This window comes from Penicillium oxalicum, chromosome I (assembly GCF_001723175.1).
Source record: "Penicillium oxalicum strain HP7-1 chromosome I, whole genome shotgun sequence".
In the NCBI taxonomy this organism is placed as follows: domain Eukaryota; kingdom Fungi; phylum Ascomycota; class Eurotiomycetes; order Eurotiales; family Aspergillaceae; genus Penicillium; species Penicillium oxalicum.
The window spans coordinates 5,003,346-5,111,822 of record NC_064650.1 but is presented as its reverse complement, the minus strand read 5'-3'; the positions used below and the strand labels follow the sequence as shown (position 1 = coordinate 5,111,822).

The window sequence follows — 108,477 nt, the reverse complement described above, 5'->3', positions numbered from 1 at the left end:
AGAAGGTCGGTGATGAGGGGTTGGACCTGCCAGCGATGCAGACTCAACTCAATCGAGAAAGGTGCAGCCTCATCTATAAGTCCAACTCTTTCAGGCTACGGACAAGATGCCGAATACCCGCAAAACCATCAATATCCAATCCGTTTGATATCCCCCGGATACTTACTTTTGCTTATCTTCAACTGCCAAAGATCAATTACGGTAGGTGTACAGTGCACACCTATTAGACGAGCCGGCCGTACGTCTTGTTTGCAGTTATCTACCCGGCGTTACTAAGGTGTATTATCAAGAGACCAGCGCTTGCAAAGCCATATGGAATGCAAGATTCCGAGAGCCCGTCATCACATGCTGACAAATATCTCTACATCACAAACCATGGTGGGCTGGATCCTGGGTCAAAATATAGCTTGATTGTAGCTCGTCCGTATCATGCAAAGTCTCGCACTGTCCAGATAGCCCGGTCTTGCGTCGACCAAGCTCAAGTGGATAGGATTATCGCGGAACGTGCATATTGCGCCCCGCGGCCAGTGAAGTTTCCATTTTTGCTCGTGACAAATCCATAAAAACCCAAGGAGGTCGTACATGCCGAGTCAGTCCTTCCAAGCTCTAAATTCAGATCTCTCATCCAACAGGGAGTGGACCTTGCGACAATTTGCCAGACGGTCGAATCTATGCGCGATAAAACAAGGTCTATCGATCGTCCACTAGGCAAAGTGGTTGAAGATGACCAGAAACCTAGAGATCACAGGGAAAATGATTTTAAATCATCGATGACGGCTATTCTAAACTGGAATCGAGGAGAAAGAAATGCACTGATCAAGCTCGTGGACTTTTGTTGGAGGTTTGTAAAGCGCATGTCTATCAAGTCGGAGCCGGAGTATGGTCATAGCGCGTGGAAAGCATTCGATGCCATACAGGTCAGAAACAAAGATAGCGCAGAAAAACAGTCAATCCTGACCACGGCAACCTGCTTAGGTCAGACACAATCCAAAAGAACGAAGTCGGTTGGGAGTACAAAATGTAATATCACGAAGCATCCACCCTCTCTCCCCTTTGTGGAGGCGAAACAATGGCCTCCTGCCAAGGTCAATAGTACGAAAAATGGCTCGTCTCATTAAGCGAACAACGCCGTTCATGGAGCGCGAAAGAAGGACAAAGAACTGATACAACAAAAACGCATTTCATCCCATTTTTTCATCCATGGTCTTTCTCCAGCGTGGTCCAAATTTACGCATGAGAAATATGACCGAGCCACTTGCAAACCCTACCAACCCAAGGATGGTAAACAGCCATCCGTTGCCGATTCCATCGAGGATGGGTGCTGTGACAAGTGAGCCGACGCATGAGAAGATATTCCGCACGAAATTGTTCAGAGCGACACCTTCTGAAGATTTCTTGGGCATAAACTCAGTCAACATCGTGGTGACCATGCTAAATATGATCATCGAGCCGATGCCAAAGAAGAAATTGGCAATCATCTGTCTCGGCCACAAACGAGTCAGCACAGTGCCTCCTTTCGCCTTGGAGTGTGCAATGAAAATTCTTTGACTTACCGGAACCAGCCAAAATGTGGCCTTTTCTACGGTCCATCCGTACCAGATGAGAGCCGCAGGGTAAACGAGGGCCCCGAGTAACGCATTCTCGCGCATGCGGTCTTCAGGACGGAACACCAGCCTGCCCTTCTCATCATACCGTTTTGCCCTTTTAGCCTCACGCTTCATGATACTGTCCATCCATCGACCACCGAACAAGCTCGCCACCACATATCCAACGGAATTCGGAATATAGAGCAGGCCGATGATAACTGTACTAAAATTATACGGCGGTTTACCGAATGTATCTTCAATGCTGACGTTCAGAACATAAAGCGAGCCGAAGGCAATACTTGCGTAGTACACGCTAAGCAGCACCGGGATGAAGCGCAAGTAAAGCACGATTTTCAAAGGGTCGATGAAGGTCATCTTCAGCATTTTCAGCCACCTCGTTGTGGCACCCAGTACTTGTCGGGAAGACACTCGGCTCAGTGGGCGAGTTGTTGGCAAAACATCTTCCTCGGTCGTCTCTGGAAGAACAGGCCGTAACATCGCCAGCGTTTCGGGTAAGGCGAAGAAAATGAAGATAAGAGTCAGTGCACCGTACCCAGCGAGAAACCACAATGTACTTCTCCAGCCCCAACGTTCGGCGAGAAGTCCACCCACAATTGGCGCAAAAAGTGGTCCGCATAGAGGTCCCAGATAAAAGATGCTCATTGCGCTGCCTCGCTCACGCGGCTCCCACAGATCTGCAATCGTTCCGGCGCCTACAGCCTGCACAGAAGCGGAAGCACCGCCACTCAACATGCGCATGACGATGAGCATGGCGATCGAGCGTGAGATGGCACAGAGACAATTAAAGATCACAAACAAGGCAAACGAAGCCAGATAAATTGTCCGCCGCCCGAGTCGTTCGCTGAAAGAGGACCACCAGAGTGGAAATATTGACATGCTCAACATGTACAAAGCAATCGACAAGTTCGTGATGGTGGTCTTGGTATGGAGCTCCCGCGTCACTTGTGGCAGTGAAGCTATTTCAACTCATCAGAGATGCGTGCCGGATGCCCCGAGGATGAGCCTGACTTACGAAAAAAGATTGATGAGCCCATCGGAGCTGTCGCTCCTGCCACAGCCACAATGAAAGTGATGAACCATTTCAGCTTTCGAGAGTACGTCTTGGGATCCTCGACCTCTGCAATCAACGTCAATTGTGCGAAGAGGCCCCTGCGCCTCGCGCGCGGTACTTTGATTGCCGGACCTGGCTCGGTGAACTGTCGTATCAGCGGCGCTGGCGGTTCTTGAATGTTTTTCTCTTCGTCGCCAGATATAGCCGTAGTGTCTCCTGTCTTTTCACCGTCAGATCCGGTGGTAGGTTCTGCTGTCTGTTCATTGGCAGGCCTGGCGGCAGAGTCTGGTGGATAGGAACAAGCAGTGTGGATTTCACTCTCCCCGTCGCTGGCGGCTTCAGAAGAACAGCGGCGACGAAGGGTTGGTAGCGAGCCAGTAGGCGACAAAGAATTACGTTTTTTGGCGTTGAGACCCATCTTGAGTTTCAAAAATATGGCGATTAGTCTCTCGAGGTAGGGTTCGATATAATGTGCCTGGTGCGGCGGAACACCTTTCCACCTCGGCGCCAATGAATTTCGAATTCTGAAACGAACACTGTCGATGCGTTGCTTGCAAACGACCGATGGGCAAGCTTTTAAAAATGAGGCGAACAGTTACAAACACAGTTGCAGTTGAAGAACGCAGGATTGGCTTTTTTGCCGATTTGGGCGTATTCCAGGTAAGGGTATCCAAGCACACAAATATTAATGGTCCTTCGGATCAACATGGACGATGCCGTTGATAACTCTGCAAATGGAGGTCAGCGGATAAGTGAAATACTGGAGTCCAAAGAAATTTAAACACTCCACGAACTCACTGAGTACGGGTCAATGAAAGCCAGTGCGTTGTAGCTTCCCAAATGGATATAAGGCCGTGCCTACTGCTTTCCTTGCTACTCCTTCCTCGGGTCGCAGCCACCAACGGTCTGACGTAGGCAAAGGTCATGCGCCGAGATACAGACTTGGAAGTTTCGAAGCGCGCGTTATCAATGAATCTGATCAATTCAAGTATGTTTGGTACATAGCACGCGACTCATTGAGGCCAGGCATGAATGAGTAGATAGCAATGTGTTGTTGCATTGACCAAGTGTGAGTACACTCCTCTCTTGACTGCATTCGGAAAGCCGACGACCACCGATGATCTCCGAGTCGGGTGCTTTTTTTTTCCAATTCACATATTGTGAGTCAAGCATGAATATAAATCCGACCTTCAAGAGGGGGTGCGATCGATCAGGTAAGAATTTGCGCCAGTCGGCCCAATACCTTGTCTTCAGAAGTCTTTTTCGTGGGGGTCAAAGGACCAGTCATCGCGCAGCGTCGATGTGCCGGTCTTCCGTCGGGAACGTTTGGGCGGTCGATGCCGCTCAGGATGTTCCTTTAGGAGGGGCATTTGACTCAAACAAGCACTGAGCAAACCAGGGCTGTGAGGATTCGGCAAGAACGAAAACATTATACATTCTAGATGCCAATCTTCATCGCAGCAGACAGATTGTGCTCAAAGTTTAGTCTTGTTGTGTGGTCCAGACTGATCCTTGAGGGTCCTGTGCCGAGGCTGACCACCGATGACGGCCTCGCGGCGTCCCTAAGTCCGGGGTTAAACTGTGGATGCGATAACTTAACGAGAAGTCCATCATGAAATGAAGAAGTAGGAAAAAGTATCCGCCCATATTATCATCATGTGCCTTCAGGTTTGCACCTTGAGTGAGGTTCACAAATCGCAGCTTTTACAACCGATCAAGCGTGTGTCCACCGTCTAGAGTATTGGGCCTTCCGACGAGTGTGTAGATGATGGAGTACTCTGGAAGCTCGCCGGGATGGGTACTACTCCGAGGCACAGATGCTGAGTCAGCAGAGAGGGCGCGCCCGTGCTCGGCCCGTAGAAATGAACCTGCTTCGACAATGTGGGGTAGACGTTGATCTCTTCTGATTGAATATCGAGATTACCAACGCGATTCCAAATTGACCGTGTCTCTGTGGCTATTGTCTTTTCATTTGGGCACTAGTTGAATGCTCAGACGATTCTGCAAAGTACTTCATAGCCAGAAGTCCAGTAGTCGGAAACTTCATCGAGCAGCCCGGTCTTCAGTTCACCGAACTACATCATCACTATCGTTTCGCGCACATCCAAGCCCCGCCGCCCTCCGGCTTCTACCATCGACAGCTATGACACCTCCAGCCAACATCAACCCTAGCGGCATTCAGGCTCACTTAGCCACTTATCAGGGCGACAATTATGTTGAGGGATGGGCGTCCCTCTGGGAAAAAGGCGACGACTTGCCCTGGGATCGTGGATTTCCCAATCCTGCTTTAGAGGACACACTGGTTGAACGCGCGGGCACTGTCGGCCGGCCACTCGCACAGAGACCAGATGGAAGTTCCTACAGGAGGAAAGCTCTGGTTCCGGGATGTGGTCGAGGTGTGGACGTGCTTTTACTGGCAAGCTTTGGATATGATGCTTATGGTTTGGAATATAGCCCCGGGGCGATCGAGGCTTGCAAAAAGGAAGAAGCAGCGAGTGAGAAGGAATACCAGGTGCGGGACCCGTCTATCGGCAAGGGGAAAGTCACCTGGGTTCAAGGCGACTTTTTCGACGACGCCTGGCTGAAGGCGATTGATGTACCTCGAAACGGGTTTGACATCATTTACGATTACACAGTCAGTCGTCTCTCTCCTCTCCCCATTGCACTCTCGTTCGCCATGGCATTCTAATTTTGGCCCAGTTCTTCTGCGCTTTGAGTCCCGATTTACGTCCCAAATGGGCACTTCGGCACACCGAGCTCCTGGCTCCATCTCCTGCAGGAAATTTGATCTGTCTGGAGTTCCCCCGCCATAAGGACCCTCTCGCCCCTGGTCCTCCTTTCGCTTCCCCTTCAGAGGCATATATGGAGCACCTGAGTCACCCAGGAGAAAAGATTGTCTACAATGACAAGGGTCTTGTCAAGGCCGACCCTCTAAGGGAACCAAGCGAAGCCGGCTTGGAGCGAGTTGCTCACTGGCAGCCAGCACGAACGCATACCGTGGGCCAAGGAGATAACGGCGTCATTCATGACAGGGTGTCGATCTGGCGACGACGTACCTAGATCTGTGATAGTGCCGTTGCGGGTTGTCAGAATGGCGACATATAATTGAAAGGAACTAATCGAGTATCCGAGATCGTCGGTCGGGTATCAACAGCGGACCCTCAAGCACGTCCGAGCATCAGAGTCACCTAGACTGGGCAAGCAAGCATTGAAATTCCTGGATCTGCTGGCAGACGTGCTCATTCCTTCTTGAACAGAGCATTGTAGTGCTCGCCCAGGCCATAGGTGTGACGATAATAGGCCAGCCAAACGACGCGTTTCTTCTTCTCCTCTTCATCAAAACTGTCCATATCACCAGCTTCAATTTTCTCCAATCGTCCGTCCTTCTGCACAACATTGATGTTTACTCCGTATGCTCTCGCAATGGCTTGTAACTCCAATTGGCCGCCCCATTCAGCAGTCAGCTTGATCTTGCGAGTGTAGACATCGATGGGCTCTTCCATAAAGGCTTCAAAGTCTTCTTTGTGTTCTGCGATGAAATCCGCTGTCACGGCACGGACAGCACGGTATCCGTCATGCTGTGGTGACGTGACAGTGTCAATTCGCGTCTGAGTGGATGGTTGTAGAACGATACGACTGGGGTCCGGGCGTAATCCGACTCCCGACTCGTCTAGTTGCTTTGCAACTGCCGAGTAGAGACAATGTCCGTCTGGTGTCACCTCGACTTCCTCTAAGCCGAGCTTCTTGAAGACTGCATTCATGACTTCTTGTTCATTGCCTCTGTAGTCGGTTTGGTTGGCAGCCTCTTCAGCCGCAGCCGCAGATTGAGCGGCTTGCTCGGCAGCGCGACGGGCGAGCCGTGCTTTTTGGCGATTGGGCTTCTTATTTCTTGTAGTTGAGGACTCGGCCGGCGATGGCGCGGAGGTGGACTCGGGAGTGTTCGTATGCGCCGTCGAGCGTTCATTACCGTCGTTTGATGTAACTGCTGGAGGCTCATCGTTTATGTCGAGTTCTTCAAGGGCCTCCTCAACAGCCTCTGGTGATTCACCATTTAGTTGAGCAATCTCAGACTGTTGCCGTTCGGTGAGCTCCCGTTGCATTCGCTCGCAGTCATCGTTCACTCCCTTGCGTGTCTTCTTGGTAGCAGACTTTTTTTTCTGAGTGATGCGGCTCTGCATATCTTTCTGCTCTTTGCGGTGTTTCGTCAGCAGCTCCTCCATTTTGGATTTGGTTGACAGGAAGCTCGTGATTTATTCTGGATTAGATCACGGCGCGTAAGTGTGCTTTGGATCACGGAAGATGACCTGTCTGGAAACTGCCAACCCCGCGAGGCCTTGCTAAGGAAGCCCTGGCCTGCGATTGAATGAGGCTTAGCGTTCATCGACCCGGAGAAACTCGACTCCCGATGAGCCTCGGCTCCCCATGTCGGTTTCGGGTATCCCACCTCATCGGGGGAAACTGTAAAATGGCGGGGAGAAGAGAATAAGTAAGGATGGTTTCTCCCATGATTTGGAACACTCCTTAGTCAAGAGTATCTTCAATCTATCGCAATGGATTCACAAAGCCTGTTCAACGTCAAGGTACCTAGTCATGCATCGTGATGAGCCTTGCGTACTTTACTAATGACCTTGTGCCTAAAAGGACAAAGTGGTGCTGGTCACTGGAGGCGCCAAGGGGATTGGCCGCATGATCTCTGAAGGCTATGTGGCAAACGGCGCGACGGTCTACATCTCGTCGCGGGACGCAAAAGCCTGCGAGCAAGCTTGCAAGGAGTTGAATGCCCTTGGCAAGGGCAAGGCTCATGCTATTCCGGCCGACTTTTACAAGTACGAGGACGTCAAGAAGCTGGCCGAGGAGCTGGCCAAGCGCGAGACCAGTCAGTAATTTCAATTATGGTGCAGGCTTGGGTGGCTCTTTTGATGCTAATCGGTTGAATGTTTTTTTTCCAACAGAGCTTCACGTTCTCGTCAACAACTCCGGTTCAAATTGGGGAGCCCCTTACGACAAATATCCCTCCGAGGCCTTCACTCGGGTACTGACTCTCAACTTGCACCGAGTCTTTGATCTCACCCAACTGGTCACTCCTCTCCTGGAAAATGCTTCCTCTCCTAATGACCCAGCACGCATTATCAACATTGGTAGTATTGATGGGCTTCGTGTTCCCTCCCTCGAGACCTTCGCTTACAGCTCGAGCAAAGCTGGTCTTCACCACCTGAGCCGAGTGTTGGCGAACCACCTCGGCAAGCGCAACATCACGTAAGAATCCCCCGTTATGTTTCCCTTTCGTTCGTATTCCCGTGAAAGTTTCGGACTAACAGTGTGACCCTGACAGCTCCAACACTCTTGCCTGTGGCCCCTTCGAGAGCAAAATGATGGCCGCCACCTTGAAGTCCTTTGGTGACGCTATCAAGGCTGGAGTGCCCTTGGGTCGTATCGGTACTCCTGAAGATGTTGCTGGTGCTTGCTTGTTCCTTAGCAGCCGTGCTGGTGCCTTCATCAATGGCGCTACAATTACGGTTGATGGAGGTAGTTCAATTTCGGCTAAGATCTAGAGGAGCTTCGACTTGCGCGCCAAGCAATGGGCTAAATTCTGTTGCATCAATAGCATCTGGGCATGTACTTTATGTGCTCACACTGTACAAAAGAGCATTTCATCAAATAAAATGTATGAATTTCAAAGCGCACCGCTAGAGAGATACATAGAAACAATATTGTTACGAATTGAGTCCATGCCGCTGTCTGACAGCCTCTCGAGTTTGGGGGAAACTTTCTAGTAAATCCATCAAACGGGCGGTGCCTCGAGGTGTTCGTCCCATCCATTGCAAACAATTCATCTTTAACACCACCACTTAAGAGCCTGTGTATGATGTGACGAGATTTAATGGATCATAATATTCGCTTGGGAACAATGATGATGGTATTAGACAATAAATTATCCTCGCTTCCAGGGGGCTGTCAGATTGTCATTGAGGTCTTATCAGAGCCAGGCAAATGATCATAGTGGAGCAGCGACATCATTATCAGGGCACATGAGATCATTGCAGCAATCAAGACTCTTTCTACATCCCACCATCGCTAGGCTGTTTTCTGACACAGTTGCCCCTCCATTTGCTTTGAACTTCTTTCAACATACAGATAGTCCCCTCATTCTGCCACCGTTTGCAACCCATTTGACCAAGTAAGAAGTTTGTATCTCCGTGAATCGTGTGACGACAAAACACGTCCGCGAACCACCCTTCACCCACGAACGATCATCTTATTGACTTTTTTTTTTCCAAAAGGTCATACCACCCCCCTTGGCTCTTATCGTCTCTACACAACCCCTCCATTCCTGTCTATCGATTGCCGCCGAGTTCACGAGGGACAGATTGACCTTCCCCGAAAAGTCGGTGTACCCGGTAGAACTGGAAACCCGCCTTGCATTACATTACGCACGATCGGAGATTGACATTGTGCCTTCCGTGACCTGTTCCTTTCTTCAGCTACAGTTTGCCCCTCCGACAGACAATGGCTTCATCAAATGGGAGTGCCCAGCGGCCTCCTCAACGAGCTCCCTCTCTGGATCCTTTTTCCCATCCGGATGTCTATTATGGCGACGATGATTCTTTGGCAAGGGCCCGGGACCGCCGGCGCGCCTTTTCAACGGTAAGCAGCCACCGCGCCTGTGCGGCGACCCCGCGGATCGACAACCCCTGCTCACCTATTGTGCACCATCTAGAGCGTGAAGGACTACAGCCGCGGTGAAATCTCTGAACTACTGGGCACATTGCCCTCCCGGCGAGGAAGTCACGGTACGTGAAATGGTTGCAGCCCCGTCAATTGGACATCAAAGGGCTCATTGAACTCAACTAACGACGGGGTACAGATGAGGCTTCTGGACAGCCCCGCAAGTTCCTCATCAACGTGGATGAGACCCTCGAGGCGCTTTTGAAGCAGGAAGATACCGACCAGAATATGCAAATCACAATCGAAGATGTTGGCCCAAAGGTACGCTTTGAATGCTGTCCCTGACGATGAGTGCTTCCGCGCCGCTGACCAGCATAGACACTGTCTGTCGGAACTGCCGGTTCATCTGGATACAACCGTGTTGACGTGCGCGGCACATATATGCTATCCAACCTGTTGCAGGAACTTACCATCGCCAAAGACTACGGCCGCAAGTCAATTGTTCTCGATGAAGCCCGCCTGAGCGAGAATCCCGTTGCTCGGCTATCGCGCTTGATCAAGAACTCTTTCTGGAAAGCCCTTACGAGACGGATCGATGGCTCCAACATTGAAGTCGCTGGCAAGGATCCCAAGGATTGGACCGATGACCCTCGCCCTCGAATTTACATCCCTCCCGGTGCCCCAGAGCAATTCGAATATTATTCCAACATTGCCGAGAAGAACCCAGAGTTGCGACTGGATGTGGTGATGCTTGATGCAGATATCACCCCGGATTATGTGATGAAATTGAAGCAGAAGCCTGGTCTTCTGGCTCTGGCCATGGACAAGACGGTGAACAAGGAAACAGGCGAGGCTGAATACAGTGGCGTTCCCTTTGTGGTACCTGGAGGTCGCTTCAATGAACTCTACGGCTGGGACAGCTACATGGAATCGCTGGGTTTGATTGTCAGCGATCGCGTCGATCTTGCCAAGGGCATGGTGGTCAACTTCTGCTTCGAAATTAAGCATTACGGCAAGATCTTGAATGCGAACCGCTCCTACTATTTGACGCGATCGCAACCCCCGTTCTTGACAGATATGGCATTGCGAGTGTATGAACGCATCAAGAATGAGCCAGACTCGTTGGAGTTCTTGCGAAATGCTGTCCTTGCTGCTATCAAGGAATACCATAGTGTCTGGGTCTCGGAGCCACGATTGGATCCCGTCACTGGTCTTTCTCGTTACCGTCCGGAGGGCTGGGGTGTACCACCCGAGACAGAACCCAGTCACTTCATTCATGTCTTGATGCCCTACGCCGAGAAGCACGGAATGAGCTTCGAGGAGTTTGTCGACGCGTACAACTCGCGCCAAGTGATTGAGCCCGAACTTGACGAGTACTTCCTTCACGACCGAGCTGTTCGAGAGTCGGGCCACGACACAAGCTACCGACTGGAAAGAGTTTGTGCCAACTTGGCAACTGTTGACCTCAACTCTCTTCTGTACAAGTATGAGGTTGATATTGCTCGCATCATTCGCATTTACTTCAAGGACAAGCTGGAGATTCCGCAGGAATTCCGCACGCCAGCGACCCAGAACGTCGAATTTGAATCTTCTTCCAGCTGGGATCGCCGTGCGCGCAAGCGCAAGCAGCGCATGGACCAACTTCTTTGGGATGCTGACAAGGGCATGTACTTCGATTATGATACCGCCAAGCAAGTCCGAACTGATTATGAGACCGCGACGACTTTCTGGGCTTTGTGGGCTGGATTGGCATCGCCAGCGCAAGCCGCAACCATGGTTGAAAAGGGTCTGCCGCGACTTGAGGCCTACGGTGGTCTAGTATCTGGTTCGGAGGAGTCGCGTGGCCCCGTTGGTTTGGAGCGACCAAACCGACAATGGGATTATCCATATGGCTGGGCGCCCCAGCAGATGTTGGCATGGACTGGCTTCTTGCGATATGGTTATGAGGAGGAAGCCGAGCGACTGGCTTACAAGTGGCTGTACATGATCACAAAGGCATTTGTCGATTTCAATGGTGTGGTTGTGGAGAAGTACGACGTGACTCGGCCCATCGACCCGCACCGTGTCGACGCCGAGTATGGCAATCAGGGAACCGACTTTAAAGGCGCGCCCCGTGAAGGGTAAGTTTACTGGTTGGCTGTCAGTTTCACTGGGGGTATTATGCTAACAGAACTATCAGATTTGGCTGGGTCAATGCCAGTTACGTGTACGGACTCGAATTCCTGAACGCGCACATGAGGCGGTCCCTGGGTGCCATCACTCCCTATGAGACCTACAAGAAGGCAATTGACTCCGCCGATACTCTCTAAAAGGAGGGTAGAGCAAAGTTGATCCGACAAGAGTGGAAACTGTGACGAAGTGCCGAGACATGATTACTACGTGGTATTGTTTTCAACTTTCAACAAAAAAAAGGAAAAAACAAAAACAAAGAAGGAAATACAGAGAGAAGTCAAGGATGATTGGGAGCCCAAGCATTCCAAATTTGAAATTCTGCTTGAGCTGGATTGTTGTCAATGTAGAGATTCTTCTGCCTGACGTGGCCGCCCCCTTACAGTGGCTGTGGCATATGGAGTGGGATGTGCACATGATGCATCCATGAGATGTTTCAATGTCGCAATTAGTACCGCAGCCCACGTCGTTTCATTCCTCTTATCCCCCATCATACAAACTTTTAATGAAACTTTCCAAAACATCCGCCTTTTTTGAGAGAAGTAAATGCTCTCAAAGTTATCGCCACGAAGCGGGAGCCTTGAAGTTCAATGTCGAGGAATTAAAAAATGAATTTCACCACGCATATTAGAATGGAGCGTCGGTCGCTTGCCAGGTCATAGCAGATCCATGATGTAGACTGCTACCTACTGCCTACAATTTAAGGTTGTCCCGGGTGCCCACAGGCTTCTCTGAACTACCTTGTGGACGGTACCACTACCTGGGCAGATTGGGGGTTCGACTACATAATTTGTAAAGACCAAAGTATATATACAAGCTACAGTTCGCCTGTAGGTCCATCAATGTAATTTTCCAGCGTATCGTTGGACATTTTACATTTCGCAATCCCTTCGTGAAATGGGCATAGGCCGCATTTGATCAGCCACGTTCCGTGCCTCGTTCAATTAATCCTTGCGGCAACTCTGAAGCTCTGTGGGTGTTCGGGAAAATCAGGCGTCGGCGGCTCCTGGACCTTCCGAGGTACAGTCCAGTCCACCTGACTGACTCACAGAGTGTACTCCTTCGACTCGGCTTTGAAGGCCGACATTACGTCGTCTAGTGTGATTCATATTCTTTCGAGCTGGACATTCAGGCTCTGGTCCGGCATTGTGAGAAATTGATATCATGCAATCAATCAACTGAAAAGCGAGCATCAAAAGCTTGCGTCGTTGAAGACATCCGTCTTCTACTGAAGACCCATCTGTTGGTGAAGTTGAAATAACCTTAACGTTCCTCGGCGTCAAGATCCTATGAGAGTCGCCGCGGGAAGAACTCGATGCTCAGTTGTAAAAAATGCTAAACAAAGCACCGCAACTAGAGTCGAATCCCACCCACCCATCTATAGGCCTCGTAGCATTCAGAATTGCTTTTTAATTCGAGCCGGCAGCACAATGCACTGGCGGTATTCCCATCCAAAACAAGCCAATGTTCTCTCGCCCCGGAGAAATAGTCTGGGAGCAGACTGCGACGGTTGAGCCGAGGTCCAACCTGGACCTTCTGGAATGGGTGGACGCGCGCGCGCCTCCGAAGCTCACTTTGTCTGACTCATCTCCCAGAACCACAACCATATCAGTTCCTAGTCAATTGATTGTCTTTCCGCTATCGGTCTTTTGAAAACGAGATACCAAGCCGCTGGATTTCCCAAAATTGAATTTTCAAGTTCCGAGGCTAGTGGTGACATCGTGAGCAAGTTGACGAGAGAAGAGGGGAATTGTTTCAAAGTGTACCGTACTTTTCGTCAGATGGGCAGTACCTCCTGTGAGCTACTTACTATTTACTACTAGGGTGAGATGCCAGAAATACGAATGCTTAATGGGAACTTTGGCAGTATGTACAGCCCAGGCAAAACCTAGAACATCGGTCCCCAAGGACATTAGCAATGGCGTACGCATCGATCGCCTTGATAACCAGGAAAAAAGCTTTTAGAACTTCAAGAGTATAGAGAGCTGGGTAACACGTCTTTCGATGTCGGGATGTGGTGTGTCCTGCTCTAGTCCATGGTATACCCAATTGCCAGTACAGTTGTAGTCTACATGCATCGTCTCAGCGGACTGTGGAGCACGATGGCATCGAATACCGGGGCATGACAGAACCGTATTGCGGGCTCGGAGACCGAAGCAAAATTACAGTCCATAGACGCAAGTCCCCTTTTTCGCCTTCGGGATGGACTAGAGTCGCTTGTACAAATAGACTACAACATCAGTGCAAGTCATCAAAAATCACATGAACACGAAAGATAAAGTCTCACTGGATGATGCGAAGGTCTCAATTTTACCCAATCTGATGTTGGGGGGGGGGGGGGGGGTAAATCAGCTAACCCTCCGCATCATCTCCAGGAGCTCCGACTCCAGCCGCATGTGAAAGTAGCAGCGTACTGTCACGTTTGTCACGCATGTGTCGGGCGACGTCATTTAAACTTTCTTCACGACTTGACGCCGATTTCTTCCATCCCATGGCTTGCTTAGGTTCTCTTGACTATCATCTCAAATAAGAAGACAAGATTTACAGCGCGACTCAAGTTGGAGAGATCCCGATTTTAAATAAAGACTCAAGACATGCGGTGCTTTGGTCGCAAGGCTCATCAACGCGGGTGAGTACTTCTGCGGCAAGAGCTGCATGAGTACTAAAGTAAGTAGAGGCGCCGAGCCCAGCTGTCCGTTAGACCGAGGATCTCCAGAGGTTGGATCCTCTCTTCCGAACCACCGCACCCGCCTTCCGGGTTTCGGAGCCAGACTCATGAATGCGGAAATTCTACTGGATATGAGATCGAGCTGACCATGTTGGTCAACGGGAATGCCTAGGCTTCCAGGGTTTTGACCACAAGCTGTTCACCCGCTAAGCCGAGCGTTTACCGACCATATTGACTTGCGGGTGACGCATGGACGAAAGGTAAATAAGTACCCCCGGGGTTTCCCCTCGGTCTTGTGAAAGAGCCTTCTTTTTCTATTGGGGAATACTCTCGTGATTCTGAATTGTGGACTTCAGCCTTGAATCATTAATCGAATTGTCTATTTTTCTTTTCTTCTGATCCCTTCAGTAATTCGATACCGTTGCGCAGTGATCCATCGCCTGTGCCTGATAATCTCCACATCACCGTGACCATGGGCCTCCACGAGGATGAAGACCGCAAGTTTGCGGAGGAAGTTGAAGCCGTGAAGAACTGGTGGAAAGACTCCCGATGGCGCTTCACCAAGCGTCCCTTCACAGCCGAGCAGATTGTGGCCAAGCGTGGCAACTTGACCATCGACTATCCCTCCATCGTGCAGGCCAAGAAGCTCTGGGGCATCTTGGAACAGAACTGGCAGGTAAGAATTCGGATGGTGGGGACAAGATGTGTGTGAGGTATGGAACACAGACCGCTGATGCACGATAATTCCGAGCAGAACAAGGAGGCCAGCTACACATATGGCTGCTTGGAGCCCACAATGATCACGCAGATGTGCAAGTTCCTGGATACCATCTACGTCTCTGGATGGCAGAGCTCCTCAACTGCCTCGTCTACCGACGAGCCCTCTCCTGACCTTGCCGATTACCCTATGGTATGTAGATATAGACACCTCCTGGAAGGATCGAGGCGTGGAGGTGCAATACTGATGACCACCTCTCTATATAGGACACTGTTCCCCGCAAGGTCAACCAATTATTCATGGCTCAGCTCTTCCACGACCGAAAGCAGCGGGAGGAACGCATCACAACCCCCAAGGAACAGCGCTCCAAGGTTGCCAATGTGGACTACCTCCGTCCCATCATTGCCGATGCCGACACTGGCCACGGTGGTCTGACTGCCGTGATGAAGCTGACCAAGCTGTTCGTCGAGCGGGGAGCCGCTGGTATTCACATCGAGGACCAGGCTCCCGGTACCAAGAAGTGCGGCCACATGGCCGGCAAGGTGCTCGTTCCCATCAGCGAACACATCAATCGTCTCGTTGCCATTCGTGCCCAGGCCGATATCATGGGCAGTGACCTCCTCGCCATTGCTCGCACAGACTCTGAAGCCGCCACCCTCATCACCTCCACCATCGACCACCGTGACCATGCCTTCATTGTCGGCTCTACCAACCCCAGCCTTCAGGCCCTGAACGATCTCATGGTCGCTGCCGAACAGGCTGGCAAGAATGGCCCCGAGCTGCAGGCCATTGAGGACCAGTGGACCGCCCAGGCTGGCCTCAAGCTCTTTGATGATGCCGTGGAGGATGCCATCAACGCCGGGACCCACTCGAATAAGAAGAGCCTGATCGAGCAGTACCGCAAGGCTGCCAAGGGCAAGAGCAACAATGAGGCTCGCGCTATTGCCAAGAACTTGACCGGAGTCGACATCTACTGGAACTGGGATGCTCCCCGCACCCGTGAAGGTTTCTACCGTTACCAGGGTGGTACTCAGTGCGCTGTGAACCGGGCTGTGGCGTATGCTCCGTTCGCCGATCTGATCTGGATGGAGAGTAAGCTGCCCGATTACAACCAGGCGAAGGAGTTTGCCGACGGCGTGCACGCCGTCTGGCCCGAGCAGAAGTGAGTTGATTCTCCCATTTCCCTGGCCCCTCCGCAGACAAGTCGGATCGAAACCAAACCCAAACCTTCATACTGACGCGCCATTTCCTCTCCATAGGCTTGCCTACAACCTCTCTCCCTCCTTCAACTGGAAGAAGGCCATGCCTCGCGACGAGCAAGAGACCTACATCAAGCGCCTGGGTCAGTTGGGATACTGCTGGCAGTTCATCACCCTGGCCGGTCTGCACACCACTGCTCTCATCTCACACCAGTTTGCCAAGGCCTACTCGCAGAATGGCATGCGTGCCTACGGCGAGATGGTCCAGGAGCCGGAGATGGAACAGGGCGTCGACGTGGTCACGCACCAAAAATGGAGTGGTGCCAATTACGTGGATAACCTGCTCAAGATGGTCTCTGGCGGTGTGAGTAGTACGGCTGCCATGGGTAAAGGTGTGACTGAGGATCAGTTCAAAAACTAAAGGGATGCCCCCCCCCCCCCCCCCGAGCGGGCCCGTAGGTAGAAGTTTGATGTTGAGTCTTCCCATGTGTTTCTCATTTTCCCCCTTTATTCGTCATTGAAAGGGCCTATTCTCCATCTGGATTCATAGCGGCGTTTGTCCCGATTTGGTCGTTTCAAATTTCTCTTGAATGTTACATTTCCAAGTCGATAAGTCTTTCAACTTCTGTTCTCTAGTAACATTGGCCTTGGAGAGACCTCTCCGCTTCTGGGACAATAGTTGCTCTTTCTTTTAAGACAGCTCTGTGGGCATGCTCACTTTCCCATCTCCATCGTCTCGAAGACAGGCCCTACATGGAATTTGATCGGGATCGAGTTCCATTGAAATTGCTCGGGTGGACCCTTTTAATAAATAGCATGTGCATCGTTTTACGCCTTTGGAGTACAGCAGAGCCGCCGCCCCTGAGTCCATGCCGTCATCATTCGAATACAAACCGTATAAAGCATAAATCGATTGAGGTTGTCCCCATCGTGGGAAACCCTCTCTGTTGCTGATCCAAACATATAGACTGGTGATCATGTGAAATGCCCGTGCACTAGTACTGTCGGTGGGGCTGATCATTGATCTGAAGCCGCGGCTGTTAGTCTGGAACGCCGGTGGAGTTGGTTCGACTGAACGATGGTCGCACTGGGTCCATCTGGGACCTCAGGATGACCCGTGAAGCGGTCCAGCATGCGGAAATCGTGAAGGACTCCAAATTAGAGAAACACCCACACTCCGAGGGAGTCAGGGAGCTATCAGCGTTAGAATCATATTCTGCTGAGCAGCGTACTTCTGTACCCCTCATCAACGGTGAGATTGTCGGCTTCTCACAGTACCTTCGTCCACCATCAGGGGGCGGCAGAGCAATGACCTGGAACCAACCCTTTTTAAGCAAAAAGAGGCCGAGCTCGGGTACGCTTTGGTCCATGTGCCACTCAACTCATTCGGTGCGGAGAACTCGGCCTTGTCCGGCATCTGCTTAAAACGGGTCTCTGCGCCGGTGCTCACTGGCGAGGGGAAAGAGAGTCTCGACCATTCAAGCTGCTTTGGAGATTTGCCAACCTTTGTATTCTGTGATCTGTCAAATACCTATCGAGGAACAGTGATCACCGGGCCTTCAAAAAGACAAACTCACCCCTTTCCGACCGCAGGTTCAATTTACAATGGGTGTGCAACTACCCGAGCTGCAATTCACCTCGCTCGAGGCCATTCCTGCGCGCATCGCCACCACCAAAAAGGCCTTCCTCGAGAACAAGACGCGCGATGTCGAGTTTCGTCTCGTTCAGCTGCGCAAGCTCTATTGGGCGTAAGTGGAACCGAGCAGCAGAAGGGGCAGCAAAAGTGGATGGATTGGACGGGAGCTGACACCGTCGCCGGATAATAGCATCAAGGACCATGAGGAGGAAATCGTCGAGGCCTGCGCCCAGGACCTGAACAAGCCACGATTCGAAGCCGAGGTGGCAGAGAGCAGCTGGCTGCTCAACGATATTGTCTTTACTACTCGCAATCTACACAAATGGGTCAAGGATGAAAAGGCGCCAGACATTGATTTGACCTTTACGTTCATGAGCCCCAAGATTCGCAAGGATCCTCTGGGGTGTGTTTTGGTCATTGGGTAAGTCATGATTTTCTCAAGCATTCCCCTGCAGCTTAGCCGGAGATTTTCTCCCTTGGGTGCAGTCATCGAGCAAATCAAGGCTAATAGATTGCTCCGCCACTTTGCGCAGTGCCTTCAATTTCCCCTTCCAGTTGACTATGGGCCCCGTCATCGGCGCCATCGCTGCTGGTAACACCGTCGTGATCAAGCCTTCCGAAAATGCGCCCCGCAGCGCCGCCGTGATGCAGAAAATCTGCGAAGCCGCCCTCGACCCATCCTGCTATGCTGTTGTTCAAGGTGGTGTCCCCGAGACGCAGGCTCTGTTGGCCGAGCGCTGGGACAAGATCTTCTTCACCGGTGGTGCCAACGTAGGTCGCATCATCGCCAAGGCTGCCGCTCCTCACTTGACCCCCGTGGTGCTGGAGCTGGGCGGTATCAACCCGGCCATTGTCTCCAAGCATGCCGATCCACGTCTGGTCGCGCGTCGCATGCTCTGGGGCAAGGTTCTGAATGCGGGTCAAATCTGTACGTCGCAGAACTATCTTCTTGTCGAGAAGGAGCTTGTGCCCAAGGTCGTGGAGGAGTTCAAAAAGGCCTACGCGGAGTTTTACCCCAACGGTGCCAAGGGCTCGCCCGACTACTCCCGGATCGTCAATGAGACTCACTTCCAGCGCCTGAAGTCCATGCTCGACAACACCAAGGGCAAGATTCTGCTTGGTGGTACCATGGACGAAAAGACGCTGTTCATTGAGCCCACGGTGGTCCAGGTCGACTCCGTGGAGGATTCCATGTGCACACAAGAGAGCTTCGGTCCTTTCATCCCCATTCTGCCCGTCGAGAATCTCGATGAGGCGATCAGACTCGCCAACGGCGTGCAGAGCACCCCGCTTGGTCTGTACCCCTTCGGTAACAAAGCCGAAGTGGAAAAGAGTATGTGAACCCACTGGCGTCTCTAGCCACATCCTTCGATACTGACTTCCAGAGCAGTCATCTCCTCTACCCGCTCGGGTGGTGTGTCTTGCAACGACGCAGCTCTGCATATCCCTACACTGCAATTCGGTGGCGTTGGTGAGAGTGGTTACGGTTCTTACCGTGGCCGCTCCAGCTTCGATGTTTGGGTGCACCGTCGCCCTATCACCAGCAGCCCAGGCTGGCTTGAGTCCATTCTGTCCATCCGCTACCCGCCGTATGCCGGTAAATTGAGCAAGTTCAAGGCAGCCAGCGCCATGGTGCCCGACTTTGACCGCAGTGGCAAGAAAGTGACTCTTGGCTGGCTACGTTATATCCTGACTTTGGGTGGTGGGAGCGCCAAAGCCGGAGCTGGCCGCGCTGCGGTTGTTGCTGCCAGTGAGTAAAACCCCCTCAGACATGATCTACTTCCCTGTCTCTCCCTGTCGCGTTCGGTCGTGATTTCAAGCCCCACGTGCTTGAATATGCCTTCTCTTTCTCCCTTTCATCTACACAGTCTGTGCCCTCGATATTGTTTGCTTCGCGTCATCACCGACCCTTTTGTACCGTCTTTTTTTGGATGAGACACGCATGGGCACTGAGTCCGATCAGATTGGGAAAGATGATGTGACGGCGACAGTCCATGGAAGTTGATGACGACCATGCCCTTCCAGCATCGGCATGATTCTTGCCAACGTTGGCCAATGGGTGCTGGAGGCTCACCACTCTCTTTTTCAACGTACACCCTCTCAAAGTCGCCCGTTGATTTAAAATACGCCCCGTTATGTCTACAATTTTTGGTCATTATGCTTTGAAGATTCCCCAGATCTGCTCTCCTATTTGAGACACGCGCGCACACACACCCCCTGCCTTTATAAATGCTTAATTATAATCTGTGAATCCGCTTGCCTCCATGTCCTGTGTGATGCACGCACGGTGCTACATCCCCCCTGGCCCAAAAGAGCTACATTTCATGAAGATCCTTCTAACAAACTTTGTAGTTGCCTACTTCGTCCTTCAAGCGCTTGAAAAGCGATCATCGAAACTTTGAGTGCCACATGGTGGTAGGAATGCAACCAATGGCAGGTGCAAGATATACGAAGCCCTTCCCATTTATATGTGTGGAACGGAGAATTACTCCTTTTTGTGAGAGGGGTTGGCCTGTGAGCTCTAGTAGGTTTTTGAGTTGCAGGTGACTTCATGTAATTAAATTGCAAAAATTGATTATGCTGTCAATAATTGGATGATTTTTCGATGTACGACTGTTTACTTTTGACTCGGTCAGGTTCGTGGAAGAGGAGGTGTACTTTCGATACGGGTGTGGACTTGGGCCTCGGTTGATCTTCGTTTCCACGAGTCCCATTCAAGTTTCGGTAGACAGCTGCGTACATCGCGCAGGAAGACGGGGCTTGGAAGGTGTTTTTTTTTTGGCAAAGATTGGAAATCTTTGAATGTATGGAGGCTTCAATTCCGCATACATTCATAGACACTTGCGTCCCGAGTTGATCGATTCTCTGCTCTTTTGATCTTTTTTTTGGCATTCACTACACCAGGTCCCACGCCCCGTCGTCGCCGATCCAGATCACCATAGAGCAGGTCGAAGCTTCCCTCGTGCCGTACATACCAGAACTAAATCGACAAATTGGCACATGTAAACGCCGGGGTTGTCGATCCCGCATAATCGGCAATGATCGCCTCCACCGCGGCATACAATCCCGGGCCCAGCATGAACAAGCCCACGATCATCACAAAAACATTAATCAGCGTCATGATCGTCCTCGACAGACCATCAAACAGCCGCCCCCGATATAATTGCCAATACGCCACTGCAAAGAAGATGAATCCGAAAAAGGAATCAAACGCTGCGCCCAACAATGAGAGAAAGTCGCCCATGCTCGGAACAACTTCGGAAAAGATAAATGCAATCAACCAGATCCCGATCATGATCAGACCCCAGACGCCCCATCCGATCAACGTGTTACTGTGCGAATGCCGCGACCGGCCCAGAACCTGGTTATAGATGAATTTGGCCGTGACGTTGGCGTAGATGACGCCGATGATGAGCGTGGGCACGATGACGAAGCCGAACGAGGCCTTTTTGTAGGCGGTGACGCCGAGACTGCCAAAAGCGGGCGCGGTGGCATATTGGCCGAGATATCGGAATCCAATGGCCGGGGGGACGATGAAGAGAATGGCTGAGATGCCGGCCAGGACGGCCAGGGCTTTGGGGAAGTCCTGTGGGCGTTCCATTTCGGCAATGAAGGTTGGGAAGAGGATCTGGGGGACCCAGAGGAAAGTGATGTTGAGGACGGCGTTCATGCAAGCGACCCATGTTGTTCCTGGGAGTGGGAATGCGTATGTTCGGACGGGTCCGTCGCTGGGGTAGTTACCATTGTAGCCGTAGAGAGGTGCTTTTTCGATGCCGGCGAAGATGAGGAAGAGTAAGATGGCGATGCCCATGCAGGCGGCTGTGGATGAGAGGGGTTATGAAGGGTCAGTGGAAAGAAATCTGAATTTCACTTCTTATGGAATCCAGGACGAGGTGAGGGCTGGGTGACTTACAGGAGAACATGGACATGAAGCTGACATGGCGAAGGGTGCGTGGAGCAGACATGACGATGCCCATGATCGTGACGATGCCCGAGAAGACGGCCGTACACAGCGAGTGATCAGAGAGAGTATTGAGGACCTTAGCACCGGTAAGGACATGGAATCCGATCAAGATGATATTGTTGGCTAACAGCATGAACGCTGAAAAGTAAAAGGCCCATTTACTCTGACCAAACGCATAGTACCCAAAGTCACCTGCACGTCCATCGACTGGTCAGTACATGGATGCAGGGTAAATTGATGCGCTTCTCATGTTCGGAGAGCCCAAGGCATTCGTCTCTATGCGTCTGTAGACATCGGCATCACTCACAAATATCTTTGATCTGCGGGTGCTTCATGATAAATTTATGCATGGTGATGGACGTGATCCAGAACAAGGCACCTGCCAGGATCATCGTGATGATTCCAGGCACCCATCCGAGGACTCTGGGATCGTGTTGGTGATGGTCAGTATTGTGAGCAGTAAACCTCCCACCCAAATTGACGGCGTTTGAACCGTTTCGACTCACGAGAGAGACCAAGACTGCGCCATAATCGCCAAGCAGACTTGATCACCGGCCAGCAAGACCGCGGTCTTTTGCCAGGACATGGTGCGGAGCTGGATCTCATGCTGATGGTCTGAGATTTCAGAGTTAGTCGATTATGCAAAGTGAAATGAGCAGAGGGAACTTCTTTCGGGGATTGCCAGGACACGGGCACGGTACCTTCTGCTACGAGAGCAGTGATTGTATCGAGCGAGGCCGACTCATCAACCTCTGCGCCTAGCACGAAGCCGGGCTGCTTTTTGTCATCCACCTCTTTGGATGTCGACATACTGGGTGGCTGAGAGAGAGAGAGAGAGAAGAGAGAGAGAGAGAGAGAGAGAGTTGTTGGATATGAAAAGAGAGAGATAGGGGGGGGGGGACAGAGAAAGAATGCGATCGCGCGACGAGAGTACTAAAATACCTTTACTCGACCGTGACAAGTGAGAGCAAGACGCTCATAACGAACAGACAAAAGAGATAGATGGAAAGAATGAACAGGAATCGCAATCAAGCGACCTAATTCAATGATAGGCCCGTCATCGCCCGCTGAAGCTATCTTCTTTCTTTCTCTATTTTTTTTATTCGTTCTCAAAAAAAAACAAACGAGCCGCCTCGCCACAAACTCGGAATCAGATGTGGGTGGTCTGTAGGTCTGACTGGGCCATTGACTAGTGGACAATTTGGTGCTAGCTGAGGCGCATGGCCAGATCGTAGTTATCATGCATATTGCAAGCCACCTCTGCCGTGGTCACAGCAAGGAAGATCCAAAGATGTCGACTGATGACCATTTCATGCGCGGATTTCCAAAGACTACCCACGGGACACGCACCCTCTAGACTCATCGGCTCCATCAAAGCTGAAAATACCTGCTACGACGGGCAGTTCGTAGCGTTGAGCCCATTCCTGTTCGGGTTTGGGTGACCTCTTGGGATCTGCAAAGGTACTTGGCAACCTGCTATCTACAGTAGCCACGTTCTACGGGGGCCCGGTAAGCGGGTTTATCAATTTAGAGGGCGTGAAAGTCGAACAGGACCACGAATCAAAGTGAATGCAGCCTACACTGAAGCGGAGATTCATTGGAATTCTTTCGAATCACATTCAGGGGCAGAAATCAAAGGGAACATCACCGGGAATTGGGTCAGACGCGATGGGAATGGCGTGATAATCAAGTAAATCACGAAACCGGCCAGTTTGCGGGACCTAGTTGGGTTTAGTTGCTTCGAGCCAACGGGGACTTGGGGGGGTTGTTCTTATCTCCGCCATGAGCCTGGATCGACCCTCTTGATTGAAGTAAGAAGAGATAACCTTATAGGTCAAAGGCAGGAAAAGATGTCTGTGGGTTCATGCTCGGTGCGGCATCAACTACCGTTGCGTTCGGGTGAGCTTCATGCAAGTTGTGCATTCCAGTCAGATAGTAAGCAAGGATGAGACCAGCGCGGACAAGGGGAACTTATAAGCGACCAAAAAGCAAATTTTCGAAATGCGGAGAGGAAAGTTTCTTTTTGTTCACGAGTAGCTTGCCAGTCATGAGGCTGGAATCGCATGCAAGGGCAACGTTGACTGAGCTCGAACCCGATCGAAAAATCACGGTGTTCCAATGAACCTTTGACTTTCTCGTTAGTATCAGCAAAATCCACAGATCCATACACAGCAATGCTTTCTCCGTAGTCCGATCAGTGTAAGTGCGCCAGGGAGGAGTAGACCAGATATCTCTCAGCGGAAAGAACGCGATCAGTTACGGGGGCGAGTGCTTTTGCCAGCGATTACGGTTACGAGTCCATTCAAAGTGGCGATAGTATGAACCTAAGAGTGGCCGCGCATGGAGGAAGACAGGAAGAGAACTTGACCTCAACTCCACATGCGCCGAGAGGTTACCCACTTCATCCGAGTGTTAAGCTCAGGTAAGGTTGAGCACCGAGGGTTCGAGCAAAAGCCAAGCATGGCCGAGAAGCCCCCAAAGCTCTGCCATCCATCTCATCTTCTGCAGCCTGACTTTCAAGGCCACATCTCGTGGGCCAAATATCCACCAACTAGTTGCGAACAGGTATGAGATTCATACTAACCAACGCAAACAAGATAGCTATTCACTACGATGCTAGAAGGAACATGGAACGAGAAAATGTGGTTGCATCTACGTAGCACCGAGTCCTACTACCTACAGCAGGAGTGGCTTGTTTGCCCAACTCTACCCGGCCAAGGAATAACTGAGAAAACTGTAACCATATGCTGGCGCCCCCAAGCTGGCCATGATCGTTTTTCGCGGCCCCGTTAGATGCTTAAAGAGATGAGACTGAAGCTGGTTGTTACGAGAAAAAAAATAAAGGGAGGGGATAGAAAAGGTTCGTCTGCGGATGATATCCTCGCAGGATGTCGTGGACCCCACGGATGGAATTGGATATTCAGGAACACTATCTGACCGAAAGATCGCAGATCTCCACATCATCAGCTGCGTTGGTTATTCCTCTGTACTCCCGAAAGATGGCCATTAACATCGCCGCTCCACTCCACGTTTACTGACACAGAGATACTTGACACCTTTGTATGGCTTGACGCTTTCGCCGAGTCCACGGCTGCGGCGTTGGTCGACTGTCAAACTGTCGACCTTGATGCCCGAAGGGAGCCAGCCACGCACGGCAAAGGAGACAGAGGCTGAGTTCGGCATCAGACTGGCATTGATCTGCGCCTTCGTCCTCCGAGGAGTGGAACGATTTGTAGATGAAGGAGTGAAAAAGGACGGTAGCTGAGATGGAGGGTGGGCGAGGGTGGTGGGTTGCGGAGTTTGTGGTTTGGAGGGATTCGGCGAGGGCGCCTTGGCTTTGGAAGGGTCATCTGACCACCCGCCATCAACGGGTGTCTCGCCAGTGTCTTCCGTCGATCGAGACTTTTTGCTTGACTTCTTCTTTTTCTTCTTTCGTTTTGACGGGTCTCGCGTCTTGCCACTTCGGCTGGTCATTGGGTCGTACGAAGCTGGCGCCTCATAGTACCCTTGCAGAAGATTGGTATCGGCATCTTCATCTTCCGGGCTATCGTCCATCTCCTCATCGGCGGATGGATATCCTGATACGGTGCAGCGCAGGGTGGCGGTCCCAGTAATCGTCCCAGCGTCTTTACCCGTCGGAACTCGCCATTCCAAGAGACCAGTGGCGTGGGTGAATTGCGCATCACCACGACTGGCCTGCATGTCCGTGATGTGACGCACAAATTTGGAAATGGGCACTGTGACCACCACCTCCTCCAGGACCGGCCCAGAGGATGTCCCACCACTACCCCCGAGGAATGACGGGGTTGACGTGCCTGACCCACCCCGCGAGCCGGTAGGCCGAGAGGCAGATGACTGGCCCGGGAAGTTCGTGTTCAATGTCAAACGAACCTCAAAGTCGGCGCCGGTAGCACCCAGTGATTTTCGAATATCAACAAGAGCCGGGAGGAACAGTTTTTCCATGTGGGTGGGAGGTTGGTCGAGGCTCGGGTCAATTGGCAGTAGATCGACCTCATATCCGGCCAGGATAAATCGCCCGTCTGGAGGCACAAAGCTCAACTCGCCGGGCCGCTCTCGCCAACGGGCAAGTCGTACGCAAGGATGAAAGACGGGAAGTTCCAGCTTGCGCGCGAGTGATTGTTGGCCTCCCGGGGCGGACAATGAGAGAAGTAGATCTGGGACTCCAGATATTTTCGCGGTAAATGCGATTGTTCCAGATGCGAGCGCAGAAAGCACCCGACCTGAAGGAGCGACGGTGACTGACAAAGATTCAATGATATCAACGTACAGCTCGTTGGAGGTATGTCGAACGCCGGAACGCCGCCAAGGAATCGCAGGGCCTTGCGACACATTGGCCGCAGCTATCGACTGCTTGAGTGGGTTCGTACTACCCAGTGCTGGCGTTGATGAGCTACTCAGAACAGTAAGGTCAGCCAGATAATTAGTATAATGTAGGTCTCTCAGATTCAAGTCGTACCCAGGCACGTTGATTCCACCCAGCAGCTTCCCCATCCACCCGGGCACATCCACAACCTCTTGGAGAAGATTGGGCTCTGTGTTGCAGACGATGCCGCCATCACATATTTCATGGAGCAACTGCGCAACAACCTCGTAATTGGCCTGGATTTTGCTCGAGAGCAATGGCGCGCCCACAAACTCCTCGAGGATATCAACGACACGATGCAGGAATTCCAGCACCAGGAGTGGTTCTGTATCCACCTCTGATAGGGCAAGAAACAGAATATTGGACTGGACAGTGGAAAACACTGTCACTGGAGGTGTTGCCCCAGGAAGATATATTAATGAAGGGCGTGGGGCAGCATGAGCAAGGTAGAGGGGCAGGATGGCCGCGGCCGATGGCGGGCGGGATCGGTAAACGTGCTCAACGAGAGGGGCACTAGATGAAGGATTGTTAGTCCAGTGATACTCCTGCTGGCTCAGCATACATACTTATGCTCGTCAAATATGTAGAGAGCATCAATCTCGCCACTCATCGTGAATGTCGACTGTAATCCAGGTCATGAGGTCGCAAAGCTGCCGGTAGATTGGAAGCTCTTGCGATCTGCCGCGGAGCTCCGCCTCGGTCCGTTCTACTGATAAGCTTTTCTGGCTGTGTTGGTGAGTGTCGAAGTGTATCCGCAAGTCAGTCCATGCCCGTCAACGTCTCGACCTGAATCGAGCTCCTCCTTTGAGTGCCTGTACATATTTCTGCAGCTCCCAGGATATTGCTCGGCATTTTCACCCATAATGTTATCTTCCTCTTCATCAGAGGTCGTCAGTGCAAAGCAGGCGATAAAGGATGATCAATGGGATGACTGTATGAGCTGCCGAGTGACAGGTCAGTCGATTGATGCTTCATCTCTGGAAGGCTGAAATTACTAACATTGATATATCAGGCTCTGCTGCATTCATTGGTCTTGGAGTCTATAGCTACTACACTGGCATGAACAACCTTCGCAAACAAGAGAAGGCTATCATGCAGGGCCCGACCAAGTACAAGATGGGATCACGTCGCTTGGGTATTGCCTCAATATCGGCGAGTCTGATTGGACTGGGACTCTGGAGGGCGTTTAATTAGCGACATTTGCGCCACCCTCTGAATTCAGCTGTCGCGCGACACCGCAACTGGACATCTCGAGAAGGAGGAGGGATGCTTCTACTGCACAGTGCGGAGGTCAGATGTATGATATATGTATTAGCTGGGTTATCATGAATATGGATAGCTGCCCACACCGGGTATCATCGAGGCATGACTGCTCTATATGCTGTAGGATAGGTATATGAAGGTGTATATGAATGAGGGAGGCGAATCCCGAAAGAAAGAAGGAAAGCAGAGAAACAGTGACCGAAGAAATAGAAAAACCAGTAAGTGAACACAGAGAAGAGACAGATCAAAAACCACCTTTAAGAATCATCAAAAGAATAATATGCAGAAAAGCCCGGACGTATGCGAAAGCTTCCCGGTCCCCCAAAATGCACCCCCGAAAAAACACTCAAGTGTCCACCTAGCTGCTGCAGGACAATCAGAAGGAAAAATTCGTCATCTCGTCGAGTCGTAGAGTTTCAATCAAGCGCGGCTTCTAGGTGAATCTGCCGCGTTTCCCTCCGCCAAACGTGTTGTCCCTCCCATTCGAGAGGCCAGATAAATCAAAGAAGTCGGGGAACGTGTGCTTCCGTTTCGATCCCAGAGTAGCGGGAGCCTCCCGAGGAGAAGGTCGCGCGTTTGTATAAGGGTGCGTGTGGTTATGACGATGGGATTGGCGGGGTGTACGAGGCATCAAGGAGACGTTGACGGGAGATCCTTCCGGCAGTGGAGAATTGGAATGGTCGGTAGGTTGCATTTCCATGTCAAGTTCCTGATATTGAGGAAACGTTGGTCCGGCAGTGAACGTGAAGACAGCTGGCGACGCAACTACCTCTTGTAATTGTGGGGTGGGCGTGGTAGTCTCGGGGTGAGTCACGGGGACTGGCATGGGGGTCGAAACGGGTGCGGATTGCTGACGAGATGACGGTTCTGGCGCTGGAGGTTCCTTTCGAGTATTCAAAGGGGTTGCTCCCTGATCGGACTTCTCGGAGTCGGCTCGGTCCTCCTCCTCACTTGTCTGAGATCCCGTCCCGTCGCACTTTGCCGTTGCCCACTGCCGGACTTTCCACCCTTCACCGTCGCCTAAGCCGAGGTTCTCTCGATCCAAGAAATGGAGCAAGTCTTCGATGGCATCTTGGTAGCCAGCAGAGCGTGCCTGCGCTTGTTCACAGACAGCATTCTTATAGAGATTGGTGACAGATAACGCAGCCGCTTTGAAGGATTGGAGCAGTTGCTCGGATGGCTGCGGGCGGGGGGTCGAAGCCGGCAACGAGGTGTTCAATGACCTCATAGAGTCCATGATAGGTGGCAACCTGATGAGAGGATCAGATACCGTATAGCTGAAGCAATCGGAGCTGCGACGTCGTTGTAGCCTCCCAGGTGACGTGGGCTAGTCTTTCAGGAATAAGACGGCAAGAAGGCCGTTGTATACTTTGACAGAAAAGATATAAGAATATAAGTGTACAAAGAGAACTCAAACACAACTCCCGTATCGAAGTTGGTAAAGGTGGGAATTCAACCTAGTTGAGGTCCCAACTTCTCGTGACTGCAAGTGCAAGGTATTGTTGGCAGAGTAGAGGGGGGGCTTGTACAGGTACCCGATACTGCAGATGATCATCTTTTTGCACTGACCCGGTAACGTGACCCCACTTTGCGGGGGAATCTATTTTTCCGAGGCTCTTAAGAGCCCTCATCGCTGAGGCATCAGATGTGTATGAGAGAGCCCAATTTTCCGGGCATCCATATCCATAGGCTGAGTCATCCATGCATGGCCGGGCACTGAGGCAGGTGGTGAGCGGGCAGCCACCTGAGCGGGAACCCTACGCCAATCAGCGCGTATCTGCTCGCCGCGCTCTCTTGCACTCTTCGGCGCGCCTGGCATCATTCTTGCGACTTCCTCCACCTTCAAATCCCCCCCAATACACCAAGGCGAGGCTTTCAATTTCCGAGGAGCTGCCTGTTTACTCAAACCGCTTCATCCTCAGAACCTTCTTCAAAGCATCGACCCAGTGTTGAAGGCCTTCCTATCTTTGCTTGTGCAATACGCGACAAATCTATTGCTTAAAGTGAAATTGTGGTTATCTTGCATTGATATTTGCGCGCCAAGCGCCGAACGTCGAAATGGCACCAGCCCCGACCGATTCGCCATCTCAGGCAGATACCCCTATGACTGATGCTTACGACGATGCTATTCCTTCGATCCCCGTCGATAGTGCAGACGCGCCTCAGGTATGATATGCTCTTGTGTTCTACCACAATCTCGTTGTGAGAGCGGACGCTTCACCCGTTCAATCCTGGTCTCCTGCCATGCTCTTTATTCCAGACCATTCTAACTCGCTAGCAGAGCTATCAGGACACCCCCGAGTACACGGTAATGATGCGTCGAAGTTTCCAAACTGATGGTGATATGAATCGAAACTGACAGCCTCTGCGTTTTCTAGGACTCGGATACAAATCCCAACACAACTGCCAGTAGTGTCGCAGGCGACCTTCAAGCAGATGGACGTCGTCGCAGATCAGAAGCCACGCAATTGAGAAAAAGTCTCCTGGGCAAGAAGCACGGTCGTTTGGACGAGTCCAAGGTGCATCATACCCCACTCTTGATTTTGCCATATTCTGTCGCTGATGACATTATCTCTTCTAGGACGATGATTCTATCCGCCGGTTCAGATATCTCCTTGGCCTTACCGACCTGTTCCGCCATTTTATTGAGACAAACCCCAACCCTCGCATCAAGGAGATCATGGCCGAGATTGATCGTCAGAATGAGGAAAAGACTGCGAAGGCTCGGAAGGGCTCCTCTCGCTCGGGCGGTGCAAGCGGCGATCGGCGACGTCGAACAGAGCAAGAAGAGGATGCTGAGCTTCTGCAGGATGAGAAGCGGGGCGGCGACAGCACCACCATTTTCCGCGAGTCACCCGCTTTTATTCATGGAGAACTCCGAGATTACCAGATCGCCGGTCTGAACTGGCTCGTATCTCTTCACGAAAATGGAATTTCCGGTATTCTGGCCGATGAAATGGGTCTGGGAAAGACACTGCAAACGATCTCATTCCTCGGTTACCTACGATTCATTTGCGATATCACTGGACCGCATCTGGTGGCCGTACCCAAGTCCACCCTCGACAACTGGAAGCGCGAGTTTGCAAAGTGGATTCCTGGCATCGACGTTCTCGTTTTGCAAGGAGACAAAGATGAAAGACAGCGCTTGATCAATGAGAGGTTGGCTGACGAAAATTTTGACGTCTGCATCACCAGCTACGAGATGATTCTTCGCGAAAAGTCTGCGCTGAAAAAGCTTCCTTGGGAATACATCATCATCGACGAGGCCCACCGCATCAAGAATGAGGAGTCCTCCCTCTCCCAAATCATTCGTCTATTCAACTCTCGTAATCGTCTGTTGATCACTGGAACTCCCCTGCAAAACAACTTGCACGAGCTTTGGGCGCTCCTGAACTTTTTGCTTCCTGACGTCTTCGGTGACTCGGAGGCATTCGACCAGTGGTTCTCTGGTCAAGATTCAGACCAGGACACAGTCGTGCAACAGCTGCATCGTGTCTTGCGGCCCTTTTTGCCGCGCCGAGTCAAGAGTGACGTGGAAAAAAGTTTGTTGCCAAAGCAAGAGATTAATCTGTACGTCCCCATGGCCGATATGCAGCGAAAGTGGTATCAGAAAATTCTCGAGAAGGACATCGATGCGGTCAACGGCGCAGGTGGGAAGCGCGAGTCGAAAACTCGACTGCTGAACATCGTGATGCAGTTGCGCAAGTGCTGCAATCACCCGTACTTGTTTGAAGGTGCTGAGCCCGGTCCACCCTACACGACCGATGAGCATCTGGTGTACAATTCGGGCAAGATGTCCATTCTCGACAAGCTACTCAAGCGCATGAAGGCTGACGGCAGCCGTGTTCTGATCTTTTCACAAATGAGTCGTGTTCTTGATATTCTGGAAGATTACTGTTGCTTCCGAGACTACAAATACTGCCGCATTGACGGATCCACCGCGCACGAAGACCGAATTGCAGCCATTGACGACTACAACAAACCGGGATCTGAGAAATTTATCTTCCTTCTCACTACACGCGCTGGTGGCCTGGGTATCAACTTGACAACCGCGGACATTGTGGTGCTGTTTGACAGTGATTGGAATCCCCAGGCTGATTTACAAGCCATGGATCGTGCGCACCGAATCGGTCAAACCAAGCAGGTCAAAGTGTTCCGCTTTGTGACAGAGAATGCGATCGAGGAAAAGGTTCTGGAGCGGGCGGCCCAAAAACTTCGTTTGGATCAACTGGTAATCCAGCAAGGCAGAGCGCAGCAGGGATCCAACAAGGCCGCTTCAAAGGACGAGTTGCTCGGTATGATTCAGCATGGTGCCGCCAATGTGTTCAGCAATGAGCCCACCGATGCCACTTCAAAGGATCTCACTGAAGACGACTTTGAGGCCATTCTGAGAAAGGGTGAAGAGAGAACGGCGGAGTTGAACAAGAAATATGAGTCACTGGGAATCGATGATTTGCAGAAATTTAGCTCCGAAAGTGCTTACGAGTGGAACGGTAAGGATTTCACCGATCGCAAGAAGGATATCGGTATGACATGGATCAATCCTGCCAAGCGTGAGCGCAAGGAGCAGTTCTACTCTATCGACAAGTATTACCGTCAGGCCCTGGCCACCGGTGGTCGCACCGCTGACACCAAGCCCAAGGTGCCACGCCCTCCAAAGCAGATCTCTATCCACGACTGGCAGTTCTTCCCGCCCGAGTTGCAAGAGCTGCAGGCGCAGGAGACGGCCTGGCATCAGAAGCAGATCGGCCACAAGGCGGAGCTGCCAGAAGGTCCCGAGGAGACCCTCAGCGAGCGCGAGGCAGACCGTGAATTGGCCCAATACACCATCGACAACGCTCAGCCTCTCACAGAGGAAGAGCAGGCCAAGAAGGCTGCCATGACAGAAGAGGGATTCTCAACTTGGAATCGTCGTGACTTCCAGCAATTCGTCAATGGCTCCGCTAAGTTTGGGCGCACAGACTACGACGGGATCGCTACTGAGATTGACAGCAAAGAGCCCGATGAGATCAAGGAGTATGCTGCAGTCTTTTGGGAGCGATATTCTGAGATTGAGGATTACCCCAAATACCTGAGGGTGATTGAGCAGGGAGAGGAGAAGCTGAGGAAGATGAATCACCAGCGCAAGATGCTTCGCAAAAAGATGGAGATGTATCGTGTCCCTCTTCAACAGCTCAAGATCAACTACACCGTGTCCACTACCAACAAGAAAGTCTATACCGAGGAAGAGGATCGCTTCCTGCTGGTCATGCTTGACAAATACGGAGTGGAAGGAGACGGTTTGTTTGAGAAGATCCGCGATGAGATCCGTGAATCCCCTCTCTTCCGATTCGACTGGTTCTTCTTGAGTCGAACACCCGTCGAGATTAGCCGCCGCTGCACGACGCTACTCAATACCGTGGCTAAGGAGTTCGAAGCTGATTCCAAGGAGTCCAAGGATTCCAAGGCCAATGGAGAGGGTAAGGGGCGTGGACGCGCCCGTGATGAAGAGGAAGAACAAGATGACGCAACCCCTGCAAAGAAGAAGGCTAAGAACGGCACTGTGGTAAGTCATCCTTGTGGCTGTGAAAACAAGCTTCTAAGTTCCCGGCACTGATAATCGCTTCTAGGCAAAACAAGCCAAAACAGCCAAAGGGGGTAAGAATGCATCTACAGCGACCTCAAGAGCGGCTAGCGTGGCCAACGCACCAAAGTCAAAGTCTCGAAGGCGATAAGACGATAATAGGCCTAGTTCTGTTTCGTTTTGGTTTTCTTTCTTTCTTTTTTTGCTGTTCTTCTTCATTGAGGTCTTACTCTACGAAGGGACTGGGGTCGGCGTTTGCATATCAAAAGACGGCGTTCAGATAACAAAGTGTGTTCTGACAAATCTGAGATAGAGAGTAAATCAAGGCATGTGCTCCTTTCATCTTGTATATCCGGGCTTGTATCTTTTCCCACCCATAGCACTGCAGCAGCGAGTCGCCAGCTCGGCTCAATTGAAACACACTACTGTCGATCCCACCACCAGGATGATGCGATGCCGATCGTCACTCGGCGCCATTTTCTACGCTAGCAGAGCCTGGCACATGCGATGACGAAAGACAATTATTTTCAGGCCGGAAGGCCGCTTGCGCAAGTGACACGTCCGCAGGCCAGTTGCCCCGCTTCGAGCTGCCTCCACCTCCAGTCCACTTAGGGTGAAATGCAAATGGATCCAGGCTATCAGCGAGGCCCTAGTCAGCCAGCTTTGCAGAATTGTTGGAATGGCTTGCAAGATGCCCCGAAGGGTTCATACAGCGTCTATGGCGGAAGCTCATGTACGTGCTGTCTGAGTGCTGTATAAGTAGAGCCCTGCTGCGCCTCTCCCGTGGAGGGCACCATTTCCAATCCCATCCACTAGATCGCCATGTCTGCTACTAAGATCAAACTCATCACAAACCCGCGCTACCAGCGATCGGGTACCAAGTCATATGTTCATCTCATGCGAAAGTATGGCTTTCATCCAACTCAGGAGGGGCCCTATACCTTTGGCACAGTGATGCGCCAGACTGGTCGCCAGTACACCAACAAACCGATCGGCGGACGCGTTCACCGTCACAAAGTGTTGCAGAAGAAGACCGCCGACCCTGGCGAGGTGGGCGAGGTTGGTGCTGACGACGTCCAAAACGATGCCCTCTACCTCGCGCAAATTGGTATCGGTACGCCTGCACAGACTTTGAATCTTGACTTTGACACAGGGTCGGCGGATTTGTGGGTAAGCAAAAACATTGGAGCAGAAAGCGCGCTGCATTTCTAGCAGAAGCGGGAGCAGGAGCAGGAGCAAAATGAATTAACGTCAGGTCTAGGTCTGGTCCACCAAGTTGCCATCCAATGTGCTATCGTCAAACACCAATCATCAGGTCTTCGACCCAAGCAAATCCTCAACCTACCAGAGCAAGGAGGACTCAACTTGGAAAATCTCCTATGGAGATGGTTCCTCTGCTTCTGGAATTGTCGGCAACGACGATATCAATGTTGGAGGCTTAATCGTTAAAGGTCAGGCCATTGAGCTGGCAGACAATCTTTCCACTCAGTTTGCCAGCGGCTCAGGCGATGGTCTCCTGGGACTTGCGTTTGGGAACATCAACACCGTTCAGCCTACGCCGGTGAAGACTCCTGTGGAGAGCATGATCTCCCAGGAGGATATTCCAAAGAGTGCTGAGCTCTTCACTGCCAAGCTGGGATCCTGGCGCGATGCAGACGAGCCTGACAAGGGCGAGTCCTTCTACACCTTCGGATTCATTGATCAGGACACAGTTACTGCTTCGGGTGAAGATATCTATTACACGCCTGTGGATAACAGTCAAGGCTTTTGGATGTTTGACTCTTCCTCCGCCACGGTCAATGGCCAGTCAATCAGTCGTGCAGGTAATAAGGCCATTGCCGATACGGGCACTACTCTCGCGCTCGTGGATGACAGCACCTGCAAGGCAATTTACGACGCAATCGAAGGAGCATTTTACGACTCTGAGAGCCAGGGGTACATTTATCCAACTAATACTGCTCTGGATAAGCTTCCTGTTGTCTCCTTTGCTGTGGGTGACAAGCAGTTTGTTGTCCAGAAAGAAGATCTGGGTTTTGCAGAGGCCAAATCAGGCTACGTGTATGGTGGTATTCAGAGCCGAGGAAGCATGGACATGGATATTCTTGGTGATACCTTTTTGAAGGGCATCTACGCAGTAAGTCTGATGTCTTTCTTTGTGATTTTGTCACAGGCCCTAATGACTCTCCAGATCTTCGATGTTGGTAACACACGTTTCGGTGCTGTGCAGCGAAAGGAACTACACCAGAACCTGTCGGCGCCACCTCAGTAGCCCGTCCGACGCAGAGAGCAGGCTTTGATGTTGATTTGAGTCTAAATTCTTAGAGATACAAAGTTCCAAATATCCTTGTCCAGATTAGGGATGCTGGCGATAAGAAACTCTCTCCATTCGAATACCCTCTGTTTCAAGATCGCCATTCCTGCCAAGCGCTCTCAATTTGGGAATAATGATCTCAAGAATCACACATGCAGCCTCTCGGGTCTCGATTTTGCAATAGAATTATGTGGCTAGTATCTTTCATTAATCTAGACTTCTACGAGGATACATTTCTGCTTAGGTATCATCGCCTCCACTCAAGGAATAATGCTTTCGGCCTCTCCACCCGACGTATGACCAACACGAAGTCTGGTTGAGATTGCTTGGAACTGAAATTTTCAATTATTCAAGGAATTTTGCATAGTTTGATGCCGACAAGAAATGGTCGACTATATGTCAGTCCAATCTAGAACCGGCTTGATGACCTTGCCAGAGTGCAGGTCCTCCAAGGCTTGGTCGAGATGACTTGCTTTGTAAACCGTCGCCAGTCTATCCACGGGGAATCTGCCTTGTTTGTACCAATCCAACAACTGGGGTAGTATCTGGGCCAAATTTAATGAATCAGACAAGTTCCTATGTCTGAGGATCGAAGCAACTCACCACAGCCGGATCCGCTGCACCTTCCACGGCGCCCACTACACGTTTGCAGTTCATCAAGAAGTCCAGCGGAGAAATAGTCAACGCCGCATCGGCTGGTGCAGCTCCAACAATCGCCAGAATGCCACCATGACCCAGCGCTTTGATGGACGCTTGCATGACTGAGGCCACCCCCGTCGTATCAAGTACTTGGTCAACCCCCTCGGGGAAGATCTTGTGCACCGCCTGAGCCAGGTCCTTCGTCTCCTTTGCGTTTAACGTGTGTGACGCACCTAAGGTGGTAGCCAGCTCAAGCTTTGAATCAAAAAGGTCGACCGCGAGAATATTCTCGACTCCTATTGCTTTTGCGGCCATGAGCGCGGACAGCCCGACTGCCCCCATTCCCAGAATCATGAAACGACTCGTTGAATGCGGCTTTAACACGTTCATGACTGTTCCCGCACCAGTGAGATACCCGCATCCCAGCGAAGTGAGCGAAGCTATGTCTGTTTGGGTGAGGTGAAATTCAGGAGCAATCTTCATCACCGAGGCTTCCGACACAATGGCAAGTTTCGCCATGGAGGATTGTCCGAAAAATTGCCCCCGAATGGGATCTCCATTGGGGAAGGAGATGGGAGATTCCGAAACAGATGGCCCACGACCTCCAGTAAAGTTGATCTCCGTGAAACGAGTACAGGCCCCGAGTCTTCCACCTTTGCATGGTTGACATTTGCAGCATGTGATAAAGCTAAGAAGGACTTCGTCGCCCACGCACAGAGACTTGTTCACGACGCCACTGCCCAAGCGACGGATGACACCAGCGCCCTCATGACCAAGCACTGCAGGAAAGTCACCGACAGGTACACCTCCGGCTTGAACGACGAGATCCTGACAGTTCAAAATGGGTCAATACCTTGGCAATCTATAGAAATCTTAACTGGAAACAGTGGCGTGGAGAAGGGTGGGAATTCACCGTGTGGCAGAGCCCCGTGTATTTCATTTCCACGAGAACTTCATTTGCTCGTACTTCATCAAGAACAACATCTTCAAGAACGAATGGTGAGCCAGGAGATCGGACCACGAATGCCCTGGTGGGAATTTGGCTCTTTGGGATCATTATGAAACTTGATGTTCGGCTATAGCAAGGCTCTGGAAGGTAAAGAGAAGAAGTGAAATCATTAAAAGATTGGAAGAAAAGATGACACAATTGAGGGTTCTGGTACTAACCCAGACACGACAATTTGTGTCAAGCTCCTCGAGATGCATACATCGTTCACTCAAATATGACCTGGCTCTTGTGCCTTATGATATCTATGCTGAATGACCGAGGCGAAAGAACCCAGAAGCTACGACCTATCAACATCAGGGTTGACCACACATCTTCATGCACCCGCACGCTACCCCGCTTCAAGGCGCGATCGGCGCGATCTCGGCATCGAAGTACGGCAACATAAGGTTCTTACTCGGCATGCTCACGGAGCATCAGTATCACAAGCGACTAGCGTATTCCATGGCCAGGCGGACACTGGTTGGATCATTAAATGGAGTAGGGTGAATGGGATGCTCGCAATCGTTGAGAGGTAGAATATATCCAGTCGTGAAATTGTTCTCCGGTCTATCATTACTAGTATACATCGAGGTGTCATGTGTGTGAATGCAAGCCAACCCTAGGCAACAATATCGTACAGTACAAATCCCCAATCTACCACACGCGGTCTTTGCTTTTCCTGATCGGTGCAGACATGGCAAGTGGAGTTCGCAAGAACATCTCCATCAACAAGGCCGCGGCAACGCTCACATTGAGACTGTCAACGCGGGCGGGATCCGCCTCCACACCCAGATGAGCACTATGACGGGCACCAGGAATGCTCACGACGGAGTCCGCATGCGACTTGATGTGAGAATTCAGTCCAGACGCCTCGCTTCCCATCATGATCACACTAGGGGAATGCAACGTCGGAAGAACCTCCTCGCCTTCTGTTGCAGAGCGATCGACATGGGTGGCACCCGGACCAGGCGCGTCGGCAGCATAGAAACGCCATCCGTTCTTTTTGGAACGTTTGATGAACTCGACTTCGTTTGGGGCGTGCAATAACATCATATTTTCTGCTGCGCCAGCTGAAGCCTTGATAGTCACGGGGGACAGAGGAGCTGATTGGCGGCCAGCAAAGATGATTGCATCAATTCCGAGGTAGTAAGCAGACCGAATGATGGCGCCGATGTTGCCGGAATCTACGACCCCATCCAAGAGCAAAGCGACTGGGTATCGATAGGCTTGTTGGCCCGTACGAGAATCCTGAGAATGCAGGATAAGAATATGGTCATTCGTACCGTTGACCACAGCTTCCTCTCGTGACTGGGCTGCTAGTTCAACGCGAAAGTGACTCTCCGATATCGACTGGACCTCGTGAAGACCGCGCACAGGAAGTCGGGGCAAGGGCGAGGCTTCGAGAACACAGCCATTGTGTGGACGTCCGGCTGACATCTTATCCATGAGCCGGTCCCATCCGGCGAAGGCCAGCTTCGTCTCAATACTTTTCGAAAGGGCCAGCTTTCGAAGCGCAGCCTTGGCCGGGCCAAGGTCCTCTCCGGCTCGTTGATAGAGATACAATTTGTATAGTTTCCGCCTACCACATCTCAGTGCAGCTTCCACTGCGCTCGTGCCATAAATGAATTCGGATGCTGGGCTTGAATAGGGAATCGACTCAGGCACTTTCACATTGTCTTTGATTCGTTCCGGCATTCCGTCTGTACGACGATGAGAGGAGGATCCCCTTTTTGTGGGCATTGATTCTTCAGGAGGTGAAGTGAATCTGGGTTTCGTGTGTCGTTCTCTGGGCGCCCATTGATTGCGATCCTGAAGATCCCGTGGCATACCCCGAAACTTTCCCTGGCGTGCGAAACTGTCAAACTCTCGATCGTGTCTCCCCGATGGCCGGCCATCCCTGATCACACGCCCGTTAGAATGTCCAATTGAGTCTTGATGGTCGCCACGGCGTGGCCTCTCTTCTCTTCTTTGAGTTCGTGGTGCTTTCTCAAAAGAATCGATATTTTGCGACCTGCGGATGCCGCGGCCAATTGCAGAATTTAGTGATGCATAGCCTCTATTCTGACTAGCCGGAAGTTGTCGAAAGATTTGAGACTTGGCTTGCGAACAAAACCTCAACCTAGGTAGATTCGACAGCATCATCATCAAGCTGCCCTACCTTGCAAGACTTTGATAAATTAAAAGTGAGCCTTCACACGAGCTGACATCGAATTGTCTTCTGTCACCTCCGCCTCAATCTCTCGGATCAATAAAAGTCCGGTTATCTAGGCTATCTATCGATAAGGAGAGGGACGAGACGCGTCTTTTCGTGTTTCCGAGTGTGATATATCGTCTCATCCGCTTCGCTCTTTACTACCTTCATCTTACAATCCACCTCTTAGGTTCAAAAACAGTGAATTGAACTTCTCTCACCTCAGAAATCTTTGCACAAACTCTCACAAAGGATTCGTTCAGCAACTCACTGTTCGCCCGCATCTTGTGGCTGCGCCTGATTTCATAGCCTGGGCCAAGCTGGGCTCGCGCTTTGCGATCACCGCTGAAATGGCGCAGCCAGAGATGATGCCTTTGCCAGGCTCTGAAGGCCCGGATGCGATGGTTGTGGAGCTTCTCAGCCAGCTTGAGAATACGGCTCCAGCAGCTCTGGCAGGACCGACTCCTAAACATGGACCCAACTACCAGGTTGAAGAGGCTCCAAAGCTGCAGCTGCCAGAACCTGCGAAGCCTCTTGCTATCGAAATCCAGGTTCCTCCAATCGACAATCCTGAAGACTATGAATACCTTCCGGGTCACTTCAGGGTTCGGCGAGTCATGGAGATCGATTCGACAGATCCCAATCGGCCGGTCTATACGATTCGATTGGCCAGCGGAGAACGTATAACGGTGAGCATCATTCCGCAATTTAGGATTGGTGCCCCACTCGAATCAAAACTGATGTTCTCGCATAATAGGTGCCTCGCGATGTCTTTCTTGCGCTCGAGAATAGTGCTCGAGCTTTGGATGAGTTCGTCCCGGAATCGGAATCGGAAGATGAACTCTTGACCGTGGAGGACCGTTTTCGCTCCTTCGATTTCGGTTGTGATGGAACAGGCAGGAGCAAGCGCGGTTCTGTATCTCGCAGATCTACTCGACGCCGAGCCAAGTCCTCTACTGCGCGGGGTAGCTACGCACAATTTTACGGCGTACCTGACACCGACTCAGAAGACGAAGAGGAGACAGAATCAAGCGATGAGCTTGCAAGGCCTTATCCCAAAAGGCGTCGGGGCTTGGTCCGAGCGAGCAGAAGATCAGCTCTCTCTCGCGACGACGGCGACCACGACGGTGATTCTGCCGAGATGTCTATTCGCGCTTCGACACGGAGTCGCAAGAGTATCCGAAAAAATCTGCGAGAACGACTTGAGGACGACCTTTCTGAAGCTGAGAGTGAGATTGCTAAGCGGCCGAAGTACTCCGGGGCCCGCGAGGTGTTTCCTGGTCTCCCACGAGACGATGAGTTTCGGCTTCGGCACTTTTCATGCTGCTCCACATGTAATCTTTACGAGGATGACGAGATCAAGGGTCCCCTTGTTTACTGTCAGGGCTGCACTTCGTCTTACCACCAACAGTGCCTTGGTCCTCGCAGCAGCAGAGAGCACCTCGTCACCAAGATTGACGAGGAGTACTTTGTACTACAGTGTCGCCGCTGCATTGGAATCTCGCATCAAAAACACGACGTTTCTCCTCATCTCGGTCGGTGCGCTGTCTGCAAAGAAGATGGTGCCATGGCAGAACCATTGCGGGAACGTCTCTCATCAAAGGAAGAGCAGCAGCAACGTCTGGCAAACGGAGGCAAGGACCCAATCACCCCGGTCGACATGGCTCGCATCAACAACGTTGACGAGCTGCTTTTTCGATGTGCCAGCTGCCATCGGGCGTTCCATTTTGAGCACTTGAAAACAGAGGATATGCAGGACACTTCAGAGCTGATCTCCCACTTCACCACTCACTGGCAGTGTCATGACTGTACTGATGCCCCCGGAGACATCGAAACTTTAGTGGCCTGGCGACTTGTGGAAAAGCCCCTTGGCGCCTCAAGGCTACCTTTGGTCGAGCTGATACCCGAGGTAGAGAAGCAGTATCTTGTCAAGTGGAAGCAAAAGTCATACTTCCGTACCACATGGATGCCGGGAGATTGGGTATGGGGCTTCACCAACGCCGCTATGCGTCGGGCGTTCTTCAACTCCCCCAAAGCGCGCAACCCTATCTGGACAACTGAAGAGGCCATCCCTGAAGAGAACCTGCGGGTTGACATTGTCTTTGATGTGAATTTCCCAGATGGTACACCTTTGGAGGACTTGGACAAGCCTGAGCTTGTTCAGCGGGCATATGTCAAGTACAAGGGTCTCAATTACGAGGACTCCGTTTGGGAATCACCCCCAGAGCCCAAGGACACTGCCCGCTGGGAGGATTTCAAGGCAGCTTTCCATGACTGGCTGAATCGTGAAGCAATCAGTCCACCGGATCGCCGTCTCTTGAAAGATCATCTGGCCAGCACGAGACGCCTGAACTTTGAGCAAGATTTGGTTTTCGACACTCAACCTGAAATGATCCGCGGGGGACAGTTGATGGATTACCAGCTGGACGGCGTCAACTGGCTGTACTACATGTTCCTCAAGCAGCAAAATGCCATCTTAGCTGATGACATGGGCCTCGGAAAAACCGTCCAGGTCATCTCACTTTTTGCGACCTTGATACAAAAGCATTCTTGCTGGCCATTTCTAGTCGTTGCTCCAAATTCCACGGTGCCTAATTGGCGAAGGGAGATCAAAACTTGGACGCCTGAGATTCAGGCTGTCACTTACTTTGGCTCAGCCTTTGCACGTCAAATGGCGAAAGATTACGAGATGTTTCCACAGCGTGACAAAGCTCTGCGTTGCCATGTGGTCATAGCCTCGTATGAAAGCATGATTGACGAAGACGCCAAGACGGTTTTGAAAAAGGTGCACTGGGCTGGATTGGTGGTCGATGAAGGGCAGCGCCTGAAAAATGACAAGTCGCAGCTCTATGAGCGTCTGAGCGGTATGAAATTCGACTTCAAGGTCCTTCTCACTGGCACGCCTTTACAGAACAACATTCGGGAGTTGTTCAATTTAATTCAGTTTGTGGACCCGGAGAAGGATGCTGAGGATATGGAGGCGCAGTACGGTGATCTCACCGCTGAGAACATCCGTTCCCTGCATGACATGATCCGTCCTTTCTTCCTGCGCCGCACCAAAGCCGAGGTCCTGCCTTTTCTGCCCCCTATGGTGCAGATCATCATTCCAATCTCGATGTCTGTCGTGCAAAAGAAATTATACAAGTCGATACTGGGCAAGAATCCGCAGCTGATTCAGGCGATCTGCAAAAAGCGGGCTGGCCAGTTGAAGAAGGCGGAGAGGCACAACCTGAATAACATCATGGTCCAGCTGCGAAAATGTCTTTGCCACCCCTTTATTTACAACAGAGCCATCGAGGAGCAGACTCATGATCCCCAACTGGCATTTCAACGACTCGTAGAAGCCTCGGGGAAGCTGAAGCTGCTGAGGATCATGTTGCCGAAATTGCAGGAACGCGGTCATCGTGTGCTAATTTTCAGTCAATTTTTGGAGAATCTCGACATTGTGGAAGATTTCCTTACGGGGCTAGAGCTTCGGTACTGTCGACTTGACGGAAAATTGACTGCGCGCCAGAAGCAACAACAAATCGATGCCTTCAATGAGCCCGGCTCTCCATTCTTTGCATTCCTTCTGTCAACTCGATCCGGTGGTGTCGGCATCAATCTGGCCACTGCTGACACTGTCATCATTATGGATCCGGACTTCAACCCGAAACAAGACATGCAGGCCCTTTCGCGCGCCCATCGCATCGGTCAGAAGAACACGGTCCTAGTCTTTCACTTGACAACTCGCGCTTCAGTTGAGGAGAAAATCATGCAAAAGGGCAAGAGAAAGCTGGCACTTGATCACGTATTGATCGAGCGAATGGAGGCTACTGAGGACGAGGAAGACTTGGAGTCTATTCTCAAACATGGAGCTCAAGCTCTGTTCAACGACGAGATCTCTCCAGACATTCACTACGACGCCGAATCGATTAATAAACTCCTCGATCGCAGTCAGGCGGAGCAAAGTCAGGAAGCTGCGTCGGACACTCCGGCTTCTGCAGAAGGTCCGCAATTCAATTTCGCGCGCGTTTGGCAAAATGACCGAGGCACGCTCGAGGAAGTCACTGAGACCGATGAAGCGGACGTTGATACCACTGTATGGGAAGCCATTCTGCGCGAGCGCGAGCGCGATGCCGCGGAAGAAGAGTACAAGAACGCAGAAAGACTGGGCCGTGGCAAACGTAAGCGCGCTGCTGTCAATTATCAAACAACTCGCCAAGAGGACGATGATGCTGCCGTCGAACCTGACACGGCCGCTCTCTCTCCTGTCAAGTCTCGCAGTCCTCGTGAGAGTGACATGGAGTTCCAAGGTGTCGAGGAGCCCGAGGAAAGCGATAGCGGCGAAGATACAAACATGGCCATAGGCGAAGACATTGCCAACGACGATCTGAAGGCTACTCAGCCCATGAAAACCGCCGCTTTCCAGCGCATCAAATCTCCGTCGCCGGAACCCCAGCCTAATCTTGGCTTGGATGGCACTTCCGACTCGCTTCCACGACGATGCATCGCTTGTGACCGACACCATTTGCTGGGCCGCTGTCGTCTGAAAATGGCTGGCTACGAACATTGTCCGCTTTGCGGATTAGCGCATTTGGGCGGAAGACGTACCTGTCCTCACCTTCATTCTGAGGACCAAATCCGCCTGATGCTGCAAGCTTTACAACAAAGCCCCGAGAGCCGGGATTTGGTTACCCTTGCAAAGAAGTACGTCAGGGGCATTCTCGGTAACCTACAAAGCGCTCGGAAAAGAACATCACAAATGAATGCCGCGGGGCAAACTCTGCAACACCCTGGTCAGCAGTCTGGGCAGCATCCTCAACTACCTTCCCATCCAGAGCCACAGATCTTGAACACCAACTCTCGGGCCTCGCACGTTGTTGATCTCACCGGGGGCGAGCCTTCCCAAGTCTGACGGAAATAATCTTGCCGACCCTCAATGCAGTGCGGAAAGGAACCGCAACCTCTATTTTCACCTTTCCTGTCGTGACATCTCACAAGAACTTTCTATCACTACCCCCTCCTCTGAGATTTTTCCCCATTCTTCTCGCTCCATACCATTACGGCCAAATCTTGGCTTGACTTCCTCAACCTATGCCACCTCGGACGTGATTTCAGGTGGTCATTTTCTTTTCCATTTCTCATGAGCGATAACTTAAGATACCCATTGTGTACTACCAAGCGCAACTAGCATCGACAGCCAAGATTACTTGAGCATTGATTTCAATTTGAATTTTCAAAATACTTTTGCCGTATTTAGAGCCTCTACCTACATAGATTAAGGTCGACAGACAGCAGATAATCATATCGTAATTAAACTGTCGATGTATTCCAAAGACATGATTGTTCAAAAGATGACTTCGTGCCCAGGTAGGTATGGATGCCAGATACATACACCATGTTAGGGACCAGCACACAAATGTGCTCTTGCTCAGAGCGTCTTAGGTTCACTCGCTGCTCGTCTCTTGGTCAATGTGGCGGGATCCGACATTATACATTCAAGGTCCCACCTCAGCGGGCGAGTCCACACGCTACAAGATCCTCTCTTTACCGCGAGGGACCACGAGGCTAGTGCTACGGGCGGTTGAGAAAAACACGAGTGTGGTTATAGACCTACCTGACAGAGAAGGAGATAACCGAAGAACGTCAATTTGAGAACTCGCTCATAGTGATAGTTATCCCTTCAATGGCTGAGAGAGTGGCGCGAGCATGAGAGAGGTTAAAATATAATCATGACACCTTCGCGTGGTATATACTCTAGGTACAATCTCGGGGCCATGCCCACAACGAACCACACAGAGTTGGTGTTTTCGAGTGCATCTCAATCCCTTTCGTATGTTCTGACACTGAAGAAAGCGTATTGTGTTAGTGGGTACAGCTCTCGATGGGAGGTTTTCCAGCGGACTTGCACGCTTCATTGAGGGTCCTTGAAGGGTGGCATATTGAGAATTCCCAGAACAGAGAACGGAAAATCCCGGATTGTGGTCAATTTCGCACTGCACGTTGGATGAATGTTGATGACAAAGGCTTTCACTCTCAAGTATCATGCCCAAACAATGAGCTTCAGCAGAATGAATGAGGGCCTTTTCTGGACCACTGATTACACCAGTTTCGCTACGCACATGTGTAGGGGAAATTTCTGTGGGATAAGGTTCGGGAAGGTTGGTGCAGAAGGTTGCGGTGCAATTCTATCAATCTAGAGAGCTTACTTCCGGTAGATTCTAGGTGTTTGAGGATGAGGAGTCCAATCTTGAGCTGGGAGGCGGCAATACATGGATATAGAGAACATGATGGAAACTCAGTCCCTGCTAACTGTCAGTATCATTCGACGTCAACATTGAGCGCGACACTTTTCTTAGACCCCCTACTGACAGGCAGCAATTCCTCGCGTCTAGTTCGCTGGCGAACAAACAAGCTCTTTCAAGCTTCTCTTGGCGTAAAGGCTATTGTCATTAGACATCAAATGTGGGCATGCTAAGGCAACAGGAGTGGGTACTCAATTCCTCTTTGGGTATATGGATGATATCTGGTGTTAGTAGGGCTCCTATAGATTTGATATTAGTGGGTCCATAGATGTGTTTGCTTGATAGAACTCCACGGCTCTCGTAGAATTCGCTGGAGACCCGTAGTAGAGGCATCCCACAACACTCTCATTTGAATGTTTGCTTCTGCTGCCTTCTGTTTTTTTCAGTTAGCAAGCCCTTAAGCGAAGCAAACTCGAAGCTCCTCGTCAACTCTCACGTCTCACAGACTAGCGACTAGTGCTGTTTGTTTGAGGTATAAGAAGCCTTCATCTCTCACCTCATGGCGCCTTTCCTCTCCCTCTTTTTTCTCCACCCGTTCGTTTCAACTTCAACTTCACCACAAGTATCAGCTTGCTTCAACCACTCTTGAACATCTTGTTCATAAACCTCCTTGCAACTTTTGTTCAACACAACATTCTCACATCCAGCCTCAAGTCAACTGACTTAATCTCTCTCCTCCACTTTCAAGCTCACCCATCCTCAACCACCTTTCAACATGAACGCTCAGCAGGATGAGAAGCACGCTGCTGATCTGGAGCGCGCTGCTGATCTGAAGCGCCTCAATGAGATTGGCACTTTGTACGTGTGCAATCGCGCTGACGGAAGCATCGTGCCGCTGATTGCGGTCGATGACCTTCCAAAGAATGTCAAGGTTGTTGGATTGCCTCGTGAGCTCGATCAGCGCGAGGCTGCTGAGATGAGAGATGTTGGTTTTTCCTGTCCCCGCCCCCAAGCCTGGGAATTTGAGTACGAGGACAACGGGCGTATGATGTCCGTACTGCAGTGGGTTGCTCGTCAGCAGAAGGCGCCCCTGCAAATCCGCAAGGCCGCTCGTGAGATTCTGGCAGCTGGAGATGCCAAAGTTCCAAACAGCTGCAAAGGCTTCGTAAGTCAAGCTCGTTGCATATCATAACAAAACACCACTGACCAGTTTATCAATAACAGAAGCCGAAGAAGACTCACTGCGACCATTGGTTGAAGCGCGGTGAATGCAGTTTCGTGCAGCAAGGTCTGTTATTGCAAATATCTTGTGATGAAATATTTCATAAAAACTGACATTGATCTCAGGGTGCGAATACAAGCACGAAATGCCGATGGACGTGCAGGGGCTGGCGGCCTTCGGCCTTCGCGACATCCCGAAGTGGTACCGGGACAAGTATGGCGTCTCCAGCCTACTTCACCCACGGGGTCGCAAGACTAACTCTGGTGAGCGCAGTCAAGAGCGCCGCCAGTCCAACAGCAACGTCGCCATCCCTTCCGCCGCCCCTTCTGCTGCACCCGCTGCTGCCTCCGCTCCTGTTTCCGCTCCCGTCTCCGCCCCCGCCTCCGCCCCGGTCGCCAAGGCCACCACCCCGGCCCCGACCACCGCTTCTTCCGAGGACGTCAACCCCTCGGAGGGCTCCCCAAGCTCTGCCGGAACTGGCCCATCCGGCACCACTGAGGCCAGTCGATGCCGCGCCCCTGGCCAGGGCAACGACAACGCCAATGCCACTGAGAGTGGCAGCCCTGTTGAACAGGGCTTCATTGACATCTGGGGCCGTCGTTGTTACGGAAGTAACAACTACTGGAACAACGGCCAGTACCGCACCTCGGGTGCGCCTCACGTTCAGCGAGTTTCGGACCGTAAGAGTGACCATTCGCTTCCTGATTCTTGTTCCCTTCAGCTAACATCTTGAGCCACAGAGGTTGGTCCAACACTCGCTGAGCGCGAGTACTTCCGCCGAGAGACGGCTACCAGTCTCTCGACCTGGAAGCTGCTGGCCGGGTCTGAGCCCATCGATCCCGATGAGCACCTCACTTATTGGGGTGCCATTGGCGAGCCTGTCGTCCGCATGGCCAACTAGTGGTCATGCGTGAGCATTGACTGATGCCTCAGTCACGTTTCAGTTGCAGCGCTGTACGGAGTCACTTCTGGAGAGCGTTGTCTTCACTTCACATTTGTTTTGTTTTGTCGACTGCAATGTCGAATGTTGATTTCGAGCGTTTGTTTTCTTTTTCGACTCTTTGTCGAGTGTTGTGGCCTGTTTTCTTCGTTTCTGGCCTTTTTTGGTTTTTCTTTTCAACATCTTTTTTTTATAAGAACAGAGACCAGCCAAGGAAAAGAAAATGACAACATGTTTGGATTTGTCGGTCTGTGCCATCTTTGGTGATTAACAGCCTCAGTGCTTGTCATGGTATGCATTGCTCTGCAGATGTGTCCTTTCTTGTGAATCTGCTGATGAATATATGTTATCGTTCTCAGTGTGAATTTTGAAGATGCCTTGCTGGTTTGATGTTGTCCTCTCCCTGGTAATGACAATGACCAAGACACAATGATCACCACCTTGGACATGAATCACTTTCTGGGGTGCCAGAGCATCGATGTTGATTGAACCCCTTTTTATGGCTGAAGGGAAAGCATTTGGAAAATTGCCATTTCTGTATACCAATTCCTTTTGATATGTCGTCTCAGGTCCGCTCCTCACCCAAGGGGCGCCCAGACAATTAGACTGTGGGTCGGTGGCTCGCGACCTTGATTGAAGTCTGTCTTGAGCTGAAATGGACCGGATACTCTGCTGCCGTTTTTCCAACTCTGTCGGTGGCACTGACAAGAATACCAGAAGTCAATAGGACAACAATTCAAATAAGATGAAGCCAATTCTTCCATTATTCAATCGATCTTAGAGACAGAGCTGACGATAAAACAAAGATGTACGTCAGGTTAGACTTCCCGCACCCTAACTGACGGTTCCGATCGTGCCCAGACTAGTGACATAATCAACGTTCATTGGTCATGGTGAAGCCCACTTGGCATCAATACTGCAAATGAAACAAGCAAGGTCGGATGCATGTTCACAGAAGCTCTACAATGATGGCCGTGGCTCCGAGATGGTTGGGGTGCATCATCAAACACAAGTTCCTCCTGAATTGAATAGGTTGATTGATCTAGTAGTAGGGCAAAAAGGTTGTGGCTATAGTACACTGAAGAAAACAAACAAACAAGGCCGAAGAGACCTCCTATAATATGCGCCCGCGCCTGCAAAATGTCTGGTCGCAAGTTTTTTGTCGTACACTCAAAGAAACAGACCATGCAAAGCATAACTGTACATTGCGAACCCCCTCTGGCCTTTATCGGCGAAGTCCCTTCTTGGATGGCCGTGCCGCAACCTTGACGGCCACCTTTTCACGCTCTTCCGTGGCACGAGCCTTCAGTGCGGGATTCAGCTCGGGAAGGGATAGCGCGGCCTCGGACACAATCTGATTGCCATCAACAATAGCTTCACGGGAAGCTTGGGCATTTAAACGCTCCTGGCGGCGTGCGGCCAGCTGCTCCCGGCGCTGCTCGGTCATGTTCCAAGATTCGGGGAACTGCAGGCGGAACTTAGGCTTGTGGTGGCGCAAGTCCAGAGGAATGTCGGTAAAGGCGTCACCCTTCTTGGCTTCTTGGATAAGAGCATTGACCACATCAGCCAGGTAACGCTTGTTCTGGGCTCGTGAACCAAACTGCTCGGTTGACATCTTGACAATATCGGTCTGCGGGTTGTATCTGGGACCGACCAGCTTGAGGAATGTCTGACGCTGAGCCTCGGTAAGATATGTAGGGGTGAGATCACGAGACGCGAGCTCAACGACGACCTTGGGTTCAGCTGGATGTTGCTCGCCCATGTACGTTGTGTAACGGAATCGGAGGATGTGTGTTTTTGGGGGCAGATCAAAGGGCTTGGCGAGTTCTGTTGGAGAAAAATAGTGAGCATTGAAATCCATTCACGAATAGCAACAGAGTATGGGAAATCTTACTGCTAAGCATCGGCAAGTCCCAAGCAGCGATGCGGGCATATTCTCGCATCTCTCGGTGCAATTCCATTTCGGCGTGTGCCATTGAGGTGATTTCATCATCTTGAATGTCTTCGTCGCCGTCTTCCACTTGCGCCATCTCATCTCCGTCATCTTCAGCCCAGAAACCGCGGGTCTTGAGTCGCACATCTTCAAATCGAAGGTCTTCTTGCTTGTCGATTTGATCGACACTCTTTTGAATCTCCGCAAAAGCCGCGGCGCGCTTCTCGAGATTGTTGAAATCGGCCACTAGGCGCTGGTTCTCCGCGTCAAAGGCCGCTCGGTCCTCTGGCGACAGCATATCATACATGGACCGCTCTTCCTTGCTCAGCATATCTGGAGAATACTCAGGAGCTGGTGGATAGTCCTCCGCTTTAAGGTCCTTGGGAGGTGGAGGGATAACGGGGTCCTCGGACACAAATCGGAATGGTGAGACGGAGAATGGTCGTCTGCAGATGGGCCCTGGGCCCCTAGGGACCAGAGTTCGTGCCGAGCGAGTCAATGACCGAGCGATAGATGCCATTTTTGCGGGCGCGATACGACACAGCGAGGATGTCGGGAGTGCCTTTGGTTGATGTTTTCCGTCTTGGGTCCGCGAAACACTAGTCTATTTTGGGAAATGTGACGCACGTGATGTGGTACATCAAGAGTAGCAAGAGTGATTGAAAGTATCGATCGTTTTCATCCATTAAACGAGACTGCTTTTATTTTCATTTAATGTTCACTCCTCTTTCATTGAGTCATTGCAAGTCGTCATGGTTGTCAAACTCTGTTTCGTCACCGTTGGGGCTACCGCCTCATTTCACGAGCTCGTCCAAGCCGTCCTTCAAGATGCCTTTTTGGCGGAATTAGAGAAGCACAAATTCACACGGCTTCTGATTCAATATGGGAAAGGCGGTCAGGAAGTATTTGACGCTTATCGTGCTGAGTATGAGAGTGGTAAAGTGCTTCATAGCATTGAAATTGGCGGCTTTGAGCTCTGCTCAGATATGACCCGATATCTGAGCATGGTGCGCAAGGACGACATACGCTTCCAAGAGCTTGGAATGATGATCAGTCATGCCGGTATCTGATCTCTCATCTCTCCTATTTTCTCTTTTCTCTTTCCAGTAACGAGCATCATCTCTGACGGATCTGGTGACAGGGACTGGATCGATTCTCGATGGTCTACGTGCCGGCCTTCCTCTGGTCGTTGTTCCGAACCCTTCTCTTGCGGACAATCATCAGCAAGAGCTAGCCGAGGCCTTAGCCAAACAAGGATATGTCATAGTTGGTAAACTTGAGTCAGTACTACGCTATCATTCTACCTTTCACTCGGTTCTCTCTGACTTAATACCTCGCAGTGATCTTCCCAGTGTGGTTGGCCAAGCTGCAAAGTGTACTGGCCTTGCACCGTTTTTCCGACAACAGAATAATCAGCCACTTACGGCCATGTCGGACGAACTCTCATGGGTGGACTAGGATGCTACCTTTGGCTTCCTACAATTTGACGAATCGCAGAAATGATGATACCCATTTTGTCGTTGGTGTTGGAGTACGGAACGGAAAGAGAGAGTACCTTTCTTCTAGGCACATCTCCTTTGACTATTGCTTTTGATCACTTTTTAAGAGTGACCCAGAAACCGAATGGAAATTTTTGCCTCCTCTGGTCTTTTGGCGGTCGAGAGCTCTGTCCGATCGATCTGGTCGTGTCCACAGGGCAGGGCACATTATTCAGGGTTCGCTTCTAATTCTTTTTTTCTTCCAGCCTATAACTCGCTAGATGGAAATTTTACAACGGACATGTATAAGGTAAAAGCCACCGAGGGGCTTCTACTTGCTGTCCTTGTTTCACTACCTATTCTTGTTTTACTAGTCTGGGTGTTCGTTCATGAGGTCGATTCTAGAAAAGTGTCATCCAGCGCAGTTCAGTGGCAGGTTGGCAAGCCCTTTCATCCATGAGGAGCCCTCAACAGACTCTTCTCGGGTGGTATGGATGGATGCTTGGGCATTATTGGTGTTTTTCGTTAAATTGCACCACCTACCTACCTACTGGTGATGTCTCTGAAACGATCATCGCCTTGTCCTCCTACGACTCGGAGTTCTATATATTCCGGACGACGGTGAGTAGCATGTCTGTGAATTTACTGTGTTGAAAATGAAAATTTATCAACCAAGTCTATAGTGAAAATGTAGCAATGTCCTTTCGAGAGTCCCTCGTTCTCAAATAAACAACTGTATTCAAGCGAACAACTAGAGAGGATGAAAATTAAGCACGTGGATGTCCTTGCATGGAGACGTGTGGAGTGGACGGGACCAGGGGAACTTCGGATTGGCCCAAGCTTCTTGTTGACAACTCCCAACGCGAAGCTGCAAGATCTACACTCCAATCCACACCCCCTCGTTCAGATTCTCGAATCGTTTAGCGTCCAGTCCAACTCTCGCAAATTTACTATTCACAGGCTGCCTGAGACTCAGCCGGACTTTGCGACTCCTCCATCTCAGGTCGCAGGGCCGTGCTGCCTACTTTGCGCCTGAACTTTCCACTCCCCAATCTTGACTCCGACTCCGAGTCCTCTCCCAAATCTCTTCTACACCTCCCCGCAATGGCAGAGGCTACCCTTCACAATGTACCCATTGTCATTGACAATGGGAGTGGAACCATCCGAGCCGGATTTGCGGGCGAGGAAATCCCCTCATGCTATTTTCCGTCATTCGTTGGCCGGCCCAAACACCCACGGGTTATGGCCGGTGGATTAGAGGGAGATTCATTCATCGGCCAGCGCGCGCAGGACCTGCGCGGTCTTTTGAAGATTCGATATCCACTTGAGCATGGCATCGTCACAAATTGGGAGGACATGGAATCTATATGGCACTATGTCTACGAGAACGAGCTGAAAACACTCCCTGAAGAGCACCCCGTGCTTCTGACCGAACCGCCCCTGAATCCTCGCGCCAACCGTGATATGGCCGCCCAGCTCATGTTCGAGGCATTTAATGTGCCCGCACTGTACATGTCCATTCAAGCGGTACTGTCCCTATACGCGTCGGGGCGCACAACGGGTGTTGTTCTCGATTCCGGAGACGGTGTCTCCCACGCGGTTCCCGTGTTTGAGGGATTCGCGATCCCAAACAGTATTCGAAGAATCGACGTGGCAGGTCGTGACGTTACCGAGCAAATGCAATTGCTTCTTCGCAAAGCGGGTCATGTGCTACACACCAGTGCCGAAAAGGAGGTGGTGCGAATGATCAAGGAGAAAGTGTGCTACGTGTCTCTTGACCCCAAAAGGGAAGAGAAGGAGTGGATGAACAGTTATCACAAGTCTGATGCCAAGGGGATTGATTACACGTTACCTGACGGACACAAGATTAAGGTGAAATTGCGCTCCGCTCCCCCGACCATCGGGTGAACACTAAAAGGGTTCGTTTGCTAACCAACGTCTGCCCCTTAGATTGGCCAAGAACGATACCGCGCCCCCGAAATTCTCTTCGACCCTGAATTGATCGGCCTCGAATACCCCGGTGTGCACCAGATTGTCCAGGATGCCATCACTCGCACTGATCTCGATCTTCGCAAATCATTATACCTGAACATCGTTCTCTCCGGTGGCTCCACATTATGCAAGAACTTCCCCGATCGTTTGATGCGTGAGATCAAGAGACTTGCTGTAGAGGATATGAAGATCCGAATCTCCGCGCCAGCAGAGCGCAAGTACACGACATGGATCGGTGGAAGCATTCTCGCCGGTCTGAGCACATTCCGAAAGGTACGTGACAAGAAGCCAGACGCGTGTCTTTGCTCAGTACAGCCCACTAACCTCTCCTGTCGCAGATGTGGGTGAGTGCGGACGAGTGGCATGAAGATCCCGAAATTATCTTTAAGCGATTCGCATAAGTCGCGAATTTCTATCGAATCTAACCGACCCGGGACTGCGATCCTGGTCAACATTGCCGTCTGCCATGTGGTTCTGCCACCTGGGACGACCACTTCCAAATGCGACATGTACCATTGCGGCAAATCATGATAAGCCCGTTGACCCTTCCTGTACTTTGCAGAAAATATGCGGCGGAACGTGAAGAAGCTCTGCCGACTTCATGATGGCGGAACTTCATTTGATGAATTGGCAGCGCAAGATGGAAGTTGCTCTAGTGGTCACTGCTCATGCCTCAAATTGTTGTTCGATAAACTCAGGTCGCGCCTGTGACTGTTGATACCCCCTTCATCCCATCTTATTTCTGTGCACTTGTGGTCCAAGTCGAACAGTCTCGCTGAATGGGACACATTTTGACTGCCTTGCCATTATGTCTAAATACAATTTTTGTTCACCTAGTCATTGATTCGAAGCAACTGGCTTCGATAGCGTCTGGTGTGGATCGCGGACCTTGCCTGACGCCAGCAATCATTCTTTAATGTATCTGTATGATTCGTTTCAAGCGCTGGTATCGAACTCGGCTCATGAATTTTCAATCTTCCTTGGCGGCGACACATGTTCTGCGCGACAGGGACGGACTTGTGGGACTGCCTTTTTTGGCAGAGAGAGAAAGAAAGTTACCCAGAGGTCAATGTTAGTAGTAGGCACCGAAGATTGATCATTATCCATGCCATGCTTGCTGACGTCTCCACCGGTATTGAGATCAATCTCATATCTCCAGATAGTGTCTTCACCCGGCAAAGTCAAGCCAGGAAACATCTCGGCCGACTTCCTCCAAAAGGGCAGCCGAACCCGCGTTTTGCAACCCCCGCGATGGCGGCGAGACGACTCATGTTCCCGTGATTTGATTGGTGGGCATCGGACCGACGGCCTGGGTGCCTTTCTCCTCTTGTGGAGTTTCTCCGATGCAGTGACGATAGCATCAAGTTCCGGCCACTCGAACCACAACATGGCTGGAATCAAGCTGCCTTATCCCACGCAATAGATCGAAATTGTCTCCCCCAAATTCACTCACTGGACTCAATGTAAATTACGCTGGCTTGAATGACTTTGGCTCTCCCAGATTCCCACTCGCCTGGCCACAAGCTGTCACGTCAAGCTTTTATGTGGGGGAGAGTGGAGTGAGTCTGACCTTCGATCGAACAGAGCAAGGAAACCCGAACGTCTCGATCCATCGTCACGAACTTTCATACACTTATCGATGATGTCACCCAGCCACCTTTTAGTTCGCCTCTCCGGAGATGCGTTGAAGGTTCCTATCAGCTCTGTGGTGAACCAATGATATGCCCTTAAACCCCACAATGTCTGCTCGAAGACTGGCGATTGTCGAGTTGACAAGACACTTTAGCTAAAAGGGGACTACGCCATAGCCACGCGGTGTAGGGGAAAAACCTGAAACGAGGGCTGTGTAGACCAAAGGCCGAGGGCACTTTAAAGACGGGAATCTCCATTGTTTCTCGAGTCACTCATATTTTCTTTAACCGGATCTTGTTCTCGCGGTGCAATTTTAAAATCTCGCAATCAGCAATATGGGTTATCCAGAGACATTCGAGGGCTTCATGGTCCAGTCCCACGAGAAGTGGAGTGACTTTAAGAAGCAAGAGGTATGGGTGATCTCTCATCATAATTGCCATGTGCGCGCCATGACTTCTGACTCTCTGGTCGATTATAATTCAGTTCAAACCTAAGCCTCTCGGTGAGCGCGATGTCGAGATCGCCATTGAGGCGTGCGGTGTTTGCGGCAGTGATGTCCACACCATCACCGGCGGCTGGGGTCAAGCCAGCCTCCCCGTCTGTGTGGGTCATGAAGTGATTGGCAAGGTCATTGGACTGGGTTCCAAGGCCACCACCGTGAAGATGGGTGACCGGGTTGGTGTTGGTGCGCAGGTCTGGGCTTGCCTGGAGTGCGACGTGTGCAAGTCGGGCAATGAGAACTATTGCCCCCATCAAGTTGGTCAGTAAATATGAAGGGGAGGAGGGTTGGAGGGGGAGGGGGAAAAAGGAAGCCCCAAATGAGGAGTGACGGCCAAGCTGATTTCTGGGAACATCTAGATACCTACAATGCCACCTACCCCGACGGCTCCATGGCCTATGGTGGATACGCCAGCCACATCCGTGCCCACGAGTACTTTGTCTTCGCCATTCCCGAGAAGCTGGAGACCAGCCTGGCTGCGCCCATGCTGTGTGCTGGTATCACCTCATACAGCCCTCTGTCGCGGGCCAAGATCGGTCCCGGCAAGACGGTTGGTGTTGTCGGAATGTGAGAGATTCTCCCGGCAGCAAGACTGCTCTAACTGTGATCCATCGTACTGACCATGAATCTGGATAGCGGCGGTCTGGGCCACTTTGGTATTCTGTTCGCCGCGGCCATGGGCGCCGATGTCTACGCTCTGTCTCACTCCCCTAAGAAGGAGGCCGACGCCAAGGCCCTGGGAGCCAAGGGCTTCATCTCCACCAACGAGAAGGGCTGGAACGAGTCTCACAAGTTCAAGTTTGACTTTATCCTAAACACCACCGACGCGACTGATAAGTTTGACATGGGTGCCTACTTCAGCACCCTTAAGGTCAACGGGACCTTCCACACAGTCGGTATTTCCGACAAACCCTTCCCTCCTCTGAATACCCCGGATTTCATGAGCAATGGCTGTGCTATCGCGGCCAGTCACATTGGTAGTCGCGAGGAAGTTCAGGCCATGTTGGACTTGGCTGCCAAATCTAACATTAAGAGGTAAGGCCTTTGTCCATCCGATATATCCTCTCCCGTCTTTGACTTTATGTTCTTTTTCCCCCTTTTTCCCGTGGTGACCATCAACTGACACGGTCATTTAGCTGGGTCGAGACAATCGACATCAGCGAGGAGGGCTGCAAGACTGCCGTCGAAAAGGTGTACAAGGGTGACGTACGATACCGTGTCACCCTTGTTGGCTACGACAAGGTCTTTGGCAAGCGGGCTTAAGAGGGCAACTTGAGAAACACTCAAGTCCACCCCCCGACTTCTCTTCCTGAAAAAAAGGCTACGTTAATAGTTATGAATAATGGATGTCCTGGGCCATAGATTCCCAGCGACGCAGTACATAGATACGAAAGCATGGTTGGCGTGGTGGTAGAAGCGTCTGATAGCAGAGTCATGGATATCATGGAATACCTGAATGCTTATTTCGATATTAGAAAATCAGAACCTTTCCACTTGTGTACTCGCCTGTTTTGAAGAGAATCCCTGCATATTCAATTTGAGAAATAGCTTGGACCTGGGCTCCAGGTTCTCAATGCGACGACACAACGAGCTCAAATACATCGACATCACGTCACGAGTCTACTGTCATGACAGCGTGACCCTTTCTTCCCGGACGAACAGGACCGCTGTGCAAAAAAAAAGCCCCCAAAAACATACAACAGTCAGGATTCGCATGTGGTCACCCACCATACTACTAACTGGCGTGTGGCTTGAGTACAGCTAGTACTAGTAGCCTGGGATGTCTTTCTGCCCCTGAATGTCGTCGGTCGCGCGACAAGGAATGCTTAGCGTGGGCTGGCATAGCATGGCCATTTCACAGAAACGTCTTCCTCGTCGCTTTCCTCTTTTATCAAAGGCTCCCGCGCCTCGTTTTGTATATTACTAGATATGTTTCCCCGTTCTGTATCCTTTTTCCAGGGTTATTGGCAGCGCGGCTCTGCTCACGCATCTGCATGGCAACTTCTGGCGTTTGACAAGACGAATTTTTTTTTTTAGGTTGATTTGAAAAAAGATAGCCAGTCAGAGTTCCAGACCTTGTAGAATAGACGAGGGCTGCGTCCACAGCGGTGATCTTGAGCTAGGCAGATTACTCGTTACATGTACATTTGTACCAGGAGAGCCTACATTTGACATCCATCTTCTATTCCAGGAGGAGACCTTCTCGGCAGTCTTGAGAACGTACCAAAGCTTGGTATATTGCAAATGTGGTTGAAATGGCAGTCACTCACCACGTGACGTGTGTACATACATCGCATCAAATGTACAAAAACTTCAACCCCCAAACTACCCAACACGCAGGCGGCCTCAGACTCCGTGAGCTTAAAATTTGACGCCGCGAAGTTCCTCTACTTGTGTCGGATCTTCATAGAAGGTAGCGCCATACTCTTTCAGAATCTCAACCCTTTCATCCATAGTCATCGCAAAACTCATTCTTCCGAAATCTCTGGGCCGATATAACGGACTGTCATATCTCAAGACCCACACACCCACTCCATCTATCGGCCAGCCATAATACACAACTTTTTTGTCTCCCGGTGTCGACTCTTGCAGTGGCGTTATTAATGAGGTGAACCATGCCTCGTGGCTCGGCCAAAGCTTCGCCCCAATACGTTGCATGAGATTGCAGAATTCGTCTTCTTCTTCGGCACTGGGCGAGCGCTCTGAGGGGTAGAAGAGTAGGACCGATAGGAAACGCAACTCGGCAAGAGTCGGATCGTCCTTGATCAGAACTCCGCCAGTGGATGGGTAGCCGTAGACCATGCATCCTCTGCGGTTGAAGACAACTCGTTCCGTAACCGTCGATTGGATAAGGTTTGTCGAATTTGCATTCGCGGTGCGCAGGTCGCACAATGCTTGATCTTTGGGGGGTTGATATTCTGGGGGTTGATCTTCCGGGGGACTAGAGGGGGTCCTGGTAGGAAGGAACCAGCCCATAACTGGCTGATAGAGAGCGGATAGAAAGCTCAAGATGATGGCGACGACCATGATGCCTGACCTCATGACGTTTTGAAGTCTTTCAAGGACGATATGAATGGTTTTTTATTTGAATCACATGACTGGTAAGCCAGAACGCAGACAATTATGGTCAGAGATACTTGATATCCTAGTACTGAAGGAGTATATTAGGACCACTGGTCTAGTCCGATAGTGAGGCTTCGGATCAGAGTGGAGGTTCCAAGATAGCTCCACGTGTGGTGGTTGTGTCCCGCAGGTACGGCGGGGCGCAACTACACCTTGCGCGTGGTCACTACGGTGGCCCGTAGGCCCTTTGTGCGTAGTGTGGCTGGGTCGAAACATCATGCATCCGGAGGGCAGCTCCTGGATCACAGATTACCACTAATTTCGGTCCCCAAAGACCGCTCTATAGCTGCGTGGTGATAGAAAATCGAAAGGACGCGAAAACGCGTCTTCAAAAAAAAAAAGTGCTAAATTAGCGTAGTGTCCGAGAACTCTTGAACCGCATTGTACCCTTCCTGCAGTAAATATCATATGATCATGCCCTATTAATCATAACCCCAGGGAAAATAATCAATGGACAACTACAATGAAATAAGAATCAGATCATTCACCCCTCGAGTGAATCAATAGCATAATAGCTATGAGTAGGTTGGCCACTCAATCAACTTGCTCCAGTCACTGGCCCAACATTTGAATAGTACTAAGCATCAGGCCATCAGGCCATCCCCCATACGTAGACCACACCCTCTTAACCCGGGTCACATTGTCCATACCTGATCAATCATGAGACCATCCAGACGGGTTTAGCAGATAATCTCTCTTTTTCTTGACTTGCTTCCTATTTCGCAAAAGAAGAGAAAAAAAACCGATCACAAACTATCACACAATCACTACCAAGACGGCATCATCTCTTTCATCTCAAAGGATCGATCTTCTCGGTTCCAGACACGGACGATTACCTCTAGAGGTCATCGGTCAAAAAGCAAATGTAGTGCAGAGATCCAATAGGAACCACTCAACCCCCCCCCCCCTTCCCGACCAGACTCATTCATGGACGGAGACCGAGGAAAGATATTTTCCAAAGTCCACAGTGCAAAGTGCAATAAAATGAGATTTTTGTTGGTGAATTCGAAGAGGCGAGGTATGTTTATTGCTATTGGAGGATTAGAGAAATATTCTTTTTTTGAATAATTACAATAGCGCTCTTTTTGTTTCTTAATCATGGATCTTTTTTTTTGCAATACTATTTTCTATAGTCCTTATTACTAGGAGAAGAAAGAATACACAAAGTAGGAATGTGGTAGAAGCTGGAAGCTGAGAGAAGCAAGAATTAAAAAAAAAGAAAAAAAATGGAAAAATGGGCAAGTCCGCCGGCTGGTCTCGCATATTGGCGGTTCGATGACGGTGCGGCCGAGCCCCAAGCAGTTAAAGCAGTGAAGCGGCGTGGCCACCGCAACCGCCCAAAGCTGGGCCGAGCGCAAAGGTGTCGCCATAGAGGCGCAGACCCACCGCGAAAAATTTGATCTTGGGGGCAGCACTAGAGGATCATCGGACCACGAGGGGTAGGAATTTATTAGGAAGTTTACGAGAGTGAAAGATGAGCAATTACTTCAGAATTGAGAGGTGATTCCAAAAAGAAAAAAAACGAGTCTGGATCGACTCTGGAATTTCATTGTCAGGGAGGCGCGGGCCCAAAGCTAGAAAGTAGTAGCTGAAGGGAGTTCCTGCCTATGTAGTGTGCTCTTGTGAGCACTGTGGTCTGAAGAGAGGAAAATGTAGTGTAGATTCCGTGGGAATCAAACTTGACAGGAAAGGGGAGAACAACAGGGATGCAGACGCTACAAGAGCAATCAAAGTCTCTCAACTCCGAATGGACCAATGCAATATGCGGCTTCGAGGGTCTATCACGGGGGAGGAGAAAAAAAAAGATGAGAATGCCTCAATGAGCGTCTTCCGATGCAGATTTAGGAAGAACCCAGGACCGAAGTACCAGTTTTTCGTCATGCAGAAAATGCACACGGAGCAAGCCCAGATGATCAGAAAAGTGTGCGCGTCGGACATCGACTCTGCCGAGGTCCTGGTGAATATGGAGCGAGTCCAACAGGTGAACCAGGACAAAGAGAACCCTCCCGCGGAGAGGTGGGCGCGGTAGTCAAGGAGGTCAGAGATGACGGGAGCGTCGCGAGAAATAGGGTATCGAGCGTCGCGAGGGAATAATAGAAACGTTGAGGATTAAGAAAAAGGTGCGAATTGTTGAAGGCGCCCAATTGGTTGTCAAATGGACAAGATACCAGCTTTGCTCTCGCTCGTGGGGAAAAGGGTTCGGGAGACGAGTGCCCGGTTCACGCATCATTAATGTCAAGTGACGGGGGAACAAGAGTGAAGTTTGAAAATGAAAACATGGCCAATAAGGCATCGAGAAAAGACAGCAGAACTTTTTTTGGTTTGGTGGTCATGAATGTCGTGATGGTCATTAAACGAAAAAGAAACGGGCGAAGCAAAGAGGGCGAGCCCCGGTTAGGAGCTACCCTTGAGCTTGCCCCAGCCCTTTTCGAGGCCACGGCGAGCCATGTCGCGAGCACGATCGGCCACGGAACCAGTGCTGCTGGTGGTGTTGGTGCTTGTCGACGAGTACTTGCGGGTCAGGCTGCAGTTGGAAGCGTCGTCGCTGTAGATCATGTTGCCAGCGCCTCCACGGCCGACGTGATAGACGGGGGCAGCGCGGCGCAAGTCCCGCTCAAGTTCTTCGTCGAAGCTGAAGATGGCGCGTTCGCTGCTGCTGTGGACGTTACCGGCACCACCGCGGCCGGTAGTGTAGGTAGAGGGACCACGAGAGTCGAGGCGAGTCAAGGAGGCAGGACCAGTGGCCGTTCGAGAGTCGGTGGTCTTGGTATTCTTCAAGCTGATGACATTACCGCTGCCACCCCGGCCAGTGTACAGAGCCGGACGATTGGAAGATGGCACAGACGGGTGTGGTTCGATCACCCGGTAGCTAGCGGTTCTTGCGGAAGGCATGGTGAATGTATGTGTTGATGTGATTTGGAGAGCAGGCGAAATACGAGGAATCGAAGCTGCAAAGCAACTCTGGTAGAAGTTCTCACTATGAGGAGGATGATGGCACAATCTTCTGATTAAGCTGTCAAAAGCAACGTTGGTGATCTGGGTAGAAAGCGAGGATCTTGTGGTATTCAAGTATGGAGACTATCGTGAACCATGGCGGGGAGCGAACAAGTTTTATAGATGGCGAGCCGCCCATCGACACGGTCAGGTCCTTGCGAGTGACAAAGTGGCCAGGCACAACATCCACGGGTCACACGCTGTTTGCAGGTGGGGCTTTTTTCGGCCCTGTGGGGAATTTTTCTTCGATTTTTTTTTCTCGGTGGATTAATTATGATCATTGTGATTTTATGATTTTTGTTGAATTTTCTTTTTATTTTCATTTTCCATCAATTCTCGCATGTTCTCACCACCATTACTCAGAACTCGCCTAGGCCTTCCCCCTTTCCCTCTTCTTGCACCTGCTGTCATCATGTCATGTGGTTCAACCGGCAAGACCAGAATGGCCAGTCTGAGTGTCGCGAGCCACCGGAGTCATGAGAATGGATGCCTGGAAAATATGGGGACGACTTTTTTTTTCTTTTTTTTTTCTCTAGGTATGAATGATCCTTTGGATTTTTGACGCATCTGAGAGATCCTCGTCTGCGCATGATGTTTGAGCCTTGGACTGGCGCCCTCTGAAGCCGCGCGCCTTGTTTCTCGCTTTACCTTGGAGACCACGAGGCGCCTTGGTTGGCCTAATATCCCCCGCTGCGTTAAGCTCCTCCCACAGCTCAGTCCCCGACACCAAAGGGTTGAAGTCGTGACTCCTGCGCGAACCGTCATGGGCAGAGTGGTCATCTGATCTCCACAAGCCCGGCTCCATTTCGCACGTAAGAGAAATTGCCTGGCCCACCAATCATCGTTCTTGGCGGCTGGAAACAGGGATGCCAAGCGGGTCGAGGCACCGCAACGAGGTTTTCATTACCCCCAGGAAACCCACGAACTCCCCAAAAACACCTCACCGTCACCATGTTCCAGCTGGATGAACCAACGTTCAAGCTGGAGCTGGGTCTGCGACGTGTGGAAGAATGTAACTGTCCAGGACCGTTTGGGTCACTCGCAGTGCTCCTGTGTCCTTGATGTAGTCAACTGGGCAGTGGGGGGTTTTTTTTTTTTCTGCTGAGGATCTACACCACAATACGATCACTGTCGATCATCGTGGAACATTGGAACTGTATACATTTGACTCGATGTAAGAAAGTATACCATTTATACACGAATACAAGAGACCACTGGACATCTTTTGCGGTCGGCTCAGAGGCCGTTCACACCGTCTTCCTGGCGCCCTCGTGGCTGGGCTAGCCAGTGGCCCCTCCTGGTTGATCCAAATGTCAGGTCTGGTCCATCGAGTTTCCCGATTTTCAGATCGCCCAGGTCTGCCGCGTCTCCCCCGTCCCAGCTCCCCTCCAGAAGGATGCATGAAGTGAATTGCCTATTCGGGATGATCGTGAGGCCCCATGGCCCTGAAAGTAGACGTGCCCGGCGCCAGTGGGTAGGATGGTTCATGGATTCCCCGCCAGGTCGCCATCCGTCGCCATCACCAGCCGCACTGAGGAACACGCCCGTGTGACCTGAGGATGACTGGTTGAATCGCTCGCAACCCAAATGAGCATGACACCGGTCGTATTGCATCATCCCGGGCCGGCCGTCAACGGAGACCGTCTGGGCAGGGCGGACGCGCGGAGAGTATGTATACATTGGACAGGAGCGTGGCCAGGATGCGCTCAACCGCCCAGTCGTGACGCGAGCCCGTTGCGACATCGTCGGAGGCCATCACTCGAAGCTCTGACGGCCATCATGGCATACTGGTCTGATCTGTCGTGCTACTATACAAGCAATGAGGCATTTTCCCCATCTCGGCCGCATGGTTGGTGGACACGATCAAGTGAAACCCTCCTCATCCCGTCAGACCTTTTTCTCTATTGTCTTCGAGGCATTTGTTGCGATCTCGACCGCTGCTGATCGACATCAAACAGTGTGACCGTAGCGTATCCGAATCCCTGATGATGGCATAGTTCCTGTCCACAGGTCCCCACTACTTAGGCGCGTGTGTGTCTCTCTACTATACGCTCGCTTACCATTCACGGGTCGATGGAAGGTACGGCACCAGCCTGAATCCCAGATCCACGCCTTGTGGATCGGCTGATCTGAAAGGGGGCAATTTGATCTTGTCGTCGACGATGACTCCATCGTAGAGCTGTCGCCATGGTGAAAAAAAAAATCTGGGACGGGGGACCTCGATGGCCGACGCAGCATCGAACGCATGCCGTGGTCCTCGATGCATTGGAGAAGATTCCCCATACCACCAGTGAACTTGGCCATAGTCCCAATTTGAGTAGTGAGTGCATATACACTGCAGTGCAGCGTATGCAATGCTGCACAGATTATTGTACAGGCTACAGACCATGCTTCATGCGCGCAGGTGCGGGAATTTTGTGTCCTCCTGGGCCGCATAGGAACATTTTCCTCGGTGGGTCGAGCGGAGCCCATGTTTGAGAGGCCCAGCAAGGGAAGAGCGTCCACAGACCGACTGGACGCGACGGGGGGTTACGTGAGTTAGTGAGGGTGGGAGCGCAAACTAGTGCAGGCGGCGGTACCTGAGCCCAGGAGATCATCCGCCGGCATCACAGACGAGGAGTCACGCACTCTCGGCTTCCTTTCTCTTTTGCCCCTGGCAAGTTACAAGTGTCCGCCCTGCGAATTGCGCCATGCGCGATGAAGAAGAACCGCATGCTGGAAACCAGCCTGCTCTGCTCCTCAGCCTTTCACAAGTAACTCGGACCAGATCATCGCCACTGCCCGGTTCATGACAATGCGGTCAATTGGTATCCATTGGGCACATTCTGGCTCAATTGACCCAAATTGCTCGAGGTTGAGCGTTGGGTTTTCTCCCCCAAATTCGTCGTGTTACTATTGTTGTACCCTGTACGAGGAGTCATGTCCACTTGGCCCAGAATAGCGTGCTGAACTATTGCGCCCAACCCATGCCGAGAGCGAACGCGAAAGTTTTCATTCGACGCGTAGCCTCAACGGGATTAGTGTACCCCGGATCAAGACCGCTCTTACATGATGGGGCCTCAATATGACGACATGCGGCCAGGAAAGGAAAGAGGGAGAAAAAAAAAAGAATAAAAGACCAAGATGGCCAGGGCGGGAATCACATAATCACACCATGGGGAAGAGAGGAAGAGGAAGGGGGGGTGAAACTCAAAATCCAACTGGGGGCCGCATGAGAGTCGAAAGGAAAACTCTGCACGCTCATGAGACTTGGCTGTTCAATGGCCGATCGATCCGAGTGCGGCACCAGTCTCCAATCATCGTGCAAGGAATTTACACCCTGATTGGTCATTCAGATCCCACTTTATTTCTTTTTCCTTTTCCTATTTTTCTTTTTTTTTAGCTTCCCTCCCTTCCTGAAGCCCCTGATGATTTTGGTTGAAATCCCTCGGCAAGAGAGAAGAAGGGAAAAAAAGGTTTCCCTCGGCCTGCGAGATGAGTGCGTGATGGCCAGTTCCCCGGATTTTCCTGGTCATCCAGCTTCCCCAGACTTTGACGCTGGTTCCCATACAAGACTTGACCAGGTGCGCTTGCAGCATACAATCATAATCATCCGAGACTTTTCCTATTTCCAGTCTTTCATTCTTCACCTTGAGCAAAAAAAAGAAAATTATGCTTAAATTTGATTCTAAATCTGTAAATCTGCACACCGTCTTCCTCTGCAAATAGACAAACTCCAATATCACTCGCTCATCCTACCCAGGATATGGAAATACAAGGCACAAATATTCCCAATCTACGTGTTCTGCATGATCCGGCAGCCCGTCTGACTAGGCGGTCGTCACGTTCTGATCAGGTCACGCTTCTCGCCTCCCTTTTCCGTCGAGGGAACCGGTTCCAATCCACCGCTCGTCGTCACCCTGAGGATCGGTGTGAACGGTGAATGTGCTCTGAGACCACTGGACCTCGTGATATCGTCTTCAGCCCAAAGGTCGGGCCAGCACACGAAAAAAAAGGAGGCGGCATATTACGCATGATCACGTTGTGACAGGTAGATCTTCAACCCTCACCTGGGTATGTCCATTGAGAATCACTCCCATTCTGAACTAGGTGGGAAACTTTCCAGCCCGCCGGAATTGGTCACTCCTTTGAACTTACACTGAGTGAGCTCTGCACTGTTGTATATGGTAGGGAAGGGAAAATGGCCCGTGACCTAGCTTGTCCTGCGCGCCCGACTGCCTAGAATAATAACATCACCACCAACCTCATGATCGTCAGCATCATCATCCTACGTGGTCTAGGTCACGGTGCTTGAATGAACCCTCGGAACGAGAAAGACGAGCCACCCCTCAAACGGCCCAGTTGGGTCTGTCATCTTTCTGGATGCTCGGCACTCTCAGCCGAGGAATAAGGATACTCCGTTAAACGCTGGTTCCAATGACAAGTCGCCCCCAGATTCAGACCAAATAAAATCATGACGGGCTCGGATCAGCCCACCTGAAGGTTTCTCCATTCCCCGGACTCGCACCGCCCCCAGAGTGCTATTCTGCCAGGTCATGTGGCCACTCTGTTTTCTAGAACAACGGGTGGAAAAGAGAGAGGGGAAAGGGGGCAAAAAGAAGTTGGTTGTCTTCGTAATCGCAGCCGAGCACACTGAAACCTCCCGCCGGATTCGGATTGAGGGTTTCTCCCAACAAATCTCATCGACCACGCAGGGTAGACTGGTGGACTAGTAGACAAGAGCGGGTTCCTCCCCGGTTATGCGTTCAGATCTCAGATCTGATCCGGGACTGAGGGCGATGGGGTAAACCGGTACTTGCTTCCCCTTGGCGGATGTGAGATGCGTGACCCGGGGTTTCTTGATGTCCACTGACGCATACCTGGCATGAATGTGGATGAGGATCATGGAATCTTTGATGCGAGTGATACTGGTGGCCAGTTGTGGTCTACCCATCTGAGAGGGGAGGAATCTACCAGTAATAATACTAATGTCTGGTTCGAGTTCTTCGTTGACTCATCACCAGGCTTCGTCATACCACCAGTACGAGGTAAGGTCACGCACTGAGGCAAAGTCATGAGTACCCAGTCAGACCAGCCTTCTTGAAACAAGTTAGTCACCAGGAATGAGAGAATGGCCTCGAAGGCTGCCTCGTACCTGTGTAGTCTCTACCTGTCTGTGCCTAGAGGTGCATCACTATTGTGAGTGTGACAGGAAAGCAATGCGACATGTTCGAGGGAGACTTTGGACTTGTGGATTCAAGGGTGATCAGAAAGAGACATGGCAGATACCTTGATTCTAGTCAAGTGCCGACCATTTGCAGGGTGCCTAGCAAGTCACTATGGACGATCTATACTACACCCTGCCAGGTGAGCAACGACCAGCCTCGTCTCTAGCCTCTTCTCCGGCATATAATTGCTCAGCCAATCGGTACCAGGGACATCAATGCGTGGTCTTTACCAAAGTCAAAGGTCTGCTTCTGCTTCAGACCTTCTTCCATCTCTAGATCTCTCAACAAGCGTCATCTCCACCTCAATAGTAATGACTTCCAAAAACAACCAATTCTCTCTCTCTTTCCGAAGCCGTGCACCAACTCATACTGTACTTGCCCACTTTGATTGTACCCCACCCTTTCTCCCCCGCTTTCCCACTCGAATCGAAAATCTGCATCGTACCTGCAACCGCAAATTGGCGAACCCACTTTGATTCACAGTGATGGAAGTTGCTCAACGCAACCCGGGCTTCCGCCATGCTCTCCTTTCATCCAAACATTCCCCCACTTTTCGCCTCTGTATTACCTAACAGCCAAAGCATTAGGAAGGTCCCATTGTCAAACTCAACTGCACATCCCCCCAACGCAGCTCATCGCCAACGGGTCGAGACCAAATGGACCCGGACAACTGGAGCTCTGCCCACGTCCACGCCCACACTCCCTCTCGGCGGTCCTGACCGTGACCCAATAACCTCCAACCGGCTAGTTGACCGGCTGCGGATCGGAAATGTGAATCAAGAGCGGTTGTGCGCGTGTCGTTGTGAATCCGTTGGATTTCAGACTCGGGTGACGTAAGATGTCGTCGAGAAGGACTTGTGGAGATACACTATACTTGCCCCCTCCTTCCATCTAGGAGACACCACCATGGGGTACTCTTGCTCGTAGGTAGTTTTTGTTACTAAGAAGAATATTCGCCTCCTCCGAGCAAACTTGGGAAATGGGAAATGGATGACTACACACGGTCAACAAAGGAAGTCAACCCCTGTATGCTTGCGTCAGGAGGATTATTACAATCCTTCCGGGACTAAGTTGACCCACGATGGGAGTCGTCCGTATGTAAGTGAGATTGGACGGGAGATCGTTACGGGGAGGAGGAGTTTGGATACCATGGCAGTGGCCTCACATGCATGGAGACTTGGAACTTTTTCAGACATCCGCGAAATATTTTGTACAATCTAGAGAATTTGTAGGTGTGAGCTAGGTAGTGCTGGTAGCTTGTAGCCTGTGGAATTGGCTCAAGAACAATTCATTCTTACTTTTTTTTTTTGGAATCGGAAGACATCGATTTTACTTCCATTTCCCCGACACAAGTATGAGTACTGTACTTTGCAAAGGATAGTTCAAGCTCAAGGCGGATGTTCTTGCCTCTACAGCCAGGGACTGTGGATGAGGTTGTGCTTGAGTGATGGACGATTTCCGCGAATGACGGGATGGGTGCAAGTCCCCCCTGAGTTCTCTTGCTCATTATGCGATTGATTCCAGTCCTTTCCGTTGACGAAATTCACCAGCTCGGTACATTCTATGTGCAATACAGAATCATTGATGGCATACTCGCACCTGAACAGCCTGCATAAATCTCCCTATACATGAAAGAGCAGCGTGTCATTAGTAAAACGAATGAGGCCTATATCACGAAAGCTCTACTCAGCATTACACTCTCGCATTTGTTCGAGTCCAAAGCTTAGAATCTACCACCTGATAGGTACTCAATTGAGATACCATCTTATCGAACTGAGACCGTTCGGATGGCCATGCTCTCAAAACTGGAGTCCCCCAGGAATATCCTCCAGGCCAATACCATCCATCTTGGCAGTATTACGTTCTGACGACGAAAAGTTCTCATGAAAACTTCCTAGTTGAAAAGACTCCCGTGATCTTTTTGATTCGAAGAGAGGCAAACAGTATATATCTACAACCGATGGCCGCAGTATTCTGTGGTTCAATCGCCCAGCCCATCCTCCCAGAGATGAGGTACCCGACAACGCACACAATTCTTTCATCATATTACCTGCCCTGGGAAATAATTGTTTCTCTGACTCTGACCATGGATGTCGAGTAAGAATCATTCATGAAATGGTACCTGTTGCAATGCTCATTCATACATACATCTGCGTGTTCCTCGCCTGGCTGGGGATTCTCGAAATGGCATTTCAATGACGAGGCAATCATAGGGAGTATTCCCAAGCAATAAATTCAGGAATGCAATTCATTCCTGGTACTGTAGGTATTCTTTAGTCAGAAATGGAATATCCTCATTCATCTCGAAGCAAACTGTTGCACACTCTTTTTTTCTCGGCTTACCTAAGTACTTGACGCGGCAAGTACACATATCGATTTGAATGGTTACACATTGCTCACGGGTAGGTATAGTTATACGACAACGGCATTCACTCTCGAGTACTTGGCACGTGGACACAATTACTGGCTATCGAGATGGGAATAGAGGGAGGAAAGAAATGGGAGAAGGAAGTTAAGAGGACCTAGTACACACGACTCGTGTTGATCGGCTTTACATTTTTTTTTCGTAAACTTGCCGTCGGAAGTTTTGCTTATGTGAGACTGGGCGATGAGAAGTTCTATCCAGGACGGGAGCTGCTTGAATAAAGTCCAGGAGATTTAAAAAGGATGGGTCAGTTTGGTAATGAAGGTGGATAGGCGAGTGTAGGTGGTTTTGCGACTTCCAATACTTGGAAGCTCGGCATCTACGCTTTCTAAGAATGATATTTCAGTTGGTTTCAAATTAAAAGAATATCTTAGGTAGGACAACCATCGGGTCGCCATATATGGCCTCTTTTGCTACGTGGTATGGTGAGTCGATACGCTTAGTATAGTTTATCGCTTGGGTCTACGAGGCGGATATTTGTACTCTTCCAAATCATCTTTCGGTATTCAATGTATGAGATATGGTCTCGATGTGTTTTGTCTATGGGAATGCGTACAGTTCTCAGATAGAGTGTCGAGAATGGATCATGATCACATACCTCACCAGCAGTACAATGCGGACATTACAAACAACATCATCCGCATAATCGAATCTCTCGGCCAAAGCGAGATACCAACGGGCGACGCGATAAGCTTCATTCTGCCACTCTATACCGCCTCAACGTCCCTTGCCATCGGGGACCGAAGACCACCGTCTGTCGCGATAATCTCACTCAATCACTGGAGAAACGGCCTGACAGACTCTCGAGCACACATTGAAGCGTTTTTCAGATACTGGAAAAGCTTCCTGCACTTCCGAGTATCCCATAAACAGCTTGCACTGGGCTGTCAGCGTCTCGAAAGGGAATTTTTGAAAGTTCAGTCCACTGCCTCTGAGCGGCGGCAGAAGCTGGCAAGATGCCGAAATATAAGTCTTCCCCTCTTGTGGTTGGTTTATTACGCACAACTGACATCCTATGAACTCTTCTGTAGGTTTTTTTTATCCCTCCGAAACCCCCTCCGTGATGCTTTGAAAGATCTCTTGATCTTCTCGACTCGCGACGCGAATACCATTGCCGCAATGCGCCAAAGTACTCCTGATATTGAGACGACCGACACCAATCTCATCAGTTCTGGATCAATGGACTGACGCTTGAGCCCTATGATAGGTGACTATTGCGATGTATACCTCACGCACGACTCGATGAGTGTGCGCAAAGCGCACAACTCTGGCCGCAACCATCTCCGCAATGTAGTAGACTACTACCAACGTATGTGGCACCGGCTTCAAGTTCCCATGAAAAGAAAGATGCCCGCATATACTGACTATTTGGGTTCAGAAATCGGACAAGAGAAAGCGCAATCAGTTATCGACTCCATCACTTCTTCTTACGCCGCAGAAGGCAAAGCCGTGCCTAATCCCGCAATGGTTCCTCCTGGCGCACTTCCACCTCCTCCATTTGGCTTCCCAGGTTTGTCTCACTCTCTGCTCTATAAAAGTGGAGGGCAAAAAAAAATATAGAAAACCAAAAGTTGCAGTGCTAACCCGGTATATCATCGCTACAGGACATCCCGGCCAAATGCCCCCTCCATTCGGTATCCCACCTCCGGGTGCTCCAGGTGCTCCAGGAATGCCGCCTTGTACGTATCGTCTCATGATCTTCCATTGGCAACCTTGTGATCTCATACACTTTGCAATCGCGTTTCTTTCCTTCTCCCTTCCTTTTGACCCCTTGTTGACAATTACCAAATGCGTCCGAGTTACGAATATCTCTCACTAACCTCATCAATCCAACAGTCCCCCCAGGTGGTCGCGGTATGCCTTTCCCACCACCCTTCCCACCCAATGCCTCCGGTACACCTCCCCAGGGAGGCTTCCCACCACCCATGCCAAATATGCCTAACATGCCCCCCGGAGGAGCAGGCAATCTGCCTCCCCCCCTCCCGGCGGATTCCCCAATTTCCCCATCCCTCCGCCCGGCGCCCCCGGTGCATTCCCTCCCCCCATGCATTCACAGCACCATGGCCACGGCGCCTCGGATTCACCTACACCTCGAGGCCCGCGAGGCTCGGAAGGTTACCCCCCTCCACCTGGTGGGGGTGGACCTCCTCCTGGTCGAGGAGATCGGTGGTGATTGGTGGTAAGAAAGGAGGGAATGGAGATGGAAAGAGAAAGCTATGTTCGAAACGTTCTCTGCTGTCCTGGTTTGGTTTGTGTTTACTTTTTTTCCCCTTTTTTCATTTGAACCGATGCAAAGTCGGGGGAAAGAACTTCTGTTCTGCCACTGTCAATGGAAGACATCCTTATTTCAATTGCAAGCCATGGTTTCTGTACCAATTCAGCTCGGACAAGCTTGTTGGAGAGCGAGGGACTCTGTACATTGTGCGCTGTGCACTGGTGCAGTGTGTGGGTTGATTTCAGCTCGATTCAACGTATACCACACTTTCAGACATTCTTCGATTCCTTACGTTGGATGGGCATGGGGAGGAAAGTGGGTTGAACGGGTCCAGCCGTTGCCTACACGACCTAGTTTGCTTGCAATCCGATAGTCATACTCGCCGGATTCCAGCCTGGAGACCAGCACTGACGGGTGTAGGCATGCTTTACAGCGACAAAGAGCGTGCTCAGTGGTAGAGGATTTTACAATCGGAGACAAAAAGAAGCAGTGTATTCCAAAGCCCACAGTTAACCCAACCCCGGGGCTAAATCTCATGTAACCAGGATGCATCAAAACGCCAGGTTCAGTCAGGGCAAGACCAGAGCTGAATGAGGGGACTCAAAAAAAAAGGGGGAGAAAAGAAAATAGGAGACGATGGTACAACTCAACAGAACTGTCACGCAGCATCTAGAGCGGAAGACAGCGGTATACGAAGTTTTGAGATCTGTGAGGGATGACGCGCAGCAGGCAGGGAGGGAGAGAGAACAGGGGGTCCATGGCATGATTCAGGTCCACCTTGCTAAACTCCGTAGTGGCGACGAAGGCAAAAGAGGGGAGAAGGGGGTAAAGGAGTACAAAGGATTCTGGCGGGAGCAGAGATCGCCGACCCAAGGAGAATGACAGACCAAGTGAACCCTTTTCCAAGGCGGGATATTCCAAAAAAAAAGAAACAAAAAAGACTAGAAACCAAGCAGATACCGGACCCGAAGGGATTGCGCATGGAGAGAGGATGATTGGACCATCTCGCTAGCCCACGCTTAGAAAAGAGGAAGAGTCAAAGTGAAGAGAGAAGGGGCAAAAAAGGAGAAAGCAGACAAACGAATCGAAAGGCACATGTCTTCATGTCAAATGGATAACAAGAAAGGTCAGAAAACCAGTGTAAAATGGCAAACGAATCCACTCTAATGATCATAACCGGCACCTCTTTGCCATGGGCTGGCGTTATTCTGCGCTCGGTAATTAGTTGCGAGCGCGGATGCACCGATGGGAGCGTTCTCGTAGTTGCGTGACGGCGCAGGAGAGGCAGATCGGCCAAATTGATCATAGCCTGGAGGTGACCCACGACTGCCCGAGTGATTCGAGACGTTGTTGTTACTGGGGAAGAGAGGTACGGATGGATCCACGGGAGAGTGTGGAGGCTGGTGGCGGTTCAGATTTTGAGCACTGTTGGTAGCATCCAGGTGGTTCTGATGATGACCAGTCACTCCAGTCCCGCTAGAGATGGACGCGGTCTCATCATCGAATGGGCTTTGTTGATAGGCACTTCCGTTCTTCATGTCGCCACGCGCAGTCGCACCGAGAGCATCTAGCTCCGTGGTCAACTGTGTCTGGGACTTGATGAACGATCCACGGTCATCGCGCATGGGCTGGTAACGAGTGTCGGGATTCTTTGATACGACCGCGTAGACAGAGGCGATGAGAACCAGGACGAGCAGGACCAAGGCAAAGACGGCGTTGTAGACGAAGAACACGACCCCCATGACACCGATCATCATACCCGGGGGGTTGAACACATCCGAGAAGACCAGTAGGAAGATGGCGTTGAGGAAGTTGACGCTAGCAATCGAGATGTTGAAAATGTTGGTCTTCTTGTCCATCCACGGGCGCATCACACAGACAGCAATCAGCATGGCGGTCTCAAGAATCAACAAAGCAACAGTCTGCACGACCGGGGCAGGCTGGCTGAGACCGATGAACATGCCCTTGACCATGATGTAGATCAGGTATGGGACGACGAAATAGTATGCTGTTGCGCGGTACTGTACGTACAAGAAACCCCATTTGTTCAGAGCCGCCGGGTCGGAGTAGAGGATATAGGCTGGGTTCTTGTGCATGGTCACGGAGCGTTTGGCGAGGCGGATGACTTTCTGGCCAGCCCACCCGAGGGCAAGAAGCAGGGAAACGATCATGACAGCGGCCAAGACAACCTCGGCCGCCGAATCGCGCCTTGTGAATTCCCACAGGCAGAGCACAGTCATTTGCGGAAATCCAATCAAGGTCAACCGGAAGAGGATACCGCGAAGGACGGTCTTCCACCCATTTCGGAAATCCTGAAACTTCTCGGTCTTCATTTTGCCTTGTTTGGCGAGCAGCTCGCAGGCTCCCTTGAACGCCGTGACAACGAGAACAACGATGACGACAAAGACAACGAAGAAGATCAGTCCCGTCATGAAGATGTTTGTCTCCTCGATGTTCGCACGGAACCCGACTCGCTCGATGCCCCGCACGACCACGAGCTGCTGATCAGAGCTGCCCCGTTTAGTGAGGAGACCAGTTGCTCGCTTCACCAAGTTAACCGCAGGGTCGATCAGGTCACGCTTGCGGCGCTTGAGAACCTCCACAGATGTAGTTCTCAGCTTCGACAAGAGCGTCGACGGGGTACCGCCCGTGGCGCGCTGGTACCAGGTGCAGATACGCTGCAAGAATTGGACGTGGATAATGCCCATGCTCCACTGGAAATTTTGAGTCCATGATTCCACAATGGGAGGCATGTGGACGGAGATCATGCCGATCATTGCTTGTCCCTGCATGAACCCGAAGAGCGAGAGCGCATTGGCCGCCACGTGTGCGGCGGTATTGGAGTGACCGAGACCCGAGGTGATTGCCGAGGCCGCGAGACCCAAGCCAGAGATGATCGCTGTGGCCCACGCGACGCCAATCTGGTAGACACTTTTATTATTCGAAAGCGAGGCTGCCACGCAAGCAATCTTTTCACCGGTGTCCTGCTTTTTGATCACAATTTGCACGTTTGCATCCAAGTCGGGGACAGTGTAAGCGATGCCTATATAGTTGTCACCAGTCAGCCTGCAGCCCGTTTACCTCCCTCAACCTCAAACTTGGCAGTAGAACGACTTACCGGGAACTTTTTCAGCGGTCCCTTCGGGCAGGTCGATGGTGACGGGTCCCAGGTCAATGGGACCCGGGGCCATGGGGCACATGCCCATGCCCTCGATCTTGCACGGATCCAATGTGGCCGAGTAGGCTTTATATCCGTACGCTGTGAGGGTCATCTCCGCCTCGACCTTGCCCGAAATGTAGGACACACCGTCGAAGCCGATCGTGAGCGAGTTGTTTCCAGGGTAGAAGATGACATTGAAATATGTTGCGGTGAAGTTACTACTTTCCATGCACACGTTCAATGCATTGGACTCGAGTAGCTTGACCGCGGCGGCCAGCGGCGCCAGGAAGGCGACGAAAAATGTGAGTAGCGCTAACGACCTCATGCTGGCGGGTGAGGTTCTGTTGCCCAGGGAATGATGTGAACGGGACAGGTTGGCTGCACAGCCTGAGGGAGGAGAGACAGGTCGAGCGGTCGGAGCAGGAACAGAGTATGACGACGTAGATTAGAGCGTTACTCCCCAAGTACCACGTTGCCAGCCGCCGGATGCGGAAATGGTGTGTATGTAGTGAGCGGACGGGTGAGAATAGTGGAACCGGTGGTATATTCCAAGCGACTCCGGGTACTGCGAGAGATCAACGATGGTCGACCGGTGCAAGTGAGTGAAACGGATCGAGAAGAGAGGCTGGTCACTGCAGCGTCATTGAAGTTGCTCAGAAGGGTTGGGCGGAAAGCGGATCCTGAAGTGCAAGAGACCAGGGGCGCGAATCGTGGAAACGACGGGAACCCGTGCGACGATGGATCCTTGGCAAGTTGGTGGTGGGAGGGAGTGAATGACGGTCGGTAGACGAAGCAAGTGGAAAGGAGGATGGTCGAGCGATGAGGGAAGCCCTGAAATGGCTGCCAGAGTCCGTGAAGGGAGGGCTGCTCAAGAGTGAAAGCGAGACGGGCGAATGATCAAACGGAGAGGCGGCACGTCACGGGTTGGACGTGGGCGAGTCGAATCTTTCAAGGGTGTGAGTGGTGGATCGAGCGAGTGGACTGGCGACACACAGTATGGCCGAGAAGGGGGAGGATATTGGACCGACAGGTGAATACCCTGAAGAAAGGGATTGGGATTAGTGACCTGGAAGGGAGGAGAGGATAAGATGTGAAAGACGAGTGGTACCTGGAGAAGGGGGGGGGGGGGGCGGGCGTTAGAGTAGGGCACTAACGATTTTGCCTGTCTTTCCACTCTGTTGAAGTACCAGTCAGATTTAATGATGGTTTAATCATACCCATTGAATGATTTGAAGAATAACAAAAACAATACCACAAGACTCAGGTAATCAGGCATCATCCTCGAGTGGCCACCGGGGCTATGGGCCTGGGCCGCTGGTCCAGTCACACGTACAGAATCACTCTGGTGGACGTACTGCGTGGTAAGCACGCCGAGCATGTCTCAGGGACCAGGCGGGTCAGGAAGGGGAATGTGGTACGGTATTTTTGGCAACATTCGAAAATTTGGTTCGGGGTCAAGACAGAGGGCCACAAGTCGCATGTACTGCCATGCAGGTACTTACTCTTAGTAGTGCCCGAGTACAGAATACAGTGATTCTACAGTATAGTGGTCATTATTCAATCAATCTTTTGGCAAAGTCACGACTGCCTGCCAGGTGCAGAACCGAGCCGACTGCAATGATCATCTGCCACACTCTGCCCATGGTTGGAAACTGCCAGGTACATGGATCTCATAGGCTACCATATTTTGAGGATACTGAAAGTTGGAACGGTCCGTCAGGTGGAGCTGCGGCGTATTTCTAATACTGTAAATTACTAGGTGTAGCCTCGATTGGATGGGATTGGGACGGTCATACATAAAGCTGTACAGTAATATCATTACAGTGTAATCATTACACTGATACAGCATCTTCCTCGACCCCGAGTCAGATTCATAAAGTTGCTCAGCTGCGCTCTGCCGCAGAGCCTTGGCATGCCTAGGCGGCCATGGAAGGCCAATCAGCCTGAAACCCAGATGTCACCCTCGCTGAATCGCGAATCGTCAAATACAGTGTCAATATCATACAGCACCTGTCGTGTTCCTACATTCTCGGAAGCCTTTAGTAGAGCACGACCAATGCATACATTGTCGTTTAGTTTAGCCGTACATCTGACATCATGTCTACATGATACATCCCTATGTCTAAATTTGTATGATCATCTGTATGGTACATGAACACATTCAATAAGGCACTGACACAGTCCAAGGTTACTAACTAGACGCTTGGGTACTCCTACGAAATCAAGCCTTCTTCTTTTTGGAGAAAAGATGGCTTCAACATGGCTTGCAAGAGAGGCTGCGGAAGTGCGTATACCTGACTTGGCACCACCAGATGGCCTCTCAGTTCCGGCACTGGCAGGTCTGGCAGGGTCTAGACAAGGCACAGCCACCTTAGGTTGCTAGGAAAATGTCATTGATCTTGACGAGCACTTTATACATATCCTGGTGCCTTGTGGCCGGTAGTCAATGAAGTATACTGGAAGCCTGAAGGAAGCCAGATGGAATGACCAAACCTTGTTGGGAGTCACAGTACGTATAAGTTTGTACTATTGAATACGCAATATGTTATGTAACATCTGTGTATTTTGTGTAACCGACATAACATTGACCGGTGCCAGACTCTCTGACCGCAAAGATTGCCGTCGAATCTTCATCCCTGCATACATGCATTTCTAGCTTCACGAAGCGTCCGAGGATCATCCGACAATTGAGAGGCCTTGGGAAGTGCCGAGTAGTGATAAACCCGTTGAGTCGGGAGTCAGTCCCTCAACGCGCGTCCTCAGTGGAAGTGGGAGAGGAAGGAGAGAGAAATAGAGAGAGAGAAAAGGTTCTGGGCCTCTCCAAACCTGGTGGATGGATCGTGGCGGGCGGCGGGTCAGGGGTGAGAACTGGAGACGGTGGGTTCATCCACCGCACCACTTGGGTGGACAGGAACCCGTCTGGCAGTGGAGCACGACGAGCCTTCGTTCGCAGGGGCTCCATGCTCAGGTACGAAGTTTTGTGCAGCGTATTGCGGAGGTCAACCCCAGCAGCTCATGATGGTCCAGCCAAGTGGCCACTTGATGATGACGATCCATGCAGCCGCGAAGGAACTTGAAGGGGAATCAAAGGAGCAAAGAAGTCATGATAACTAAAGTTCAGCTTGGTTTATCGGGATCGGCAGAGCTCCGACGACGGGAGCCTGATTCTCGACACGGCGAAAAGCCACCCAGTTCGGGCCACATGGTCAATCCATGACTGCATATTCACCGTCTCCGTTGGATGACCCGCGTTTCTCGATCCAAAATGCCAAAAACGGGCAACATTCATAGCATCTTTTCTACCATGATGCGGGCCTTCGGTCGTGGTGGTACACATTTTTTCCTTGAACATGACCGACAGGCATGGGTGATGATTGGTCGACAGTATAGAGCTGTTATTTGTCTGCCTAAGAGTCTGATGCCTACCCTACACCGGACGAGACTGCTCGTCTATACGCTCACCAACGATAGCCATCTGATTCAAGTAATCCCTCCGTACATGCTTCCTGAAAGATAAGTAGAGATCACCCATTTTCCAGGACCAAGAAAAGGTGAAGGGTCACCAGGGATACCTAGGAAGCATTCATGGATACGGCTCCTTGGAAGCTCAGCAGAAGCTCGTAGATAAGCCCACAAACTTTGAACATACCTCTGATCACCTGCCATTCTGCAGACGGGTTCTGAAACGAACTAAACTCCAGTCTTCGAAATTAGAACTTGGGGGGCTTGAGCGTAGCACAGCCCCGTTCGTCATTCTCAAGATCCCCACAACGTGTACTCATGCCGATCCCGTAATAAGACCGGGCAGTCGGGTGCTGCATAGGATATTGTGTCCATCAGAGGTTGTTCACACTGGATAATGCCTCCTCGGATTCAATATGAGCCCCTTGTGGGACATCAGAGCTGAGACCAACAACATTGAACTATATAGCACATTTGAGTCTATATATTCCACAATGTTCTTCAGTGGGTTCCAATTAGCATTCGTTTGACCCCACTAGATTCATCTGATGCGGTGATGAATTGTTCTTGAAGTGACTTGAATGGATCATCTGTATGATCGGCGGATTGCTCATCATTATATAGGGTGGAGATATTTATCCGTAGATTGCGTGTTCAAGGTTCTTTGATCATCATCCACACATGTGTACCTACCTCGCAATGAAGTGCCCATACATATCCCCCCACTTGAATGAAGAGGGAAGAGACTCCTAGTAGAATTGCTGCAGTCCACTTTCCACTTCTTGTTTTTTCTTCCATATCAAGTAAATTAAACCTTTTTTAGTGAATGAGTTGATCTTCTATTGCTGTCATGCTAGAAGCATGGGGCTGTGTAAAAAACTGTATAACCTCGACCCTCCTCGGCCGCTGTCACCTGCTACCTACTCACCCACATATATGTTGAGAATCATGTTTCTACTGTACTTCAACCCCACCAACATGCAGTATTATGGACCGGGGTTATTTTTATGCTTAGAAGTTGATGTGCTTCCTGCGTGACAGTACTGACTACGTCCATTTTGCTTTCATTCCCTCTTCCTGCTTCGCTTGCTCCAGACCAGGTCCTTCAACTCCAGTTTATGCCCATAATATCTAACGCTTGTCTTCTCCATCGAACAAGGGCCGGGATTCGGTATGTCCACATGAGAAGCCTCGATGAGTAGGTTATGACAGTTTCAATCGTCGCGAGGTCCCCCCGTCACTCACCACGAGTGATTTGCGCCATAGCCCTTGACCCGACACTCAGCGCATATCCGCATTCACCATATTCAAGTGCCCGTAGAGTGGAGGTTGGAGTAAGGTTACGCCTCGTGATTTGGGGTAGCAAGGTCTTGTCATTTCCTCCATTTTCCAATGGGAAAGGGAACCTGAAGTTGTATGAATCGCATTAGCCTGTCGCCGAGGCTTGGGACCTCTCTCTAGATAGCTAGCATCAATAAGAAGCCAGGGTGATCTTTGTACGAGGATGGCCTAATCTACTCGGTTACCAGGAGGCCTGTCTTTTGAACGGACCTCCCCTGGGCCGGACAGAGAAAGAGAATGGTGTGCTGCGTGAAAGTCCTAACACGGAACGACAGACGACGCACGTCGAGTCGCAATATCACCAAACGATACTAATGATGCAGATACGCCTTAAATTCGAGCATAATCAAGATATCCGATTGTGGTTTGCTCTCAAGGAATTGCAATTTCTCCATTTGGTAGTAGACTTATTTTTTTTCCAAATAGTCACAATGATCTTATAGGTGGAGAGTTGCAAGGATTTGCCAAAAATCTCCAAGAGGGGTAGCACTGATGGGAAGACCAGTCAACAGAGTAACGAGCATGTGCCACATACACCCCATTGCAGGCAGGCTGCTAGTGCCTTGGTGCCTTGGTGCTTTGAGTGAGCACTGCGAGAAAACTCACTATCAGCACGTGATGTGGAGATTTTGCCCGGCCTCACCGACCAGAAAAAAAAAAGTTACGAAACCGATTTTCCGTGCTGATAAGACCGCCCACCCGGAGATCAACACAAAAGTCGGCCTGCAATCCCTGTCAGTATTGACTGACCGTCTAGAGAGGCTTTGCTTAAACCCTTACATTCGAGAGTCACAGATCATCTGTGCCACGACTGCAAGATGCCTGGCCCCGTGGACACCGCCAAGACCATTACGAAGAAGCGCAAGAGAAAGCACGCCGCTCGCGGCGGAGCAGATGATGAGGAAGTGGCCAAGCCAGTCAAGGCTCAGTCAAGCCCTGCAGTGAAAGAGAAGAAGGCAGCCGCCTCTGTGAAACCTGCATCGGACAAATCTACCAAGAAGCGCAAAGTGGACCATTCCTCCAGTGCGGATGAGGGAAGCGACAGCGAGGCCGAGGAGGTCGAAGTTGCTGAAGAGGCCGAGGACTCTGATGATGTGAAGGAGAATAATGATGATGACAAGGACAATGTGGAAGAGGTCAATGGAAAGAACGAAGATCTTCCCGGCATGGATCAAGTTCGCCTGCCGCAGATCGAGGGTGAGCTGAAGAAGTTCACCGAGTTGAACCTTTCCGAGAAGACCATGAAGGGCATTCAAGATATGGGCTTCGAGACGATGACGGAAATTCAGCAGCGGACTATCCCTCCCCTCTTGGCCGGTCGCGATGTGCTGGGTGCTGCCAAGACTGGTTCCGGAAAGACTCTGTCCTTCCTGATTCCTGCTGTGGAGATGCTGAGCGCTCTGCGCTTCAAGCCTCGCAATGGTACCGGTGTGCTCGTTGTATCACCTACCCGAGAGTTGGCTCTCCAGATCTTCGGTGTTGCTCGTGAGCTCATGGCGCACCACTCGCAAACGTATGGTATCGTGATCGGCGGCGCAAACCGCCGCGCTGAGGCCGAGAAGCTGGTCAAGGGTGTCAACCTGCTGATCGCGACCCCCGGTCGTCTGCTCGACCATCTCCAAAACACTCAAGGTTTTGTCTTCAAGAACCTGAAGACTCTGGTCATTGATGAGGCTGATCGTATCCTGGAAGTCGGATTCGAGGACGAGATGCGCCAGATTGTCAAGATCTTGCCCACAGAAGAGCGCCAAACCATGCTTTTCTCCGCTACGCAAACAACAAAGGTCGAGGATTTGGCGCGTATTTCCCTGCGCCCCGGCCCCTTATACATCAACGTGGATCACCGCAAGGAGCACTCGACCGTGGAGGGCCTGGAACAGGGTTACGTGCTGTGTGAAGCCGACAAACGATTCTTGCTTCTCTTTTCCTTCCTGAAGCGCAACCTTAAGAAGAAGATCATTGTCTTCTTCTCCAGCTGTAACTGTGTCAAGTACCACGCTGAACTTCTCAACTACATCGATCTCCCCGTTTTGGAGCTGCATGGCAAGCAAAAGCAGCAGAAACGGACCAACACCTTTTTTGAATTCTGCAACGCCAAGCAGGGTACATTGATCTGTACCGACGTCGCTGCTCGTGGTCTCGATGTATGTATTCCGCTTCTTCCTCCAAACTCTCCCGTGGACTCACTTTGACCTAACGCTTCTTCCCCTCTAGATCCCTGCCGTCGACTGGATTATCCAATTCGATCCCCCAGATGACCCGCGCGACTACATTCACCGTGTGGGTCGGACAGCTCGAGGTGCCAACGGCAAGGGCCGCAGTCTGATGTTCCTGCAACCATCAGAGGTTGGGTTCCTGAAGCACCTCAAGGAGGCCCGTGTGCCTGTCGTGGAGTTTGAGTTCCCCAACTCAAAGATTGTTAATGTTCAGTCCCAGCTGGAGAAGCTGATTGGACAAAATTACTATCTGAACAAGGTACGCACACATCCCCAGCCTTCAGCTCTCTCTTTCATGGGTGGCACGGTTGACTGACCTGTCTTAATCTAGTCGGCCAAGGAAGGCTACCGGTCCTACCTCCAAGCCTACGCCTCGCACTCTCTCCGGTCGGTATTCGATGTACACAAGTTGGATTTGGTCAAGGTGGCCAAGGGCTTCGGTTTCTCTGCTCCGCCTCGGATTGACATTTCCCTGGGCGCGAGTCTGGGCCGGGACAAGAAGCAGGAACAGCAAGGCCGCCGGACGTATGGTAGCCAGCCCAAGGGTGGCAAGGGCTTGAAATTCAAGCGCAAGCACGATGACTAGGCAACGCGGCAGTAAAGATGCCATGGGTCTTGTCGGGGTCATGGCACCGGGCTTGTCTACCAAGTCATGGTCGTTGATGTGTATGCGTTGGATTCCCCCCCAAAAGTGTCTTGTCCCTGCATCATCATTAGGTTGGGAACATAGGCGTTAATCAGTGTAGATATCACTTTTTTTTTCATGGTCACTTGTTTTTCATAACTCATTCTGAATTGGGTTCATGCTTCTGTACCGGCTTGATGAACCCTTGATTGTAGAAAACTCTTTCCATCAAGCTACTCGATTGAAATGCATAGGCTCTATTTTGTATACGTTCTTTTTTTTGTTTTCCTTCCCCACCTTCGTAGGCTAGGTAGTAGGTACCAGTGGAGACTCGAGAGTTGGGCAAGGCTCTGTCGACCTGAGAGGGGAGGCCCTGGCAGCCCAAGCCATCCGCTGTGATTAAGCTCCTGCGAGGTGAGATTTGGCATTGACAATGATGATAGATTGTTGACATTCAACTATGTACTCTTGACATGTGAATGAGTCAGACCCGTGGAGATCATACTGATGTTGCGAGCTATTCAGTTCAAACAGGAAGCGACGGTTGCTATACTGCAGAACCGTTGCTTGCGCTGTACCGACAGGCCCAATAGGAAGAATTGGATCGGATCTCAATAGGTAACCTGACATGATTTTAAGGGTTCAACCTCAACCTCACCGCATGCACAACATTTGCCCCTACAATTGCAGCTACTCTTTGCATTGTACAACTTCAAGGATCCATGCATTTGCAGAGTCATTGCACGCCCAACGATGCGATGGAAGGGGGGGGGGGGGGTGGTGACTCGCGACTACGAGGAAGGAGATGCCATGCAGTATGCGTGCCTTCGGCCCGGGATGCAGGCCCGACTGGCGTTCCAGAAATGAGGCTGGAAGGGGCAGTCCGTTAGGTTGCATTTGGTGTCGTGGCCACTTGAATCAGTCACCACCAACGACCAAGTCTTTCGGTGTGATGAGACGGATGCGCTGGCAGCTGTCTGGACCAATCATGGCCTATCCGGCGACTAGTACCCCGTTTCATCGTTCAACCCTCTTTCAATGCTTCATCGGGCGGAGTAGAGGAGGCAGACTTTTGAGCCAGATTGGCTCTGCAAGAGGTCCTGCCAGAGCTCCTCCGGCGTGTTCCATCCTTGTATCCCAGTAGTATAGTGAGCACAGCACAATACCTCCTCAACCAGGAAAGTTCGTTGCTTGTTGAGTCGATCCCGTTTGAGATTGGGTCGTCGTCTGGGCGACGCTTTTCTCCATCGTCCGATCCCGGTTTGACCTCTTTGGCAACATTACTATCCAGGTTCCAGCGACTGGGTCGGCGGGATCGTTGGGGGGTCCATCCGCAAGTCCCACGGACAACGGAGAGCCACAGGGCGTCTGGGCATCCTGTTTGCGCAGTGCCCGTCTGTGTGTGACAGGCGGAACGAACAGGTCAAATCACCGGGTTATCGGCCATGCAGCATCGTTGATTGCCGGGGTGATAGCAGCTCGGAGGTGGAGACATCTTGGCCGCGCGGAGAAGGATCCGTGTGTGGACTCAGCAGAGATCACTGATTCTTCGAGTCGAAAGAGAGGGAGGGAGAGAGCCTGTTGATGTTCCTGACTCAAGAAGCGCAAATTGAGGTCCCGTCACTGTTTCTGCTGAGCGTCACGAGCTGCGAGCGAGATCGAGATCGAGATGATCCCGTGATCAAGTATGTGAATACCGAACCATCAACCTTTTTGGAGGCTCGTCAGTGCAGAACCAAGGAACCCGCGCGGTCCGCCCGAGGAGATCCGTAGTCTAATCACCCATGGGCGCCCGTTTGTTTACGTCCATAGCATGGGGGCTGCTGACTGGTACTACACTGGCCAGTGGCCAGTGTGCCGCTAGCTGGGATCGTGTGGTGGGGGATGAATATTATTGAGTTGATCATTTGTAGCTTGACACCGTGCCGGAATAGCTCGTCAACGTATACTTGCAGCCATGATCCTCGGGAGCAACTCTCTTCTCAATGAGCGAAATGATCAATGATAATCCAACTTGGAAGTCCTTACCAGCAGTACGAGTCCTATCGTAGGAGTACCAGTACTAGTAGCAGGTCTGAGCGACCGGTGTACATGGGCCCCTCGCCCATTTACTTTGTGAGGCCGTCACGCCGTCCCAGCCATCCCATTTTCCACGGTATCACGATGGAGGCTGGGCCGCTGTGATGATTTTGGAGGACCTTTGGCTGCCAAAAAAAAGACCACCGTGAAGGGTTCTTCCCTCAAGATTGCAACAAAGCGCATCCTTTCATTGGTTCGTGCCCTCCAGCTTTGCGCAAGTACCTGGGGGTACAACCACCTCCAGCAAGACCGAGGAGGTAATCGTGTACCGCTGTACCCTGCTTTCCCGTCTCGGGGCGGTTGGGACTGTCACTGCGAGTCTTTCCTTTTTCATCTCCCTTCAACCTCCATCTTCACTTCGCCCTTCATCGGAGTCCTGCTCTATCAATCTTCATTCAGTCTGCTCTGGGTATCCTCCCTTTCTCTTCTTTTGGTCTCCCTCCAGTCACCCCTCGCGTAGGTCATTGGATCATCGACCACTCCCTCTTCACTTGTCCCACCTATCCCGGGGCCTTTTTTCATGTGAGGAGCTTAGCCGCAACGCGCTCGTTGGAACGCTCAGCCCGCGTAGCAACCGCCTGACCAGCACCACGCCGTTGCTCCCTGTTGACTTTTCTCCTCGTTGCTGTCTTGCACTGGTACGCTTTGAATTGCCCCCGTCGTTCAAGACACTTTGATGCCCTTTATACCCCTCCCTTGATGCCCGCCACATGCTCTGAGCATTCCATTCCATTCACACTTTAATCCCCCGTCCCCCGCCACTACTGCGGCTCTCCCTCCCCCTCATCCAAAGCACAAGAGCATTACCAAGTGACCACAATTCCCCTTCTTGAAGCAGTCCGGTGGGGTCCATCTTCCTCGATAGGAGCATGCGATTGTCCGGCTGAGGATCCGGGGCCAATATTCGGGCGCCATCTTGAAAAAAAAAAGAAAGAGGGAACCAAAGAGAGAGAGAGGGCACAGGAGGGAGCACAAAACACAACATATCCCAATAGCCTCCTCGGCAGAAGCCCTCCCCTTCCTCCAGCCTGCCCTCCATCCATCATGGGGGTCGACACTCGCAGATCCAGACCCGTTCTTCCCGCTCCCACAGAGTCCCTCGTCGATACGACAGGCGGCAGCACTACGGGCACAGATCTGGCAACTGACCTTTCTCGCCGCACAGACAAGACGTCCTTTTCAATCCCGGACGACGGCAGCCCTATCACGGTCTCCACCCGACGGCATCGGGACCGAGACAGCAAGCTGTCGCACTCACACCGTGACTCCCATACCTCCCTCCTGATCGAATATTTCGAAGGTGGGAAGGAATCCGGTGGCATTGCCTCGCGACCCAGTGTCCGAGTTCGAGTGACTCCCTCCGGCGCTCGTAAATCCAAAGATAGGGATCGCATTCAGATCACTGAATCCAACCGCAAACCCTCGTACACCCGGCGCATCTCATTGACCTCACCCGGCTCCAAACCGAAGCAGCTGACCGAGTCAGGAGTCGACGAGGACCTCAGTCTTAGTGATAGCAACTCGGTTGACGAGGACGGACGGGCGATCTCCCCTCGCCCCCCAGTCGAGGTGGAGCTACTCAATCGCGATCGCGGAAGCGAACTGTCCACCATCTCGCGCGACGCTAGATTTGTCTTCCCGCCGTCGGATATCTCGTCCATGCCCGCCGACAGCATGCTCGGCACGACGTCTTCCGCTGGACCCCGGCGCAAGCGCAGCCAAAGTCTCGAGCGGGACTCAACTCACGGGGACGTTGGCCTGTTGAAGACACCCTCGCGACGACGCAGCCGCAGTCTGAGTAAAGAGCGCATAGCCCATCGCGTGGCTGAAAAGCTTAGCGGCTCGCCTCAAGACAAACACCGACACCGGCATAGGAATAAGCATTCACGCAAGGAATATTTGGACCCCGAGTCCAAACCCTCCCGTCGCAAGCATTACGACGAGGACATCGTCCCCAGTGCCGAATCCAGCCTGTTGAGCACCTCGGCGGTCTCGTCGAATCGCAAATCGGGGGATCAGTATTCCATTCGGTCGGGAGCATCCAAGTCATCCATCAACAATCCGAAGCTGCTGGAGACAGTGGAAGATGCGATTCGCCGATTGATCCTGCCGGAGTTGAAAGAGATGAAAAAGGACCAAAAGGTCATGAAAAACACCAGTCGATTCGAGCGCGAGCGCGATATGATGACCAATTACTCATCTACCAGTTCCCGTGATGAACTAGTCCGAAGATTGTCCAAACACTCGAGTGCGCCGGACATTGTCAAGCCGAGAGTGGTCTTGAATAAGGACAGCAAGGATGAAGGCATCGTTCTCGCCGAGTCTGGACCTCGCTTCAAGGACAATCAAAAGGGGTCGCCAAGAGCTCGCAAGTCCAGCAAAGGTAGCGAGACATCAGACAGTGCCTGGGTGAAATGGGGTCGGCCGGAGCTTACAGAGCAGGATAAGTTGCGACGACAGAAGAGCAAAGGATTGCGAGATGCGCAAGCAGCCGGACGGGTGGGCTCCGCGCTCACTGCGGCGTCGCTCAAGCACCATGATTCCCAATCCAGCCTCGGCCACGGTGAACGGAGAGGAAGCGGCTCCCGGAAAAGCGTGGATAGCTTCAATCTTAACGAAACCGAATTGGTTTTCAAGAAACACAACGTGCCGCGCATGCCCATGCACAGTGAGATGGATTCGGAGCTGACCAGGGCATCCTTGCTCTCTGAGCGCACCGAGAGCCCGGGCCCGAACTCCCAATTCACACATGGTGAGGTGATGCGTGGGTCACCTCGCCAACTCGCATCGCCTAGCTCACGGACGCCTACGCGAACGCCGACGCGGAATCCTGTGGACGCAGGACAAGAACTAGCCATGCGCCACGGAAACCAGTCGCAGCGAGATCTTTCTCTTCATAGTACGTCCGATCGCGACCTTCACAGCAAAAGTCGCTCGCCTGGCACCGATCAAGGCGATTGGGCGATTGCAGCCGCAGCCGCAGCGAACTTGCTAGATGCTGCCCAGCCGACGGATCATCTCACACACGAGGAACGCTACGAAGCTGGTCGGCCATTGAGTCCGATCCAGAGCGTGGCGAGCGATCTGACTGAGACCCATATTCATCAAAAGGATCAGCATGAGCCAAAGTCACCAGCCGATCTGGAACAAAAACTCTCAATTGATTCCTTATCGTCTGCCCCGAGCACCAACCTTGCCCGGTCCACGAGGAACGCCATCAGCCCTCATAGTCAGCAGGGTGATGATCAGAACGGCCCGGAAGGTCCCGACTTTGGATATGACCCATCGCGGCCCGCCTCAGAAGAGGATCTGTATGCACACGAAGAGGAATCACGCCGCTCGGTTGGATATGATGATAGCGAGCTTGATTTCATGGAGAAGGTCAGGGAGGGCCAGCACGTGTCCGAGGGAGTGGGCGCGAATCCTCAGTTCGTCCACCCGCTAGCTGTTGAGTCCAACGTTGCATCTTTGATGGATCCTTCTGTCCTCGAGTCCCATGTGTCAGGCCAGTCTGGCAGACGCTCCCTGGTTGATATTGAGCGCGTGGCTAGCCGAAGCCCCGAGAAACGCGGAAGTCCCTTGAAACAAGTTCAAGAAGCCCCAAGCCTTGACGAGACTTCGTTCCCAAGAAGAATGGGCATGACATCGCCGCCTCAGAGTGTCACGCAATCCATCGAAGGCTTGGATGAGAACCTAGTTCCCGCCGCCGGTGCGCGTGGCCTCGACAGTCCCCTTGAAGACGCCGACGACCGCAGCCAAGAGTCCGAATCTGAAATCAACACCAACCCATCCATTATTCAGGGTCCTATCGGCGGTGTGCCTCCGGTCGATCAGGACCATTGGGGTGCAGCCCCAGTTTCCTACTATGATTCTCCAGCTGTTCAACATGCGGGTGCTCATGACCGGGCTCACCAACCCCAGCGCAGTTTCGACGCCGAATACTATGAGACTGCCAAGAACATATTTGGAGGTGATGACTATTTTGTGGAAGGACAGGATGATCAATTATTCGGTACTCCTCCTCATGCGAAAGATGAGGGCTACGTTTCGGCCGCAAACCCGATGTCACCGAGCAATGGCACCCCTTCGAAGGGCAGTCGTGGGTTCGCTGCTGGTGCGCCCGTGGCAGGAACTTTTGACAGCTCTGGAGGGGCGGACGATCCCTTTGCTTCGGATCAGCAACGCCATTTCAGTGGCTATTCTCACGGTGTGGAGTCGCCGCTTTACGACAGTGCTACGGGCCGTGGAATTGAAAGAATCCAATCCAAGGACATCGTTGCTTTGATGGATCATGTGAGTTGCTCCCATCTTCATGTTTTCCGTCGCTCGGTTAAGTAGCTAATTTGTTATTTTCCAGCTTACTGTTCGCGATGCCCAACGCAATGCTCGGGACACGGAGATTCTGGTGACGCTGGTTCGAAGTGCTGCGGAAATGCGCACCTCATTCGAGGAGATGAAAAAGTTCATTGCGGCCCAGGATGAAAAACTGCAAGATTCTACGGAAAAGCAACACTCTCAGACCCTCAGAGCGCTGGGTGGGCCACGTCCGCTGCCTCCGAGTGGTTCGAGAAGTCGCCAGATGAACCTGGAGGACGAAGAGGACTTCCAATCCAAGCGCAAAAACATATTCAGGCGTGCTCTGAAAGGTCTTAGCCTCAAGTCAGGCAATGATCTTGCGAAAATTGAGGGCATGCTAGAGCAGCTACTTGATGAGGTTGAGGCTCTCCGTGAAGGGCAAGGTCTACCCAGTCCTCGTAATGGACTTCCGGGAGTTGGTGCGATGTCTCATGATCCTGCAAACGGGTTCAGTGCCGCTGGTGCAGCGAATCGCCCGCAGCATGGAGCTGGTTCTCGACCTAGTACTTCGGATCATCACGCTGATAATCACATGGTTGATGACCTGGAGGATAATGAGGACTTGGATATCGACGATGATGATCGGTTTATTGCTGCTCATCTCCCAGTCCAAGAGCCTGTCCGCCACGAACGCGCCGGTTCTATGCCTCTTTCGACGCCACCTCGCAAGCCCGTGCCTACAGGAGCCCGAAGCACCGAAACCACCCCCAAGAATTCTGTTGACAAGGCTCGCAAGCACAAATCAAGCAGCTCGTCGATTTTCCCGAAATTCTCGCGCTGGTCTAAAACGACCGCCTCGTCAATGGGCGACAACATTCGCAACAGTATTCAGCCGAACCGCAAAGAGCGTCCTTACTCTGATCATTCCCGCTCTGGTTCTGACGTTCCACAGGAGGCATACAAAACGGGTGACTTTTATGATGCCCAAGGCGACGACCGTCTGCGTTCAACTTACACTCTTGACGAAGCGCAGGATGAGAACCGACCACCATCCCCATTGGTACCTTCGCAAGTCTCCGAGGCACCCAAATACCGTGCTCATCGTGGCAGTTTGGATTTGCAACATCCGCAACCGCGCCAGGGCCCTACTGGCCGGTACCAAAATCAATTGGAGAACCAGGCTCAAACCTACACTACTCCTACCTCACCCACTTCCGATCAATGGGGATCTAACCCTAGCTTGCCCCCAGCTTTGGCAACACACAATCGCTACAGCACTGGAAGTCGCCTGTCCCCAATCTCGGATGCGGGATATTCGGAGGCAAGCTCTCGTACACCCGGCCCACCTCGGCCCCCCAAGGTCAAGGACAATGGGCCTCTTGTTCCAGAGCGTCCACCGAAAATCTCCGAGGAGGAGGACCAGGCCTCAGCGCCGGCTCAACCTGATCACAATGGCGAGCGCGTCGTCTCTAAGGTATGTGAAAATCCCACCAAGCTTGCAAGTTTATTAAACAGGAAAAAAGGTGCTCGATTTCTAACTTTTGTCTTTGCTCAGAGCTCCTTGCGCTCTCCGCCAACCCGCAGGCCCACCGGTCCTCGACCTCTTACGTCTGGTGGCGGATCTTATAGCCCAAGTAATATCAAGCGTACGCGCTACCGTGGCAGTCCGATGCAGATTGACTATGACGACAGTTATTGAAGCGTTATGACCGCATTGTGATACCCCCTCTCCCCAACCTAGGCTTGTTTTTTTTTCATTTCAGCGAAGTGACCGTCCTGAGGTCTGCGTTATTTGTTGTTTTGTGACGAGTTCATGTGTTGACTATTTCTCCTGGCGATCATTTGTTGTTCTCGCCTGTAGAGGTGGTTTCCGACCACCTTCAATGTTTTTCTTTTTTTTTGCGTACATGCCCCTTTACGAATGTGATGATGATTGCTTCTATTATGTCAGGAGACTGCTCCCCTCTTATTTCATCGTTTTTTCTTCCCTTTTTGACACAATTTTGCACAAAATAAAGCGCTCCTTGTGGATTGTCAATCCTATTTGTTTTTTCTCTTTTCTTGGAATCTCGAAAATCTTTCGTCGATAGGATTGGTGATTTATCTTCCGTATGAGACTAGCAGAACGATGTGAAATAGGCCCGGTGCAGAGTCTCGACCATTGAAACATTAGCTTGTCTGATTCTATGATGATCGAGGGCTCATGAACCTTGAATCTTGAAATACACCGTTGCATATTGTGGATCAAATCATAAAAAGCAGATACCTTCCTCGATTTCCTTCCATATGTTTCAGACAATGGCTCCTTTTCTACCTACTCAATTCATAAACCTTATGTCCTGCTATCTCTATATAGGTCTGTTACTTGACATGATATTTTGCAGTAAGACGAGAACAGACGCATCAACCACCTAATCAATTAGGACTTCCTTCAACCTCCAAATGCAATGGCAGCAACAAAAAAAAGAAGAAAAGTCTCAACTTGGAAACCCGTCGAGAAAAGGTGCTAGAAGAGGAGATGAAGCTAATGTTGTCGTGTTGCAGAGCTGCTTCTTTCATGTTGTGACCTACCATAACTTAGTGTAGTCCGTCTGATTTTATCTGTTGAAGAAGAATGTCTTTGGACTGGAGCTTGTGATTCTCGAGTTTGGGGTAAGGAACGGCAATGATTTATTTTGATGTGTAGCCCATCTGGTGTGTGTGTGGCAAGTTAAAGAGTTGGTAAGGTTCCATTTGGCCTTTGAGAGAGAGAGAGAGAGAGAGAGATAGGAATGGAAAAGTGAGTAGAGACATTGGATCGATGTAACAGCAGCCGTAGACCCAAAGTGAGTCTCGTGTCTAGTTGACTTGGCGTGTCATTGCTGAATATGGAGATACAGAAGGGCTGCGAGGGCAGATTCTAATTAGAGAGACTCCTCGTGACAGCAACGAATGTATATGATTGAATACAACACAGTACACAAGTCAATCATTGATCTTACAAGCTTAGCGGGTGACATGACTGCCATTCTCTGGTTCAATCTTCAAGACAGGGGGATGCATGGTTGGCACCGAGGACAAGTCAGAGGCATACATCTTACATGAACGAGAGTGTACAATAAACTGCCAAAACCATTCTCTTCAAAGTCCTTGTCTCTCTTTTATCCTTGCAGGCTGGGCAAATCCCATATTCAATAATCAGAAAAGGGTCGGGCGTGGGTGGTTCCCTTCTCTCGAAATGCTGAAGCGGCTGAGGCCAATGAGCTAAACTCCAAGCCTTCACTGACTGGGAATCTTCCGGGATAGCTTTCGACTGAGCGAGTCCTGATTGCGCGGTTGGACGACATACTCAAGGCAGTGGATTCACTGGTAGAATTGAAGGGGAGTCGGGGTCCAGCACTCATTGTCTCCTGCTGATTGTCTGTTGAGTCCGAGATGGATTTGAGGCCCGACTTGAGTGGGTGGGTATGGTGAAGGCAGCTTTTGCGCACCACATCAAGGCTTGGGCGTTGCTCCCGCTCCTCGCACAGAGACCTTCTCTCAGAGACAACCGGCTCGGTGAAAAGAACGCGATGATCTCTCCAACTCCCAACGGTGAAGCTGGGACGTGGCACCGAGCTGGAAGCTCCATTAGGTGGAATGAATGTGTCTGACCTCAAAGGACTTCGAGCGGTTGCAACATGGCCATGGTACTCAACTGGACCTTCTGGAGTGATCAAAATGCTGGGCAAGTTGCTCCGGGTCGCTCCATTGAAATAAGTTGGTAATGGCTTCCTCATCCCTGCCGATCTGGGTGTAGAGTTGTATTCTCCATCGAGCCCAACATGAGCCGGCAGATGTCCCGCCGTGACTCTATGCGTGGTGGAGTACTCATACGTGAATACACTGCTGGGCACAGGTGAGCGGTAGATTCGATGGGGGGCGATCTGGGTGAGAATGGCGAGAACCCGCGCTTCCTTGCACTTGATTGCTTCGTCCAGAGAAGGCGAGGTTGCGTTTTCTGCTTTGAAGAGTTGCAGGGCGCGCGAGATGCCGTAAAGCACATTGAGGTAGAAGAGATAGTAAAGCAGTGCAAAGGATGATGAAAGCGAAATAGACAAATCCGCCGGGGATGTCTGAGATTCTGCTTCTGCTTCATCAGCTGACGGTGTTGTCATTGTAGAAGTCTGGTCGCAAGGGCGTTGGAACAAAAGATGAAAATGGGGATTGCTGGCATGACCATATTGTTTCTCACATCGACGAGAAAGGCTGGACGGGTGACTAGGTTCACGTGCCTTGTTGATGCCACGTCTGATACTGAGAGGAAAGAACGATCAGACAACTGGCAAGTAGCAAGCTTCATCTGTATACGAATTGAAGTGTGGAGGAAGTTGGTACCCTCGCCGATTTCAGATCCGATTCACCAGACCAAGAAGCAGTGATTGGTGTGTGGGAACTCTTTGGGAGACCGACCTTGGTTCTGTCTTCTTTGTAAATCCAGATCGTCCATGGTGAGATCCTCCTTAGTGGCTCTTATTGTATGGGTTGAATGCAGTAGCCCAAGCGATTGACTATGATGGTGTTACTTTGCCTGGATAGGACCTCTGGTAATTTTGTGGCATGGAGGCCAGATGAGGGGAAGCAACCTTAGGAACAGTGGGTATAGTTCAGAGTTTCAAGCCTGAGCCATTGGGCCTACTGGTTACGTCGAGAAGGTCAAGAGATGGTTTTACTGTGACCATCGAGAGCTTGAAATGCGAGGCAGAAGTGGACGGTGGCAGGTCAGTCAATAATGTGAATGTTGTGCCCTAATGAAAGGCTACAAGTCGATGTACTTTGTTCCTTTAGTGGGCATAGTGGGTGGATATGTACTTTTTGGAAGCGTTAATGCTTTGCTCGTGACCACATAGCCTTGATCAGAACTTAGAAAGAATGGGTGTAATAATTTTAAGGAAAAGCAAAGATCCAATTTTTATACTTAGGAGCTCAATACTAGTCAAAAACAAAAAAAAAGTTAATGATCAAAACGTGAAACCTTTCCATCGTGAATGGATGACTCTGTTGCGCTCCACACGTCGCGTTGATCATCACTGCCGCGATCGCCCGATCTCCACCGTGGGGAGAGTTCCTCGACCTTGCTTTGCCGACGAGTCATCCATCATCATAGTCCATCTCTCTCTTGGACGTGATGAAGAACAACTAACCACAATTGACAAGGAACTTTTGGTGTAGTGAAGGCTCAAATTATTCATCATCAATCCTCATCTTAGCGATTGTCTGATGACGGTTCGCTCGACTGTCTCACGCGCTGTCCGATCCGTGATCATGTCAAACACCAACGCCACCACCACGGGCTGTGGCCATCTCCGCCCTCGACGATTCGCGCCACTGGGTACTGGGAAGAGCTCTGATGCTCCCACCCTCAAGGGAATTGTGTTTGATGTGGATGGTACTTTATGGTTAGTATGGTCATCCCCGTCGTTGAAATCAATCTGGGTGTAATTGAGACATGGTCCTCGGCCATCGATCATGACCCTATTAGAAAGCTGAATTAGATGTGTTCGATGCATCATCCAGTGTGTGATGGGATCACAGCTGCCAGAAAGAGAAATGACTGACAGGCTGATAGTCTTCCACAACATCATATGTTCACGGAGATGAGGTGAGCCATCGACCAGTCATGGTGACGAACCACTGCCAAGGCCTCCTTGGTCTTGCACTCTTCAACAGCACCATACATCGCTTCCAGACCCTTTCCATCCACAGACGTAGTCATGATGGACAACAGTCCGCAGTCTGTCGATACCTGCTGACTCTCTCCCAGAGATGCTCTCGGCATCGACAAATCTATCGATATTCTCGACCACATCCGGGACTTGCCCACAGCGGAAGACCGTGACGCGGCCATTGCCCGAATCCAGGCCGTAGAGCGACGCGCCATGCTGGAACAAGAGCCACAGCCGGGTCTCGTCAAGCTCATGGAATATCTGCAATCTCGTGGTCTTCGTCGAGCTCTTTGCACTCGGAATTTCGAGTAAGATTGATTCCTCACGATCCCTCCCCTCCTTTGTTTCTTTCTATTTTCCATGGCGTTGAAGGAGCTAAATGTACCCTCCCACCCCCCTTTGAAACCCCCCTTAGGACTCCGGTTCAATATCTCCTACAGAACCATCTTCCTTCGCATGAATTTTTACCTATCATTACTCGGGATACTCCCAATGTGCTCCCAAAGCCTGACCCCGCCGGGATCTTGCACATTGCCCAGGAATGGGGTTTGACTAATCGTGCAGAGAATATGATCATGGTAAGTGCCTGCGGTAATGTGATGCGTCAAGAAAAAAGAAAAAAACTCAATTGACCAGTGACGGCTTGGTCTCCGACAAAGTGTCATGCTAATTGCTTTCCGTTGTCTGTTCTCGCAGGTGGGAGATAGCCTGGATGATATGACATCAGGCCATGAGGCTGGCGCGGCAACAGTACTGGTGGTGAATGAGCGGAATGGCCATCTCCAGGAGCACCCTCACACTGATCTGTGTATCCGTCGTCTTGATGAGCTAGTCGACATCCTCGAGGGCGGATTTCTAGGCCGTGAGGAGAATGGACAGCATGAGCAGAAACCATGAAGTTGCTCCACGGCGTCGGATGCAGCGGGAAGAATGGCATTGGGAGACAACCGCCCGCCGAAGACTGCGACCATGCCGAATTGGGGGAATGAAAAGGCATCATCACGGATTCACACATTCATCAAGCAGGGCCCTGTACATTTATGCCATATTTAAACTGCAGAATAATGCTACAAGTTTGATCTCGCTTCCAAACCCCAGAAACGTAGGGATGTGCACAGGTACAGCGTTATTCATGATATGATGATTGGGCAGGATGCGTTTTTGGAATTCCTTCATCGTCCTCCTCGCGCTCGCCCTCCGCGACCACGACCACGACCGCGATTGCCCCCTCCGCCGTTGCTGCCACCGCGATTAGGCGGACCTTTAGGTCGGCTAGGCGGAGGAGGAGGTGGTCTCCCCCGCGGCTGATCGAAAACGGTACTATTCCCAAACTTGATTGAGCCGCGACCTCGGCCGCGGGAAGGAGGAGCAGGGGGACCCTTTCGAGCACCCTTGCGGGGCATCATATCTTCTTCACTATTTGATGACGGCGTGCGAGCGCCATTAGGGTGGCCGCCGCCTCCGCGTCGACCGCGACCACGCGAGTAGCTTGGCGGAGGAGGAGCTGTCTTCCGAGATGGCCCTGTTGCATTGAGATTGGTGACTTTGGCTGGATCGGTATCCTTCAACGTGAAACATCTCGTTCTATGCTGGAGGCTGACGGGAAGGTGGGGGCAGTCGCCAATGAGATGGCTAGCACTGGTGCAATGGGCGCATGAGATCGACACAGTGATGAGCTCGGATGCGGCTTCCCGCGTGGGCTGACAATACGTGTGCTCACAGTCAGATTCCATGTGGAGGGTTGAGCCGCAATAGTCACAAGGTACCTCGGCGGCGGAACCTTTAAGGAGAGATGGACAATCGTCTTGGAGATGACCCCGTTCCCGACAACGCTGGCATCTCCGCCATGTGGGACATTGTGTACTGGGGTGGATGTTCCATGCTCCGCAATGAACGCACTGCGGTGATTGTCAGACTCCGGATCGCATCCAAATTCTTCTTCCATTTGAAAACACATACCTCCTTCATGGGACAGACTTCAGCCATATGTCCGTGACGTAGACACTCGAGGCAACCGACAGGAAGCTGTAGGTCAATGGCATGGACATCTCGATCCCAATAGACGAGCTTCGCTTGGAGATCCATGTCGTCCTGGTGCAAATCTAACAATGTCACCGGTGCCGTCGGGTACTTATCGGAAAACCGCTTGAATGCAGCTTCCTTGGATTCGGTTTGTGCTGACGAGGATGCCGCTTGAGACTGGTCCGCGTGCCCATTTCCGTTCCGCAACTCTGACTGCGATTCATCTGCACCGTCGCTTTTCGTTCCAATATTGAGCATGAGGGAGTCATCCGCCTCAGAGTCCAGCTCTGAATCATCCGAGTCGCTCCCAGTGTTCACCTCGCCCTCTTCAGACCCGTCCTCCCCCTCGCCAGATGTGACCGAAGCACTGTTACTGCGCCAGTATGTGCCATTGACTGCCTTGAATTGCTTTGCGGATTGATCCTTCACTGGGCTCGATGCCTTGGATCTATCGGCTTGTGATTGTCCTTCTGACAGCGGCTGGGCGCTCGGGTTGAGGTGGGATGAAGACTGCGATGACTCCTGCGCATCCGCTTTGCGCTTTCCGAGGGTGGTTCGCACTGCAGCCTTTCTCCCTTGATTCCAACTGATTGCTGGCGCGGTGCTGCCAACGTGGGGGTTCACCGAGGCTGATTCATTGTGGGTGCTTGATGAGTCTGAGGTGTCGGAACCGCTGTCTGAATCGGATCCAGAGCTGGAGGTCTCATCTGGATCGACCTCTAAGGAATGTGCAGTGAATGATGCGCCTTTGGGGACAAGATCATCCAAATCGCCAGACGTGCGGGATCGGGTGCGGCGCCGCTTCTTCGTGGGACGTGAACCGTCTGCGGATGGCGCTCGCGCGAGTCGTTGGTTTTTGCGGGCGCGCTGCGCTCCCACTGAAGCTGTGCGCGAGTCCGCTTCGTCGCCAGAGTCCGCCATGACGGCTACTAGTGAGCTACCAGTGAATGAAAGAGTGTCACGGAAAGGGTGGGGATGCGAACACGACCGAGGATGACCGCGTTTCGAGAGTTCAAGTTTTTTACGGGTGGCGGAAAGTGCCATCGATGCAAGACGCAAGACGGTGGGTTTGCACTTTGCAGGCTCCGGCAGCAATTGGACAAACTCAATCTCGGCAGGTTCAAGGCTTCGCAGATCGTGTTCTTCGACAAAAGGCGCGGCGCTACGTTGTAATTGTCAGAAAGGCTCACTTGACCGTTCACCAGGGTCGTGAACGTTGACCGTCTTGTGACCTGAAGAGACTTCGAGGCTATACATTGAGAATACGAAAAAAGTCGCCAACAGTGGACTGGATCGTCTGTGCGATCGAGACGATATCGAGCGAAGTAAAGTAACAAACACCACGTAGAATGAGAATCATCCGGCGTATGATACGCCAAAAGTCTCATGCTGTGCCCTGCGCTATGCTATTTTTGTCTTATCCACCCCGAAAAATGAAGGACAAAAAAAAAAACCATCCACGCCCAGACAGTGTGAAAGGACGCACTCTAAAATATTGATTAGCCTCCTCTTCTCTTGTCAAAAAGGAGTCGAGAACCGCCGAGTTGACCCCTTTCTGCGAAGCCTGAGCTACTCTTTTCAGCCGAGCTCCGAAGGGCTAGCCATTTGAGAAATAGTGACACTGTAGCACTATAAGAGGTCAATCAGCGTAATAATAGCGACAGCTGCAGAACCCTGACAAAGTGTACACGTGCCATGTCTGTTGCATCCTGACTCAGTCCAGACCTTTTCCCCTTCTAGCTGGTTTACCTTTTTGGATTCTGCCTCTACAGACTCATCACCCCCCAGTTTTCCAACAAAATCAAGAAGAGATACTGCTTGCACCATCAACGAGAATTTGGTTGCTGTCAAGTTGATTAAACAGAGCTCTTGGAACGCTGGAAGCTCAAGTTCGGTGCTGCCTGGTACACGAATTCCCCCTCAACGTCCTCCGAAGGCCGATCCGCCCGACTCGCGATTCTGGAGTTCTGGGCCGTGTGTGCCGTGCCACCTTAATCCCCACGCTCCTTTTTCCTCCCCTCCACCACACCTCTCTCATATTCATTTGAGCTTCATTTTCAGCTGCTTTTCAGCCTCCGTTAAATTCTTCACGCTGGCGTCCACGACTTCCAGATCGTCTACGCTCGCTCCCCGAGCCATCTCTTTTTCCCCCGAGATGGACGGAGCGCAGCGCCTTTCTCCCAACACGCAAAAGCAGGGCCGCCGCCGGCGGTCCAGCAGCATCATTTATCAGGAACCGCCCGAGTCGATGGAACAGATCAGCGACCAGGCTGCGCTTCCCAACTTGAACGCCAACTGGGTCAATGCCAAGGGTAAGTTCTAGCTGTCAAGGCCGATGTTGGAATTTGAGCCAGTTGTGCCGCTTGAGCTGTTGCGGACACGGTGGAATCAATGCTTTCTTGTGGAAGGGTCGACAGGTCATCTCTCGGATGTGAACGCACGAACTAGGCTGACCGTTCCCTGTTGTCGCATATCTAGGTGCCTGGACGATCCATTTTGTGCTGATCGCCGCACTCAAAATCCTCTTCGACATCATTCCGGGAGTCTCGCAGGAGACTTCCTGGACTCTCACCAACATCAGCTACATGTTCGGCTCCTTCCTTATGTTCCACTGGGTGAGGGGTATTCCGTTCGAATTCAATGCGGGCGCCTACGACAATCTCAACATGTGGGAACAAATCGACAATGGAGATCAGTACACGCCGGCCAAGAAGTTCCTGCTCTGCGTGCCGATTGTGCTCTTCCTCCTCAGCACCCATTATACCCACTATGACCTTACCTATTTCACAATCAACTGTCTGGCAACCCTTGCGGTTGTCATTCCCAAGTTGCCCTTTGTATGTACCCGACAGTCTTCACTTTTCATGTGTGAAAGCATCGACCACTAACACTCCTCTCATAGTCGCATCGGCTGCGGATAGGTCTTTTCTCCGACATACCCGACGACTCATAGTCCTGGCTCCGCTCTCTCTCGTTGAATTATCATCCATTGCGTTCTCTTTTCCATCAGTAGCTGTGCTCCGGCCTTGAGCTTGCTCCACGTACCCACGTCGTCGTCTCCTCCCTGAAGCGGCCAAACTCCTCCGGTCTTGCCGACACTTCCTAGAGTTCTGGATGGCTCTTTTCTCCACTTTATATCAGTCTCAAGCCTGCTGATGCAAGTTGCTTTGTTGCAGCTCTTTCTAACGGGACCAAGAGCCGCGGAAGCCACACGGAGCCTATTCCTCACTGGATGCTATGCGGGTCTGCAGATTGAATTGTTGAAGACTTTTTTTTCTCTTTTGCCATTAGCCTTCAAAGCCTTGCATATCTTATACCTGACTTGCTTCGGTACTCTCTGCTTTGTGTCTATGTAAATCGGGAGAGACTCTGGGTTGCAAATATCTCCGCTGTGGTGTCAGAACACACTTATCTGGGTTGCAAATTGCTCCACCTTCTAATGCAAGCCATTCTGGCTCATCAATTGACTGAAATTCAAGTTCATCCTGGGCCGTCCCACACTGAGACTCACTGTCATTACCTTAGGATCTCCAGGCTGGAGATGCCAATCGGGCGTTGGATGAATGTAGTGGTATCTTTTCCAAAGTAAAATGGCCCTCAGCAGAGCTAATGCGGACTTGGTCAGATGGAGTGCTGCTCGAACAACAAAGAACCCCCCGGGGAGTTCCAAGTACATGCAGCCCTGAACCGTGCCGACAGCGCAAACGCCCCTTCTCCCGACTAGCTCTTGATCAAAGGATGACTTTAATACATCCACTAGAGACCCACATTTAGTGCTGTTCACTTGAGTAATTCCAGCTCTTCCCTTGATTCTGTCTGTTAGCATATCATGGCTAAGTAGCCACCCTCGGCTGTGTTATTCAAGCGGCATCGGCAGACGCCGCAAAATAAGATTATTCCTTATCGATAACACGGCCCCCGCGCGCGCCGAAAAGGGACGCGATCGGGTCGACATGATGTCGTCTCAACTTCACGAGGTGATGGCTCCTCCGGGCGATTTCCCGCATCGGACGCCGAGGCCGTTACCCTTTGAACTCGCGCAACATGCTGGGATCTTTTTCGAGGAGAAACTCTGTTCGTACCGCCCCATCGTGTGACTTCGCCGTACAAGAAACCCAATTTCCCCATCAACTGACGCGCTTCGCAGATACACGAGCTTTAGACCTTCTCTTCAATACCCTCGCCTCGGGCACTTTTGCATCCAGTGCAGTGATTGTGCCTCTTCCTCAACATCTTGGTCTGGCGGCCACGCTTCTTGTTCACCCTTCCACAACAACACGCGCCAAGTTGAACGAGGAGAAAGAGGCGCCGGACGTTGCGCTGCGGTTGCTGCGGCTTTACAGCGCTCAGATCAATCCCCTGAAGGCAAAATATGATGTTGCGTTCAGCTTCACCCATTCCAATCTCTCCCGCTCGGGCCGCCGATATCATGAAGAGCATGGAGAGAAAAACGGAAGTGAGCTCAGCCATTCTGAAAAGAGACCATTGAATCTGCCGCTAGGGACCACCGAAGCTGTGTGGTCTCGGGCGGAGGACTTCTGGCATGTAGTCGGCTGGGCGTTCAATTGCTCAGTGCTCCATCCCGAACGATGGGAAAGTTGGCAGATATGGATGCGCTACATGTGCGAAGTCATTGAAGACGACTGGTGTCAGCGCGAAAAGGCGTACGAAGAGTCGCAGAATCAGCCAGAGCGAGAAGTCGAGACCTCAGGCCTGGACGAGGCTGTCCGAAGGAGTGGGCGAGGCGCGCCGCAGAAGCCGGATGGCCTGGACATCTTCCGACAGAGTTTGATATTCCAGTACATATCCGTTGGCACGCGAAACGGACGCGCACGCCGAATTATGCGGGCTATTTTTGCCGACGGGAGCACCGCTTCGATAAATGAGTTCCGACAAGTCTTTAGCAAAGAGCTTGTCTCGGCCAGGTTACAAGATGATACTGGCAAATCAAATAAGCGTGAGCGCGAGGTCGATATTGATCAAGACCTCTACGGCGATTATATGCCGGACGACTCCGATGACGAACCCATGTCTGGCACCGGTGCATCTCCCCCGCGCGCCTCATCACCGCTGGATGATGAATCTCAGGTGCGACGATCGAAACGCACCAGGCGAGGAACGCGATTGGCATCGGTTAAGACAGCTTCAGAAATTCCCGAACCAGAAAGGTCTCCGGCCGGTCAACAACATCATTCTGTCGGCGGTGTCTCCCAATTAGGTGGTCTCGGCTCTCTGGGCTTGCGCAAAAAATTGCTCGGTATTCTGTCAAGAGTCTCCGATCGCCTGGGCAAGGATTTTGTCGGGCTCGACGAGCTTTACCAACACTTTGCTGAAAACATCCGTCGCCAGCCACTCCTTGTTTTCCAAGCTTTCGTCAGCCCACTTGTGCTCCCAGAGCTTGATGACGAGGCGCAAAGCACCCTTTGTGAATATCTCGTCCACAGCATGATCGAAAGTGCCGCACGTGCGTCGCACGTAGACCGGCTGACGGATCAGAAGCTGGAAGAATGTTTTCTGCCCTTTGCCGCAGCTGCAGCGAGTGCCCTTGACAATGCCAAATTCTCCATTCTTCTCGAAGCCCTGGTCACGTTACTGGCCAGCCGCGGCTTCATCAAGCAATCGCCCTCCCTTAAGAAAGCGGTCCAAACGGGGATCGACCGTCGAGCGCAGCGGACCCAAGAGGAATCGCATCGAGGTCACGGTCGGAAGAACAAGGATGTGCTCGACTGGTCCTGCCTGCTGGAGAGTGGCGAGAGGCTCAATTTTTTAGTCGGTCTCCTCCCAGAGCATTAGTTGACAATTACGAGACCCACGAGAGCAACGAGTTTGAACATGAGCTTTGAATGTTTCTTCATCAGAGAATACAATAGGATAATTACGATACTATGATATGTGCATATGATTCGTCGTTGGTGTCCATCTTGAGTCCGTCAGTCATTTTTCGTTGACGGGCATTGTACCTCCATCAGTAATTCCAAAAGGGGGGGGGGGGGGGGGGTTTAAACCAAGCTCTCTGGGCACGAAACCGCCAGGCGTTGTCTGATCGTCCACAAGTCAAGTGTCATCTGGACAGCAGCTGTCATGGACCCTCTCCTTCCAGGCTCTTTGCATCTCATCATGACTTTTCTGGCATGAGACGATTCTTCCCTCCCATACAGACTTGGGAGCCAGAACAGAATCTCAGGATAGGCCTCCCAGCCCATGTATTGCCAGATTCAGAGAAATTATGCGGACGAATGATCCCTTTAAAAAGCCCTAGCTTGCTCGGCTCTGGCTGCATACCGCCGTGATGCACGACGATGGAGACGTGGTAGGGATGTTGTCTGTAGATGAAGTGCATTGCGATCCACTTTATTGCTGAAACTTCCGACGAACGACGGCACTCCAGAAGAGCGACTGTGGAGAACTGGTTGAAGGTCGGTCAATCAGCCATCTCTATTGCATTTCTACCTCACCATAAACTTCTTCTGACAGATTCTATGACCGTCAGTGATAAGACATGCATAAGCCAGAGCAGAGCCCAACCAGGCGTGGACGAGCTGCGCGGCCCCAAACGGACGTCATCGGCACCGCCGCAACGAACGGAATGGAATGTCCGTCCCGTCCTGACTTCCTCCCCTTGATTGTTTCGACTTCTCTTCTTCAAAGGCAACTTGACCAACTCTCACTTTAGTGATTGCGGCCATTGATTGCCGACTGGATAGGCAGTGTTTTCCTCCTTCTCACTGTTAGCCTCACTCCTTTTTCCAAATCTCCGAAATTTGGCTCTTCCCCCCACTAGTGATACCCAGCCTCCGATCTCCCCACTTCGACCGATTAGGCACAGTCCAGCAATCTGCGCCTCGGGACGTTTTCGCCGACATTCACCACTTGACAGGTCTCTGAAATTTAGAAACTTCCTGTGCTCGCCAGATATCGCCGGTGCAGATCTCACAATGGCCTCTGTCACTTCTCTTGACAAGGACCTGCGCAATTTGCGACTGTCGCGCTATACGCCGCAGGCAGCCGCCGAGGTCCGCGACTGGATTGAAGAAGTGCTCCAGGAGAGGCTGCCGTCGGGTGATTTGCTCGATACCTTGAAAGATGGTGTAGCTCTCTGCAAGTGAGTCCATGCAAATGTCTCCGGCATCCCGGTCTGATGTCGGATGATTGCGACGGACCGAAGTAGTTACGATCTTGACTAACGCGTTCCTCCCCCTTTCGAATTGATTAGGCTCGTCAATATGGCCGTCTCGCCCGGTGTGAAGTACAAGTCATCCTCTATGCCCTTTGTGCAGATGGAGAATATCTCTCATTTCCTGCGAGCATGCCAGATGGCTCCCTTGAGTCTCCCCCCACACGACGTCTTCCTCACCGTCGATCTCTACGAATCTAAAGATCCCGCTCAAGTGCTCCAGTGCCTAGCAGCCTTTAGCCGTCGCGCAAATGCCCTCGCCCCTCACAAATTCCCCCGGACCGTTGGGCCACAGAGCAAACGTGGCCTAATCAGCCCCAACGCTACTGGCGCATCGTCTTCCAGCGCCTACACTCGCAATGGTCGCGCATCAAGTAATGCCAGTGATGGGAATCCTTACACAGCAAGCCCCTCACGAGGAGGAACCTCTCTCAGCTCCTGGAGTAAGCGGGATGATGAAAAATCCACTGCGCCCGCATGGAACATTCATCAATACGGGTACATGGGCGGGGCGAGTCAAGGCAATCAGGGTGTTGCCTTTGGTGCGCGACGACAAATCACAACTCCAGCGCCGGCTGTACCAAGCCTGGCTGAGAAGGAGAAGCGCAGAAAGGAGGAAGAAGAGAGGATGCGCCTGGAGCAGGCTGAAAGAGAGGAGGCGGATCGCCGACGCCAACGAGAACAAGAGGAGGAAGAGGCCCGGGCTCGCGCAGAAGAGGCACGCCGCTGGGAGGCGGAAACGGCGCGGCTGAGAGAAAAGGAACGTCAGGAGATGGAAAAGGAGAAGAGGCGATGGGACGAGGAGCAACGGCAATGGGAAGAGGAGGAGCAGCGCCGTCTGGCCGAAGAGAGAGCGGCGGAGGAGCGTCTCGAGCAGGAGCGGCAACGCCGACGCAGCGCCAATGATGCTCGCCTGAATGGCCAATTCCTGAGCCAATACCAGACCAGCCAATCTCACGGAGACAGCACACGCAGTGGGGCTGCAAGCCCCGAGGAGACTCCTGAGAGTCGACGCATCAAGGAGCTCGAGCGCGAGCTGGCACTGGCCAAAGAGCGAGAGCAGCAGTACCAGAGTGGGCGACAGGGCTCGCAATCTCCCAACAAGGCTGAGACACAACAGCCCGCTCAAGCTCGACAACGGCCAGTCCCCGTCCCGCCCAAGCCGTCCTATACCCTGTCCTCGTTGGAGCAAGAACGACGCATGCTCCGTGGAGAATGGCAGAAGAGCCAGGATCTCTCAAGTACAACCGAAAGTTCAGATCGTCGAGGAGAAGCGCAGGCGCCATCCAAACCCCGTCCCTTACCCGACCCTACTGCTTCTTCCAAGCCTGCAACGCCTCCTCGAGATCTTCCCACGACTCCCCGTCCTTTGCCGGACCCGGCGTCGTATGCGGCCAATCGTGCCCACGACAATCGGGTTGACCGATTCCTCTCGTCGAACCCGGCCCCCCAAGCCGCTGCACCCGCGACGCACCGGCCACAGGATTATAGCACAACCTCTGAAGTCGACGCAGAGAACAAACGCCGCTTGGAATCTCAGCAGAAGACTCGCGCCGGGGGCTGGGCGTCCAAGTCACTCTTGGAACGGGAGATGGAGCGGGAGCGGGAGCGCCAGCGCGAATGGGAAGAGAATCAGAAACAAACCCAAGCAGCCGCACGAGATCCCTCCATGGGATCCGGGCCGGGTCAGAGCTGGGATGTTCATCAGTATGGCTATATGGGTGGAGATAACCAGAACCGTGGTGGTACAGGGTTAGGAATCGGTGGCGCCAGGCGTCAGATCATCGGTCCTCGTCCGCCACCATAGAGTCTCTACATCTGTTTGTTCTAGTCCGAAGTCCACCTCTTCATTTACTTTTACACTACAACCCCCCTGTAATACGTGTGTGACGTTTCTTGAGCCCTTGATATGTAATCATGTCATATATTGGAGATTCATTTTTCGTGTCCATTTCATCCATACCAATCTGCATGCGGCGAGCTGGCCCGTCGAGTTCAAATAGCCGACCCGCCGCGAGTAATTGATTGGACTCTTCGCTTAATTTGGTACTCAGATATTAGCAGAATGCTGCTGAAAGGTGAACTCGCCGTGATCGACCCAATTATGTATGAATCGCTGGAGTAGATCCGCATTCAGAGCCACATAAGCAAGGTCTGGTCGGGTTTTCAGTACAGCTGCAGTATTACTTGGGTCATAGATAGGCGTGTTCTTGCTGGTTTGTAACCGCGTCAGGCCCTCGTAGACTGGCTCTTCGAGCAGCGGCATCATGGCTTCTAGTGGGTTGCCCGGTGAGTCACGGACTTTTTCAACCCATGTGGCATAGTCGACCTTCTTGACAGAGTACCCAAGATCCTGGAGCATGTGGTGAATCTCACTGTAGCTGACTGACTCGGATCGATCTGGAGGAACGATATGATAGGATCGACCGAGGTGATCCATGTTGGATGCAATGAGCAAGATTGCCGAGGTGACGTAGTCAACAGTGACATATTCCAGATATTGTGAATCCAGATCTGGGAAGTAGCCACTCTGTATGCATCCCATGATTAATCTGGAGAAATAGTCGTTCGCATTGGAGCGCCCAATCTGGCTATGACCGACAATAAATCCCGGTCTGTAGATTGCGGCTGGCAGTCCACGTGCGCGTGCCCGTTGCAGCAGCTCCTCGGCGACGAACTGACTGGCGGAATAGCCCGTATCGTAAGGTAGCGCATTCAAATGGGGCATGAGCGGCTCGTCCTCGTAGACGCGGTCGATGTTGTTGATGAATCCGCTGACACTCCAAACATCAATGGAAGAGACGTAATGCAATGCTTTGCGGCTGCCCATCGTCGCGGCCTGGAGAATATTCCGCATCCCCACCACGTTGGACTCGTAATGGGCCTCGTAGGGATCGCACCAGTTGACTTTGGCGCCGACGTGGAATATCACACTTGCCCATTCCGTAAGCCATGTATACTGCTCTTCACCCAGTCCTAGCTTCGAGTCACGAAGGTCACCTTCGAGGACCATAATCTTGTGCGTGAGCTCGAGTCGACCATCCCATAAATCGTATTTCTCCAGCGTCTGCTGAATTCGAGCGCTGGCACTGAGACCAGCCTGACTGCGGGCCAAGCAAGCAACTTGCTTCACTGTTTCCATTGACAGGAGTTGCTGTAAAATGTGCGCACCCAGGAATCCGGTCGCACCAGTTAAAAAGACACGACCTTCACTGGGAGCCTGCCAATCCGGCAAGGGTGATGGATAACCAAGATCTTTGGCATCACGCGCCCATTGCTCCAACTCGGAGACTTCTGGCTTGCCTTCACCATCCGAGTCATTCAAGAAAGCCACCAATTGCTTGACGGTGGGATTCTTGTAAATCTCTCGTAACGTGACCCTCTTCCCATACTCCACCCGAATACGTCCGATGAGCCTCGCAGCCTGCAAAGAGCTCAAACCTTGGTCAAATAAACTCTTCGAGGGGTCAACCTCTTCGACGGAGAGCATTTCATGAATGACTTTGTAAAGCCACTCGTCCATATCGCGCTCGTCACTGCCTAGTCCGTGACTCGGCTCATCAGAGAGGCTTGCCTTCTGGCCAGCGGTCTCCTTTTCATTCGTCTTCATGTCGTCGCCATCGTCGTCAGGTAGAAGGGCTTTGCGATCAACCTTGCCATTCTCAGACAGAGGAAAGGATTGTTTCTTGTATACTCTTCTTGGAACCATGTATGAAGGAAGTTTTTGCTTCGCCCATTCGAGCAGTATAGCCGAATCGATCTGGTTCTCCCAATCGACCGGCACGATATACGCCTCCAGAATCTCTGCTTCCTTCTCCCGACGATATAGAGCTTCACACAGGTAAACCTCTGGGTGGGACTCAAAGGCGCATGCCACGTCTCCCAGCTCGACTCGATAACCTGAGATTTTAACCTGATTATCTGCTCGGCCAATGAAGTCCAACACCCCCCCAACCTGGTCACGCCACTGAGCCAAGTCGCCAGTGCGGTATAGGCGCGTGGGGGCATCAAAAGGAGCACCCAGCCTTTCCGCATCAAGGGTGATAAAACTCTTCTCGTTCTCCTCATTCCGGTCTAGATAGCCAGGTGAAACCTGCGGCCCCGCAATGCAGATTTCCCCCGTCTCTCCCGGTGCAGAAACACAGTTCAGGTCATCGTCAAGGAGACAAATCTTCGTGTCACCAAAGGTGCGGCCGATACTGATACGCGGCTGTTGGGCTTCCTCCTTGTCAACCTTACCCAAAGTGACCAAGATCGTTGCCTCGGCAGGACCATATCCATTCCAGAGGTTTTTGGGTTGAGAATGGTCCAACACTCTTTGCATTGCGTGGTTGCTCACTGCATCTCCTCCAACAATGACATGATATGTTCCACGGAAAGCCTCCGGCGTGTTCAACGAAATCGCTTCAAACAAGGCCGTAGGTACGATCATGAAAGCAATGTTTTGCTCCTCCACAAAATTTCGCAACGCAAATGGATCTGTGCGGACAAGATCAGGTACTTTGACGACCGTTGCTCCTTCAAGTAACGGCTTCCATATTTCGAGCAAGGCCAAGTCAAACCCGGGGTTCAGGAGACACGACGCCCGGTCAGATGGATTCAGTTTACCGCATGGTATATGAGTCACAGCATGCAGTATACTGCCGCTCAGTATCTGGATGGGCTTGGGTCGACCAGTCGAACCCGATGTAAACACGATATGGCTTCTATAACTCTCCGGGCATCCTGCCCGAACAGAAATTTCGGCATTTTCAACTGCTTCAATTTTGGAATTGGATGCTTGAGCAATTGGAATCGCTTTCAAGTCGGGGAGGCGACTGGAAAAGGCATCATCGGTAATGGCATGCTTGATGGCCAGGTCATCCAGCATTCCTCGCAATCTTTGCATAGGCATGGAGGGATCAATCAAAACACAAGTTCCTCCCCCTCGTATAATGGCGATTTGTGCAATGATTTGGTGCAGTCCTGACTCAACCAGTATACCAATGGGCTCTTCTGGTTTGACGAGACTTTTCTCCAATATGTCGGCCAGGATATCCGCCCTCAGTATCAGTTCTCTGTAAGTAACGGCACGGCCATTATCGATCACGGCCGTCGCGTCGGGTGCCTGATTGGCTCGCTCAACAAGCTGACTCTCCATGATGACAGGCTTGTGGGTGGGTATGGACTGATGATGTACTAACAGCTAGAAGTCTTAGCGCGTACGATGTGAAGAGATTTTAAAATGATGTTGCTTCGAGCTATTCGCATCCTGCGAGAAAGGTGCTCATTTTATATCTATTCACAACCATCAATATCCATCATGTTACATGTCTTGGAGAACTCGGCCCCCTATTCTGTCGAGCAGGATCGGATCCTCATCCGTGGACAATACATGCTCACATTAGCGGAGATCAGGACGATGTCACCCATTCCCTGCATCACGTTCTCTTCGCTTTGAATCGGCTCTGGAGACGTCAGTCATGAACTTGACAGACTTGTTTTTCTTGAATATATGATGAATTGGCAATGTTG

The 108,477-nt window shown here is 51.5% G+C and overlaps 38 protein-coding genes across 38 annotated transcripts; 21 read left to right on the top strand and 17 right to left on the bottom strand.

Moving 5' to 3' along the window:
• Positions 1-1,181: 1,181 nt before the first annotated feature.
• Positions 1,182-3,076, bottom strand: POX_a01685 (MFS transporter OpS2; the record flags this gene model as incomplete). Its single annotated transcript, XM_050110611.1, has 2 exons — positions 1,182-2,563; positions 2,620-3,076. 2 exons carry the CDS (start codon positions 3,074-3,076, stop codon positions 1,182-1,184), a joined length of 1,839 nt encoding a protein of 612 aa, XP_049974379.1.
• Positions 3,077-4,801: 1,725 nt separating this feature from the next.
• On the top strand, positions 4,802-5,718 carry POX_a01684 (uncharacterized protein; the record flags this gene model as incomplete). The annotated part of the gene is made up of 2 exons (XM_050110610.1): positions 4,802-5,293; positions 5,359-5,718. 2 exons carry the CDS (start codon positions 4,802-4,804, stop codon positions 5,716-5,718), a joined length of 852 nt encoding a protein of 283 aa, XP_049974378.1.
• A 179-nt stretch (positions 5,719-5,897) lies between these two features.
• Positions 5,898-6,878, bottom strand: POX_a01683 (uncharacterized protein; the record flags this gene model as incomplete). The annotated part of the gene is made up of 1 exon (XM_050110609.1): positions 5,898-6,878. The coding sequence occupies one exon, from the start codon at positions 6,876-6,878 to the stop codon at positions 5,898-5,900; it is 981 nt and encodes a 326-aa protein (XP_049974377.1).
• A 330-nt stretch (positions 6,879-7,208) lies between these two features.
• Positions 7,209-8,210, top strand: POX_a01682 (Rhamnolipids biosynthesis 3-oxoacyl-[acyl-carrier-protein] reductase; the record flags this gene model as incomplete). Its single annotated transcript, XM_050110608.1, has 4 exons — positions 7,209-7,238; positions 7,300-7,534; positions 7,611-7,914; positions 7,991-8,210. 4 exons carry the CDS (start codon positions 7,209-7,211, stop codon positions 8,208-8,210), a joined length of 789 nt encoding a protein of 262 aa, XP_049974376.1.
• Positions 8,211-9,165: 955 nt separating this feature from the next.
• Positions 9,166-11,633, top strand: POX_a01681 (Neutral trehalase; the record flags this gene model as incomplete). The annotated part of the gene is made up of 5 exons (XM_050110607.1): positions 9,166-9,303; positions 9,377-9,449; positions 9,524-9,645; positions 9,703-11,444; positions 11,504-11,633. 5 exons carry the CDS (start codon positions 9,166-9,168, stop codon positions 11,631-11,633), a joined length of 2,205 nt encoding a protein of 734 aa, XP_049974375.1.
• Positions 11,634-14,633: 3,000 nt separating this feature from the next.
• Positions 14,634-16,499, top strand: POX_a01680 (Isocitrate lyase; the record flags this gene model as incomplete). The annotated part of the gene is made up of 4 exons (XM_050110606.1): positions 14,634-14,837; positions 14,916-15,071; positions 15,146-16,041; positions 16,139-16,499. 4 exons carry the CDS (start codon positions 14,634-14,636, stop codon positions 16,497-16,499), a joined length of 1,617 nt encoding a protein of 538 aa, XP_049974374.1.
• Positions 16,500-17,683: 1,184 nt separating this feature from the next.
• Positions 17,684-19,472, top strand: POX_a01679 (Beta-apo-4'-carotenal oxygenase; the record flags this gene model as incomplete). The annotated part of the gene is made up of 4 exons (XM_050110605.1): positions 17,684-17,826; positions 17,905-18,135; positions 18,248-19,047; positions 19,105-19,472. 4 exons carry the CDS (start codon positions 17,684-17,686, stop codon positions 19,470-19,472), a joined length of 1,542 nt encoding a protein of 513 aa, XP_049974373.1.
• A 564-nt stretch (positions 19,473-20,036) lies between these two features.
• On the bottom strand, positions 20,037-20,267 carry POX_a01678 (uncharacterized protein; the record flags this gene model as incomplete). Its single annotated transcript, XM_050110604.1, has 1 exon — positions 20,037-20,267. The coding sequence occupies one exon, from the start codon at positions 20,265-20,267 to the stop codon at positions 20,037-20,039; it is 231 nt and encodes a 76-aa protein (XP_049974372.1).
• A 427-nt stretch (positions 20,268-20,694) lies between these two features.
• Positions 20,695-22,488, bottom strand: POX_a01677 (uncharacterized protein; the record flags this gene model as incomplete). The annotated part of the gene is made up of 5 exons (XM_050110603.1): positions 20,695-21,533; positions 21,628-21,870; positions 21,986-22,101; positions 22,185-22,293; positions 22,380-22,488. 5 exons carry the CDS (start codon positions 22,486-22,488, stop codon positions 20,695-20,697), a joined length of 1,416 nt encoding a protein of 471 aa, XP_049974371.1.
• A 2,196-nt stretch (positions 22,489-24,684) lies between these two features.
• Positions 24,685-26,672, bottom strand: POX_a01676 (uncharacterized protein; the record flags this gene model as incomplete). The annotated part of the gene is made up of 3 exons (XM_050110602.1): positions 24,685-26,089; positions 26,156-26,575; positions 26,629-26,672. The coding sequence occupies 3 exons, from the start codon at positions 26,670-26,672 to the stop codon at positions 24,685-24,687; spliced, it is 1,869 nt and encodes a 622-aa protein (XP_049974370.1).
• A 253-nt stretch (positions 26,673-26,925) lies between these two features.
• Positions 26,926-27,256, top strand: POX_a01675 (uncharacterized protein; the record flags this gene model as incomplete). Its single annotated transcript, XM_050110601.1, has 2 exons — positions 26,926-26,995; positions 27,075-27,256. 2 exons carry the CDS (start codon positions 26,926-26,928, stop codon positions 27,254-27,256), a joined length of 252 nt encoding a protein of 83 aa, XP_049974369.1.
• A 502-nt stretch (positions 27,257-27,758) lies between these two features.
• On the bottom strand, positions 27,759-28,562 carry POX_a01674 (uncharacterized protein; the record flags this gene model as incomplete). Its single annotated transcript, XM_050110600.1, has 1 exon — positions 27,759-28,562. The coding sequence occupies one exon, from the start codon at positions 28,560-28,562 to the stop codon at positions 27,759-27,761; it is 804 nt and encodes a 267-aa protein (XP_049974368.1).
• An 821-nt stretch (positions 28,563-29,383) lies between these two features.
• POX_a01673 (ISWI chromatin-remodeling complex ATPase ISW2) lies at positions 29,384-33,039 on the top strand (the record flags this gene model as incomplete). The annotated part of the gene is made up of 5 exons (XM_050110599.1): positions 29,384-29,491; positions 29,607-29,633; positions 29,704-29,844; positions 29,907-32,870; positions 32,935-33,039. 5 exons carry the CDS (start codon positions 29,384-29,386, stop codon positions 33,037-33,039), a joined length of 3,345 nt encoding a protein of 1,114 aa, XP_049974367.1.
• A 671-nt stretch (positions 33,040-33,710) lies between these two features.
• On the top strand, positions 33,711-35,157 carry POX_a01672 (Aspergillopepsin-1; the record flags this gene model as incomplete). The annotated part of the gene is made up of 3 exons (XM_050110598.1): positions 33,711-34,058; positions 34,150-35,022; positions 35,077-35,157. The coding sequence occupies 3 exons, from the start codon at positions 33,711-33,713 to the stop codon at positions 35,155-35,157; spliced, it is 1,302 nt and encodes a 433-aa protein (XP_049974366.1).
• Positions 35,158-35,591: 434 nt separating this feature from the next.
• POX_a01671 (uncharacterized protein) lies at positions 35,592-36,895 on the bottom strand (the record flags this gene model as incomplete). Its single annotated transcript, XM_050110597.1, has 3 exons — positions 35,592-35,744; positions 35,803-36,666; positions 36,752-36,895. The coding sequence occupies 3 exons, from the start codon at positions 36,893-36,895 to the stop codon at positions 35,592-35,594; spliced, it is 1,161 nt and encodes a 386-aa protein (XP_049974365.1).
• A 585-nt stretch (positions 36,896-37,480) lies between these two features.
• Positions 37,481-38,566, bottom strand: POX_a01670 (uncharacterized protein; the record flags this gene model as incomplete). The annotated part of the gene is made up of 1 exon (XM_050110596.1): positions 37,481-38,566. One exon carries the CDS (start codon positions 38,564-38,566, stop codon positions 37,481-37,483), a length of 1,086 nt encoding a protein of 361 aa, XP_049974364.1.
• An 801-nt stretch (positions 38,567-39,367) lies between these two features.
• On the top strand, positions 39,368-43,914 carry POX_a01669 (uncharacterized protein; the record flags this gene model as incomplete). Its single annotated transcript, XM_050110595.1, has 2 exons — positions 39,368-39,706; positions 39,775-43,914. 2 exons carry the CDS (start codon positions 39,368-39,370, stop codon positions 43,912-43,914), a joined length of 4,479 nt encoding a protein of 1,492 aa, XP_049974363.1.
• A 2,105-nt stretch (positions 43,915-46,019) lies between these two features.
• On the top strand, positions 46,020-47,367 carry POX_a01668 (uncharacterized protein; the record flags this gene model as incomplete). The annotated part of the gene is made up of 4 exons (XM_050110594.1): positions 46,020-46,409; positions 46,469-46,532; positions 46,592-47,146; positions 47,207-47,367. The coding sequence occupies 4 exons, from the start codon at positions 46,020-46,022 to the stop codon at positions 47,365-47,367; spliced, it is 1,170 nt and encodes a 389-aa protein (XP_049974362.1).
• Positions 47,368-48,631: 1,264 nt separating this feature from the next.
• On the bottom strand, positions 48,632-49,859 carry POX_a01667 (uncharacterized protein; the record flags this gene model as incomplete). The annotated part of the gene is made up of 2 exons (XM_050110593.1): positions 48,632-49,233; positions 49,301-49,859. The coding sequence occupies 2 exons, from the start codon at positions 49,857-49,859 to the stop codon at positions 48,632-48,634; spliced, it is 1,161 nt and encodes a 386-aa protein (XP_049974361.1).
• Positions 49,860-50,091: 232 nt separating this feature from the next.
• On the top strand, positions 50,092-50,797 carry POX_a01666 (UDP-N-acetylglucosamine transferase subunit alg13; the record flags this gene model as incomplete). Its single annotated transcript, XM_050110592.1, has 3 exons — positions 50,092-50,401; positions 50,481-50,619; positions 50,680-50,797. The coding sequence occupies 3 exons, from the start codon at positions 50,092-50,094 to the stop codon at positions 50,795-50,797; spliced, it is 567 nt and encodes a 188-aa protein (XP_049974360.1).
• Positions 50,798-51,921: 1,124 nt separating this feature from the next.
• Positions 51,922-53,210, top strand: POX_a01665 (Actin-like protein; the record flags this gene model as incomplete). Its single annotated transcript, XM_050110591.1, has 3 exons — positions 51,922-52,689; positions 52,768-53,082; positions 53,148-53,210. 3 exons carry the CDS (start codon positions 51,922-51,924, stop codon positions 53,208-53,210), a joined length of 1,146 nt encoding a protein of 381 aa, XP_049974359.1.
• A 1,566-nt stretch (positions 53,211-54,776) lies between these two features.
• On the top strand, positions 54,777-56,203 carry POX_a01664 (NADP-dependent alcohol dehydrogenase 6; the record flags this gene model as incomplete). Its single annotated transcript, XM_050110590.1, has 5 exons — positions 54,777-54,851; positions 54,925-55,201; positions 55,300-55,507; positions 55,577-55,975; positions 56,077-56,203. The coding sequence occupies 5 exons, from the start codon at positions 54,777-54,779 to the stop codon at positions 56,201-56,203; spliced, it is 1,086 nt and encodes a 361-aa protein (XP_049974358.1).
• A 1,098-nt stretch (positions 56,204-57,301) lies between these two features.
• On the bottom strand, positions 57,302-57,967 carry POX_a01663 (uncharacterized protein; the record flags this gene model as incomplete). The annotated part of the gene is made up of 1 exon (XM_050110589.1): positions 57,302-57,967. The coding sequence occupies one exon, from the start codon at positions 57,965-57,967 to the stop codon at positions 57,302-57,304; it is 666 nt and encodes a 221-aa protein (XP_049974357.1).
• Positions 57,968-59,825: 1,858 nt separating this feature from the next.
• Positions 59,826-60,092, top strand: POX_a01662 (uncharacterized protein; the record flags this gene model as incomplete). The annotated part of the gene is made up of 1 exon (XM_050110588.1): positions 59,826-60,092. One exon carries the CDS (start codon positions 59,826-59,828, stop codon positions 60,090-60,092), a length of 267 nt encoding a protein of 88 aa, XP_049974356.1.
• A 365-nt stretch (positions 60,093-60,457) lies between these two features.
• POX_a01661 (uncharacterized protein) lies at positions 60,458-60,955 on the bottom strand (the record flags this gene model as incomplete). Its single annotated transcript, XM_050110587.1, has 1 exon — positions 60,458-60,955. The coding sequence occupies one exon, from the start codon at positions 60,953-60,955 to the stop codon at positions 60,458-60,460; it is 498 nt and encodes a 165-aa protein (XP_049974355.1).
• A 634-nt stretch (positions 60,956-61,589) lies between these two features.
• On the bottom strand, positions 61,590-61,862 carry POX_a01660 (uncharacterized protein; the record flags this gene model as incomplete). The annotated part of the gene is made up of 1 exon (XM_050110586.1): positions 61,590-61,862. One exon carries the CDS (start codon positions 61,860-61,862, stop codon positions 61,590-61,592), a length of 273 nt encoding a protein of 90 aa, XP_049974354.1.
• A 431-nt stretch (positions 61,863-62,293) lies between these two features.
• On the bottom strand, positions 62,294-62,737 carry POX_a01659 (uncharacterized protein; the record flags this gene model as incomplete). The annotated part of the gene is made up of 1 exon (XM_050110585.1): positions 62,294-62,737. The coding sequence occupies one exon, from the start codon at positions 62,735-62,737 to the stop codon at positions 62,294-62,296; it is 444 nt and encodes a 147-aa protein (XP_049974353.1).
• A 6,531-nt stretch (positions 62,738-69,268) lies between these two features.
• POX_a01658 (U1 small nuclear ribonucleoprotein C) lies at positions 69,269-70,872 on the top strand (the record flags this gene model as incomplete). Its single annotated transcript, XM_050110584.1, has 6 exons — positions 69,269-69,675; positions 69,721-69,857; positions 69,897-69,998; positions 70,068-70,199; positions 70,294-70,368; positions 70,526-70,872. 6 exons carry the CDS (start codon positions 69,269-69,271, stop codon positions 70,870-70,872), a joined length of 1,200 nt encoding a protein of 399 aa, XP_049974352.1.
• A 1,195-nt stretch (positions 70,873-72,067) lies between these two features.
• On the bottom strand, positions 72,068-74,389 carry POX_a01657 (uncharacterized protein; the record flags this gene model as incomplete). The annotated part of the gene is made up of 2 exons (XM_050110583.1): positions 72,068-73,947; positions 74,023-74,389. The coding sequence occupies 2 exons, from the start codon at positions 74,387-74,389 to the stop codon at positions 72,068-72,070; spliced, it is 2,247 nt and encodes a 748-aa protein (XP_049974351.1).
• A 5,296-nt stretch (positions 74,390-79,685) lies between these two features.
• On the top strand, positions 79,686-81,669 carry POX_a01656 (ATP-dependent RNA helicase has1; the record flags this gene model as incomplete). The annotated part of the gene is made up of 3 exons (XM_050110582.1): positions 79,686-81,011; positions 81,082-81,342; positions 81,415-81,669. 3 exons carry the CDS (start codon positions 79,686-79,688, stop codon positions 81,667-81,669), a joined length of 1,842 nt encoding a protein of 613 aa, XP_049974350.1.
• A 3,162-nt stretch (positions 81,670-84,831) lies between these two features.
• Positions 84,832-89,782, top strand: POX_a01655 (uncharacterized protein; the record flags this gene model as incomplete). Its single annotated transcript, XM_050110581.1, has 3 exons — positions 84,832-88,080; positions 88,145-89,557; positions 89,639-89,782. The coding sequence occupies 3 exons, from the start codon at positions 84,832-84,834 to the stop codon at positions 89,780-89,782; spliced, it is 4,806 nt and encodes a 1,601-aa protein (XP_049974349.1).
• Positions 89,783-91,253: 1,471 nt separating this feature from the next.
• On the bottom strand, positions 91,254-92,219 carry POX_a01654 (uncharacterized protein; the record flags this gene model as incomplete). Its single annotated transcript, XM_050110580.1, has 1 exon — positions 91,254-92,219. The coding sequence occupies one exon, from the start codon at positions 92,217-92,219 to the stop codon at positions 91,254-91,256; it is 966 nt and encodes a 321-aa protein (XP_049974348.1).
• Positions 92,220-93,366: 1,147 nt separating this feature from the next.
• On the top strand, positions 93,367-94,664 carry POX_a01653 (putative hydrolase; the record flags this gene model as incomplete). Its single annotated transcript, XM_050110579.1, has 5 exons — positions 93,367-93,500; positions 93,671-93,703; positions 93,866-94,075; positions 94,183-94,345; positions 94,464-94,664. 5 exons carry the CDS (start codon positions 93,367-93,369, stop codon positions 94,662-94,664), a joined length of 741 nt encoding a protein of 246 aa, XP_049974347.1.
• A 275-nt stretch (positions 94,665-94,939) lies between these two features.
• Positions 94,940-96,710, bottom strand: POX_a01652 (uncharacterized protein; the record flags this gene model as incomplete). Its single annotated transcript, XM_050110578.1, has 2 exons — positions 94,940-95,665; positions 95,727-96,710. The coding sequence occupies 2 exons, from the start codon at positions 96,708-96,710 to the stop codon at positions 94,940-94,942; spliced, it is 1,710 nt and encodes a 569-aa protein (XP_049974346.1).
• A 1,234-nt stretch (positions 96,711-97,944) lies between these two features.
• Positions 97,945-98,742, top strand: POX_a01651 (Protein ORM1; the record flags this gene model as incomplete). Its single annotated transcript, XM_050110577.1, has 3 exons — positions 97,945-98,101; positions 98,268-98,626; positions 98,692-98,742. 3 exons carry the CDS (start codon positions 97,945-97,947, stop codon positions 98,740-98,742), a joined length of 567 nt encoding a protein of 188 aa, XP_049974345.1.
• Positions 98,743-99,742: 1,000 nt separating this feature from the next.
• Positions 99,743-101,582, top strand: POX_a01650 (uncharacterized protein; the record flags this gene model as incomplete). The annotated part of the gene is made up of 2 exons (XM_050110576.1): positions 99,743-99,863; positions 99,937-101,582. The coding sequence occupies 2 exons, from the start codon at positions 99,743-99,745 to the stop codon at positions 101,580-101,582; spliced, it is 1,767 nt and encodes a 588-aa protein (XP_049974344.1).
• Positions 101,583-102,724: 1,142 nt separating this feature from the next.
• On the top strand, positions 102,725-104,770 carry POX_a01649 (uncharacterized protein; the record flags this gene model as incomplete). Its single annotated transcript, XM_050110575.1, has 2 exons — positions 102,725-102,891; positions 103,003-104,770. 2 exons carry the CDS (start codon positions 102,725-102,727, stop codon positions 104,768-104,770), a joined length of 1,935 nt encoding a protein of 644 aa, XP_049974343.1.
• Positions 104,771-105,013: 243 nt separating this feature from the next.
• Positions 105,014-108,103, bottom strand: POX_a01648 (uncharacterized protein; the record flags this gene model as incomplete). Its single annotated transcript, XM_050110574.1, has 1 exon — positions 105,014-108,103. The coding sequence occupies one exon, from the start codon at positions 108,101-108,103 to the stop codon at positions 105,014-105,016; it is 3,090 nt and encodes a 1,029-aa protein (XP_049974342.1).
• Between the last annotated feature and the right edge of the window lie 374 nt (positions 108,104-108,477).